We start from the raw sequence: 144,179 nt of genomic DNA on the forward strand, positions 1-144,179 counted from the left end.
TGATATATTTACCAAACTTTTTCTTCAAGATATTTCACATTTCCTCTCTTGATGACAGACACCGGTTGCCGGCTTTTCTGTCTGTCAGCTCAAAGTTTAATAGAGTTGATATCAGGGCTTTGTAGAGGCCAAGCTTGTTTTTCAAAAATGTTTTTCAAAAGATTTTCATTCTAATTAATATCTGCCTAGTTTGGAGCTATGTTTTGAAGGTTGTCCTGCTAAAAAGAATTTAGCACCATTCAATCGCAATCCAGATGGAACTGGATTTTGTTTAAGAATTCTATTTTATTCTTTTTCTTTCAATATACGATCAATTTTAACTACATCTACACCTCCAGATTTGATTTCCAGAAACAACACTAAACAATGAAAGAGTCCCCACCATGCTTCACTGTTGGCACCATACACTATGGTAATATCTTCTCTTTGTCGCTTCAACGAACGTAAACACTTATTTTTGAACCAAATATTTTGAACTTTGATTAGTCACTCCAAAGTACTTTTTCAAAGTCGACTATTGTTCAGTCAGAGCAACCAAAAACATTCTAGTCTTTTTTTTCTTATTATTAGTTAGTAAGAGGTACAGATTTATTCTAAGTTTTGAGAAATTCAATGTGAATTTCTTGTACTGTGAGCCTCAACCTACTTTGACTGAAGAAAGATCCCTCTCTTGCACTTCGCCGCTGTTTTCAACCTTTACAATACCACCGGTAACCATCTGCTGCATCTTGATATGCGTTTAACCCAAACTGACTATGGCACGTAGTACATACTATTTTTTATCAGTCTGCGTTTCGCTAGCCACTGTAAAGCAGATAATGGCTGTTTTATACAGTAACCAAGCTCCATCAAACACCAATTTTCTTGCAACCCACGTGGTTCAGCCAGGATTTCATCAACAGCAACAATCACAGTTGTTACGGCATAATATGTCCGGCAGATCTGTCGACATATTTTCAGACATATTTTCCGTCAACATAAAATGTCAGAAACATTTTTCTGCCCACTTACTTTGACATAATTTTATGTCTGAGACATTTGCTGTTTCTTATTTTAGAAGAAAAAATCTTTACAGCGCATCTCAGATTAATTTGACGAGTAAAATAAAAGTTTTCATTTTCACGTATTAGAATGTGAAAACTTAGTCTCAAACTTAGTTTATATTACTGAATGTGGTTTTTATTATATGGCGTCCTGTGCCACATTAGAAATGATGCTAAGTGGAAAGAAAAGTAGAACTTTTAAAGGGTCGAACCATTTAAAGCATAAACTTCTATGATCTAATCTTCTGCAACAATAAAAAATAGAAAATAATTCTTTGTCAGAATATTTAATTCCATTCGAGGACAGGTGGAATATTTTATGGTCGAAGCAAACCTTATTAAAAATTTAGTTTTTCACCAGCGCGGCCTTTCAGTTTAAAATACATTGACCCAAAGAGCAACCGAAAATTTCAAGCAGCGCTTAGAATGCAGTTTTTAGCCGTAAGAAAATCTCTGGCCAAAATTTATCTTTTAATTTAACTGAACCGTCAGAATAATTTCTTGAGGAGTTGTGATCTTAACCGAAAATTTATTTCAAATAAAAAAAATATCAACGATAATATTTGGCTAATAAATTTTCTTTTTTTTTTTTCTTACACGTGTTTTGAAGAGAAAATATTTTCTCTTCAAAACGGCCCTTTTCAGATTGTAAATGCAATGACCTATAAAGCTAGGTTTCCAATAGTTGTAGAAACGTCGTACCAAAATCGTGCAACGTTCGTTTGGTTTGTTGTGCGGTAAATTGTTGTGCAACGCAATGTTTCCACTAGATTGAATTAGCGCAAAAATCTTTAAAAAAAAAAACAGTATAAACATACAAAAAATGGCCGTCATAAAAAAAAATCTCACTCTTAATTATCGACTTTTTCTTAAACTTTTAATTTTAAGACGCCGAAAAAGCGTATAGAAAAGAAAGCATATGTTTTGGGTCAGAGAACTAAAATTCTAAAAATCTAAATTTCGCGTTAAGGAAGGTGCGTTTAGTTATTTGGTGCAAGAAATGATGCTATTTGATAGGGAACTTTTTTATCGATACTTAAGAATGTCTCCTGACAGACTTGAACACCTTTTCTCATTAATCGGATCTTCATTAACGAAAAAGTATTGTCCCAGTGAAGAGTTTCCATTGTTCATCGCAAAGATTAACTATTACAATTCGATATCTGGCTACAGGAGAATCATAGCAAACTCAGTCCTTTTATTTTCGAGTTGGGAGAGCTACAGTTTGTAATATAATCAAAGAAACTTGTTGTGCAATTTGGGAAGTTTTTAAAAAAATATTTCTAACAGCCCCAAATGACATAAAAGAATGGCAAAACATCATTAAAGAGTTTAATCAGAATTGGAACTTTTCACAATGCATTAGAGCTATTGATGGAAAACATGTACGCATTGAGGCTCCTGCAAAATCAGGTTCTTCTTTTTACAACTACAATGGATTTTACAGAATGCGTAGTTTTTCACATCAGTTGGTTTAACAAAATAGTAAGCTAGAATGTAATATTTACGTTTTTTATTCACATCAATAGGTTAAACAGAGAGGCTTGATTCCCAGCAAACACACAATGTTGAAACAACGTTGAAATAACGTTGATCAACGTCGATCAACGTTATTTCAACGTTGTTTCAACGTTGTGTGCTTGCTGGGCTGTTTCATCTTTATCTGAAAACTCTATTTTGAGAAGAAGTGCTTGTATTTGAACTTTAGCCGAGGCCTTGGAATAGTGGTTTAATAGCTTTAGCTGTGGAATTAATGGTTTCATAAATAATTTTCATCCTGCTCTTCTTCAGTCGGATTTTCAATATTGGAGTAAACCATTTCTAATGTTTTCACTAAAGTTTTGTCAAGTAAATCATCAGAATCTAATGTTTTTCTTTTTCTTTTATTTATATTATTAGTATGAATTGTCAATTCACTTGACTCTACTTGCACACAAGAATTAACATAATCGTTTTTTTTTTAGTCACATCTTCAGATAAATGATTATTTAGCTCCTTGTTCAATGGATGATGAATATTTTCAACTTGCTCACAAACCACCTCAACGTTTACCTCCAAATTCGTTGTTTCTAATCTAGAATCATAAGGTGAACAAATATTCAATGTTGTTTTATGATGTTCTATAAAAGTATTTAGCCAATCGAGCTGAAGAAACTGAGGTAGAACTGAATTCCTTCCAGAACCTGATGGGATATTTCGTTTTGATTTCAGCCACCTTTCATAACTACTTCGAATGCTTTTATACTTTTCTTCCGCTTGATTAGCAGAGAAGTTTGACAGACAACCAATTTCTTCCCATGCATTTTTCTTTTTCCATTTGTCTTTAAATTCCTTATCAAACTTGTCATACAAAACTGGAAACTTTTGAACTTCGTTCATAAAATCTGCATTAAAGATTTTTTCTAACACACAAAATGGAGCCGTCGCCATGCTTTGTAAATTATGGTGTTGTGAATAACGTCTTCAAGATGCAATTTGCGTGTGTGTAGATGTTAATGTATGTAGGTGCTAATGCGTGTAGGTATTAATGTATGTAGTTGTTAATTCATGTATGGTCTTAATGTATTCAATGTGTTAAAATAAGGCGGTTGTACTACTGTGTAAAAGGGGAGTGGAGTTTCTAAATTGTATGATTCGCAGTCAGATGGGAAAAATATTATCAAGTTCATAAAGAAAGTAATGACTCAATAGTGTCTCAGGGGAGGTTAAAATAATTCCTCACAATGGCGATATTTTGTAAATTTTATTGTTGTAAGACAGTTATTGTGTGGTTTCTATTAAAAAAATAAGCTGCGCGTTTTGCACAAAAAACAAAATACTGTTGCAGAAATAGATTTTTTTCAAAACTCACAACCGCAGTTGTACAACATAAAATTTGTTGTACAACCAACGTTAAGTTGTGCAACTTACACTAGAAAATGTTTCCATTATAAAACAAAGTTGTTGTGCAACTGTTGTACCACATTGCTACAATTATTGGAAACCAAGCTTTAAGCTCGAAGGTTTTCTAGTGTAAGTTGCACAACTTAACGTTGGTTGTACAACAAATTTTGCGTTGTAAAACTGCAGTTGTGAGTTTTGAAAAAAATCTATTTCTGCAACAGTATTTTGTTTTTTGTGCAAAACGCGCAGCTTATTTTTTTAATGGAGACCACACAATAACTGTCGTACAACAATAAAATTTACAAAATATCGCCATTGTGAGGAATTATTTTAACCTCCCCTGAGACACTATCTCGAAGATTTTCTGTGTAACGGTAACACTCTGATTTAATTCCAATTCGCGCGTCTTCTTTTTTTTTTTCTTTTTTTTTTTTGTGCGCGCAAAATATTTCCTGCTCTGATGAAAACGCCATTGTTAATCACAAATTCAAACTTTAAAATAAAAAGTGCTTCTGAAGTCATCCTTCTCTTTTTTTTATTGTTCTTTATCTCTGCGTACCCGACTGTATACTTCCCAAACTCTATATACTCACCCTTATGTCCCCTATGGCTTAAACTCATTTTCCCCTCTTCTAGCAAACTCCTAACCATCTTCTTTCTTTTACACTTTGATTTTTAGGGTGTAACCTATTTATAGTTATATCTGGGTATTTAAATCTGAAGACTTGAAGATACCTTTGTAGGATTTGATGTAGCTGTTTTTATTATTTGTAAATAGAATTAAACAACTTAAGTAACGCATCACCCAAAGTGATTGTAAGCAAAATGAGCTTTTAACAATTTAAAAAAGTTCTTCTGAGAAAAAAAAATAAAATTATTTCTGAGAAGGGGGGAAAAAAAAGCAACCTTGGAACAAGTTTTGCAAGTTTTTTTTATTAGTAACAAAATCTGACTTTAGGTAAAGTTGAAGAATCATTCAAATCAAGATTACTAATTCAATTTCCTTTTTATTTGAAAAGTTATATTTCTGTTTCTGTTCCAGACTCTTAGGAGGTTAACTGGGGATTTTGTTTTTTCTCACAACTTTTGTTATTTTATAAGTTGTTCATCGCATACAGAAGTCGAATCTTTGTTACTTCTTTGTTTCTGTAAAAAGACGTTTCGATATTTGTTCATTTAGAAACTTTTTTTTCATTTTTTCTTTCGGAAAATATCAGCATAATACAGCCATTTGTTAACATGCCGCTGAATTATTTACCATTTTTGTGAAGTTATTTCTCAAAAAGTTCAGGCCGACAGCTGAATCTTTACCGTAGTTAAACTTAAACGGATGTATAAAGTGTAAATCTAAGCTATAGTAGAGAAGAAGACGATCGCTTCTTCTCACGAGATCGCTACCGACTTCTCCAGGCATGTAGATGCCTTTTAAGTTCTCAATGTCAGTGGCAAGCAACCTTATAATAGTCGGAACGGCGATTTCAAGAAACACGTTTTCATTTTTAAACACGTGTGATAGGTCGATAAAGTCTTTTGCCATGTGCCGCGGAATATAAAAAATGTCAGAGCGTTCACCGTAGCAGGTGTAGTTACCAAATGACTTCATGATTAGTCCTTTTCCGTAAGTGTTGTTAGAGTTCATTAAACGGTTTACATGTTGTTTATACGTGTTGAGTGAGCTAATTTTCTGCAGGGCTTGAACACAAGATTGTAAACCAAATGGGGTTTTCCAAAAATGCCAGTCGTCTCCTGATGAAACAACAAACTTTCTAGACTTGTAAGGGAACTCTGGACCTTGCCATAACTTGTCGAGATTGACGCTCTTTAGGTTCCAAACGTTAAGCAAAACGTCATCGCTGAAGGTCAAATAACCAGTGTAATTGGGATGTGTGCGCATCACTTGAGCAGCACATTCATCATAGCTAAAAAATCCTTTATAAGTTATTGAGTTAATCATTGGATAAATAGACGCCGAGTTTTCTGGTCCGCAAAACATGATGTTTGAAAAAACACCTCCGTACATGTTTAGAAGTAATGGAATATGTTCGTAGAGAGGATTGTTAAACGTGATCAAAAGAAGAACTTCGCGGAATTTATATTTCAAACAAGGATTTTGAGTCTCAGGTAGACTGAGTGTAGAGCTTTTGTTGAGTAAAAAATAAAGATTCTTGTTTAGGTTAGTGTTCACGTATCCGAGATAAATGAATAAAGACGTCGCGGCTGCATATAAAACAAGAAGTTTAGGTACGACACATTTTTTCATTTTCTACGGTAAGAAAAAAAAACTAAAAGAAACTATTTTTTCTAAAAAAACTTTTAATTGAAAGCATAAAAAAAACTATTTATTAACGTTGTAGTTGTAATTTTAAAGTATTTAGTATTTTTAATAAAATGTAGATTTCTACATACCTTTTTTTTTTCTAACAATGATGGCTTTTTATTTATTTATGTTTTAATACAGGTTTTTACTATTTAATAAACTTTCATAGGAATTCTTTCAATTTTCCTCAAAACTAGGAAGATTTACAGCAACCCATCCAAAGAAGATACACTGCTTCACCGAGCTTGGTGTTTTAAACTTTGTTTTTTTCGAATGAAACTTAAAATAATAAGCTAATGGTGCGTTGTTTTCGTGACCGCAGAACACTTTATCAAGTAACAATCGTTAGCAACCAACCAAATTCGCGGCAAAAAAAAAAAAAAAAAAAAAAAAAACACAAAAAGGACAGCTGCAAAATGCCACTACCTTATTTTTACTTTTAGCTTCTTTTTTTATTTTTTTTTGCCTTGAATTTGGTTAGCCCCTACCAATCGTGTCTTATCTTGAACTTTCGTGTAACGCACAAAAAATGTATTTGGTAAAATTTAAAGAGGAAGTTATGGCAAAAAAACCCTTTGTAATCTGCACTTTGTGGTGTTAGATACACCACAAAGTACAGATTACAAAGTGTTCCTTGTACTTTAGCGGTTAAAACATCAAAAAACGTTTCAAACAGCTTCTAACTATCTTATCTTAGTAGAACTGCATTTTTATTAAGATGTACAATTTTTTTAAGGGTACTATATTTAGACATTTAAATGTTGTTTTTATATATTTATACATTTAAATACTTTTTGTATATATTTATACATTTAAATACTGTTTGTATATATTTATACATTTAAATATTGCTTTTATATATTTATACATTTAAATATTGTTTTATATTTTTTACATTTCTTCTTGGGAATGAATATATATATATATAATATAACATGGGTTGTTTTTTGTTTAATTTAAACTATAATTCTATAAAACTATAACTCTATAAAATTGTGTTTATAAATTTTTCAATTCAATATATTTTTACATTCTTTACATTCATAGGCAGCGATCCCCACCGGTGGAGCATAGAAAGTTTTCAGGGGAAAAGTTTCTTAGGTAATTTTCACCTAAATAAATTTTATGATTGCTCCCTAAAAATATTCTGCGCTCCACCGGTGAGGCACGCGCCCCACGCCGGGAATCACTGTTCTAAGGTTTACAAGGAGATTCTCTGCAAATTACTCCTCTGGAAACTTTTGAAGTTTTGAAAAACAAATTATTTTCAGATTTAGATAACCAGTTTGAAGTTTTGCAATCACAGATGCCAGGAAAAAAACTGAAGAAGGTCTTCTTGCCAAAAAAAACTTCTTGACAAACTTAGGAAATTTTTGACATTTTTAAAAACACATGATTATGGCTGAAACGCCCAAAAACTGATGAAATGTGTTCCACATGCAGTTCGTTTGAGTTTTCACTCAGATTAGTCTTCGGGCTTCAGGCGCCGGTCATGCTGCAAATGTAGTTAAAGATTTAACTTGCACCCAAGAGAAGACATTAGAAACTGGAGACTGCTCTCTGTCCTAAACATAGACTATAAAATCATTACTAAATCAATTACGAAAAGACTAAAAACTACCCTACCATACTTAATCTGCAGGTATCAAACATCATGCATTCCACAAAGACAAATCCACATGAACCTACTATACACCAGAGAGGTCATAAAAATAGCAAACATCGAAAACATGAAAAGTACGGCTATTATTTCAAAAAACCAAATCAAAGCGTTCGACCGAGTTGATTGGAACTACCTCTTCAAAATACTTATGAAATACAACTACAGAAGCAAAACAGTCCAAAACATAAAAACGCTATATACAAAGATTACCACAAAGATAAAAGCAAACAGACATATATCGAGAATCTTCTAACCGACAAGAAGAGTTAGACAAGGATGCCCTCTATCCATGAGCCTATACATACTACAGGCAGACATAATATAACGCAGAATAATGCATAATATAACAGAGAACAAACACATAAAAAGAATAAAGATAAATCACCACGAAACAAAAGTAACTGCGTGTGCGGACGACACTCATTGTTCTATACTAGAAAACTAAAATCTATGCAGAACCTAGACAACACCCTAAATAAGTTTTATAAAGCAGCGGGATAAAAACTAAACAGAGACAAATGCCAGGGCCTCTGGTTAAAAGAAACAAAGGCAAAACAACAGGACCACTAGGTTTTGACTGGACTGAAACAAAGAAACATACCCTCGGACTTACTTTCCCAAACGACGGAAAAGACGACATAACCGGCAACTGGAACAGATGCACGGACAAGTTTGAAGAACAAACTGAAAAAAGTACAACTTGAGCATAAAAGGCAAAATTACAGTAGCAAACACCTTAATCCTCAGCAAACTATGGCACACAGCACAAATAATTCCCCTTCCGAACAAAAGACACAGGCAAAACTCTAAAACGGATCTACAACCTCATACGAAACGACGCCAAAACTCGCATAAACAAAGCACAGCTACATCAAACAATCCGTAAGGGAGGACAAAACCTAATAGACGTAAATACCAAAGCTCAAATCTTACAGATAAAATGAGTCATCAAAATACTTACACACGAAAACCACAGGCCATGGACCGACACAGCTATATAGTTCCTGAACAGATATAGAAACGCAGGACAAAACATATATACGCTCCACACAATCACCACACCACAAGAAAAACCTCCGATCCCAAAATCTTACAGATATCTACTGCACAACTGAGAAAGCTTTAAGAAAGACATCAGAATACAAGAAAACACCATTGAAGCCATACTGTATCAACCCATATACTTTAACCCAAAACTGCTAACAAAAACCAGTCCAGAAAACCCATTTCCACCGTTACTGAGACAAACAAGGAACACTAGAATACAAAACATACGAATCATCACAGAGATATGCAAGGTCTCGACCCCAGGTTTTCTCACAGCAGAACAACTAGAAAAACCATTCAAAACATTAACGGAAATATAGCAACGGCGTGGCTCTACCCACTAAACACCGAAACACAAAACTACCCTTACCAAAGACACATCCCCACCATCCACATAAAAAACAAAGACAAAAAGCTGATACAGGTAACAACTCAACAAAGATCTTAACAAGAAAACCAAAAAAAATACCTCAGGCAGAACAGAATACTACCCCCCGGACAAACACCTATAACGCAACGGGCATAGGAGAAAAGATTCCAAAAACTTCACAACAGAAACTTCTACAACAAACCCAACGAAATACAGTGTAAGTACATACACAGAAAGTTACCCTCAAAAAGCATCATGCATAAATGGAACAAAAACATAAACGGCAAATGTAAACGCTGCAGCAAAAGCGAAACCGAAACACTCCAACGCTGGTTCTATTACTGTCCAGACACGCAAATCCTATGCAACCAAACAATAAACATGCTTAACTCAATATATCCCAATGACAAATACAGCAACAGCCTAAAATTTTTCCTCATGGGCATCGAAACCGTACAAGACAGAAGCGTTGGAGACACTTGTATAGACAAGTTTAACGAAACAATATAACATACGAGTAACACCTTAACATTCGAAAACAAAAACATCAACTCCACGCTTCACTTCAATACGCTACTGACAAGACTTAGAACCGAACAAAAGACAGAAGACAGGAACCAGGACATTTACAAAACTGCAATTAGGCTTTGCGACGAAAACTTAAAAACTTCGCAAAAACACAAAAAAACATAGCTACCCTGACACAAAAACAATCAACCGCAAAACTTAAAAAAATAAATATGTATAAATGTAAATATAACAAATATATATGAAAAAAAAAATTACATGGGCAATTCCGCGCAAGAGACGGTCGTTATATTTCACGCTTTTTTAGCCATTAAAAATTAACCAAGAATGGTTATTCACATGAGAATTTCCAGAAATGTTAAATAATATTGTATAGTTTAGTATGCAAAAGTTAAATCATTCAAGTGTTCAACTTATTTGAAAAATCAATTTAACGTAGCGTGACGGTCGTAACGCTTACTTTTTGACAAATCTGAACAAATAAACTTTGTCAATCTTTATGCAGCCATCTACTCAGTGAAAAAAAAAATCCTTTGCTGTGTTCTTTAACTACACATTGAACTTACTATATGGTGAGTTTCATAGATTTTGCTTGAAGTTTTCCAAGAATTTCATTAAGCTTTATGTCGTGACGGTTGTAACTGTGACGGTCGTAACGAAAAAGCCAAAAATGAAAAACAACAAATAACGCAATAAATGACATAATAAAAGATGAATGATTATAACATTTTATTTGGAGTAGGCAACAAACGCTTAATGCTATTTATGCTCCCTGTTTTTTTGTTTTATTAACTCTATTTAATACAACTCAATATCTAGGAGTATGTACTTTCATATGCGTCGCAAATGTTTTGAGGAGCCGGGAATCCAATATAGGAAAAAAATATCTCAGAATAGTGAACTTTTTTTACTAATATATAAATTTTAAAATTGCTCCGCAACCCCATTAAAAAATATTAGAGAATTTAGAAACCAAAAACTTTCCATTTTTTATTTGCCGGAAATGCATTTTGTAATATTTCTAACGGCTTTCGCTTCTTCTATTTTATCAGCTATTAAGGCCCACCTTAGATTAATATCATCTGTGTTGATAAGTCTAACATAAGATTTGCACCCATTTGATGCTAAGAGAAAGTCTTTAGCGTTTAAGACGACCACTTCACGAGATTTTACGCTGTTCCAAACAAATCGCTTTAATGACCCTCCTACTCCATCAACTGCCCCTTACCGTGAGAGCAAAAAAGTTCCATTCTATACTTTGAAAATGATATTTCACTGAGCAATCCTGTATGAACTTGGCCATGTATCTATTTTTGAACTGAGTGCATAGACCATCACTCCATAATATAACTTTTTTTATGTAATCAATGCAATAGAGTTCAAATATTTCACTTAAATACGTAGTAGTGGCGCATCTTGTTTTATCATTATCGTCGGATATTATTACAACTGATTTTGGCTCTAATTGGTAACGATCATGGCTGCCGAGAGGGAGGGGGTGGGGTGGACGGGGAAGATTCCCGGGGCCCCGCGTGTGCACAAACAACTTTTTAAAGTAATTTTTAAAATATTTAAATAGTTTTAACTTTTAAAAGATTTAATTAACTTTTATTTTTCATTTTCAATGACCAGAGCACGCTTCTTTTGGTCCTGGGTATGTAATTGATCATAATGAGGGCCCCTTAAGAGAACTTCCCCGGGGCCCGAAATTTCTCTCGGCTGCTATGAATGTAAATACAATAAAGAAGAAAATAATTTGTCACAGTTTTAAAGAATTTAGCAAAGCCAATTTATGGTAAACCGCAAGAAGAACTAAGTATTTAATATTAACATACCATGATTTACCAGCTATATATAAGCTGATTTTTATTTGATAAAAACAAATGGGTTATTATGTGCCTTTTATGACAAATGAAATAATATATGATACATGAAAAACGAAAATAAGAAATATCTGGCCACATTTTGCAAGATGATTATAATTTTGAATAACTTTTTAAAAGGTTTTGCATTATCAAACGAGTTATAAAAAAGCCCATTAGAAAATACACCTACTAAAAAAATAATGCATAGTGGAATATATATTATGGAGCTTTTAGAGTAGTCGAGGCAAAAAATGGCGACATATCGGAAAAAATACTCAAAAAATACACAAAACTAAGCCTGGTGAATGAAGGACCAATGAGTGGAATGAAACCAGAAACCACAAAAAAATTTATTGAAGCTTTTTCATATTTCGTTGTACTTTTTTTAGTCATTTTAAAATTATCCTGACAGGTCTATTTTATCATTGACGGAACTTTGTTTACACGAAAAAAGTTCCCAAATTTACAAATGTTTATCTTGGAAAAATGATGAAAATCTGTTCGTGTCGACAACTTATTTCATTTACCTTTGTGTAATTTGTTTAGAAATTTGTAAACGCGTGAAGTAGTTACTTTATCCTGAACAGCCTTATTAAACAAATGCTATAAAAGTTTAAACTAACACCACGTGATCAGAGTTTCTGTTTTAAAACTGTGGGCAGCCATTTTAATATATTTTTTTGTTGACGGGTGAAAATTTAGGGTTAGTCGGAAACTCTCATGGCTCGCTGATTTCTGCGGCCTCTTTGATGTAAAATAATAGGTTGCACGTCCATCTCTTATAGGTCCATGGTAAATGATACAACTCAAACAAATAAACTGGCAATTAAATGCCTTAGAATCAAATATTTACATGTTTCCGCTCGTTGTTCATTCAAATATTTACATGTTTCCATCGTTGCCACATGGTATTTTAGGATGGCAATATTTGGAAAATCGGCATTTTTTTTTTTTTATTTAACGGTATTTTGTGGCCTTTTACCTTTATCTTTGCATTTTGACACAGAAAAATATAAATTCTTGAAAAAGTGTTTATTTTGAAAAAAAAGTTGAAATTAACTTTTACTCCTCAAGAATTCTATTCAGTTGCAGATTTTTATATCACAGCCATTTTAATCATGATTCTATTCTCAAAATTAACTTTGACTTTTTGTGCAAGAAATCTGACTAAAACTTTGCTAATACAAAATCTAAAAAAATTTTGTTACGTTATAAAAACTTTTTTTTTATCATTCGACTCTAAAAAGGTTTTCAGAATTCGATTCTTGCACTGGGCGCCAAAAAAAATTGTTTGACTTATATAAAATGTGAAATGTTCAGCTTTTTAAACAAATTTTATTTTATCAATTAAATATAGATTATTTTTTACCACCATGATAGAGTTTAAGAAATCATTTGAAATCTGAGTACGTAGATGGTCATAAACCAAAGCGAATCCAGAGAAATCACGTTCAACATTTACGCTGGAGAACGCTGCACCATAAACTATTTGCGAGATTTCGTAGAGCCGATTCTATTTCGTTTTCTGTTTTTTCTTCCAGTACGCAAGAATGTTGAATTCAACGTCTAATGACACTCGTGGTTCATTAAGAGTCCATTTTAAAATAAATTGACGAATATCTTGTACTGATTCTGAAGATGCATTAGCAACATCTTGTCTGGTTCCTCCCCCAGTATATTCAATGAAACGGCGTACTTTTTAAGCATCAACTTCTTCTGAGCTCATCGTAATCATTTCTTCAGAAGTATTTGAGGAATATGACACATTTAATTGTATGGATTCTTCCCGGCAAACATAAGACGTCTTAAGACCGTCTTATTCAGGTCTTTAAATGGTCTTGTCTTCGGTTGACGTCTTCAAGATGTCTTCAAGACGTCTTTTAAAAGACTGTAGCATCGTGTAAAATTGCTTGTCTTCGTAAGACGTCTTCAAGACGTCTTTTAAAAGACTATAGCGTCGTGTAAAATTGCTTGTCTTCGTAAGACGTTTTGAAGACGTCTTTTAAAAGACTGTATCGTAGTGTAAAATCGCTCGTCTTCGTAAGACGTCTTAAAGACGTCTTTATTTTTCGAATAATTCTACCAAACAAAAAGACGTCTTTTAGTCGTCTTAAAGACGTTTTTAAAAAGACTTTCGGCGTGAATAAACTTATAAGTTTATAAGTTAAAACTTTTAAAACGAGATAAAACTTTTTATGAAAAATTTCACATCTTTAAAAGACACTATAGTGTCTTTTAAAGATGTGAAATTTTAAAGATGTCTTTTAAAGATGTGAAATTTTTCATAAAAAGTTTTATCTCGACTAATGTTAATTCTCTAAATCATTATTCTAGCAAAAGGTTTTATATAGTAATCATTATGGAAACTGAAAATAGAATGAAGCGTCGTCGCTTGAATAAAAGTATGTTGAATTTTATAATGACATTTGAAGATGAAGATATTAATGATAGCACATCGAATTTGAATACTGAATTTAATGCTTCTCAGGCTGAGCCTGAAAATCCTTGTAAAGCCCTAAATAATGTTTTTAAAGAAGAAAACAATAAGTCTTCGAGTTGTAATTATGAGAATTTTGAATGTTGTAATGCAGCACCACTTTTGACAACAGAAACATTATCAGAAGATTTAGCAATGTGGTCTTCGAAAAGCAAAATTTCTCAAAACCAATTAAACGAGCTTTTGAGTATTCTTAAAAAACATGGTCATTCAGAGTTACCAAAAGATGCAAGAACGCTTTTAAAACCCTCTAAAGTTGTTACAGTAGATAGGAAGTGTGGTGGAACTTATGCTTACTTTACTATTGCTGATGGCATAAATAATTTTTTGAATTTGAAAAATGATTCTCAATGTACTGGGTTATCTATTACTATTAATGTTGATGGGCTACCTCTTTTCAAATCTTCTAATCTTCAATTATGGCCAATACTTGGTCTTATAGAGAACTATATTTTTATCATTGCACTTTTCTGTGGTGATGGTAAACCAGACTGCTTGGATGGTTTTCTTAATGATTTTCTCAAAGAATCTTTATTGTTAAGTGGTGAAGGTTTATACTATAATGATAAAAAAATTGATGTTACACTTAAAGCATTCATATGTGATGCACCTTCTCGCTCTTTTCTTAAATGTATACAAAGTCATACAGGATATTACTCCTGTGAACGATGCCAAGTTAAGGGATTTTATGAAGAGCATAGAGTGGTTTATATTGATAACAACCCATCAACTCCAAGATTAACTGAAGAGTTTAATTCCTTTTTGTATACTGATCATCAGAAATCTCTTACTCCTTTAGCTCAACTTAAAATATCTTGTGTTTCTGATTTTATTTTGGATTACATGCACATGGTTTGTCTTGGTGTAGTAAGACGTATACTTACTTTTTTAAAGTCTGGTCCAAAACATTGTAGACTTTCAAATGGCCAAATAAAAAAAATATCTGATAATCTATTAAGCTTACGTGGTATGATGCCATCTGAATTTGCTCGACAACCACGTTCCCTTTTAGAGTTAGATCAGTGGAAAGCAACAGAGTTCAGACAATTTATCTTATACACTGGTCCCTTAGTTTTAAAGGGTGTTGTTAGTAAAGAAATTTATAATCATTTTCTAACATTGCATGTTGCAATGGTAATTCTCTTAAATGAAGACAGTGAATTTAGGAAACATTATCTTGCTTTTGCTAGAGAACTCATTGATTATTTTGTTATCAACTCAAAACATTTATATAAAAATTCATTCTGTGTTTACAATGTTCACTGTTTACTTCATATTTGTGATGATGTTGTTAAATTTGATTGTTCACTAAATGACATATCTTGTTTTCCCTTTGAAAATTATATGCAGACATTAAAGAAAGCAGTAAAAAACTCAAAGAGTCCTGTTGTTCAAATAGCCAAGCAATATCAAAGTATACAATCTTTGTTAAATACAAAATCTCGAAAACTAAAAGTTTCAGTGAAGCTGAATAATTCATGTTTTTACATAGGAGAAAATCAATTTTGTTTTGTTGATGAGAAATTATCATCTGGATTTTTTAAATGTAGAATATTTAGACTTGATTTACAAAATGATTTATATACACAACCTATTCAGTCTAAAACCTTTCAAATTTTCTTCATACCAAGTATTGATGAAATTGGAGTTAAGTTTGTTGAGTTAAAAATGGAAAGTCTTTGCCGAAAGGTTGTTGTTCTACCTTGGAAGGGAGGTCTTGCATGCTTTCCTTTATTGCATAATATAGAACATTAATTGAAAGGTTTTTAAAGTCAAATTTCTTTTGATTAAATATTTTATATTTATTATGTTTTACTAATTTGCATCCTGTATCCAAAGTTTGATATATATATATATATATATATATATATATATATATATATATATATATATATATATATATATATATATATATATATATATATATATATATATATATATATAATGATTTATTTTTAACTTTATTTTTCCATTTTATTTGTTTTTTACAGTTTATATTTTTGTATAAAAAGATAATTTTTAATTGAAATTATCTATAAAAAAATAAATATATAAAAAAAATTATATTATCAACAAAAGCCTAATAATAAGTTGGAATAACAGAAATAAGTAGCAATAACAAAAGACAACTGTCTTTTAATTTAAAAAACTTATCTAAGAGATTTAATTTTCTATAAAATTGTTTCATTTCTTTATTATTTAGAAAATTTATTAAAACTACCTTTTTAATAGTTAGTGATGAAGTAAAATATCTTAAAAATATAAAATATTAAACAGATTTATTTAAACTGCCTGCACAGTTATTCTAACGCTGTTTTTAATTCCTTTTTTCGTTTTATTTGTCTGTTTTTTCAGACAAATTAGTGCTCTTCCTTGTCATTATCACCATAATTATTAACCTAATGATTTTTTTTGTTCCTTTTCATTCCTTTATAAGTTTTTTAAATTAAAAGACAGTTGTCTTTTGTTATTGCTACTTATTTCTGTTATTCCAACTTAATATAAGGCTTTTGTTTATATTTTAAATTTTTTATTTTTTTTTTCATGATTTAGTTTTACACCATGATTTGGGCAAGAGCTGTTTGGATAGAGAACTTTGAGGAAATAGAAGATGTTGTTCCTAGAAGGTGGATAGATACTGATAAAAAAATATTATTCTGGCCTGCAGGTGTATCTTATCATAGAGCTGTTAAAGATGAATTGGATGTGGATGAGACATGGGACAAATATAATCTTGTTAAAATCAAATTTAAGAGTGGTATGAAATATATATATATATATATATTGTAGCTCTTATAAATCCAATATAAACATGAAATATTTTGCCATCATGTATGTGCTGGCAAAATATCTGATTTTTATATTGGATTTATAAGAGTTTTGATTCTTTTAGATAATATGGAAGAACTAAAAGAATATTGTTACACCACACCAACAGAGGAAGAAGATGAAATAGATATTTGTGTTTCCAAAGATACCTTTAAAGGAAAAGGTAATGTTAATGGTATAATTACATTTAATTATTTTTATGTTAATTATTTATTTTTATTTGTTTAATGTCAAATCTATATTGTAAATTAATATGTTTGTATAAATACTAAAAAAAAAAAAAATAAAACTATTATGTTTTAGAGTTACCTGACTTTTCTTTGCCTCTGCCAGTTTTTAAATCTGTGTTGAAAAAACCATTAAAAAGATCTTTTGACTCTAATTTGTCATCTGGATCTACTTTCAAACAATCTAATCTGTGTTCTGGTACACTTTGTCTCTTAATTTTCAATTTTTTCAAAATTAGAATTTATATATTTTTAACTTACACTATTACTGAATTCTTATTTTTAGCTGAAACTTTTTTACCTCTACATTCAACTACAGAGGAACAATCACCTTCATATTCTGGTGCACTATGTATGTATTACTTTTGAATTTTCTACTATATTTTTTGTTCATTAAAGTTGGAATATTCTTTTATTGTTAACTTTATCTTTGCCTCACTTATTTTTACCTTCACAATCAACTGAAATGGAACAATCAAATTTTTTTTTATATATAATTTTTTTTTATAGGCTCTAAACTAAAAAATTGTATGTTCTCCCTCCTCTTACCCATCAACTTTTGTGGTCATGAGGAGCTAAAGCCTAAAATAAGAAAAAAATGTATTAATAATAACAAAGTACCAAAAATTTTTAAAAAAATTTGTTGCAGATTAAAAAAGTAACTTTTTATTATTTATATGTATAATTTTTTTTTTGCTTTAGTTATACCTCATACATTGGAACCAAACAAAAAGCTTCAGAGAACAGACATACAAGAAAAAACCATGATTGAAGCGCTTGGACCTGAGAAGTTACTCAAAAATAAGTTTCCTATGGAAGTTGGAAGTAAGCTCTTTAACATTTACTTGATTTTTTTATTTGGAGTAAGTAAAATGTGGAGAATGTTTGTACTCACATTTGGATTTTTTTTTAGGTATAAGAATAATACTTGTAAACAATTTTGAAAATGTATTAATAAATGTTTTGCATTCTGTATATTTCTTTTTTCATTTTCTTCATATAATTTAGAATACCAACACATGATATTCAAGATGGTTTCAAAGGTTCTTGAAAACCAGGAGCTTATTTTAGCTATAAACAAACAACCCAATAGTAATTTTGCAATCAAGAAATTAGACACTATTGCAGAGTATGAGGATTTTATCAAAAGTTTAGAGGATGATTGTGTTCGACTTGATTTGGTAAATCTTTATCCATATGTAAAACTTTATATTCCATATAAATTAAAAGTGAAAATAAATATTTTTTTATAATTATTTTGCCAAACTTTTATTTAGGTTAAACAGCTCAGTTTTTTAGGTGCAGAAGATTTTAAACAACTGACAAGATTGGTCATGAATAGGTTTTTTTATTACATTTTGCATAGCAATCATTTTTCGTGTTTGTGGTAAATATATTTTTTATGTATAGTAATTATGGAAATCAATAATTATAAATTGTTTAATATTTTTCATAAATTTTATCATTTATTCGATATGTTTTTTAGATTATTTACAAATAACCTGTTGACACAGTTCAACTTAAAAGGTTCTGGTGGAAAGGTTGGTTTATTATCAACTAAACTGTATGACTTAATAGAAGGTAATCTAAAATAGGTTTAAATTATTCAACTTTTATTTTAGTTAAAAATCTATGTTAAGTTAAATTTATTTCCAATATATTTGATAAATATTTCCTACATGATTAATTTGATTTTTAGAAGTTATAAAAAGAAGATTTGAAAAGGTTTCAAATGCTGAAATTAAACAGCAAATTGGACGGTATTGTAAAAATGCTCCTTCACGGCAAAAAACAAAATAAAAAAATATTCTTTTTTATTGTTATATATTGTATATATATTATATGTTGTATAAATTGTTAAATAGAAAGATACTTGGTAACAATCCAACTAACTGTATTATATGTGCCTTTTTAAATTATTTGCGTTGTTTTTTTTTTTAAATAATTTTCTTTTTCTTCTTTAATAATGTTTCTAAAAAACAAAGTAAGAACTTGAACTTGCTTAATAGTATTTTTAATGTTGTTAATACCCATTATTATCGGTAGTAGCAACCTAAATATACCATTAATACAACACAGTTTTCTTAAAATATAATTAAAGAAATCTTTAGGCCGTCTTCAGTAAGACGTCTTTGCGACGGACAATGGGGACCTTTTTAAGACATCTTTAAGACGTCTCTTTTTCGATCTTGAAAAGACGTCTTTAAGACGACTAAAAGGCGTCTTATGTGTGCTGGTTATATTCAGTAAACCGTCTTGAATAAAGCGTCTTTAATCCGTCTTAGACAAGACGTTTTTAAGATGTCTTCAGTAAGACGTCTTTAAACAGTCTTGAGTAAGACGTCTTTTCGACGGACAACTAAGACCTTTTTAAGACATCTTTAAGACGTCTTTTTCGATCTTGAAAAGACGTCTTTAATACGACTAAAAGACGTCTTTTTGTTTGCTGGGTTCTGTTGATGAAGAACTTGGTTGTTCTCATTGAATACAAAGTTTTTGATGGATTTTGATTAGCTGTATAACTCCTCTATTCAAATTTTTGTATTAAACAGTTGATGACCCGATGTAAAGCAAAATCTAGGATCCAGAACTAAAGCAGCAATAAATGCTTCACATTAAAAAAAAACTTGCTCTCGTGTATTGATTGGGTTGGTCAGTAGCATTTTTAATCACCTGCTGGAACGTCCTCAATTTCTATTTTCATTTGAATCCATCGAACGTAAAATTCACTCATTGATAATTTTGCGGATTGAAAATCCATCATGGCCGAATGTATTGGTAAAAGTGCATCGAAATATTCTTCTATTAAACTCCATGAAGCATCATTAAATTTTAATTGGTCGTGTCTTAGCCTTTGATATGCTTCTGCGTTGGTATGGAAATCTTCAATCATCAAAAACGTGGAATCCCAGCGTGGTTCAATGTCTATACTAGTTTTTTTTAGATTTTTAAATGTTTGAATATATGCTACTTTTTTGAATTCGATAGCAACTTTTCTGATGTTATTCAATGCATCTTCAAATATTGACGTTAGGTCCTTAGCAACTAGCTGATACACATGTGCGCCACAAAACATGGCTGAAAAGAACGATCCAACTGATTTTTCAACGCAAACAGTATGAGCTTCACTATAATTCCCTTCTTCATCCTCTAAAGCGCCAATATCAGTTTCCTCGTCTTCGAAATCTATAAATTTGTCACCATAAATTTCAAGGATCACTTTCATTTGATCTTGTGCATTTTGAAGAATATTTGAAGCCTTCGTCATGTTCTTTCCTTGATCTATGCAAGTTGCGTAGAAATCATTTTTTTCCAATTTTTTTTTCCAATTTTTCCAATTACATTTTCCTACTGAGCAGCCAAAATTTCTCCAAACTGTCGACCTTCTTGATTAATTCTGTTAGCTATTTACCTGTCCTTAACATACCTACAGCAAATTCCGATCACGATTCTTCCATATCGCGACGCACTATCAAACATCAACGAGACAAAAACATTTTCAGTTTCTTCTCTTATGAGCGAAAAAATATTTTCACACGCATGTTGAATGTAGCGTTTCATGCTGTGACGATTTATAACCATTTTGAAGTCTTTGAGTGCATTTTTCACTAAAGACATTTTTCCGATTTCATCAGCTGACGCAAAAGCACGGTGCATAGGAACATGCTCTAAGACCTTGCAACACATCCACAGAAATTTGTTTTTTGATTATCATTAGAAAACATTTCCTCACTCAAAAAATGTAAACGAGAACTTTTTTTTGTGGGGGCCTGTAGAGAAATCACACATTTTAGGGGAGTGCCCAGGAATTTTGTTGTTCAAGATAGGTAACTAAGAGACATGGGGCATACTCAAATTTTTATTGTGTTGATACTGGTATCGAATGAGGATGATTGCAAAAAATTAGGGCAATTGGAGCTATACCAACCCCGCTCCGACCCCTAACTGCCCCCTTCCTAGAACTACGTCTTCTTTAATCGTAAAAAAATTTTTTTTCTTCTATCATAAACTAGATCAAAGTTCATCGACAGATTTCAAATTTCATCAAAAAATCTCTTTTCGTTTAAGATTTATAATCATGCAAAGCTTAAAGTTACTCCCTGAAATTTAAAAAATTTAAAGAAATTTAAGAATTTCAAATGGTCTTAACTTTTAAACGAAAACATTTTTTTTTAATGAAATTTAAAATCTGTCGATGAATTTTGATGCAGTTTAATGTAAAACAAGCAAAAAACTGAAAATGGTTTTTTAGGAACCATACCCTAGGGAAGGGCTATTAGGGGTCGAGAAGGGTTTGCTACAATTATTTATTACAGTAAAAAAAAAAATTCTGGTCTATATGGTTAGATTATGATTGATATTTTATGTTTCAAAATCATACTGTTGACGGTAAAAGAATGTCAGAGAAGGAGTAACATGTCTTGGTTTTAAAAACTGCAGAAAAGGAGGTGAAACTAGCCATTTTAAAACGTTGCAGAAAAGGAGGTGAAACTAGCCATTTTAAGAGTTTTCCTTTACATTTTTTGAATGAGAAAATGTTTTCTAACGATAATCAAAAAATTTCAAATTGACTTTTCACTTGTTTATGCAATAAATTATTCTCCATATTGGTTTTTAAATCTTAAGGAAAACGAAAACAGTGACAAGAAAATAGTTATTCCAATATCTATTTATACCATAGGACAATCGTTTAAACCGCGAAAAATGAATAATTCGATTAATAATCGTTTTTTTATGTGGCAAGGAAAATCGTTTCAAACGTGTCTCAAACGTGGAAGCGGGCATTTCAAGGCATTAATATATATTAACTAAATATCTAACTCGCACTTCCGCAGTGAAGCAAATTTTTTGCCAGCCTAAGTTTATTTGCCAGCCTGAATTGACGCAATGATAAATCAAAGCAAACCCAAAATGAATTATTACCACTGATCTCTATAAAAACTGGATAGCGCAACTCCGAGCAAAACTTCTTATTTTTTGACGCCAAAATCGCCATGTTGGAAAGCCCAAAAAATTTTAATCCCGTAAGCTTTAAGTTCTGTTTTTCGGCTTATCGCTTTATCGCTTTATCGCACATATCAGATTTAATTGTTCTGGGGCTTTCCAATATGGCGATTTTGGCGTCAATTTTGATATTAGACATGCGCTATCCAGTTATTATAGAGTTGAGTGATTATTGCCAGTTTAAATAAAACGGCTACCGGCATTAAAAACTTAAAAAACTTGCTTCACTTTTTCTTACGGAATTTTTGTGAAGTTAGACATCTAGCTAATAAATATCATTGTTCCAAAGCGTCATATTTTAGTGGTTTTAATTGACAATTAAGTTCAGTGTTGCCAACATTTTTTACATGGTGAAATGCCTAAGCATGAATGTAAAATGCCAAAATAATGCCATTTTTCATATGGCGGCTGCTTCAAAATCATTCCGTCACTTTATTTTGAACAAATTTCATCAACGAAATCAATAGTCTTCAGATCGGAAGTCAAAAGGTATTTTTTATTATCCTTAAAAATTCTTGAGGAGTAAAAATTAATTTCAACTTTTTTTCCAAAAAAAAATACTTTTTCAAGAATTTAAATTTTTCTGTGTCAAAATGCAAAGATAAAGGTAAAAGGCCACAAAATACCGTTGGATAAAAAGAAAAATGCCAATTTTCCAAATATTGCCATCCTATAATGCCATGGGGCAACGATGGTTTAATTGAGGAGAGCAGAAACATGTAAATACTTGATTCTAAGGCATTTAATTGCCAGTTTATTTGTTTGAGTTGTATCGTTTACCATCTGAAAAGGGATGTTTTCTCTTTAAAAAACGTGTAAGAGAAAAAAAAAAAAATTAACAGCCAAACATCATGATTGATATTTGTTTTATTTGAAATAAATTTTCGGTTAAGATCACAACTCTTCAAGAAATGATTCTGACGGTTCGGTTAAAATAAAAGATAAATTTTGGCCAGAGGTTTTCTTACGACTAAAAATTGTATTCGAAGCGCCGGTTGAAATTTTCGGTTGTTTTATGCTTAATCTATTTTAATCTGAAACGCCGCGCTGGTGAAAAACTAAATTTTTAATAAGGTTTGCTTCGACCATAAATTATTCCACCTGTCCTCGAATGGAATTAAATATTCTGGCAAAGAATTATTTTCTTTTTTTTATTGTGTTACAGAAGATTTGATCATAGAAGTTTATGCTGTAAATGGTTCGACCCTTTAAAAGTTCAACTTTTCTTTCCACTTAGCATCATTTCTAATGTGGCACAGGACGCCATATAATAAAAACCACATTCAGTAATAAAAACTAAGTTTGAGACTAAGTTTTCACATTCTAATACGTGAAAATGAAAACTTTTATTTTACTCGTCAAATTAATCTGAGATGCGCTGTAAAGATTTTTTCTTCTAAAATAAGAAACAGCAAATGTCTCAGACATAAAATTATGTCAAAGTAAGTGGGCAGAAAAATATTTCTGACATTTTATGTCGGCAGAAAATTTGTCTCAGATATATTGGACAGATAACAACTCTGGCAACTACAGTTGTTGGAGCACTTGGTCTCCCACGACTAACGAGTTGCCATCTAAATAAGGATTTACCGAGTCCATATTAATTAAGAAAAATTATTAACTTAATATAAACGAATTATTCAGTGCAGAATTAGTTAATAAGATTAATTTTTGTATATGTAATATAATATATATATATATATATATAAACTTTATTATGTAATATAATATATAATATAATATGTATAATACATAATATAAATGAAAAAATTACTATTGCTATTACTTTTACTTATCTTTCGTATCAGCCTTTTCTTTTCTATTCTTTTTATATATTTCAAGTTCTTTTGTATTTCAGATTTAGTTTTCTTTTATGTTTGGCAAAGTTACTTTCAGATTGCTTTCTTTTCACCACCGCAGAGTTTATTCAAGCGAAAATTAAAAATTATTTTAGGCCGCTTAACTGCAGAATTACCAAAAATCATTTCTAACAAGTATTTACTCATAAATCATAGTATAAATCTACATGAAATTTTTAACTTTACAATAAAAAACTTAATTTGTCTAAATAATGTTGAGGATAAGTGCGTAACGCAGCCCTTTGCATAGCAAGTAAAAAAAAGATTCACGATATAAACGTGCCAAAGCGAAGAGTGTGCGAGCAGCGCTTTTCGTTGCGTGGAGTGTTCCACGTGTTTTCACGAGTATAAGGTTGTTACAATCTTCCGCAAAATAAAAAATTTAAAGAACTACGAATATTACATTATTATATAGGTTCTATGGTCATAAACCCAAAAACCTTTCTAAAGTATTGCAAATTATAGTTTTGTTAAAAATGACCACCTTCTCTTGAAACAAATCAAGCAAATTTTATTTTTTAATTAGCCAAAATATATTAAAAAATCTGGTGAAAAAACCAGCTTTGTCTCATTTTTTTTATTTTGTGAAAATCGCTTTTTAAAGTTTAAAACGCTCTGTTATTCCGTTGGAAAGCCCCAGCACGTGTAGAATGCTAAGACTTTTCGATTGATCTGATTACGTCAGGGACTTCTTTACACCATGTTCACATGAGCGACGTTTTGCGGAACATTATTCCGGAAGTCATGTTACCGGAACAAAATATTCTTCAAAAAGTTCCTTGCAGCGCACAGTGACTCAGAAAGATCAAAAAACGACAAAAACTCAATAAAATTTGATAAAAATCGTAAATAAACATATAATATGTCAAAATGATAGTTTTTTGGGTCAAAAAATTCAAATTTATTAATAAAACTATTTTTAACGCGCACCTTTGACGCGTTTTTTGCGTGCAAATACGTTCACTCGCGCGTATGGTTTGGCTGCACGCGTAAAAAATAATTTTAATTAGAACTTTAGAATTTTTTAAGGCAACACACAACATCTTTTTACATTATTCTACTTGATATTTTTATGCTTCTGGCAAAGTTATCATCATTTATTTCAGCTGCTACTATTAGTATTGTTATTCCATCTCTACATAAACACAGCTTTATCAATATTAATGGTAGCAACTGAAATCAGAGGAAAAAAAAAAATTTTTAGGATAGTATTTAACTTTTTTCACTAAAATATCGTTCAAGAAGAGGATAAATATCCAAGGGCTAAGCTTTTGATCATTTAACATTGTTTATCGCAGGGGTATGTATTCACTTTTAAATCAAGAACTTGCTTTACACTCATATTTAAAGGAAAGGTTTTTTCCAAAGTGTCTTTACTTTTTTGAATTTTCTATAAAACGTTTGACTTTTTTTTTAAATTTACTTCTTGTAGAAACTAAAAATAGCGCAATAATATTTAACACCTAGTTCTTTTATTTTTTTCTCTTCTGCTTCGCTGTTAAGTAAAGCTAATTCAAATATGTAGTAGGGGAGACCGGGGCTAGTTGGCTACAAGGGTAAGTTGACACACTGCGTTTAACTTTGGAATTTTCCACCAGAAATTTCCAAAATTCACATGGAACCTTCCCACATAACTAATTCATCTTTCAGTGTAGTATCAAGGCTATAAGCGCATGTGCATAGAAGTTATAGCAATTTTTGTTTTTTTTTTACCAATTTTGTAATTTTTGTAACTATACTACTTTTTCAATTTTAAAAAGCAATACCATTAGCTACAAGTAAACTCGAATAGATTTAGGTGTTGTATGGTTCACTCTAACCAGTCACATTTTGTGTTTCTCATTATTTCGCGTTTTTGGGGATTTATAAGCCATTTTGTTCGCAAAAAGCTTTTGGGGTTAGTTGGCACAATGATCGCGGGGCTAGTTGGCAACATGTGCCAACTTACAAATTTTCGCATTAGCCGTAAATTCACTTAAGTTATATAACACTACAGATCTACAAACATGCGAAATTATAAAAAAAAAAGTAGACAGACCTGTAAATTCTAAAAATGTTACAAAAAATGTTGTTGATGCTATTTTTGTAGAGAGAAAGTCTATTCGATCGACTTAAGGGCAATAAATGTTAAGGTCAAAAAATATTTTTGGATAAAAATCATCAAGACTTTTCATATAAAAGATGCGTTTGAAATATATGCTTAATGTTGCTAAACTTGTCTCTTTTTATATAATGCGCCAACTTACCCTGAGAGTAAAGGCAACTTACCCCGGGCCGGGGTAAGTTGGCACATATTTTTTTCTTTTTTGGGCTACCAATAAACTTTTTTTTTAATGTTTGACACTTGAGCATGCTTGTCAAATTCGTATTCTTTTGAAGTGCAATTTGATATCCTCAAAAAAGTTCACCCAGTAATGCACAGAGCTCAAAAACTAAAACTCCGGTCTCCCATACTTATCGAATAATAAATTATTATTCAAAATTAACACTAAACATTTTAACAAACTTTTAAGTAGCACATGATGACAAAACTATGTTTTTTTAAACAATATTTGATATACTAAAACAAGCTACAGAAGTAAAAAAACTCAAATTCAAGAAATACAAATGTCAATGAGTCCATAAAAACCTTGTTTTCCGCCATTTTCATTTGTTTTTATATAATAGACTACTGTTAAAAAATGGCGGAAAATAATGTTTTTATGAATTCACTGACATTTGTATTTCTTTAGTAACTCCCTATACCGCAGCAATCCCAACTCGGTGGAACATTTTTTTAGCTGATATTTAAAACATAGAAAATTTTTCTAATTTGAACAAAAAAAAAAATCGGTTGAAATTTTATTTTCGGATATTTTTGAAATATATAAAGTCAAAAGATTATCTTAAAAGTAAATAAAGACTAAAAAAGTAAATTAAGATTAAAAAGTCTCCATTTTTACTAAATAAAAATCTCTCATTTTTTAGATTTCTTTGAAAATAATTTCAAAATTTTTAACTTCTTTTAACCGTAAAATACAAAATAAAAGTTTTATGAAAAACCGTTTTTACTTTTTAAATAAATAATCATTGTAATTTATTATTATCTAAAAAAGGGCAATTTATTTACAAAAAAAGTTGTGAGGGATTTATTACCATTTTTTTGTTGTTTTGAGTCACGTAAAATCGGTACATAAAAGGAATATCGCTTAAATAAACGTTAACTTATGAAAATAGAATTATATCGTTATGGTATAGCAATTTCCCCTAATACAAAATAAAAGTTATACTTTTTGCATATAACTTTTTGATAATAGTCTATGAAAAAAGTAAAAAATTTTTAACAGGTGACATCTGAAAAACGAGACTGGATTTAACAACACATATCTCTTTTAAAGTGTAAGGAAAAACAAAAAGGAAAAATGTTTCAGAAAATATTTTTATCTAGCTTTTTTCTATGCAATCAGTTATTTTTAATGAAACCATTCCGTCTGACTTTATCAACTAAGACCTGGTATAGACTAAGCTAAACTCCTTATGAGCTCAATATCAACTTTATGAAAGCAATACTTGATTCTAGAGGGTAATTTTTTAAGATTTTCTGCATACCTATTATTCTTGTAGACAAGGCCTTTCGAAATACTCCAAAAATTTTCGAAAGGACGACATTCTGGCAAGTTTCCAAGGTTATCCGCTTTCTCAATAAAAAGGACTTTTTTCTTGTTTAGGTACGTGATTACTGTTTTTGCATAGTGACATGATGCCAAATCAGACCAGAATACATATGCAACATCTGAATGATACTTATCCATGAACGGAATAAGTCTCTTCTTAATGCATTTGTTTAAGTAGATTTATTGATTTACAGCCAGTCTTCTAGGCACAAAATAGGGCTAAGAAATGCCATTTTCAGAAAGACCAATCCATAGAAAAAATTTTTTTTGAAACTTTTGTTTTGTTTGGTATTTTACTTTTGATGGAGTAGATTTTAAATTGCTAGTATAAAATACATCATTTCTATTGATACTGGAGTGATTTAACGTGAAATAAGACTCATCATCATTGATTGGTTTACAATTCTTGAATTTCTGATACAGTTGACTGCACTTAGTTCTAGCAACTGCTTTTTGCTAGTCAGAACGTTTTAGAACTGTCACTTTTTTTCTTGGTTTAATTTTTTTCTTTTTTTTTAAATGTTTTACTGATGTGTTGTTGAGCACAGTTGAACTTCTTTAGCTGCTTGTCGTTGAGAAACTCCGTCTTTATGGTCAAACATAAGTTTGAGCCTTTTAATGTTTGTCTTGATTATTTTTTTTAGACTTTCCTCCATTTCCTTGAACTCTTTGGTAACTAGATTCACATACAGCACATTTAATTATCTTGTAGATAGTACTATTAGGTATATTCTCAGTTTTACCAGCATTTCTGTAATTTAAATAAAATTCATACACACATTTTCTAATCTCTTCTTGCTTTGAAGTTTGTTTTTTATTAATTTGTCTATAAAAAATAAAAACACATAAAATATTTAAAAACTAGAATAAAAATACTTTCTAAAACATTTTTCCTTTCTATTTTACCTTATACCTTAAAAGAGATATGAGTCATTACATCCAGTTTTGCTTTTCAGTAGTCGCCCATTGTTATTACTTATTATTATCATCATTATTATTTTTATTACTATTATCATTATTATTATTATTATTATTATTATTATTATTATTATTATTATTATTATTATTATTATTATTATTATTATTATTATTATTATTATTATTATTATTATTATTATTATTATTATTATTATTATTATTATTATTATTATTATTATTATTATTATTATTATTATTATTATTATTATTATTATTATTATTATTATTATTATTATTATTATTATTAATATTATTATCATTACTATTATTATTGTTGTTATTATTATTAATATTATTCTTCCTTAAATCTATTAATTCTCTTGTGTTAGCTATATCCATACAAATTTATTTACAGGAGATGCAACAAGAACAGTATTAGCTATGCTGGCATTAATAATGTCTTGATCTGTATGCTGAGACATTGTAAAAATTTTAAGTTTATTAGATATTATGTATTTGTCTGTCACCTACTAAAAAGAATAAGTAACTTGAATCTGGCAAAAAAAAAGAAAAAAAGAAACAAAGTAGTGCTTGACAATTGAATCAAAAGTTTAACTTGACAATCGGCATAAGTTTGTTATGTATCTAAATATTTTTGCATACAATGTAATTAATTATGTCACGCATATTCTAGAAGAGATATAGGCCTAACCCATACACTATTCACTACAAATTTGTTATTTCACTTTAAGACTGCTTTAAGCCGACTACATTTTGAAAGTATCACACACAACTTCTTTTTAATGATAGTAAAAGAATAACACAATGTAAACCATATTGTAGTTTAAGATAACGACCTAACATCAACTTTATAAAAAGCCTGGATTGCTGATGATTGCTGAAAGACATGAAACTTTAAGTACAATAAGTATTTATAACTTCTTTGTTATACATTATATCCCCTTCGTACACGGGCACATGGAATGCGTTTAAAAAATTTTTTATCTAGATACAGAAATCTTACTTAAAGAAGACAAACTACACGAAGGTTGGACTGGTGTGCACTAATGTACGCATCGTGTTTCAATTATTATTTTGCTTAAGCTTCATAGTAAAAAATAAACATGACAAAGTGTGTACGTTTGTACACATTGTGTACGAAGGGGATATATATATATATATATACATATATATATATATATATATATATATATATATATATATATATATATATATATATATATATATATATATATATATATATATATATATATATATATATATATATATATATATTGCTATATTTATATATTGAGCACTCTTAAACGAGCATGAGACTTCCCAGCAAGCACACAACGTTGAAACAACGTTGAAATAACGTTGATCAACGTTGATCAACGTTATTTCAACGTTGTTTCAACGTTGTGTGCTTGCTGGGTTTGTATTTTAAATTAATACAATTCGAAACAACAATTTCCTGACACTAAAAAGTGGGAAAAATGAGAAAACGAGGGAGAAAATAACTGGAGGTTCAGAGCAATATCCATGATAAAAAGACTTCTGGGCGAAAAGCTTTTGAATAAAAAAATGAATTATTCACGGAACAAACTTAAAGTACTGTATTAAGTTTATTAAAAATTAAAGACAATAAAGTCAGACTGAAATCAAATAAAAAACAAAGACAAGAAGATTAAAAATAAGGGAAGCTTAATCTTTTTTTTACTGAAAAAAAAAAGTAGTTAAAAAGGAAGTGATAGCTTGCTTAGATGTTCGAAAAAAGTTTTCAACTGATTTTTTGAGCTGTTCAAAGCAACGTCATAAGAAGTGACGTAATAAGAAGTGTCATTGGGAAATAAGGTAAAACTTTATATGGAAAAAAATTTAACTTCATAAATTCCTATTTTACTTAGAAATCTTATCATTGTTATTTACTTTAAAAAAAAAAAAGGTTTCTTTCGAAAATGGTAAAAAAAAATGGTCTAAATGATCTATTCTTCAAAAATTTTACGTTTCGCCGCGAAGAAAATCGACTTGATTAACACTACAATTTTTGACATCAGTTCTGATTTCATTCAATTAATCTTATTTAAATTTACACAGAAAATTCTTATTTAAGATCAGAACAATTTACTCTTAAGATATCAAAAATTCATCAGTCCAAATACTATCATCCATGAGAAATCGGACGATTTTTAGGTTTACTTTCTTGTAAGAGTCTTTTATTTGTCGCAAAACTTAAAATCTTATTTCGAGTTGTGGTAGCTTTTACGATAAGTCTTGATACAGTCATTCTTTGATTTCAAATATTTCGTTTCATCTGTATACATTATCTTTTAGTGGCCACACAAAATATTTCGTAACACTTTTTTCCTTTTTAAGTGTTTTTTAGTGCTTGACACAACCCCCTAGATATTAATGATAAGATAAAAGAAAAATTGTTGAAAGTTATGATGAAACTTGAAACTTGATGGTTTAAATGAAAACAAAAACTTCCGGGTTATTATCATTTCTTTCAAATTAAATTTAGTTAGTTTGTATTAAACATTCAATGATTACACACAACTTCGTAAATATTCCCTTGGGTTGCGCAATCTGCCCAGTTTTATCAGCAATTATCATGTATGTTAGGCTCGTGATAAATATTTGGTTGTAGTAAAAACTTGGAGCTCAGCATTTCTAATTTTAAGAAAACAACTCCATGTTAAGTTGTCACGAGTTAATCGAGTTTAAGGTTGTCACAAGTTAATCGAGTTTAAAGTTTGTAATAAAAAAAAAACATTCTTTGTTTGTTTATGTGTAATTAAAAACGTTTAGTTGATTCTTAACTAGAGTGCGCCAAGTTCCCGTATTTACGGGAACTACGGGAGCGGGATCCTGTTCCTGCTTTTGGTATTTAAAATACGGGAACGGGATCCTGTTCCCGTAATAAATAAAATACGGGAACAGGAAATTCCCGTTCTTGTTCCCGTACGTCATTCGATGTTACGGGGTTTTCCCGTAATTATTATATTACAATATATAATATATATATATTTATATATTATAATATAATATATATATATATTATATATATATAATATATATATTTATACATTATATATATATATTTAAATATTTATATATTATAATATATATATTTATATATTATAATATAATATAAGAAATACGGGAAAAGCCGTATTTTTACAAGTTTCCCGCATTTTACCAAGTTTCCCGCTTTTTTACGGGATTCCCGCTCTTTTATGATTCGCGCGCATATATTCCGTTTATTTTAAGATTTTAAGATTTATGTTATAAATTTGGTACTAATACTAGGAACAAACTACTATAACTATAAGGTAAATATATATAAATATTATAATAATTTAAAATTATAATTAGGTTTAAGACCTAATTATAATTTTTTTAAGTAGTTTACTGTCTTCGTTTCTTTGCTAACTTTCTTCTTTTCTTTGCTAACTTTCTTCTTTTCCTTACTAACTTTCTTCTTTTCTTTACTAACTTTCTTCTTTTCTTTACTAACTTTCTTCGTTTCTTTACTAACTTTCTTCTTTTCTTTACTAACTTCTTCTTTTCTTTACTAACTTTCTTCTTTTCTTTACTAACTTTCTTCGTTTCTTTACTAACTTTCTTCTTTTCTTTACTAATTTCTTCGTTTCTTTGCTAACTTTCTTCTTTTCTTTACTAACTTCTTCTTTTCTTTACTAACTTTTTTCTTTTCTTTACTAACTTCTTTTTTTCTTTACTAACTTTCGTCTTTTCTTTACTAACTTTCGTCTTTTCTTTACTAATTTCTTCTTTTCTTTGCCAATTTCTTCTTTTCTTTGCTAACTTGCGTCTTTTCTTTACTAACTTTCTTCGTATCTTTGATATCTTTCTTGTTAATTACCTTATTTTCCTTTGAATATAAGTTATTAGTTAGAATTAACCTTTTTTCCTTTTTTTTTTTTTAGGTACATAGCTTTTATTAAAGCTCCCCTGTGTGTCTTCTATGTTGTAAAAATCTTCTATGTTGTTAAGTTAATAAATTTAAAAAATAAAAAAAATAAAATAAAATAAAAAAATAAAAAAGAATCCAAAAAAAAACAAACACCTAAACCAAAATAAACCACAAAAAAAAAACAAATTATATAACCAGGAAAAAAAAAGAAAAAAAAAAAGCAGGAAAAATACCAGGAAAAATAATACAGGAAATATTAGACGTTCCAGGTGAAAAACGGGAACAGGAACGGGATTTTCCCGTTCCCGCTTTTTAAAATACGGGAACGGGAATTCCCGTTCCCGTTTTTTTCCAAGTCCGGGGAAATGAATCCCGTTCCCGGAAATTCCCGCTTTCGTTTCCCGGAAAACGGGAACTGTCACAGCCTATTCTTAACCCTGTCATGCGCTGGGTTGTTTTATAACAACGAATTAAACTAAGCTTCCCCACTTCAAATGGTGCATTCTAACCAATTGAAAACAATATTATTTTAAAAATGAGAGTTGAAAAAGGCTGCAGTAAAAGTCTACTTTAACATTTTATAGTACCGCTGTCATTTTGTAGATGATTTTTTATGGGTTAAGTTAGTTATGGAAAAATAATTGGTGCATGAAAGGGTTAATACCTTAATCATTAATTACGCCAGGTAAGAAAGTTTTTTAACTTTCAAATTACAAACTAAAAAAAAAAAAAAAAAAAGAAAATATCGAAAGAAAAAAAAAAAAAAGCATATTTTGAATGTTTTGGCGTTACAAAAACGTTTTACTCGACACGTTTTACTCGACACGTTTTTAGCGAATCTTTGATGACACTTTTTTCTTTTGCTTAAATATCTCGGTGAAAATGTTCGCTTTGCTCAATTACTCAACTTTCACTATAATAGAAAATTGACATAGCACATTCCAATTCAGTATAGTCGCCTCATTTATTTAAGAACGCTGCAACCCCAAAAAACTTATTTTTCTACTTTTGACTCAGTCGTTCAAAACCTTCGCACCCTAACATTTTTGAACTCGGAGCCCAATGATAAACCTCGAGTTTAATTTTTTAGTTTAGGGGAAAAACTTTGATGTTCTGATTTGCACAATTTTTATTTTGATCACAAGATTGACGTGCAATTTGAGGCATTACGATTTTTCTCTAAACTTTTTCTCTTTTCTCGTGAGGTTTATTAATGACACTTGGAACATGAAGCTTTTAATTCTGCAATTAAATCGGAATAAAAACTGAATAAAACGACAAAAGTACGTCAGAATAAATCTTTTATTTTTTCAGCACGTCTAGTTTTAGAAATATGAACCAACCAAACTGCAACTTCCATCAGAATAATGTTATACTCATGTTTTATCTTGCTCCTTTATATTCATTCATACCAAAATAAGCTTTATAGATTCATCCCAAAACTGAGTGTAAAGAAACCAGGTTCTTGGGTTCAGGTAAAAATTGATGTGGAATGATAAAGTGAGAAAATTAAGTCAAAATAAAAACGTAAATGTATATCTGACGTAAAGTTGACCTTTCAAAAATTGAATTCCACTTTTTTCAAACTGTTGCTTCGGCGCAGTATGCATTGTTGTAACAATTCATTGTATAATTCATTGTGTAAATTCATTGTATAATTCATTGTACTTACATCGCGACGCACAGTGTATCGCTTCATACAAGCTAGGTGGACAAAAATATTTTGTTTAGTAATTTCATTCCTAAGAATGTAGTTAACAATATTTTGGTGTTTTATTGATTAGTTATGCAGTAGGGTAGCCTGGGGGAGGCAGGGGGGCAATTACCCCGCGCGTTTAAGCTTAAGGGGGCGCCAAAAAGTCAATTTTACTATAAAAAGTATTTTTTTTTTAAATTTTATTGTAAAAAAGGCGATATTTTAATTACTTTTAAGTTTTTAAAAGTTTTTATCTTGAAAAAGTTCGTCATAGCTTACCTAAATCAATTAATTTGCTGGAAATTTCCGTTAAAAGTTACGAGAATCATTGATGCATTTGTTACGATCTTTTTGCCGTTAAATTGTCATAAAATTTCGAAACTGAACATTTTTACGATAACTACCATCAAAGATTTTTCTACAAAGCCATTCGTCACTAAAGTGCTATTAAAGATTATTACACACATACATTGGAACAGTTTCACTTTTATTGAAGTTGTCATAAAAATGTTTCGAATTTTAATCTATGTAAAAACTGTTAAACTTGCTTGTACATGCATCTTCTATCAACAATCACAACTTGTTATTTGACTGCCTTGGGTAAGTCGTATTTTGTCAACTGTTTCCTGGTTGGTGTTTTGAGACATGCTCCACTGTTGCTGAGTACTGAGACTGAAAGGTGTTTTGAAAAGTAATTGCTCCTTTACTGCTTTCATCATCTATCTCTTCGTCTGAATCCAAGACCTCAGTGTTTCCTTTCTCTTACGAGTCATCAATTGGAGCCTGACCACCCTCGTTGACCTTACCAAACCATCGCCGTACGGAGGATTTTGACACGTTAATGACACCAGGGCTATAGAAATTTAGTTGACAAAAATGTAGGTAAATTTTGTAATTGACTAATATTTACGTTTAAGAATCGTAAATAACGATTAAAATACAATTAACAAAAAATAAATTTCATTACCAATATCTCAAAAAATTCAGTAAACTTAAAGATACTTATTACAAAACCAGTAAAAATAATACTTTAAAGATTCTTTTTTTAAAATGAGAATTGATATATTATGTGGAGCACAATTTTTTAAACAAATAAAATTACATAAAAAACACCATATATAAAAAGATCCCTATCGTTATTTACGAACTTTAGCGCAAATTATTAACGGAAGTTTCGTAATTAAGGTATGATACATATTACTACGATTAAATCTTACAACGAATCAAATAATGACGTTTTTTACGAAAAATGCAATTAATTTAATCGATTTTCAAAATTTCTAATCGAAGATCGAAATTTTCTTCGTTCTTGATTAAACTGACGCAACTTCGTTTAATCGCAATCGTAAGTCACTTCTCTAACATTTATAAAGGTTTACTGTGTATTTATAATGATTTATTAAATATCAAAATGAATCGGTAGACATTTGTAATATTTTGATACATAACGATAAATATTCTTTATGATAGTTCTGTTCATATGTGTAAACGAAATATAAAAAGCTTTTAAGAGAAATTTCAATTTTAGAAAAAATACAAAATACTTTTTATCTTTGCCCTTTTTAATTTACCTAAAAGCATGAAAAATATTATAATATTATATTTCATGAAATATTTTTGATAATAATGATAAAGTTTAACAGCTTTATTAAATTAACTTGGAACTTAATGATAATGTATTATTAAATAATAGCTTACTGCATATCTTTTAGCGGATCAAACAATATGAAGGATCGCAAAGTTATGTTGCTGATTTTTTGTGCTGCTGCAGGGTCAGTATTTCTTTACATCGAATATTTAGATTTAGCAATGGATTTTCTACACAAACAAAAACCTGCGTTTAAACTTAATAAGACTCAAAATTCTTGTTTAAAATATATATTCCGTAAAGTTCTTCTTCTGATCACGTTTAACAATCCTCTCTACGATCATATTCCATTACTTCTAAACATGTACGGAGGTGTTTTTTCAAACATCATGTTTTGCGGACCAAAAAACTCGTCGTCTATTTATCCAATGATTAACTCAATAACTTACAAAGGATATTTTAGCTATGATGAATGTGCTGCTCAAGTGATGCGCACACATCCCAATTACACTGGTTATTTGACCTTCAGCGACGACGTTTTGCTTAACGTTTGGAACCTAAAAAGCGTCAATCTCGACAAGTTATGGCAAGGCCCAGAGTTCCCTTACAAGTCTGGAAAGTTTGTTGTTTCATCAGGAGACGACTGGTATTTTTGGAAAGACCCATTTGGTTTACAATCGTGTGTTCAAGCCTTACAGAAAATTAGCTCACTCAACACGTATAAACAACATGTAAACCGTTTAATGAACTCTAACAACACTTACGGAAAAGGACTAATCATGAAGTCATTTGGTAACTACACCTGCTACGGTGAACGATCTGACATTTTTTATATTCCGCGGCACATGGCCAAAGACTTTATCGAACTTTCACACGTGTTTAAAAATGAAAACATGTTTCTTGAAATCGCCGTTCCAACTATTATAAGGTTGCTTGCCACTGACATTGAGAACTTAAAAGGCATCTACATGCCTGGAGAAGTCGGTAGCGATCTCGTGAGAAGAAGCGATCGTCTTCTTCTCTACTATAGCTTAGATTTACACTTTATACATCCATTTAAGTTTAACTACGGCAATGATTCAACAGTCGGCCTGAACTTTTTGAGAAATAACTTCACAAAAATGGTAAATACTCAAGCAGCATGTTGGAATTCTTTATATGATGATGTCATTCATAGTCCTAAAACTTAAGTCAGTTTAAATTCCCTAAACATTCTCACTTTCTTTCGATATTTTTCGATATTTTTCGATATATATGGTTGATGTTGAAGAAATATAAGAACCACGGATTCTCATTGGACGGAAATTTTTGTACATTTCATCAGGAATTCTTTTGATAAGTGAGCAGTTGAAAGATATTTCTTGATACTTCGCTCAGAATTTAAAAAAAACAACAAAGTACTCGATTGAAAAAGTCCCGAAGAAGCCGTTCCAAGGTTCGAGCAGTAAAATAAAAATCTTTAAACAAAAAATGCTAAGCTAAAAACGCAAACTCAGTTCCAGTCTCTTGCAAGTGAATTTCTATTCCAGCCACATGATGAAAAGTTGTTACAAATTGTTAAAGAACAATATCACCGATATCTTTTGTAATGCTTAATTAAACGGATTTTTTAAGGAATTATTCCAATGATTATCATTCTAATTATTCAAATTACTATAATCATTCTAAGTAATTGTTCAGCTAATGAACATTTTCTACTGCGGTAACTTTTCCACTTTGAGGTTCGAAGCCAAATGGATCATTAAATCCATTAACACTTCTAAAAATTTCTAGGAATTTAATTTTCTTGTATCAGATTTTGTGAAATATAAATTAATTTCAAACTGGTTGTTAACAATTACTTTTAGCACTATAGATATTGGTGCTAAATAATCTCTTCAAAAAATTACACTTGTAGCTTAGCGCTGTAGATTTATGAATGAAATTTGTAACTGTCCATTTAATAGTTTATTTAATTGTCCATTTAACATCAAAATTTCTGCATTTGCCAGGCATGCAAATGCAGAAACTTTGATGTTAAATGGACTTTTTTTTTCATAAACAATTGTTTTATTCACATTCATCCATATTTGTGGTAGCAGTAATAATGGCGACACTATTTTTATTTTCTGCGGAATGATAACAAAAGATAACGTGAAAAAATCTGATTCAGTCTTTTTTATTTTCTCAAATATAGTTGACAGCGATTTTAAAAAACCTCCCATTTAATCCCAGAAAGTATTTTTTTCAGATTTTCAGCAATTTAAAACGTCTTTTAAGACTGTTTTTCTGGACATCTAAGAAAGTAACACTTGATCCCCATCTATTGATAAAAACACTAAGTTGTTAATACAGGACAATTTCTCTAACTCGAATCTCCTTCATTTGAAAACCTCCATAATTCGATTAAATGTAAAGTTACAGTGAAATGCGCTTAGGAAAAGTCAACTTTCTATAATTCGAAAATCTCTCTAATTCGAACTTTTGTTTTACCTCATAAAATTCGAATTAGAGAGATTGTACCGTAATTCGACAGTTAATATATATTAGTTAATATAATGAATTACTTATGAAATAGTTAACATATTTATTAGTTAATATATATATTAATTAATATCTATTAAGTTTAATCAACCCAGTTAATATTAGATAAATACATTTATGTATACTGAATATTGTCAAAAATAAATAATGGTAAAGAAACATGTATACAAAAATAACGACTAATTCTATAACCTCGGCAGTTTTTAAAAAAATCTGGTAATCCATGAAGTTGCTTTAAAATATCAGTGGTAATGATATTTACGGATTACTAGCTGAATTTTTAAAAATTGATCTTTGAATGCTGCATTCTATAAATTTTTTACGGTATTTTTACGTCACAAATTTTTATGAAGCTAAATATTCTTTAAGCTAGTTGCAAATTTTATCTTGTTTAAAGTTTCTGCGTCTTGTCTTGGAATATGAAACAATTTAAAACAAAACAAAAATGATTTTTCAACAAATTTTGTGAAGCATTATTTTTTTGAAAGTGACCATTTAAAATGGGAGACTAGTTTTTTAAAGGTTATCCTACTGAGTTTTTTCAGGAATATGACATAAAAATTTTCTTCTGCTTTCAAAAAATTTTTTCTCATCACGGATAAAATCAACTACAATAAGATCACTTTTTTTTATGATAGCAAATCTGTACTCGATTAGCCAGTCAGATTCCTAAAAGATTGTCTAATAAAGCTCTGCTAAATTTCCCATTTTCAACAATTGATGAGTAGTTGTACTCAAATGGATTCTAGCACTCTGCCTTCAACGCGTGGGCAGCCATAGAACAATGAAGGATTTTTTAAATCTGTGCTCCATGCAGACAAATAGATATCCGAATTCATCTTGTCAAGATCACAGGATATGTCATACCATATGACAAAATATAACCCAATTTAAGGCAGCATAATTATTTTTCAAACTTAAGGTAGCATTATTATTTTTCAAATTTAAGGCAATATAATTATTTTTCAAATATAAAGTAGCACAAATATTTTTCAAATTGCTTTTGTGCTTTTTTTTGGTTTAAACGTAAAAAAAAAAGAAAAAAGTTGAAAGGTGTAAGGTGAGAACAAGTGATGTCACAGTTTTTTCATTTTGAGAAAACGAAAAAAACAAGATTAAAGACTTATCTAATTAAACTTTGTGTAGATTCATAATTTTTAGCTTTTAAATTTAGTATGACCTGATACTTGGTTTAATTTTCTTAACTTAATATTATTACTTACGATTTAATCGCAACACCATGTTGGAAGGTATACTACACGAGTTGCGGCAAACCCTGATATCGGTGTCCTCTTGTGACGTCCCTAATTTTATCCGTAAATATAAATGTTGACTAGATCAAAAAACATTCAACAAGTTGCTGATAATAGCTTAGGAAGTACTGTATAGTTGAACCTCCAAACTGTGAACCATTAACATGTTAAGGAGGTGGGGCAAAAAGGCCATAGCAACTACACCAACCACCCCAATTAATGGTCTCATGCTGCGAAGCACATGTTTTTGCTAGTATTATTTTAATAAAAAATGAACCTGTAAGTTCTATAAACTAAACAGGTGTCGATGGACATTTATATTCACGTTCAGAATGAACCTTTTTTCTTTCTTTTTCTTTTCTTTGAATTTTTACTTAAAAAAACAAATAAAATCTCAAAATTGACGCAGCCATTTTTTTCTAATCAAATTTAGAAGATGAAAACATTACAAGGTACTTCCCATCATTTGCGCTAATTTCCAATCATTTCATTTATGATTAGAGACAATCGGAACTACTTACTCCAATTGTTGTATCAGCATCAATAGTTCTTACACAATACAAAGCCTTGACATCTTTAGAAAAAATGAAGCACATGTTTTTGCTGTTTTAATAATAAATGGACCTCTAGGTTCTAGAAACTAAACAGGTGTCACAACACATTTACATTCACATTCAGAATGAACATTTGTTTATTTTCTTCTCTTTTTTTTTCTTTGAATTTTTACATACAAAAACAAATAATATCTTAAATTTGACGCAGCCCTTTTTTTTTTTAATCAAGGTATCTAGACTTAAAAAGCCAATCTGAGTGTTGTCAAATTGATCGACTTTTCGGAACTTTACTTCATTATCTATTTAAAAGCAAATAAACTTCATTAACATTATGATAAATATCTGTTGTATGATCAATGAACGATTGAACGATTGAAATTAGAACAACTTCCCTAACTTCAAAACTCTCTTTTGAAACAGAAACAGTAAAGTTTAAAAAAAAAAAACTTCATGAAACTACACACAAAATATACAGAGTTACCCAATTAAAACTTATCGCGAGTTTTTAATATAGTCAACGGGATTTACAGCCTCCATTCCAAGAATGGTGATAGAAGCTTTAGCCGCATCTTTTTTTGTGGGTTTCACCTGTTAAATAATAAAAAAACAAAAAAATTGAAAAAAATTAAAAAAATTAAATATCTTTTTTGACCTCTAAAAAAGTAAACTCAAAATAAAAAAAAAATAAATAATAAAAAAACCTTGAAATAAACTTTAAATCTTTCCATTAAGAACTTCCATTTAAGGTCTGTCTTTTGTGCCGGCGACAGTCGATCAAAGGAGGATACCTTAAAATATAAAAAAATAAACGAAAGCCAATTTAATGAGGCCACAACTTCGACTTTAAACTTTGTTACCCTAGATATTTTAACTCGATTAAAAAAACATCACGTAGAAACTAGATTGAAAAACATTTTGAATTTCGATGATAAATATTTTGATTATTTTATTCATTTTACTTTTGGAAAAATCAGGTTCGCATCTTAAAAACTTACATCCATCTGAAGCACTTTCTCAGCAACATTTCGTACAAGCATATAACCGCTTTGGCCATTGGTATGGTCACTTAAGGAAAGCTGGATTTCAAAAGAAGTCTTAGATCGGAATGTTTCATTGCAACTTTGGGATGGACAACGCAACGCAGAACGTTGAAGACGTCGTTGACAAGAGGAGCTAAAAAAAAAAGCAGAACTGTTTTTTTGTCAAATTTACATTAAAATACTTATCTACATTAGAATATTTATTTACACAACTTATAGAGTTATTGGGTTTTATATTTTTTCCCCCTGATTTAAAAAATGATTTAAAGACTTAAAGAATATAGTCAATTTAATCAAAAGGTACTTTTAGGTAAAAATTGAGTTAACTATTTATCGAAAAATAACAATGATAATTAAAACCGTTCATTTACATAATCGATTAACAAAAGTATAGAAATGTGACGAAATAATATATAAATAATATATATAAATAATAAAATACGTTGTTTTTAAATTTAAAAATCATTAACTGTAAATGAACAGGGAAGTTTATTATGAATATAAAAAATGATGACGCAATAAATTGCTTTTGTACTAAAATTTTTTTAAAAAAAAGGAGTTAATCGAGACAGCTTCACGTTTCAGTCATTTATGACGTAAAAACATACCATCTTGTGACAACACATTTTGATTCATCGTCATCAATGTCAAAGCTGGTGACAACAGCAAATAAAATCCCGTACCAGATGTTATTTTCTTGATTGAGCAATTTATCTTGAAGATCATTTATGTTGTAGATGTCCACTATGCTAGCCACTAATAACATAATACTTTTTATAACTCGTAAAATTTTAAAACAACACTTTTCTTTTTTCATACTTTTACCATAGAATAATTAATAAAAAAAGCCACGTGTGTTGTTTATTGAAATTGCTTACGTTTTACATCGTCGTCCATTTCATCGAAAGTTTCATCAAAAGAAACGGTACTTGCATAAGAATAAAGATGTTGGGCTTCAGCTGTATCTAAAAGTGCATCTACTAATTAAGCTAAATGTGCTGTACAGACACATATGCTATATGCGTGCTATATGCGTGCTACATATATATACATCTGTGTTACATGTGTGCTACAGATTTGCTATATATATACACATGGACACAGTTACAACTATTTATTAATGTTTACGGGAAATACGAAATTGAATATAGTTTCTGCAATTAGTGAGGTCTAATCTAAAAGAATCTGCATCTTGTAGTCATACTCATTAACGATTATGATAATTATAAATATTTATAGATAAATGGAGATGGACACACATGAGCAAACATTTACCAGGATTAGTAGTTATGATAGTTTTGGAGGTGCATGAAGCCACCATTTGTTGTCGAAACTCTTCATATGCAACTTTCACATCTCTAAGGAACAGAACTAAAAAACAAAAATGTTTTAAAGAATAACAGAATATAATTAATTATTTAGATTTAAACGAAATTCTGGTACTGGAAAAGAAAATCCCATGATCTTGTGATCTTGAAAACCCTTGTAATCCAATCATAGTTCTTTGTGAGAATCAAGTTTCACTTATGAATTACATTTGCTAGATCTTTCAGAAAATTTTTATCTTGATTAGTTAATTTTGTGTTATATGTTATAATAAATCAATTAAATATTTGAGTACAGACAGGAAATTAAGTGGCTGCGTCCACTCAGGTGTATGCATATTTAAAAATCTGTGTGAACTATATTTTCATTTATTATTAAGCAATGGTTGTCTGAAAACATCAAAGAAGTTCTCCGATGGCCAATTCTAACTCTAGATCTTAACAAAACTAAGCTCCAGTGGGATCATTCGGATAAAAAAATTTAAGACAAAAAATTTAGCAATCTAACTGACCTGTCTATGACCTGTCTATATCTAAGCCTGTCAATGTAAAATAGAAAAAAAAAACAAAAAAAAAAAAGCAAAAAAAAAAAGCAAAGAAAAGTTTGTATTTTGTAAACCCTCTTAAATTTTTTGGTCATACAAAGGTTTCTTCTTATTACACAAAAATATTTTAATGAATTGCTGTGTAGCATACAACTCCATGAAAAAAAAAAAAAAAAAAAAGAACAACAACAATAAAACCAGATGAAATGAATCATTAGGATTCATTGACAAAATGTTCAATGATTCACCAATTAGCAAATTGCACCAATCACCAATTGCCAAATTTTAGGAGGAAACGTTTTGTTTTAAATTTATAAATTATTTTTACAATAAAAATATATAAACAAATTCTATGTAAACATAACATTTTTGACATGGAATACAGTGTCTAGGTGGACAATTAATTTGATCAAGGACTATTTTTATAGATTTAAAAATACTTTTAAGATCTGCTATAACATTTTGTAAAATCTATCAGATATAATATTCTTAACTGTAGAGGACAACATATATAGAGAACTAAATATGACACGGAGAGTGTTTATTGTAGAGAATACATATATGTATTAATTACATTAAGTTGGTAAGTTAGATAATAGCATTACTTACATAAAATTCTAGGGTTCGGAAAATGTGTCTGCGCAGATCTGCGCAGACAAAAGTATGCGCATGTCTGCGCAAACGTCGGCGCCGACGCACAGTGGGACGAAATCCTGATTTTGTGGCCAAAATTCCCAAATTACCTACATAAGGGTTTTCGAGGTCGCTGATTACGAATCTGAGGTCAGATTTAAAAAATTCAAAATGGCGGCTCCAATATGGCGGCCAAAACTGTTCATACGTTGAAAATACGAAATCTCATGTAGTTTGGTTTTCGAGGTCATTGCTAATGATTCAGGAGTTAAGTTAGAGCAAAAACATTGCAAAATTATTTTCAAATTTATACTATTAATAAAAAAACAGAAATTTGCAATTTTAATTTTATTATTTTTTTTTAAATTGGTAAAAGATTAAGTCACATATATGTAAAAAATTGTTTCTTTAATCCTAGTAACAAAAATCACGTATGTCATATTCATCAATGTTTGAATCATTCGATTCGGAATCTGATGTTGAACCACTTGTATCTGAATCGAAATCGTTCCTTGTCTCTTGTCTGGTGACTTCAGGTTGTTTTAACAATTGTATAGCTTCTTGATGTAGAGATTTTACCGGTCTCTGGGGCAGTTTCCTGATGCTCGAGAGAAATGGATCTGATGTTAGTAAGAGCCTATTAAAAATGTCTCTCATATTCGATTCTCTTGAGCATTTTCTTGAATGATGTAATCTGAAGTTTTTAATGTCCTTATTGCGTGACTCTTGGGCGTCTTCAGAAAGTTGTCCAATCGGTAAAAGGGCATACTTTACAATTTCTGCTCCATGGATCAGCAATTTATGTACAGATGTAGGCATGTAATACCACGGATATAAAGCAACAAATAAATGGGCGGTATTTACACAATAGTCTTTGAATTTTTCATCATCTATATCAAACCCACTCGAAATTACCTGCAAAATAACATGAAATTGGTAAATTAATTTTTCATCGACTCCTGTTATTTCAGCAGATATAGCAGCATTTTGAAAAAAGCGGCGCGCTGTATTTCCATCGTTAGAGCTTCCATATCCTGGCTTTGGTCGATCAACGATAAGCCCCAGTTTTATCCTAAATTGAGTCTGTATTTCTTCCTTACGTATTTTCACATTCTTTTTATCTTCCTCTCGACGAGCTTGCCACTTTTCAGTTGTTAGCTTATACGACAGATGCAAACAGCACTCGAAAAAACGAATCCATGCATGCAATGTAGATATGCCAAATCTTAAATTATCTGTTGTAATGTCCATTTTTATAATGTTGATGTCATTAAGTTCTTTAGAGGAAGCTTTGCACAGGAAGCAGCGTTGTGTAAAAGTGGTACTAGTTACTGCATTACAGACTTTACCGTCTATCATCGTAAATGACATACAATAAGTTACTGAAATGGATTTTCCATTTTGTTCATTAGCATATGGTGCAAGACCCTCAATCTGCAGTTCAATGTCGGTAACTTCTTTCAATGTTGACTGTACATCTTCATGTACAAACTGCAATCGTATTGGTCTGCAGAATCGCGGAGATGATGGTCTAGGATTTTTCCACACAATAGTTGCTTCACCCGTCTCGTGGTTGTTGTGTATTAATTGTAAAGGTACAAGAGAAGTATAAAAAATGCTTTCATCAGATTTTCCAGTCTCAGTAAGTTTTTGTTTGTAAACACTTTGACCGCTGCTTCCATCACATCCCCATTTACAGTAAAGTACTAATTTTTGCAGAATTTCCGGATTTAGAGTACCAATGACATCAGCCTGAAGTTGTATAATTCTAGATGTGGTATGATCAAGTAAAGCCTGTAGTTCAATCTGTGCACACGACTCACTAACAGTTGTGTACACAACTGATGGATAACAACGTTTTTTTGCTTTTTCTACTTCAAGGTATGATGGGTATAATTTGCATTTATGTGCTCTAGCTACATTTCTTGATAGTTGATAAAAGTGCTTTGATTCTCCTTTCTCGACCATTAAAGAAAGTGCTTCATCTGGGGTTAAAGGTACTTCATTTTGTAACTAACAGCGGATATATACTTTGAGGCTCTTGTTGGGATTGTTAATGTGACATCTTTAACAACTTGAGCAGCATGTACTTGACCAGAAGTCCTTAAACTCATTTGAGCAGCATATGCCAATTCTTCTGTAGAAAAAGTAGAACGTACTTCTTGAGTCTTTCGCCTCTTTGATCTTTCACTAGATGAAGCAAAGGATTGCGAAGGTCGCCCACATGTTCCTTTTTTATTATCACTCTTCACAATCTTCTCAGGTGTTGTGCATTCAGTATTGGATAATTTTGAAAATTGTACGGCGCCCTTCAACCATTCTTCATTTTTTTTCAGAAAAAAACCTTCCCATCTTCCTGCTGATCTCCATCTCGATCGAAAATTTGAAAATAACCGTGATAATGACATTTCATCCTCTCCTACTTGTATCACATGTTCCGTTTTTTTGAAAATTGCATCTGTCAAAACATCAATGATGAATTTATATTCATTTTTTAAACTGACTTTCACCATAAAGAATATATCTTTTCTTGAAAATTCCATATTTGAAGATTTGGAAGACTCTGTAAAAAAAAATACAGTAATAACTGCTGAAAGTTCTTTGAGGACTATTTTATAAAACTTTGAGATTATCATAAAACGGAATGAGAAGTAACTTTTAAAGCATATATTTAAAATAAAAAATTATTGCATTAAAATGTAATTAGTGCCATTAAATAATGTTAATTCACTAATTTCCATGACCATTAATGCGTGGTGCGACATTAATCTATTAACATAGTTTAATGTCGCACCACGCATTCCTCCATAAAAACTAATCTCACTATTAAAATGGCACTCAATGGCAGCCAGTTTTTTAATATGTTATATTTAACACTATACACTATCAGTTCCTTGTCAAAAGAAGGTGGATAACCGCGGGTAAATTTTTAAAACGACATTAGAAAATCGATTTCAGATAAAAAATTTACAATTTTTTATGTTTACTTGTCGCGCGATTTAAATATGAAAAAAATTAAAATTAGCTATAACAGTGCATAACCATATATTCTACATGCCTCCAGAAAGTGATTCCATTTTGCCGAATTCCAATTGAAATAGTTTCTTCAGTTTAACAGCACTTTAAAACAGGCAAGAATTTTTCGACGTGTCCACTTGTTTAGTGCGTACCGAACGGAGGCTTAATGTCAACTGATGTCCAGGCCACCCTAGAGCAGGTATATACCTGCCCTGTTCGGAATTTTGTTCTAGGACTATCTGTAAACAAGATCTGCACGTAAAAAGACGAAAATATAAAACTCAAAAATTTGACTTTTGGCCACGAAATCGGGATTTCGTCCCACTGTGCGACGTCTGCGCAGACACTTTAATGGAAAAGAAAAAATTTAAATTATCTGAATCAAATGTCTGAAATTATTTTTGCATAATTATCTACTTTTTACGAGTTTTTCATTACTTATCTGTTTCTTTTTGGTTCGAGCTACGTATAATCAATCGATATAAGCTTTTGTAAGTGCTTCTTACTACAACTTAAAGTGATTTAGAATCAAAAAATCTTGTAATTTCGTCATTCAAAAAGGTTTAAAATGGAAAACATCAAAATTTCGAATTTTTTGACAAATGTTGATCGAGAGAAGCGTTCTGGCACATGAAGGAACGCCTTGCAGCGCATAAAAGATCAACATGCCCAAACGCCAGCGTCGAGAAAAATAGGTTGTTTTCAAAGCGTAATTATGAATCGTCACATCTAATCAATGATTCTCAGCAAGTTCCGTCTACGTCTGATTCACCGACGCAGCGTGTACATCCACCAATTAATGAAGAGCTCAAAAATGATAGACACGAAGCTTGCTAATTTCTTTCACCGTACGGGTATATCATTTCGTTTAGTCGAATCGGAGGCCTTTAAGGATTTCGTTAAGTCGCTCAATCCATCGTACGCATCTGTCATCCCGAATGCTAAAGCCTTATCAGGATCTCTGCTCGACAAACAATACACAAAATGTTCTACTTTTGTAAATGAAATTTTGAAACGAACTTAACACTGATGTCTGACGGCTGGACGAACATAAGAGGCGACCACAAAGTGAATTTTTGTATTAAAGCGCCCAATCAGAAGCCTTTTTTTACACCTCGATAAATACATTCGGAATCATTCAAAATTCATCTGCAATTGCCGCGGCAACCTTACAAGTTTTTGAGAAGATTGGCTCACAAAAATTTACAAGTTTCATAAGCGACAATGCTCCCGTTATGAAATCAGCGTGGAGGATTATTGAGGAGAAATATCCACACATCTCGGCTAGCGGATGCGGAGCTCATGGAGTCAACTTGCTTGTGAAGGACATAGTTTCTACAACTGGGGCCACAAAAACAGTCAAAGATGCAGAAAAAATCATCAAATATGTGAAAAATCATTACATCGTGAAAGCAAAGTTTGATGAAAGACGAATTGCAGCAAATATTTCTCTTTGATTGTCCATGCCTGTATCTACACGATGGTTTAGTTATTATAAATCAATGAGCAGTCTCCAGCTATCAAAATACGTTCTTATTAAGTTGGTAGACGAAGAAAGTGCATTACTGAAGAAAATTCAACCAAAGAATACATTTGCTGATGTTATGGCATTGATAAAATCTAACCCATTTTGGAACCGTCTCTCTAAGCTTGTCAAAAGCATTGAATTTCCTTCCAACGTGATCGGAAAGCTAGAAAGTGATGAAGCTCCATTGTCTCTCGTGTATGATTACTTTGGTCAAATGTACAATTCATATATGGACGATAAAGACATACAAAAAAAGTGCAATCTCGCCTCTAATTTCTCTTTACACCAGGTATTGGAATTGCTTTCATATTAACGCCCAAAAGTGCCGCAGAAGGTTTATATTTGAATGAAGATAAAACCAATTTTATCACTGCTACAGTTGAATTCGCCAAAAAGATCAAACCTGAAATTGCTGACACTGCTGAGGATGAATTGATTGTTTTTATAGGAGAAATGGCTGCGCTGCCTGAGAGAAGAAAGGAAACAATATTCAAGATGAACGCGCGAAATTATTGGAACATTATCGGTCGCGATAAATATCCTGCTCTTTACGAAATTGCTAAGCCTATTAACGAAATGATCTGCTCATCGGCTACAGCAGAAAGAGCTTGGTCGACCTTTCGATTTATTCACTCGCGACTAAGAATTCGTCTTACGAATGAGAGAGTTGAAAAGCTGGTATTCTTGTATACCAATAGCGTGCTGATGGACACAAATGACAAGACTGATTACATTCTTGAAGAAGGTGCAATTCTCAATGAAATTGAATGTCAAGAAATCACCGAATAGGCGCCAGCATTACATTTTTTTTATTACTGTAAGAATCTTTGAAAACTTCTATTGCTACTAATCACTGAATTTATAATAAATACTTAAAACATTTTTTAAGTTTAAAACTTTTTTTGTTGATTTCAAAAAATCGTCTGCAAAGCAGTAAATTTTGTAGGCGCCGACGTCTGCGCAGACAAATTACACTGTCTGCGCATATCTGCGCAGTCATTCCGAACCCTATAAAATTCATAAAAGACTAACTCTTTTTGAATATTATGAACAAAATATAAAATTCTAAAAAGGATATATAAAAAAATATATACTTGTCTCTTTAGCTTGCCAAGAATCAGCAAATTCAGCGAACTCACTATCCCAGCTACAAATAAGTAAAGTTTTAATTTATCTTAATTCCACAAATTCAAAAATATTTAACATGAAATTTAAAAATACTAATATTTAATATGAAATATAAAAATAAAAATATTTAATATGAAATATAAAAATAAAAATAATTAATATGAAATTTAAAAATACTAATATTTAATATGAAATTTAAAAATACTAATATTTAATATGAAATATAAAAATATTAATATTTAATATGAAATATAACACAAAACTGATTTTATTTACCCAAAAAAAACTTATTCATAGGATAGTTACTATTTACATTATTAATGGAAATGAGACGCAAGTTTCATCAAACAGTTTTAATTCTCTTCTCTTCATATGTTTTCCTGCCTTTGTAAGAATGTTTTTTGTAGCACCAACCTAAAATACATATAGGTGCTAGCAGTGTAGCTATTAGGTTTTTGCTTCTGTAAAGAGTAATATAATGATGGTATAATAATAGTATAATAACAAAAAATAAATAAAATAATATAGTAAGAACATTAGTATATATATACTAAGAACTTAATGTATAGTAATCTAAAAAATACACAGAAAAAGAATAAACTAAATATCAAAGTAGAAGAACTAACTTTTTATAATACACAATGATATGTTATAAAATATTACATAAAAATGGCAATTTAAATATGAATAAAAAATTTGAAATGAAACGATTCATGGGGAGAGGAAGATAGAAGTTCTTTAATCAAAAATCTAACAACTTTCAATAAGTTTTTCTAACTGATTAAAATGTGAAATACTGCAAAATATACTGACTTTTTGAACTGCTGTTATTTTTAATTTTATACTTTTGAATGATTTACAAGAGAAAGCATCAACTCTACGATTAACAAAGATTATATAAATTCAAGTAACAAAATGTTTAAATGGCCAGTTTTTGTAGCCTTTTGCATGATGGCAAGGCCTGTTATTTTAAATACCAAATGCTTTTTAGATTTAAAAAAAAAAAAAAAGCTTTGCAGTCCATACTCTACTTACGTCTTTTACTGCAGCCATGAGATTAACACTTACTCCATTAAAATTCTCAGGACAGGATATGATGTCACCTAGTGCATAATAATCCTGAGCATCAACAACTGGCAGGGAAGCTAGGAAACTGAACTCACTAATGTCACCACTAAACAGACTAACTGTTGAATGTGTTTCATTTACTGTTATCTGATACGAACTGAAATTAAAAGTACAAATTTTTCTTTTAGTTTTACTACAAATCCTTACTACAACTTTATTTTTTTCTTTTTTTTTTTTATTATATTTATCATTTTGATGTAGTAAAATTGATTAAAACTGAAGTTCTAATACTATATCTAATTTACTATTAGTATTGTTACAACTTTGAAATTATTCAACTGTCAACTAAATTGAATAATTTGTTTTTCAGAGTTGACTAAAATCAACTAATAAATTTTAAAAATCAACTTAGCCAACTAAAAGTCGATTTAGTTGAAATAATTGAATGAAAAATTTTATCATGATCATATAGTTTAATGTTACTTGACAATTTATTTTTTTAGATGCTATAAAGATGCTTTAAGAGAGTAAACAAAAAAACTAGGTGGCATGTAACACTGTTATAATAGCACATGCTGTTGTTATATCAAGAGCATTTTCTTTGTTCGATTTTTAATTCATCTCATCTATTAGATGAAATAAAATCGAATAAACAAACAAAATTGCAATTATAAAGCAAAGAAAAAAAGCACAGATGGCACTTTATATCACTTTTCACAACAACTTAAAAGAAAAAATTAGCAAAAAATTTAATTAATAAAAAATAGGTGGGGACTGATGGGGCGGCTAAACTTTTTTGGGGTGGCAGATTTTTAAAACTTTGTTGCATCCTTAACTCAGTACCATAAGACATTACTTGACATTTTGTTTTAAAAAGCATCAACTGGTCACTATAATGAGAAAAAAGAAACATATTAATGAAGTGGTAGTACATACAGTAAGCTTAGAGTTGAGTTTATGTTTTTTACAGCATCAAAGTCTCACTACTGAAAGTATTGTGTGGTCACTAGATCAGTCATTTTACAATATTTTAAAATATCTGTGATCATCTTAAATAAGATTCTTGAATTGCAAGATGAAAATTTTGATTATAATTAAAATTACATAAAGAAAATTATAATTGCATTAAGAAAAAAATTTATTTTACAGGTTCAATGGTCAGATAGTTTAATTGATTTAAAAAAACTGCTATGAATGATATTCTTATGCATGGCTCAACTTTTGTGAATAATTTATCTTTACAAGATAAACTACTTATAGAGATATCTCTTTACTAATTGGTCAGCATCATAACAATATTAAGGATTGATAAAGTTAAAAAGTGAAAAAATAGAAATAAGGATGTTAGGATGATTACTCAATTAAATCAACTTGATTAGCAGAAAACCCATAGCTGATTAAATCGGCTATTTAATTTTTCAAAGCTGACTAATTTCGACTTTCGACTAGTTTATTTAATTGAAGTCGATAAAAACATTACTTGCTATTATAAACTAAATTTTATTGGTTGAAACTGAAGGTGAATTTTTTTTGGAAACAATTTAAATTTTTTGTTTACCTTGGTGTTGATGGACAATATTTTAAATCAATTTCTGTGTTGGCTTTGGTTTGCACCATAAAATTACATATCTCAACTAAAACAATGATAAATAAAAATGTTAAACTACTAGAAGAAATACTGATACAACAAATAAGATTTGTAATAATCAATTTCCATACACATGCACAAATACGTTTAAACAACATTTTTTTCATTTCATATTCCAGTTTTTTCCAAAACAAGATTTTCCAGATTTTTTCTTATATTTTTCTTGTAGATTTAAAAATATATGGTTAAACAGAAGTTTGTAAACATGGATTGAAAAATAACAAATCCAACTTAAAATTTTCAACTTGAAACTATTTTGAAACTTTTTATTATTAAATTTTTTTTTTTTTTTTTTTTTTGCATATTGAATTCGTAATAAAATTTTCTTTCAGAATAATCTTTTTTTTTTATTTTTATAACATTATTTTTTTAAAAAATAACCTGACAAAGTTTATTTTCCATAATAAAATGTTTTGTTCGAATACTTATTTCTCTAACTGTGTATATTGTATTACATCAGTGAAGTGAATTTTTGATATTAAAAAGCAACATTCTTTTTTGGCATAATTAGAATCACCTTTAAAGTCAAAAATGAAAAAACTCAGCTTTCTTAATTTTCCATCCTTTTTTTTTTTTAAGAATACATTTTTTTCCAGCTTTTCAAGTCTTTGTGACCATTTAGTTTTTTAAAACCTAACCAAATCTATTTGTGATGAAAAAGTGAAACAAGATTCTAGTTTCAAATTTCCCCTAACTCAGTGTTACCCAACACAGGGCCAATAACCATTAGGTAGGTATTTTTGGTAAGGGCAACTGGACTTTTAAGTTTCTTCAGTGAGCAATTAAATTTTTGAATATAAAAATTATATATGTTACGTAAGGGGCAAACAAATTTTAGAAGGGCTAAGGAGGAGCATGCCACAAAAAAGGTTGCGGAAAATTGCCCTAACTAGTTTAAAAAAAAAAAGTTAAGACCGAGCAGACAAGAATATTTCTTACCAAAAAAAAAAAAAAAAAAAATGTAACACAAACACAATAGGAACTAGATAAATAGAAAACACTAGCCATGGTTGTAAAACATTATGGTCATGAAATAGAAAATTAATTATAAATTACCTTAAAAAGTTAAATGAAAAATTCAAATTTCTGTTAAATAAACAATTTAAAATATAGTTAAAAAAACAAATGGAATTGTGTACCAGCAGCACATATACAAACTATACCTGTGTCACCCATTTTAAATGACTCTGAAATAGCTTTTACGAAAGTATCATGACCCCAGCATGTTACATAGATAAAATATTCAACTGAATCTCGCAACACAAATGATAACTGACATTTTAATTGGCCAGGTTCTATATAAAAGTATATGAAAAAAAACCAATTAGGAGAAATATTTAAATATATTTAGATGTAACAACTTTTTTCTGCTTAATAAAAATATGGAAAAAACAATTTACATTTATATAACACAACTGTATAATCAAGTATATACTATCATTAAAAAAAAAAAAAAAAAAAAAAAACCTACGCTTTTTATCAGGAAATGAGCGAGCCTCATACTTAGCTATAACTAACCCAATAACACTCTAAAAATTAAAAAAACTTAAAAAAAGTAAATTTATATTCTTGATAGAAAATTTGTGACTAATACTTTAAGCAAAATAACTTCATCACATTTATTCAATACATTAAAATAAACAATAACATAGTTATTTACGTTTTTCTCAACACCTAGCACTAGATCTTTAATAAAAACTCTTCCAATATCATGGTTAACAGCTAAAGGTTTTTGATATTGATGACATACAACAGGAACCTTTTGAGAACCACGAGATAATATTGACTTATTCAAATTCATCTATTTAAAAATGTAACAGAACTAATTTACTAAAAGAATTCTTATTTAAAACAATTAGTAATAACTTTAAAATTCAATATATATATATTGAATTTTAAAGTTATTACTAATTGTTTTAAATAAGAATTATTTTAGTATATATATATATATATATATATATATATATATATATATATATATATATATATATATATATATATATATATATATATATAGTGTTAAAAAGAGCTATATTAATATTTTTCTTAATTTTTAAGTTAAAATGGATATCCAAGTTCAACAAGAACCATTAGATTTGGCAGTGAACAATACAGGATAGAAGAGATATATTTATAAATGAATTTACATTTATGTTACCAAAATCTTTGAAAACCTAGGGAAATTGGCCGCAATTATTTAAGAAAAAAACTGACTGACACAGAAATCAGAAGAATTATTGAAGCTTCTAACCAAGGATTAGTTTACTTCTCACAAAAGTATTATAAAGCACTTTAAATAGCAAAACTTAACTATAAAGGTTTTAAAAAACATTAATATTTTGGTAAAGCGAAAAGGTCTGTTGGATCAGGGAGGAACCTAAAATGTCTAAAAGAGAAGATCATTATATTCTTAAAACTCTGAAAAAAGATCATCAAAAGATTTGTCAAAAATAGACATGTATGTATATATGTATGTATGTATGTATGTATGTATGTATGTATGTATGTATGTATGTATGTATGTATGTATGTATGTATGTATGTATGTATGTATGTATGTATGTATGTATGTATGTATGTATGTGTGTATGTATGTATGTATGTATGTTTGCAAAAAAAGATCCCAATAGTGCAAAGAATACTTATTTTAGACATTAGAATGTGGGCAAAAGTTTTCTGGATCAATGAATCTCTCTATTTCCGATTTTAAAAGGGTTGATCTCACTGTTGGAAAAAAATTGGGGAAGATTTCAACCCTCAGACATGCCAAATTGATACCATTTATGCATTGGCATGCACAGTTTCCTGATTTAAACCCAATAAAAAACCTTTGGTCTATATTGGACAAAAAATTTGCAGGATTTTTGGTAAACCAAATAATGTTTAAAATGGCAGTTGAAATGCATTGTCAGGTGACTTATTAACAAGACCAGTAAATAGTCTGTCTTAGAGATGTGCCAAAGTCAAACAAATGGTAAATTAGTAAAACTGCTAAAAACTGAAACTTTAAAAATGTTTCACAACTTGTACCTTTTTAAATATATATTACCACCATTAACTATTGTCTTATACTTACTTCAAGAAGTAAAACTTAAATGGTTATTCTTGTTGTTGTTTTTTTTTGTTTGTTTTGTTTGTTTGTTTGTTTTTTGTTTTTTTGTTTTCAAAATAGTATGGCTATTTCTTTTGTAACTCCTTTATCAGAAGCTTAAAATTATAGAGATTTTTTGTAAAAATAAAGTATTTGGCAAAATATTTTTTATGTTAATAAATTTTTAGTAAAGCTAAAAAGATTTTGAGAATTTTTGTTTATTATCACTCTTTAATTTTGTTACAAGTTTTGTTGCAAGTTTTTTGTAAAAAAATTTAAGATTAATTTAAATTTTTTATAACATTTTTTTACCTTATAAAAATGTAATGCAGGATTTTATGAAAAAGAAAAACAGCTTTTGGGAGGACCACAACAACAATTTTTAAAAATGAATTGACTGTGTATTTTGTAAGCGAGCTGAATGTATTTTGTCCTATAGATAAAACAATCGAGTTTTGGTTTTCAAATTCGTATATTTTTCGTTCAACTTTGAAAGCTGTCAGTTTGGTGACGTTTCTCAAGTTAAACGATGTAGAAATATGTTAAACTTCGAAAAAAAATTAAACGATTATGAAAGTCGTAAAAAGTTGTAACTGATTTTTAATCGACTTTGAAAACATTTAAAAGTCGTTAAAACTTAATTAAAACCACCTATCTAACGATGTTGAAAGCCGTAAAATGTTGTAAATCAAATTTTTACAATTATGAAAATCCTATAAATTTGTATACATTATATTCAACGATTTTGAAAACCTTATAACTTTGTGTATATATTATTTAGGCCGTTGCTACTTGAAGCGCAGTGCGCTCTATGCAGCCATATGCTACTCGGAGCGCAATACTTTGTACGCATGCGCTAAATTTTTTTTTTTTTAAATCTTGTTGATGTTAACCCTATCCCTATCCCTATCCCTATCCCTGTCCCTATCCCTATCCCTATCCCTATCCCTATCCCTATCCCTATCCCTATCCCTATCCCTATCCCTGTCCCTATCCCTATTCCTATCCTTAACCCTAACCCTAACCCTTACCCTTACCCTAACCCTAACCACCTATCTAACCAGCTTTAAATATAAATCGTACTGTTGTAATAAAATAATTGCACATGCGTGTACAATATTGCGCTCTGAGCAGCTTATGGCTATGTAGAGCGCATTGCGCTCTACGAAGACACTTCGTATTATTTAACACAATTTAAACATCGAATAAATATGCCAAAGAGCCATCGCTCACTGGTTTGGTAGTACTTCCTTAGGGAGTACAGGGGAGATAAGGCCTATGGTGTGAGCAATATCTGCAAGAAGGACCTAAAGTTGACTTCTGGCTCAAAATAGACCCTTAGTGGTCACCTGCGATCCAACCATAACGATGAGTACATCGAAATGTGTCAGAATCAAAAGATACGAGATGAGGCAGAAGCTGCGAAAGAGAACAAAATTGAAGAGACAGAAGATGAATAAATAAAGGAAGATGAACTGGAAAAAGTTAGCACTTGTAACTTAGCAAAGTAATGGATGTTACGATGCGATGTAGCGAAGTTATATGATTTTATGTCAAGTTCATATGGTATTCTATTAATCTAAACGACGGTATCCGAAGTTAATTCAATTTTAAAAAGTTCATACAATTATTTTTAGGCCAAAGGAAAAGAAAAAGTACCAGTTTGGGAGTAACGTTCCATGGAAGAGTAAATGGCAGCTAGATTTGACCCAGACAGTGATCAAAATGATGATGATGACTCAGACTAGGATGGTAAGAATGATACCGCCACATCAAAAATAAAACCAAGATCAATCCCTAAGATCCCCCTGGAACCAACACAAAAAAATGAGAATGATAGATAATCTTTACAAGGGTAGCATGACAGGATGATTGGCTTGTACGCAATCTAAGGAATACAATAGAAATACACGATTTAGTTGGCTTAGCACACCAGCATATACTACAACATATATTGCTAGGGATGTTGTTGCAGGTTTTTCCATATCTGGAATGTATCCTTTTTCACGGTTTGCTTTCTGCAATGACAAATTTCAAAGTGCTGAAGTAACTAACTGTCCTCTGATAGAAACATTCAGTATAGCTACCTCTGATAAATTCACATCAAATTCCTTTTACACTTGAAGGCATAATTATGGAAAAACAAGATTGTATGATTGATTATAAGGATGATGAGCAAACAAGTTATAAGAAATGTCTTACAATCACAGCACACAATAACAACTGATCAGTAAGACCATATCCAAAAGCTCTACCTCGTAAAAAAACTAATAAAGGCAGGAAAAGTAGGAAATCTAAGATTCTTAATGACACCCCAGAAAAATAAAAAATAAAAAATCTTATCTTTTACGCAAGGAGAGATTTAAAACGGCATTAGGAATTTAAAAACATGAAATTTCCAAAATTAGATCTAAATTCTCGAAAGATAAAATAAAACGAAAAATACTTTAAACCACGTTGAGTTTTCTTAACTTTTAATCATTATGATTTTTTACACAATTTATTTTTGAAAGCTCAGATTTTGTTTCTTGTGTGTGTGTGTGTGTGTGTGTGTGTGTGTGTGTGTGTGTGTGTGTGTGTGTGTGTGTGTGTGTGTGTGTGTGTGTGTGTGTGTGTGTGTGTGTGTGTGTGTGTGTGTACAGTATTGGACAAAACATTTGCAACCAAATAATGCTAATTTAGTTTCTTTATATAAAAGTGCTGCATTTTTTCAATTTAGAGAAATAACTATGTAACTGTTTAGAGATAAAGTTCTTCAAGTTTTATTCTTCACAAAGTTCATTATTTGTACACGAAAATTAATAAATTAATCAAAAGTATTAAAAAAAGTTGATTTCCTTCTGGACAAAACAAGTGTAACTCGACAAAATGTTGACCAAGCTGTATTTCGCTATCAATATTTCGTGACGAATCCTTTGTTGTCGATCATAGCCTTGCATCTTCGAGGCATAGATTCAATCAGGTGATCAATGAAACTTTGTGGAATTGCTGCCCAGGCCTTTTGGATTTGTTCAAACAGTTGATCCTTATTACGAACACCTTCACGATTAATTCTGCGGTTGACGATCTCCCACAGGTTCTCGATAGGGTTGAGATCCGGAGATTGAGGCGGCCAATCCATCACCGATAGGTGGTTGTCTTAAAACCACTGCTTGACTACTTTTGCAGTGTGTTTCGGATCGTTGTCTTGCTGAAAAACCCATTTTATCGGCATATTCCATTCAGCATGAGGTAGCATAACATCTTTCAGGATATTTTTATACATGAAACGGTCCATTATTCCATCGTTTTGATGTATTGGACCTAGACTGTTAGCAGAAAAACACCCAGACCATTACATTGCCTCCACCATGCTTCACGGTCTTATTATTAGATTAGATAATATAGAAAAAATAACTGATTTTTACTATTAAACTTAATGAAATTTAAAAATAAATCCATGCTCTGTTTAAAAACAGAAAAAAATTTAATCGCTAGTTATTTCCATTTGCCAGAGAAAATTCAACGCTGCCTCAGGTGTGTTCAAAGCTGCACCGGGGGGTATTCAAAGCTGCACCAGGTGTGTTCAAGGCTGCACCAGGTTGGGGTAGTTTTGAACGTATTCACGCATGTTAAAGAAACACGAATTCTGACTTAACTTTTAGCTCAGAATTCACGCATGTTAAAGAAACACGAATTCTGACTTAACTTTTAGCTCAGAATTTATTAAAACACTGCCGTTTTATTCCTTAATCATTGTTTTGAGTTTTCAGAAGAAAAAAAGTGGTTTGGAGAATCAAAATATGGATTAATAAAAAAAGTTTAGAAAATGTTTAAAGTGCAGTCAATTGCAGTAATAACACACAAAGTTTTTTTTAAACGTATGAACTTAAAAAACAGCCCAAATTTAAACGACGATCAGCAATCTTTGAAGATACTTTTGATGCTAGTATTTGCCAAATTTTCGTTGCTGAAGCTATAGTAAGATACGAGTGTAAATACCCGTTGGAAAATAAAATTTATACTATAGAATGGAGTTTTTGAATTGACCAAAAAAACCATCAGAAAAATAGTGATAAGAAAAGTTTTGATGGACATCAAAATATTACGCTAATAAAAACGTTTCGGGTTGCCCATGAATTTTCAAGGAAGAGCACTGTGATTGCATAATTTCTAGCAAATAACTGATCATGCTTTACCTAATGGCAGCATGATGTTACAAAAGATTCCGTAAGCCATAATGAAATCAATTCATTCAAACCAGCAATTTGAAAAAAGTTTGTGGTTTAAGTGGTCGGATTGAAATTCGCAAAACACATATCATTCACACCAACTTAACAACATTGAGCAGTAAATCTAATATACGAAACAACTTGATATTAGTAAATCTAATAAACAACTTGATATTAGTGGTGGTACAAAACAACTTGATATTAGGTACGAAGGGTGGTACGATATTAGTGTTGGTACGAAGGGTGATACGATATTAGTGGTGGTACGAAGGGTGGGACGATAATTTTTTCCTTTCTGAAGATAGCCAATTAAGAAAATTCCTTTGTAATCCCAAAAAAATTGTACTTGTAAGCTTCCACCTGCTGATGAAACAGCCTCCGCCTTCTTTTAGTGAACTTCAACCGGCTTTAGTCGGTTTGACTGAATCCATCGACGACAAGCTTTTTTATCTTTAATTCTTCATGTAGGGCCTCAGGTATTTCACTGGCTATCAATCGTCAATTATCTAACACCATCTCATGGACTTTTAAAATGACATCTGCTTTTGTGACGTCCAGCGTGAGGATCATTCTTTGCAATTTTCTTAGCTAGCTGTTCATTCATCCGAAATAATCAACAGAAGTGAAAACGTCATGTTATTTGTGAAGGTTATTCATAGTATAAAAATTACATTAAAAAACTCTTTTAATTTGAAAACTCTGTAAATGTCAACAAAATACTTAGAGACACCAATTATTTCGTTCCTTCTCATATCATTAAAAAAAAAAAAAAAACACAAAACAACGATAAAAATAAATAAAAATTGCAAATGACCAATTTCACAAAATTTAGTTTTTATGAAAATTCTATTGGTTGGTTTTGCAGCAGTCTTATTGGTTGGTTTTGCAGCAGTCTTATTGTTTTGCACTTAAATATCAATTTATTGGACAGAAAGACATTTCTCCATTTTTTTTTTTTAACAATAAATATTTTTATGACGAACAATTCTACTTCTTCATGACCTGAATGACATCTTCATCATCGAGAACATGTGATAACCCGACACGCTGTGGACTATACTTTGTACTACTTCCCTGAAAGAAAAAGATGAATACAGAAGCCTCAATACAAATCGAAGATTAAACAGACTGAAATCTTGTCTAAAAGAATAAAATTTTCAAAGAATGCTTGCTAAACAGCTGTTAACCTTACTTACCCAAACAAGTGCATATTTAAATTGATCAACCAGTGTTCTGTGAATCCGATGACACTGCAAAAAAACATTTTAACAAAGTTTAAAGTTGTAAAAAATTGAATAAAAAAATTTTTATTTTAAAAAAAAAAAAGCCCCAAGAAATTAAAGCGTACTAACCACATGTTCTACGGTTGCACCTTTTCTCATGATGATTGCTTCACTGAAGTCTGGAGGCTCTAATACAACACAATAATGTTAAATATATCAATTGCATATGCAGTAACAACTCAAATTTAAAACATGCTTGTCAAATATGGCTTTTTTTTAATTAAGACTTTTTTTTCATGACATTTCAAGCATCGCATAATATTTCGTAGCTCCTAATTTTCTCTATTTTCGTTTACTTTATTCTTTCATCTTCAAAGATGAAGGAGCATCAGGTTGTGTAGTAATAACAATTCTGCGTAGTTAAAAATCACGTTATGAGATGATCCTGCAGCGTGGTATTGCCCGCCCGGCACCTCGCAATTGTAAGATTATTCAACATCCATCTCGGGTGATTTAAGGCATGTCTGGCTTTTATCAGTGTTCGGTTGCACCACTAAACATTTCTTTTGAGCATAACTTTTTTTGGCAAACAATTCACTAAAATGAACGTTACCAGGCAAAAGTTGTTAAAAACTAAAATATTAATTTTTTACGACGTTATGGGTTATGACGAATTTTGTCTTTTCTGAAAAAGGAGAATATCTTTAAAATAAACAAAATGAGCTCTAAGCACAACTTTTTCAGAAATGTTCAGTCTAGTACACGTCGATAATTGTTATTGCCCACTTGTATAACTTACGATTAGTGGTTCGATTAGAAAATCCGACGTTTTTTATAAACTTCCGGTGTCGCCTCTAACACGAATAAAAGGAGCGATCATCGTTAACGGCACTTTGAGCAATAAAGTCGATAAGCGTATTTAAGGTTTTTTATTTGTCGGGTGAAACCAAGTGATCAAGTTTACATTTTATTTGACACGAAATTTTAGATTTTTATATATTTTGTAGCTGTTCCAAGCAAAACAAAAATCATTTTCTAGTCTGAAAATTTTACATGAAAATATGTTAAACCAGTTGTCTTGTTGCAATGTTTATCTTTTTGTTATTGGTTTTTACTTGAAAATGAATTTAATGTTTCACTTAATCTTTTTTAATTTTTATGATTCGTTTTCTGTGTAATATACTTGGTATATTTTGGAAGTACATACATGCATACATACATAGATACATACATAGATACATAGATATATAGATACATAGGTACATAGATACATAGATACATAGATAGATACATAGATACATAGATACATAGATACATAGATAGATAGATAGATAGATAGATACATACATACATACATACATACATACATACATACATACATACATACATACATACATACATACATACATACATACATACATACATACATCTAAGTTGTTTATTTTTCAAGTTTTGTGAAATTTTCATTTTTCAGCAAATGTAATAATAATAAAAAACATGACAAGTTTTAAGAGTACAAGGAAAAGTTTCAAAATCCAAATGTTTTTCATTAATTATTTGTCTTTAGTCAACCTTAAAGTTTTAATTGGTGGTGGGTCTAAATAAAACCTATACGAATGTAAGTGTGAAATTTCTTCCTTGAATTCCATTAAATTTTTTTTTCATTATATGATAACTACATTATATTGTGTATAAAATACAAGGTGCTGGATTAATACTGACAAACTTTGTTTCTCATAGGACAATCAAAAATAAATGTCAAGCACTCTATAAAACGCAATATATGGGAATGAGATCATAGTATTAAGCAGATAGTTTTATTACAAAAGTAAGAAATGATAATGTTAAATACTAATTAATTTCTTTTTTTTTTACCAATCATTGAACACTTTAAATAATTGTGTTAAATCTCACAATAAGGTTTTGCTGAATTTTTTTCTTTCATCCATCTTCTCCATTGTTAATTTTTAGAAAATACTTTGGAAGACATTTGGAAGTTGACAAAGGCTGATATATGCAAGGTTATGTAAAGTACATGGTGGATCAGACTGATGGCCAGTAAACCTAATTTTAATGCAGTTTAAAAGACAATCTTTAACTGTATTTTTGTTTTAGAGAGAAAATATTTTACTACCTTATGTTTATCTATAAGTTATTTCCTAAGCCCAAGTAATTACTATCTCCTGATTTGTTAGAGTCAAAGGTTAAGATGTAGCCTATGCTTGTGGTAATGAAAAGTGAAAAAAAAAAGTATCAGGATAAATATACACCAGGGTTGACCTTCAGCCTTATTGTATAATAGGCAAGTGAAAAATACCTCATAAAAAAGTCAAAAGACTTATTTAGGCTCAAATTAGGATAATCTACTAGGTTTTTCCTATTTCTACTGCTCAAATTTCGAATTTTCCAAAAAAAAAGTAAAAAAGTTGAAGAGGTTTCGAACATTTAAGTTCATAGTTAAACTGTTTGAGTGTTTTTACATGAAAACTGAAACTTTAGGAGGCCTAAAAGAACTGCATCATGCCTTTAAATAGGTTAATATAAACATTTATATTTAATTAAAAAAAAAGTAATTTTTTTTGCTAATTATAAATGTTTATATTTAACTGTTTATTTTTATCTATTATCGGCTGTTTCAATAAAAACAAAGTCGGCCTTTGAAAACGGAATACATAACGTCAAATTCTCAATGCAATCAATCCCGCGAGGTGAAAATGCGTCACACGCATTTAAACAAAAATAACACGAAAAAAAAACGAAATTTTCTCAGACTGGCCTTAAATCACCCGAGATGGTAGATGTTGAATAATCTTTTCACTCTTCCACTCAATATAAAGTAATTTTTTGAAAAAAAAAACTGAATACCGTAAATTAAAAAAAACAAAACAATAAAAAAAAAACAAATAATATTGAGAGCTTAACCCCCTTGCCATCTCTAAAGGCTTTTATATACCTCCTCTTCTTTTTGTGTAAATTCTACGAAGCGCCAAATGATCCCAAATTTGTTCACATAAATAGTCGAGATTCAATTGGTAGTTGCAACTGAAATAGGAGAGCAGCAATTTTAAAGATTTTTTTCTCCCTGTTAAAGTTAAAATAAATTAAAGAATTTAATAACAAGAAGAAGTTACGAGATTTTATTCATTTCATTAACCTTATCACCACTGAATGGTTTACTCTAGCTAAGCGATCTACTTCTTCAAGTGATACGCAGTCAATTTTGTTATATACCTGATTAAATATATAGATAAAGAAGACAATACTACCAAACAATGACATCGACAACTTACAATAAATAGTAACGTAAATTAAGTAATTAACATGCATAAAAAAATTACAAATATAGCAAACTTACATATTAACATGACAATTATACACTGCCGGCTAAAACTTTGAAACCACTCGAGAGAAACGCGTAAATAATTATTTACAAATCTGGTTACAAGTAAAACTATTTAGTCGGTAAGAAACGTTAACATTCGGTATCAGTCGGTAAGAAACGTTAACATTCGGTATCAGTCGGTGAGAGACTCGTTATCGACGAGCAAGAAATGCCAAACCATTTCTTTTGCTTCAGAAAAAATAAAAATTATTTCTATTATTTCATGTTTAAATATCACACCTCTGCTGTTTAATTGTTGAAACTTTGTGAATGCGCAAGTGAACATAAAAATTTTTAAACTAAAATCTTCAATTAGATGTCTTAAACTAAAGACATCACAAAAAAGAGGGCCAGTTTGCGTAATTTGCGTTGAAAAGCGATTTGCTATTTTAATATCAAAAAATGAAAATAAACTAAACGGGCTATTGCAGCAAAAAAAACAAAAAAAAAACTAGAAAATAAAAACATTAAATACTTGGGTTATTCGTGCAATACTTGAGTTATTCATACAATACTAATCTAATCTGTTTGGTCGATTTGCTGTTATAACAAGCAATACTTCGACCTCAAAATAATAAAAAAAGAGACTACGTTGGGCTTTTGCTCACCATGAATGGACAAAAGAAAACTTTGGAAAAGTATTTTGTAGTTACGAATCAAATTTTGTGTTAATTTTTTTTTTTTTTTTTTTATTAAACAAGACAATTTTAATTTTGATAAACTTTTGTCTGATTTTGCACCTTACCATGAGAATTTATTCATTATCTTTTTTTTTTTTTTTTTTTTTTTTTAACCATAATGGTCTCAAACTTTTGGGCGGCAGGGTAAAAAACTTAAATATAAAATTTACAGATAAAAGGCCTCAAATAATTTAATATGTATCAAATATATATGTAAACCGGTAGCGTTAAAAAAAGCTTACGTATAAACATGGCAAATAAACTCGGTTTCCTTGAATCACATCAATGAATTCATCTAAAAAAAAAAAGTGTCCATTTGATTTGTCACTGAAAGTTTAGGAAAACAGAATAGAAGAAGTTAACACTCGGGTTTTTATCACAGATTCTCTAATCATAAAACTATCGGATTTTGAAAGAATGGATACTGGAAATAGTAAAAGTAAAATGGTGATAATAAGAAATAAGTATCAATTTTGAACCAAACAGAAAGAAAATATAAGTGACAATTGATCACACGATACGTAAAACCATAAATAACAATAAAAACAACAGCAGTTGTTAAAGGAAAACAATTGCAATCATTTTATTAGAAAATCATTGTTAGAAAATAAAATAAAAAAAATGGTAGCAGTAATTTAAGCATCTTTAATGCGCTGCGTCAACAACTTGCTACTTCCATGAAGAAAATGTAGATTTACTTACAAATACATTAAACTTTATTTAAAATAGTACTTAAGAATACCTATACATGAAATACTATAAAAAATCTTATAGAAAAAAAACAACTCAGCAAAGAAGACTAACTTTTTAAAATTAGAGAAAAAAAAGAGAGATTCACCTGCAGTTGCATCTTCCCTAAACAACACCTCAGCATTAAAAATTTCTATTTTTAAGTTAAAGGATAAAATATTTAAGTATTTAAATTATTAGAAATAACTAAAGAAATAAAAATCACATAAGACCCAAAAAAAAGAGAAACTTGAAGAATATTTTTGCTCAAACTGAACTTTTTGATACCTTAGAAAAAAATGCTTATGATTTATGAATCTAAAAAAAAAAGATACTATATTCGTGTAAAATAAGCTGCACTATCTTTTCATTCATATGGGTCAGCGTAAGGGTGGCATTAAAAGCAATACCACCTGCCTTTTTAACCTAAAAGAACAAAAATACAACCAGCAAAGGATTTCAAAAAACAATTTTAAAAAATTACTAATGTTAAAATTAAACCTTGAAATAAATATTTGGCTGCTTCGTGTTGAGACGGATACCACAGGTTTCTAACTCTTTCTCTAGAAGGGTTCTTAAAAAAAAAACAAGGTACATTTCAAAAACTACTCTTACAGTGCAATAGAATAAAAGAGGCAACAAACAGAAATGAGATTTTTAAAAATAAAAGAAAAAACAAAACAAAAACACAAAAAATACAACAAAAATTTTTTACAAACTTTTGAATTTCTCCTTTGCTAGCATCAAGCATGATAATAACTAAATCTGAAGTTCGTGCAACAGCGATTACTTGTTTGCCCCGCCCCTTACCTAAAGTAGCCACAAAGCTTCTTTAGTTTTATTTATTATTGCAAAAGTATATAAACTTCAAATATCATAAAATATTAAAAAAAAAAAAAAAGTAAAGAGATGTAAGATCCACAATTTTACCCATTAAGAAGTTTTTGAAATTTAGTACATATAATAATATAAACTAAAGTTTTAATGTTTTTTTTAAACACAAAATTTTTTTTTTAAAAAAAAAAAGCAAACTTTTTGTTAAACAAGTCAAATCAATATAATTTGTTAAAACTTAATACAATTTTTGTCATCATTTGGACCATTTTCCATATCTGGAAATATTAATTATACTCAAATCAACAAGCTTTTGTTAAAGTGATTGACAAGCTTATTTAACTTCTTTTGTAATCTGAAGATGGATAAAAATGTGCAAAAAACAAACCTTACAGTAAATAAAAACTGAGTGTCAAGTTGAAGTTTATACATCTGTTATTTATCACTTTATACTACACAATAAAAACTTATACAAAATTTTGAATAAAAACTTACACAAACTTTTGAATAAATACTTAGATAAATTTTTGAATAAATTTTTAAATGCTTTGAGCTTCTAATAAACTTAAGCTTAAAACTTTTTTTTTTTCAGACTGAAAAAAAACCAAAAAAAAAAAAACCAAAGAAATCAAAAAAGCATAAAAATTTTCAGATTATGAAGCGAAAAATGTTACATAGTTGTGAACAAACCTTGTGAAGCTCCTTCAATGATACCTGGTAGATCAAGCAGCTGAATATTCGCACCATTATACTAAATACATACATACATACATACATACATACATACATACATACATACATACATACATACATACATACATACATACATACATACATACATACATACATACATACACACACACATACATATTTACATACGTATTTACATATTTTATCTTTATAAATTATGTCTTAAATTATATCTAATTATATCTTCTAATTAATTCTAATAATGACTATCAAATCAAAATCGCTACAGTTGCTATCTGTGCTGTCATGAAAGAAAGTTGCACAACTTTTCAGAAGCGTTTTTTTTTTTTTTTTTTGCAGTTAGAAGTTGTTGTCTTACTCTTTCAGACACCAAAGTAATCCAGTAGTCAAATCTTTAATGCTTGCCATGAGTTCATTTGTTTTTTAATTAAGCGAAGTTTCTTGTTGAAGCTCATTTTTTCTTTTTTTCTTCAAGTAACAGGCTCTCACATGGTTTTCTACAATCACTTTAATTTCAGCATTAGTTTGAGTTTCTCTTTCTGCTTTCTCCTAATTCTAGCAAGCTTTTTATTAACTTGAAATTTCCTCCCAGTAGCCAAACTATTGTATTCCTCTAAATACATAACTACATTTTTTTGAGAGATAAAATCTATTTAATTAAAGGAAATAATAAATTTTTGAAAATATCAGTTACCTGCTGCATACCAATATGAATTTCATTTTTAACAACTAAAATTATTATATCTGTAATTAACACTTTCCATTTTTCTCTTTTGCACTTTTTTTACCAGACTCAAAAAAAAACAAAAAAAAATTAAAACCTGTGAGCTGCTTTTAATCTGCAGAGAAGAGTTGTTATTAGTGGAATAAAAAGATTTTTTTCTAATAAATTTTAATGAAGAGATTTTCGAATGATTGAAAAATTTTTCAACCAGTCCAATAAATTGTTGATGAAACTGCTTCTAACTTGCAATCTTATTTTTCAAACTTATTTTTTTACGATGAACAAGTTTTAACAAAAAAAAACCTAAATTTTAAAAATTGTAACAAAATTGCAACGAATGATTTACTTTCATAAATTTTGTAAAACTTACAACTTCTATATAAAAAAAGTATAAAAATAAACTTTTCAATCGAATAAATTGAATGTGACTTATTAAGTGTTTGACATAATAAATTTAACATTTGAGCTATTAATGATTTATTCTTATGAAGTATAAATAATTACTGTTTTGTGAATACAATATGAGGTTATAGATGCTTGCTGACTGTGAAACTCATTTAGTTTTGATTTTAAGTTTAAAAAGTGTAATTAAAATGTGTAAATAGAAGGAATAAATCATGACTCTGTATTTAAGTGGATAAATAAGTTGACTGGATGAATAAATAAACTGGATGAATAAGTAGACTGGATGAAAAAGTTGATTGGATGAATCTTTAGACTGGATTAATAAGCTGACTGGGTTTATAAGTTAAGGTCACTTTTTGGCACATTCTAAATGGCTTAAAGTCTCACCTTATACACTGCTAAATTTAGTAATTCTATAAATGCTTACAGGAATAATTCCAGGTATGCATGTCAATGTTGTGAACTCGTAGGCAGCTGACTCACTCTTTGTATCAGTCATCACATTGAGAAGTGTTGACTACCATAAAATTAGATGTTATAAATTCAAAATGCTCATAAAAGTATATATAAACAGTATACATACTGTATAATAAAAAATGAAAATGAAATGATAAAAAATTGTAAACCAAAAAAAATTATAGAATAATTCCAAACCTTTCCTACTGAAGGAAAACCAATGAGAGCCACTCGAGCGTCGCCAGATTTCATAACATCGAAACCTTCACCCTGAATGTTTTAAGTATAATTGTTGGTTTTAAACAAAATTTTCTGTCTTAACCATTATTAACCTTTAACATTAAATCAATTATTTTTTACTGCAGCATCTTTCATTTTATGAACTCTGTAACTAGCAGTTTTAAAACAAAATGAGAATTGAAAAAAGAATTTTATTTAGATTTTTTCCAATGAAAACCTTAAAGACACGATCATTAAATCAAACACACGATCATCAAATCAAACACACGATCATTAAATCAAACACACGATCATCAAATCAAACACACGATCATTAAATCAAACACACGATCATCAAATCAAACACACGATCATCAAATCAAACACACGATCATCAAATCAAACACACGATCATCAAATCAAACACACGATCATCAAATCAAAAACACCGTCATCAAATCATAACACAATCATCAAATCAAGATTTTAATAAATGATATAATTATTTTGAAAAGCATTTACTTACCTTGCTAAAAAAAGAAAAATATGAATAGAAAAAAACTTACTTTTGCACCTGCTGATTTTGCAGGCTCAAGCAGTTCTGATCTGTACTTTGCCAATTTTGCTTTCAACAACCCCAAATGGTATTCAGTTGCTGAATTTAAAAACATTTAAAAAATTGTAAAATCAAAAATAAAAATCTGGAAGCAGAGAGGAGTAAATTTCTAGAAGAATTTGATAAATAGAAGATAGTCAACCTTTATTTTTTTGAGTTCTTGCGATCTCTTTCTCTATGTCACTGATCTTTTCCAAAATACCCATGTTGTTGATCTCTTTTTATTTGAAACCAAATAATGTTTAGAATATATTTAAAAAAATTAAAAGTATTTTCCAACAAAACTATTTTTATCTAAAATCAGAAATCACTTCGATAAATCTATAAATCAAATTATTTTCAAATTTATTTCACTAAAGTATAGTTTTATCATTATTTAAAACATAAATTTCTTGAAATATTTTTTCAAATTATAAAAAGTATAAAGTAGTTAAATTGTATGAATCTTTTACTACTGAATGACTAAAGTATATTTATTAAAAATAATTTACATAGCTGAAACCATTATAATTACAATAAAAACAATGATTGTATACTATCTAGAAAAAGAACTACATAAAATACAATTATAATATTGTAAAAAAGCACAATAATATTTCATGTAAAATAACTCCAAATAAAAAAAAAACAAACATTAAAAGCAAACAAAAAATCAGAAATGTAAAGGTTTTTTTTTAATGTTAAAAACTTCAGAAATTGTTCTTCAAAAAACAACAAAAAGACACCAAAAAAGTCACATATGAGGGTTAACAAAGTAGTGTTAACCGAACAACACATCAACCGAACGACACATTAACCAAATGACACATTAATCGAATGATACAATAACTCTTATTTACATAAGTTTTTGCTATAAAAGTTAAAAAAACACCTGTTTATATGTACAGTTCCCAAAACATTTTATAACTAATTTAATTAATTTACAAGATAATTTACAAGGTTATCTTTAAAATTGGTTTAGTAGAGAGAATAAGTGATTTCAGAATAAGACTTTGACTTGATGATGGCAACTTCAAACAGTATAAGATATATTTTTCTTGAATGGATTTAGTAGAACTGAGATAAATTTTCATGCTGTTTCTTATGCTTCTCTTCAACTATTAAGTATCAAAGTAGGAGATCTGGATCACAGAGACCAAAATCAATACAATAAAATACTGTTGTCAAACTTATGCCGCTCATGTGAGCATAAGCTGTGTTTGAAGCATTTTACTCAGTTCAAAAGTTTTTCTTTTTTGATTTTTGAAATTAGTTTAGAATATCTATAATTTTATATTAGGGAGCTACCTATAAGACATTCTACGGAGCTATCTATAAGACATTCTACGGAGCTATCTATAAGACATTCTACAGAGCTATCTATAAGACATTCTACGGAGCTATCTATAAGACATTCTACGGAGCTACCTATAAGACATTCTACGGAGCTTTTTTACAATGTGATTGTTTTCTTTTTATATGAAACAATCTATTTTTTTAGTAAAGTAATAACAGAAATAAAAGAAACCTTTGTTTTTATAGTTTCACTGTTTATACTTTAACAGTAAACAACTTCTAGTGAGAAATTAATCAAGAAAATCCAGTTGTGCCAAATGGGATAAAAGCTCTAAGAAAGAAACAGTTTTAGCTGTAAGTAATACAAAGTTTAGTCCAGTGCATTTATTAAGTAATGCAAAAAATCATAGAACTATATTTTTGACCAATTGAATTTTGACACATTTTTTTAGAAATGAACATATAGTGGATATATGGAGCTTTATTTATTTTTTGCCTCTATGTATTCAAAACTAACATGCATTTAACAATGTGCATTGAGATAATACAATTGTTTTATGAAAATAAAAAATGTGCAACTGTAGTTCTCAGGCAATTTAAAACAAAGCATGGATTAAATAAGAATCCATTCTCAGTGTCCTCAATTACTAGATTAGTTGACAAATTTACAACAACTGGGTCTGTTAATGATGCTCTGAAATCGGGACACCCATCTCTAAAAGATGAATGAAGTGGCAGTGTGTTCAATGCTCTGAAAGAACTTCAATACAATGATCCTTTTGGTGTTGCAACATGTTGAATCTGATATTTCAAGAGTAACTAGAATGTTAAAATCAAGTGTATACACTTTTGCTGCAACATTATTTGCATCAATACCCTTACAAATTGTGTTTAAAACGAGCCATAACAGCAGCTGACAAGATTGCACATGTCAATTTCTCAAAAAAATTATTGAAAATTAGCATCTCTTACCAAGCATCCTTTGGAGTGATGATGCATATTTTTATATGGACGGTCATGTTGGCAGACACAATTGTGTCATTTGGGGTGGTGAAAAACCTTCTAAAGAATTACCAAAGATGCTCAATGCAGAAAAAAAATTTGTTTGGATGGGTTTTACAGCCTCATTTTCTTTGCAAACATTTTTGTTTAAGGATACTGTAAGAGGAGAAAATTATACAGACATGCTAAAGACTGCCGCAACTGTTCTGTATATGTTTTAATAAAATGTTTGAGATTATCTATTAATCTTTTGTGCTACTTAATAAACGAACTGTATAAGAAAGGCTCCAGAGATATGACATATCTTAGTCTGCCCAACAGCAACATGTTAAGAACAAACTATCACCAGCTAAACTTGCTTCAAGGAGAGTAGTTTATCACAGTATAGTAGTAGACTTGCCTTTTTTTTAACAAACATCAAAACAAGGCTTGTTAAAAAAAAGGCCAATCAAATCTATCTACACACACACACACACACACACACACACACACACACACACACACACACACACACACACACACACACACACACACACACACACACACACACACACACACACACACACACACACACACACACAAATTGAAACATTTTTGACTTATCAATAATTAGTGTTATCACCTCTTGATGTTATTACAGCCTGACAGCACCGTAGGATACTTTTAATTAGAGATTGCTTCTTGAAGGATATCTTCCCACACGTGGATAAGACTTTGTTGCACCTCATCTAGGGTGTTAGGTTTGCTCTATTGGTTTCATATCTGGACTGCAAGCTGACCACTCAATATTAACATTATTTAAGTATTCAGTATCAACATGTGCCATATGTGGTCTAGCATTATCCTGCATAAAAAGGAATCCATCTCCAATGTACAGTGCAAAAGGTACCACAAAAAGGTTTTAAAATGTCTGCTATGTATTGTTGAGAAGTCAGACATTCACCATCAACAATAAAAAACTCTATGTGAGCTGTTAAAGATATTCTGCCCTATACCATCAATGAGCCGCCTCCATATAAAGTGGTTTTTTGAATGTTACAAGCAAAATATCTTTCATTTGGTCTTCTGTACACTCTTAGGCGGCAATCAGAAATTACAAGGCAAACCTTGACTCATCTGTAAATTAGACCTGTCCCCAATCATGTAATTCCCAATTCATATGCCTCCTTTCAAACGCCTGTCTGTTTCTTCAATGGTCTACAGACAATCTGGGACCAGTAGCTGCTGCCTGAGGTTGTAAATCTAAAGCAAGAAGTCTTCTTCTTATGGTATCTTGACTAACAGCAGTTCCATAAACCTCAGCAACTTATATTTGGAGACTTCATGCATTAGGGAACCATTCTCTCAGTGTTCAAAGCATTAAAAATCAGTTCTCCACGACATTGTTAGCTTGTGGTCTGCCTTGGCCAAGTCTTCTAGTGTGATCATTGGTCTCTACAAACCTTTGTAGAACCCTACTGACTGTTGTATGAGACACTCCAAATCTTCAACCAAGTTTGTGATTTGTTAGTCTTTCATTGGACAAAGTAACAATTGCAACATTCAGCATGACTTAAATTTTGTTTAGAACGCTGCATTGTGAACAGATGTGTTGCTCAAATGACATTTATCTTTTCTACTGGGTCATTCCAGCTCAATTCAATTTATGCTCGGCACCATGCCATCTCAGATTTTGCTGATTTTTGGAATACAAGCTTGAATTAATGAAAGAAAACTTCACTCCAAATTTTAGTGTCTGACTCCTTACGGTTTTAGAGATATTGATACTTGGTCCCAATCTCTTTAACTTTTTTTTCAGTGCCATTCATTTTTTTGGCTCATTGCACGACACAATTAGCTTTAACTTATTAAATACCTGTTTAATAGTGGTAAAAATTTCTACCTAACTATTTTTTAGGGTGAGGAACTCAAAAATCATGGGTAAAATACACAAAAATTTAATCTTCTATATGAAATTCAATTTCAAAATGCTGTAACACTTTTCGTAAGTTTTTTGATGCCCCGTACAAAAAAATGTTTATCTCGAGATGCCTAAGAGATAAAATTCTGAAATTTTTTCCTAATGTTCTATAAGAAACAAACTCCATAATAACATATAGACTTGTTTGCATTTCACACCTAAGGTCATTATGTTTAATAGCTAAAGGATTTTCTATTTTCAAATCTTCAAACAATAATTATTTTAAAATTGTTTCTTACAGAACTAAAAAATATGAATGATAAAGAAATATGTTCAATTGGAATAACAAATAAAGAAATTTGTAACAAACAAACATATGTAAAATCCCATGATATCAAGAAAGTTTCAAGTCTTAATGATGTTGAAAAAGACTTGATAATTAGTCATTTTGGCATTCAATTTGATGAAAATGCAACAGTTTGCCTACACCATGAATATGTTTATTTAAAACGTTATTCCGCAATCCACATAACTTGCTGTGATCCATTTAATTCACACAAAGGAAAAAGAAGAAAAGGTATTATTACTAAATCATGAAACTTTTTGAAAACTTTATTGTAATTTTATATAAACTATAAATATTTTTAAAAAATATTCACTGAAGCAGTAGTTATCACTCGTGTTTTTTGGAGGATGTAAAGAAATTAATATGTAACTTGCTGGGAAATTGAAAAATATTGGTATTAATGTTATTCCTGGAGAAAAGATATGTTCCTCATGTATGATTAAATTGATGTCATTTAAGGATGATGGACAAAGAGAACCGACTTGTAGCCAGGTTTATGAAAATGAAGATAATGAACTTAATATAAACGAGTTTTTAAAAAAAAATCTTAATTCTTTATTGACAATTATGAACATAAGTCCTCTCAAAATGCATGCAGTAAATAGTCACTCTTGAGTTGCTCTTGGCAAAAAAAAATTGTTACATGTTCAAAAAACAGTAAAGTTAGGCATTGCAAGGACTTTAAGTATAGATCCTGAAGAGTTAAGCCAAGAAGATTCCTTCAATAAATTATCTAAGGAAGTCAAAGGTAAAGCAAATGACATGGATATACTTATTAGAAAAATCAAAGAAAAAATGTTAATTTCCAATCGTAATCAGAAAATTCAACTACTGACACTGGTTCCAATTTCTTGGTCTCACAAAGATATAGAAAAAAAAATTTAATGTTACTTATTACATGGTGCAGTTATCATGCAAATTGCTGCAGAAAAATGGTATTTTATCTTTTCCTGAAAAAAAAAAAAAAAAAAAAAGGGAAAGAAAACACCTCAAGAATCAGTAGATAAAATTATTGAATTTTATTGTAATGATGAAAATAGCAGACTAATGTCTGGTAAAAAAGATTTTGTTAGTATAGCTCAAAGATCTCACATGCAAAAGCGTTTGATTCTTTTAAATCTAAAAGAGCTATATGCAAAGCTTAAAACCTGTTATCCAGATATAAAGACTTGTTTTTCTAACTTTTGCTCACATTGTCCAAAATGGTGCATTACAGTAGGAGCATCTGGTACGCACACAGCATGTGTGTGCACCTACCATCAAAATGTTAAGTTAATGATTAGTGTAGTTGAATTATCAAAGGATTATCACGAACTTATTGATATGCTTGTTTGTAGTAGGGCTAACAAGCAAAGATATGCAACTCCAAAAATGTTACCAGGCACTCGCACCTATCACAACTTTGTTCCAATAAGTAACACAAAAATTGGAACTAAAGTTGTTTCTGAACAATTGGAGTTTTTTTATTCATTTGTTTTTAATTTTCAAACTGATGAGATTATTAAAGAATTCTTGTCTAATATAAGCATCGGCGCGTTTGTATGTTTGATATATGATAACAATCCATGTATCAGACTAGTTGAGGAAACTGATTTTGAAAATAAAGACTTTCTAGTTAGATTCATGCATTCATGTTACCCTTCAAGGTCATATTATTGGCCTTCTAGAGATGATGTGTGCTGGGTTCCATCAACAAACTTATTGTTAATGATTAATATTCCAACAACTGTTACAGGAAGACAATACAAAATCAGTGAAATAGATCACCAGAGCATTGAAGATAGCTGGGCAAACTTTAAACCAAAGAACTAATTTGTTATCTTTCAAAGAATTTAAATTTTTATTAAATGTCAAAGATTGTCAATTCTTATTGCCTTTTAGTTTTAGTTTTTATCATTACAATTTAATTATTTTTATGGTTTTAGTGTAATTTCGAAATTTTTTGGGTTTATTATAATAAGACTTTGAATGCGAATAAATCTGATTTAAAAAAAAAAAAACCCTTGCAGTTTTTTTGTATTATGAAGTTTGTTACATATAGAACATGAGGAAAAAATTTCAGAGTTTTATCTTTTAGGCATCTCGAGATAAACATTTTTTTGTACCGGGCATCAAAAAACTTACGAAAAGTGTTACACCATTTTGAAATTGAATTTTCATATAGAAGCTTAAATTTTTGTGTATTTTACCCATGATTTTTGAGTTCCTCTCCCTAAAAAATAGTTAGGTAGAAATTTTTACCACTATTAAACAAGTATTTCATAAGTTACCCTTACAAAAAAACCCAGCGAACTTCCAGTGAAAGTTCACTGGAAATGTAAAAGATCACTGGAAATTCACCGAGTTCGCTGGGTTTTCCGCAAATTTTACGACTTTGCTGGAAGTTCACTGGAAGTTTAACGAAAAACGTCATTTTATTTCGAGTGATCTAAAACCTTAGTGGAAATTTAGCGCTGATTTTCAATAATCGAAAACGCCGCGGGTTTCATAATTCAATATTGATATAACTTTTGCTAACATAACTTTTTTGAAATTTGACAGATATAACATCTTGAAAATTTTTTTCCAATTTCTGTAATAAAGTAAACGTTGTTTTTTTAAATCTACAGTTTCAGTTTCTATTATTTTAAGTTCTACTCAATTTCCAAAACCACAGGTATGTTGTTCAGTATGTTCATTTTTATTAAAGCGAATATATATTCAACTTTATAATTTCACAAAAATTTATTATTATAAATTTCTTTATTGTAGATTATTGAACATAATAGATAATGATTGATTTTTAAATATATATATATATATATATATATATATATATATATATATATATATATATATATATATATATATATATATATATATATATATATATATATATATATATATATATATATATATATATATATATATATATATATATATATATGTATGTATGTATGTATGTATTAGGGTGTCCCAAAAACAGTATTTTTGAAAATAATTTGTTCCCACCCCCTAAATGTGCTCTATCTAATACAAAAACACTAGGTTTAAAATTTTTTTGGAATAAAAAATATTTTAAGGGGTCCTTATAATTTCAAAAAAAAAGTTTTTCAAAAATATGTCAAATATATATATATATATATATATATTTTTTTTTTTCAAATATATATATATATATTTTTTCAAATATATATATATATATATATATATATATATATATATATATATATATATATATATATATATATATATATATATATATATATATATATATACACACACTTATTTGTATATATATATATATATATATATATATATATATATATATATATATATATATTTATATATATACATATATATATACATGTATATATCCGAATAATTTTAAATGTATTCTTAAAAGAGAGTGCTCAATGTTCTTAAAAGAACATAGCAATAATAAATTAGTAAAAATCATTTATCAAACTTATTTCATTTTACACTGTGTTTCATCAATTAAGACATCAGAAAATTTCATCAATTAAGACTCATCAGAATAGATATTTTGTAAGTTTTATAATTTTCAAAAGAATATTAAATTTCTGAATAATTATAAAATTTAAATAAAATTATAAAATTTTATACCACTTAAACACCTTCATTTAACATATATATGCATTTGATATTTATATATACATCATACACTTGATAAAAAATTTTTCATCAAATAAAAGTATAGTTTGTATTGTATATACTAAAGAACTAGCTGTAAAATAAGCATCATTGTTATTTAAGCACAATTAGGTTAAGCACAATAGTTTCTCTTGTTCTCTTTCTGATGTTAATCTTGTTTAACTAAAGTTTAATTTTACCTGCTTGCCTCTTTTATTTTAGATGCCTAGAATTGGTTGCTACAAGAAATGGCAATCAGGGGAAGTAACTATTCCAAGAACAACACATTGGAGGATGTCAAAAATTAACTGTGCTCAACAACAGAATGAGAGCACCTCTGATGACAATGATTCTATTGACGATGAATTTATGGATCATTTATCTGACTTAGATGAACCAAAAAATGAAACAATCAATAATGAGTTTGATGAAAATGAAAGTTCAGAGAGTCCACCTCTGTATCCTGGCTCAAAGATAAATGTCTCTAATGTATGTTTATGCATAATGACTTTTGTTTTGCACTTTAATTTGTCCTATGAAGCCTTAGTGGCGTTGTTAACTCTCTTAACTATTTTATTGCCACACAGTGTTTTGCCTACATCTAAATATTTGTTTTTGAAGTTTTTTAAGAAGGAAAAAGAGTTATATGAAAAAGTTTTTTTTTGTGATGTTTGGGAAGTTGCTTTAAGTCTTAATAAGCAGTGTACAAAATGTTTGAAATATTTTACATCATCCTATCTTCATAAGAAATGCAATTATTATTATTGTTTTAGTATATTTTTTTAGTATTAATTATTTTGATTACTGTATAATCTCTAATAGTAAGGCCAGGTTTATGTTTCAGTGTCCCCAATCAAATTTTTTTATTTTTAAGTAATGATCGATTTTTAAATATACATATGTTTTTGTTTTTATAATTTATCCTTGGTTTTTAAAGTTAATTATGTTTAAACCTGTTATACTATTTTATGTTTGCTTACTATTTTACTGTTTATTTTATATATGTTTTTATATAATTATTATATATGTCCTTTATATATTGTATCTTTTTTTTTTAGCTCCGAAGTCCCAAACGGAAAAGAATGCGTCAAGCACTATTTAAAAGACATACTTACGAACGTACTCACGAACTTACGATTTTCTTAATTTTTTTTTGTTTTGATTACTTGTCTGTAGAGAACGAACACACCGCTAAACGCATGATTTTTTCGCCTCAAAATATACTAAAATATACTAATAAAAAAAATTTAAAAAAGTTTAGATAAGTTATCAAGAAAAATAAACAAATTGCATTTATTCGAAAACAAAAAATGTACGTACAGCCTTTTGGTTTTCGACTAATTTCGACTTTTTTTTTATTCAATTTTTTTTCAAAGTTTTTCAAACAAGCTCGGGTAAGCTTATGCAAAATGATTATGCTTTATTAAATATTTTGTAGATTATGTTTTATGATTTAAATCTCTATCAAAACAAAAAAAGTAGAAATACAACTGATTTTCTGTTTTGTTTGTTTAAATGAATAAAATGAAAAAAATTTGATTTATAAAAACTTGTATTCATACTTAAGGTAGTTTATTATTTATATATTGTATTTTTATTCTAAATATCGATATTTTTAAATAAATGTTATATTAAATTTTTTTTTTCCTATGCTTAATTTGTCTCATTTCGCGCTTCACGGTTTTAAATATTTAAAATGTTTATCAACGTTTTAAAAAAATTATATCCTAAAAAATAAAATTCCAGCGAATTCGCTAAACTTCCATTTTTTATATATAAACATGAAAGTTAACTTTCATAGCTAATTAGCTATGAAAGATCACTGGGAGTTCAGTGGGTTTTGGAACAAGATCACTGGAAGTTCGCTGGAAAAGATCACTGGAAGTTCGCTGGGTTTTGGAACAATTTTTCACTGGAAGTTCACTGGGTTTTTTTGTAAGGGTAAAGCTAATTGTGTCGTGCAATGAGCCAAAAAAATAAATGGCGCTGAAAAAAAAGTCAAAAAAGAGACTGGGACCAAGTATCAGTATCTCTGAAACCGTAAGGAGTCAGACACTAAAATTTGGAGTGAAGTTTTCTTTTATTAATTCAAGCTTGTATTCCAAAAATCAGCAAAATCTGAGATGGTATGGTGCTGAATTATTTTTTTTTTAGTTGATTTGACATGGAATGACCCTACTGTTAAAACAAATTAAAACCAATACATACTTTTCTTTTAGAAGTGAGGTTTAATTACAGCAAAACATGCTACTTATGAAAAGCTGCTATTACTTCAAAATTAAATAGGGAAAATGGAATAAAACCTACAAACAGGTGTCTTCTATCAAGTGATACAAATAACTTTTACAAATTTTTATTTAAGAACCAGATATAGAATCAATTTTTAAAAAAAGCTAAGAAAAAAAAAAGTTTTTCTAAAGATTGCATTTTAAGTTAAATTCTTCTCAAAATTATATATTTTTTACAAAACCATGTCATTTGAAACAAGACACCTGTGTTTTTTTTGGATTTAATACACTTTGAGTTAAATGAAAATGGCTGTTGTTAGCCCATTGATTGCTGTCTTTGAATAAAATGCCTTTTGCTGTTGCTAGGAACTTTTTAGAGCTGTAAATTCAACAATAGAAGATCTGATGAAGCTGCATATATATCCTGGGTATTCCCATGAAATTTATAATTACTGAACTGTAGTTTGCTCTGGTTGTGGAAGAAACCTTTACTTGAAGTCGGGTAATACACCCAGAGGTTCGTGAAGAGAGAAAGTATTAAAGGTAATTCTCATATTTATAGAATAAAATTGTTTTTTAAACTCATTAATTTTTTTAAAAGTGTTACTATAAAGTAAGCCTTTAGTAGTCTCAATAGATTTTGATTAAAATAACTGTAATGAGACATTTATCTTTATATAATTATGTTTTTTAAATATCACTTTTGAAGGTTGAGTGGAAAATACTGACTAGAAATTCAATGCTACAGAGTAGTGAAACAGATAACTCAAATCTTCTTCACCAGATAACTCAAAGCTCTGTGGAAAATGTTTCTCAATGTAAGCACCTGGACACAACCACAACTGTTTATTCTTCAGTTGCTGTAACAAATTTGATCTCTCTTGCCATAAGTTTGGAAAGCAATCAAGCTGAACAATTTCCTTCAGGTTTATTAAAAGATAAGATGAAAGCTGACTGCATTCCAAAAGGAACAGCTTTTCTTTATCAACTGGTGGAAACCTATTGGTTGTAACTGTAAAATGTCCTGCTATTAAGCAAAATCAAAGATCATTAAAAACAAGTATCCTTACAGGTTATAAAAGAACTTCAAGTCATATTAGAACTTTCTATTAGCGAAAGCAAACAGTTTATATGTTCTCTTCAGAAAGGATTAGGGAATAAGACTGCTGTAGAACCTAATATTTTTGGCAAATTCAATGATCTTGAGGAATCCATATCACATTTTTGTAATATAATTTATAAGTATTAATCACAAGAGTACACTTTTAGAATGTTTTATGAGAGGCTGATTATTTTAAAAATTAATAAGGCTGTGAGTAATAGCAATATTGGTTAATAAAGTGAGTAATAGCAAATATTGGTTATTAAAAAGTATAGTACATTGAACAAACTTACAATGGCAACTGGGTATGTGAATAGATTTGCAAATAATTTGATAAAAACAGTTAAAAAGAACAATAAATTAGTTAAAGAAAAAATCTTAACACTTGATGAATATGAAAAGGCATTTAATTCATGATTATTAGTTGAACAATTTTATTTACAAAGTCAAGACTACTAGAAATTAAACTCATCCCTGACGTTGTTCACCGATGAACAAAACTTACTGTGACTCAGAGGACAATTCAGAAATTTGATGTCATTTGATAATAAGAAAAGTTATAATGGAAAATCTCTAATTATTCTGCAGGACAGACAACATAGTTATTTCAGTGTTAATTATTCACAACCCCCAAGAAAGTATTATGTATTATGGTATTGAAATGATGTTAAGTTGTGTTAGAGGTCTGGGATTGTTAAAGGAAAAAAAATGGTGAAGAATGTTTTGCTTATGTGTGTTATTTGCAAGAACATTTATGGAAGAACAATGCTACCTCCCCTAACCCCTGACTTAATTATCGTGTAAATGTTTATACGCTTTCATTTCAAGTTCTTGGTCAAGATTATGCTAGACCTTTATATCTAAAGAATTATTTAAAAACTAATCTTGTTTAGATTTTGACCTGTGAATCTAGCTGTGTTGCTCATCTTGAATTAACTTCTAACATGCATATACCTACTTTTCTTTAGGCACTCAAGCATTTTAATGTACACAGGGGCATACCTGATAGTATTATTAGTGATAACTTTGAAACATTTAAATCTATTGAAGTTAAAAAATTTGGTTTGAATAACAATATCAAGCAAAAATTCATCCTACCTGTCTCCTTGGTGGAGAGGATTTTAAGAGAGATTAGTGCAATGGGTTAAGATTCCATTATTAAAAGTCTTATGAAGAACTACAAACAGTTTTATGTGATGTTGAACCTGTGATAAGTAATAGACCACTTATCTACATGAGTGAAGATAGAGGAAGCGCTTACTCCCTTTCATTTGATGTATGGATAATATATATAGAAAGCAAATTTATGCTTTGATTTGGTCGACACCAAGAAACGTAAATGTACTTTAAGGAACTTCATGATTATTGAAAGCTTTTCAGTAAGGTTTACCAAAACAAATTAAAACAACATTTATAAAACAAGTTAAACAATAAAAAATGAGAAAAGGTATTAAAAGTAAGTGATATCATGTTAAGTATAAAAAAATTTGCAGTAGAAACAAATTTTGCGCTAAAAAAAAAAAATCCTTTAACAGTAACGACAAAGATTTGACACCCAGAATTAAATGCAGAATTGAAGCGACAAAGATTTGACACCCAGAATTAAATGCAGACAAAGCAGTTCATGGAGAAAAGTTAAAGGTCCTATTGGATAAAGGAACATCAAAGATATGTTTCCAACCTGCCAAAAAACTAATTCCCCTGGAGATTGATGTTGAACAGATAACTTAGATAAAAATGATAATTCCAATAAGAATGTCTTTGTAGTTGAAACCAAGATTGAGCAGAGTGATGCGGTGCTCAGGTCAAATAAATAATGTTCAACTTGACAGGCAGCTCTTAATGGACAATATCCCAGTAAGCACACAAAGTTGAAATAACGTTGATCAACATCAATCAACGTTATTTCAACGTTGTGTGCTTGCTGGGTATCATAGACAATTAAAAAAAAAATTTATTGACAACTCAACAAGGGGCATGTTAAATGTAACACTTATAATTGAATTATTATGTAATAATTATAATAAATATTATGTTCACAATAAATATTATGTTAAAGATTTAGTTTATTGACATGTTGCTCTCCAAAAACCCCTTTTTATTATATATTGTTGGTTGAGCAGCTCATTCTTCCTTTTTCAAACAATTAAAATATAGTTTTACCAAAAAAAAAAAAAGATTTTTTCAGTCTGTGAGATTTTACACCAATTAAAAGGGTCATATAATAAGCTTATACAATCCACAGTCACAATTATTTTGATCAATCAGTAACATCATCAGTTATCCCTCAATAAGTCATACACACAAAGAACTATATCAAAACTATTTTATTACTTAAAATAAAAATACTGATTACACCATGTAACAACATTTTTGTTTATGTTAATTTTTTAATGTTTCTTACGTAATTTTTGTATGCTGATTTCAGTGGTACCATTGGTTTTTCTCTATCATCAAGATTTCCTGAGAAAAAGCATAAAGTATATTTCGGAGTTTTCGTATATGTGTAATGCAATTAAAACATTATATATATATGCTGATTTTAACTATATTCGTGTGTTTATTTTCAGTTTAACTAATTACAACTGTTACATGAAGTGGTGAATATGTCTAGTAGATCCTGCAAGCTTTGTCCTGACTCATTCTGTTATGTTTGTGGTTACTATATTAGTCCAACACAAGCTAAACATAAGATTGTCAGTGGTACAAAATTCTTTACTGCATATCATGCTTATTTTGGCATGGCTATGGGAGATCAGGACAAATCGTGGGCACCACACTACAGTTGTGGTAGCTGCAGATCAACTCTGGAAGGATGGCTGCGTGGAATCCGAAAGTCAATGCCCTTTGCGATTCCGAGAATATGGAGAGAACCGACGAACCATCATGATGACTGCTTTTTCTGCATTGTTGACATTTCAAAGTATAAAAAACCGAAAGATAGGCTGACTCTAGTTTATCCAAGTACACCATCTTCTATTGGACCAGTTCCACACAGTGATGAATTGCCTGTTCCTACTCCACCTCAATCCGAAGAAGCAGCTGCATATCATTCTGAAGTAGACTCACCGGATGAACTCAATGATGACTGTGATTTCAGGGAACCGAATGATTCACCTCATTTCCCTATCCAACAAGAACTTGATGACTTAGTACGAGATTTAGGTCTCACTAAATCAAATGCAGAACTTCTGACATCACGTTTGAAAGAATGGAATTTATTAGATCCAAGCTGCAGAACCTCGAAATACCGAAAAAGACATGAAACATTCGCATACTTTTATGTAGTATCAGAATCACTGTGCTATTGTCATGACGTTCGTGGTCTTTTCAATGACATTGGCATTGTTCACAATCCTGAAGAGTGGAGATTATTCATTGACAGCTCAACAAGAAGTCTAAAGGCAGTTTTGCTCCATAACGGAAACCGATTTCCTTCGATTCCAGTTGCTCATTCCGTTCATCTAAAGGAAGACTATAAGAATGTGAAGTTGTTGCTTGAGAAAATCAACTACGACAGTTACAAGTGGGATGTATGTGGAGACTTTAAGATGCTAGCATTTCTTCTCGGTCTGCAAGGAGGATACACAAAGTACTCGTGTTTTCTTTGTTTATGGGATAGCAGGGCTGCAAACCAGCACTTCACAAGACGTGAGTGGCCAGTGAGAGAACATTTACAGCCTGGTTCGCACAATGTTATTAATCAATCTCTGATACCTGTTGAAAAGATCTTACTACCACCCCTTCACATTAAACTTGGTCTTATCAAACAATTTGTCAAAGCATTAAACCCAGATAGTGCAGCATTCCAGCATATTCGGCAGATGTTTCCAAAGGTGTCAGATGCAAAAATTTCAGCAGGTATATTCGTTGGTCCACAGATTAAAGTTATGTTGGCATGTAAGGAGCTTGAGGACAAAATGTCTGCTGTTGAAAAAGAAGCATGGACTGCATTTAGACATGTTGTTCATAGCTTTTTAGGCAACAATAAGAGTGATAACTACAAAGAGATAGTGGAAAACTTAATTGTACGGTACGCAGATATGAAATGCAGAATGTCAATAAAGCTGCATTACCTGCATTCACACTTGGAATTTTTCAGACCAAATTTGGGTGATGTGAGTGAAGAGCACGGGGAACGTTTCCATCAGGATATTCTTGCAATGGAGAAAAGATACCAGGGCAGATGGGATGCAGCTATGATGGGTGACTACATCTGGTGTTTGATACGCGATGACGAGAAACTTCATAAAAGAAAACCTCGTTCTACTGTTCACTTTTAGTGTTTTTTGAGATTGTGAGAGACTGTTACAATACAATATAATGTAACATGATTGCAAAACGATTTATATTAATTATATGTTTAATTGATTTTTTTTTTTTTTACGACCAAACGATTGATGCAATAAAAAATCCAATGTCATATTCAGACTCAGCATACTCAAATTAATTAAGAAACATCAAAAAACTTTGATAAACAGAAATTTTTTTTTTTTTTGTTACATTGTGTTATCAGTAAACCAAAGAAGTATGATGAAAGTGAAATCAGAAAAAAACCTCATAAAGTTAATTAACAAGACATATTCTATATTAAAATTCAAAAATTTAACTCAAAAAATAAGTTCATAAAACCTTTGTTTTATTTATGTCAAAAGATCTTTCTCATGTGAAGGAACTAACTTGCATTTCATCAATTAAACAGGAGTTTTTTGCAGTAAAAAATTGAATTAGTACTCATTTAATCTTTACTTTGTTTACTCTAAGTAATCACAGCCGTGTTGTTCAACTTGAGTTGATTTTCTTTAAAAAAGTTAAAATGAAATAATAAATATCAAACCAATGAATAAATAAAAAAATATTTTTTAAAAAATTATTAAAAATATTTTGCAAACCTTTTTTTGCCCACATTTTGACTGATATTTTTCCAATAACATTTCTGTCTAAATAAAAAATTAAAAAGTAATTAAAGAAATGTTGACGTTTATTTGTCACTAAACATGACATTTTTAAAAAAATATTGACGCCTCTTCTTACACTTGTAATCAAGTTTTTAATGCAATACCAAGCAAAAAGATTTGAAACACATATTTACTTTTTCAATTCACTTTATATACTAACATTATGTATTATTTATTGGTGTTAAGTCACACAACCATATAATTCTTACATTCTACATTCTTATACAAGTGGCTGATACGATTTGATCTTGATTTGCATTTTCATGGTTTTATCTTTGTTTTATGACATTAAAGAAAAACTTTAAGACAGCTCACCTTTTTCATATAAGAACCTGCTTTATTGATCTCAGACGCTAGTAATCTCATATCTTCATCATCAACAACATCTGTAATGAAAGTAAAAAACAAACCCTGTTAACTCTTGACATTTGTTATGTTGGTAATTTTCTTGGCTTTTTTTTTTTAATTTATTATTTAAGTTTAAAACTATTGTTTATTTTTTTGTTTAAATTTGAAAGCATTATTTTTTAAGCAACGCATAAGAAATTGAATCAATGAACTCTTCAAGTAATAAACTATGAGCTAAACTATAAAATGGCTTCACCCAATTTGAGATCCACCCCAGAGCACTGGCTAATTGCTAACTGGGTAATTTCTCAGTTATCCACAGCAAGAATACCAAGATCACCACAGCTGCTAAGGGATGATTAGCTTTTACATTTATCCTGCTCATTTCTTGGTGGACAGAAAAGCAGTGAGAGACTTTTAGCTCTCAGTCCAACAGACCATGTGAGGTAGATGACAAATGAATTTCATGGACAGCCCAACTTAAACTGAGTCTTTAAAAGGAAAGTCTTTCTTTTTAAGACTGAAAGGTACAACTGGACAATTAATCAACCAATTTGGCTATTTAGTCATTAAAAATGCATTAAAAAAATTTGCATCAAAAATATTTTGATTCCATTCATATGTGAACAATATCCTGACATTAATTATTTTTTACTTGTTTTTTAATGTTTTATTGTAAAAAAAGTTCCATTTTTGAACACCTGGTAAAATCTTAAGAAAAACTTATATTTTCTAAAAAACAGCCAAATCCAATACTCAAAATAACAATTACTTATCTCCTGAAAAAAGAAGGAAAGATTTTTCCTTAATCTTTATTTCCCAAATTAATCCTTTTTAAAATTTTTCTTTTTTTTTTTTTATGATTCACTGCTTACACTGGTTTTCTAAACTTTTCTAAAAAAAAAAAAAGAAAAAAAAAAGTTATATAAAAATTTACCAGATTCAAAACTCCAATGAAATTTTCCATTCGCTACTTCACTAATTCTTCTAAGATCTTTTGAGACATGTAAAGGATCATACTTTGGATAGAAATTTGAGTTAGGGGGGTCTAGTGGATGTAAATCAGGAGGTTGCAAAAATATACAATTTAAAGTAACCCCTTGTGAACCCACCATAGCCTCTTCAATATAACTGACAAGTACGTCCTTTAGAAAAAAAAAAAACAGGTTTAAAAGTTACTAAAACTTCCAATAAAAATTTCACTTTCTTTCTCACTTTAGATAAAGTGAGAAAGTAAACAACTATTTATAATGTAATACACAAGATTATGAAGAGTAAAATAAAAAGTTATGACTGTTCTACCATATTGTCATAAATTCGGCCCAGTGAAACCAGATATAAACCAGTGAAATCTAAATGAAAAAATATTATCTCCGTGTTTTTAAAAGATTTTTCTTATAAATGATATTTACTTTACAATTTAAAATATAAGAACCATGAAAAAAATCTATGTGGATTTTTTGTACAGTTTGTGGAAGGTAGAGGTCTTATCCAACTATGCATCTTTATCACATTTTCAACACAGTATTAAAAGCAAGCGCAAAAGCAATAACATTTACCTGAAGTTTTTTGTCTAAGAGCAACCTTTAAAGCGGGTAGAAACTTTCGCATGCCGCTGCATGACAAAGAGAGTAACCAACTAAAGATAAAAAGTAAAAAAAATTGAAATTTCCACTGAGAAACATTTTACAAATCAGTTTAAAATATTAATTATAGTTATACTTCCAACATTCACTTAAGGATTCTTTGACTGGAAAAGTTGACTCATAGCAATCAAGTGTTTCATTACAGCTGAAACCAAAATAAATAAAAGTTTTGTTTCCTATGTCAATAATTTTTAAAGAAAATAATTTTTTTTTAAAATTTGTTAAAACTTTGTTAGTTTATACTAAAAATTAAATTAAAAAAAAAAAAAAAAAAAAAAAAAAAAAAAAAAATTGATTATGCTTGTTATCCAGATTTTGCTTTTTAAAAACTTTTAAAGAATTCAAATAATATTAATTTTAATAGCATTAATTTTACTAGCACTGAAATCTTAAAAATATGTAAAATGAAGTAAAACTGAAAGCAATACTTACCAAATAATTTTAAAATATTTTTTTTGTAGAAGCTGTTCTTCAAAGAGCAACTTGAATGATGGAAAAAGATAGCAAATATGACTGCTTGCTTCTTGAGATAAATCAACAATAATGATTATGCTGGGAAAAAAAAAAGTAAAACATACCAAAATAATTGATAGTTTTCTTGTCAACATAAATCAACGCTGATTTATGAACCAAGCAGAGAGTACTGTTAACTACTAAATTCTTACTGTTAGCTACTAAAAGACTAACCTAGACTCTGAAATATTTCCAAACATTTGCCTGCTACCCGTATGCATTAATGAAAACTGCTTTTTATAGATTCTTATGGCATTAGACAACTGGTGAGTATAATTGTTTAAAACTGCTGGATCAACATGAACATTTTTCACGCTACCATTAAACCAATCAACTTGTACCATACTCTAAATATGTAAATAAAAAATTAATCATTAAACATAGATTAAATAAGTATTAATGAGTAAATTAAATATAAACTAAAACTAAATAATAATAGTAAAAATAGTAATAATAAAAGTAAACTAAATAATATAAATTAACATTTAAATAAAAAAATATTTAACCTATATTGATTGAACTTAAATTAATTAAAACACATCACAACACACATCAAAACACACATCAAAAACATATCAAAAAACTACAACTTTCATTTAACACTCTTTTTTTTAATATGCTCAACAGAACAACAAAAACAACCTTGAATGGTAAACCCTGAAGCAATCAAATAAAACATCAACCTGATGATGCACTGTTGATTTGACTTCTTTATCAATAGATGGAATGTACGTTTGTGCGTAGGAGTATGCATTAGGACCAAGAATCTGGTAGAAAGACAAACCTCGAGCTGTTAAAAATAAGAAACAAAGATAAACTTATTACACATCTTATCTTTACTTATTAAGTGTTCTTAGATTTTCTATGGATTTTTTTTATTATTGGAACCATTTTTATAAAATAACCATTTATGTAACAAATATATTACATTTAATAATATTATATTTAATAACAAATATATTATTGTAAATATGGAATGTTTATACCTTTTAGACCATTGTCTAGCAGCCAACTTTTTGAAGGTAATAGCGAGACAAATTTTTCATTGAAATTTAAATTTCCTAGTTTCAACCTAAAAAATACCAAAAAGATGAATATACAACTACTTACATATAAATAAATCTTAAAACAAAGCAAACTTAAGACTTAAAACAAATGAAACTACCTGTCAACATATTCAACTTGCAACTTGGTTGCCATGATACTAAAACACAAAGAAATTTGGTATTTTAAACAACTACCTGTAAAATTTATGTACAAAAATCTACATTTACTATTTGCATTAAAAACTTATGTTTCCAATTTAAATATTGACTAACATAGAAAACTGACCTTTAATTCATTTTTCTTAATGTAATTCTATCTCTTACAATCAAAATTGCTTTAGCCATTTTAAATGTTTTTTTAAAAATGCTAGCAAAAAAAAAAAAAAAAAAGGAAAAGAAATGAAAGCTAAGTTCAAAATTAGCATTAAAAAAAAAAATTAGTATAAAAAATAAAACAACTGAAACATGTAAAGTAACTAAAAAAAAAATCAATATAAAAGAACAAACCCTGTTTATATGTTTGAATTGTTATCATTTTATAAAGAAAATATAAATTAAATTTCAATAAATCATACCCAAAAATATATATAAATATAAATAATATCATTATAATATTCTGAATCAATTTTTCTAAATAATTTGACTAATTTTAGTATTGTCTGGCATGCCACTGAAAGTTAAATCCCCATCGTTGTTCTCTTCCAGCATGATTGTGATCCTCCAGATCAATGTTTTGTGGTGCATTTCTTGTGCAGAATCTTTTCAGTAATCTATTAAATGCATCAAACGGACTGACATACAGCAACCAGTAGAATATACAATCTGCCACAAATACAGGTAAAAAATGCAGCAAAACCTTTATACAAAATGACGACATGACTACATATATGAAGTACTTGGTTGCATAGTAATGTGCTGACCTAAAATAAAAGTAAGTCTTCTTAAACAGCTTAATTTAAAAGTTTCCACAGTTTTTTGTTACTTATTGTGCATCTTATGATAAAAATAAACTTTATTTTGACTAATTCATCCATCAAAGTTAGTCTTTTTTTTGGTGATTTTTTCTAATGACATCAACAGTAGTTCAAAACAACTTTAATTCTTTCATGGCTTTTTTTTTTCATGACTTTTTTAAAATAGATTTATGGAAAAACTACAAGCAACACTTCTTTTTAATACACTTGTTTCTACTTACAAAAAAAAAAGCTATTCAGATTAAATAAAAAAAATTCAAAATACAATTTTTTTGTAATATTATTTTGCAAAAACTGACATCTCTATGTGTTCAGTATACAACAATCTGATGAACCACCTGATATTAGAAGCATTCATATTTCTGCATAAAAAGTTAACTTACAGATGCATAAAAAAGTGCTTTGTTTTGAGTAATTGGCTATTTTGTTAAAAGAACCAAGTTCAAATTACTATTAGTTATAGAGTTTAGTTTGAGAATTCTTTAATTCTGCAAATACTTTGCTTCAGCCAATCATAAAACAAACACATATATAATACATATACATAAACACCATAACGTGTGTGAATATATATGTGTATATATATTGAAAATACAGCGAAGGGTGACAACTTTGTTGGTACTTAAAGTTTCATATTAGTGTACGAACAATCACCAGCCATAAATTTAAAATAGAAACCAGCCAAAACACATAATGAAAAAGTGTTACAAAAGAAAACATTAAAGAAAAAGCCATTAAAAATGAATTGCTCTTGTTAATGGCTTCACATTAGTCTTTACTGTCAAATGATACAAGAATGTATTTATTCATATACCTAAACTTACTCACCAATTTTTGTTATTTGTTTAAAAAACTTGTGCCCCAAATAGGAATTTCAGTTTTTTCATTTAAGCATAGGGCACATCTTCTTGCAGTTGATTGGTAAGATTAGCATTTCCTGATGATACTCTATTTAATTAATAGTTTTCTGTTTGTTTTTTTTTATGCACCAAATTTCTTAGATTTCTTTTCAGTGTTGTTTTTGTACCTTACAATGTTCAATGATTTAATATTATTTGCGTCAGAAGAAATAACAGCTTTTTATAGTGTTGATATCAAAGTGATAAAGGAAGAAAAGAGCTCTGGATTCTGTTTATATTGATGACAAAAGACTTATGGTTAAAGCTTTACACAAAGATTAAAGTCTTACACAGGCCAGCAAAAAAAAAGACAAGCAAATTCATAAAGCATTTATTCCAGTAAAAGAGTTTGCCAGATTTTGTTACAAAACATTCAATAAATCTTTTTTATGCACTTAAACAAAGTCATGATTATCTTGTTAGTTATTGAGAAACATGGTCACAACAGCAAGGCTGCAGCAGTACAAAAAAGATTATTTTATCAGTGTGTGTTGTTAATGATTGCGCTGAACGTGCAGTAAAATTAACATTTGAATTTTATATGTCCCTTAGGGGCTGTTTATATGGATAGGACTGGTTCACTTTGGTGAGATAAATATTGATATGCTTATATGGATTTTTAGCCTACTGAAATGAGATAAAATATTTGTTTACAATAAGCCAACAAACTGTAAAACATGAATTTATGTATTAACAACCTGTATATTGATCATAAAGTTGTAAAAAATAAGAACTTGTTTATATATTGGCAAGGAAACCATTTTACAGCCTTTAATTTTATTAATTGAATGTAAACAAATATTCTTGGTTTAGTGGGCTAAATAAAATATCTTGGTTTAGTGAGCTAAAAACCTCATATTGGAAATTGCATCTGAGCAATCTTGGAAAAAAAACTTCCAATTACATAAAACCTCCTTTTCTAAACTTGTCTCACTTATTCAACTCTACATTTCTCCAAATTCTTATACAGCAAATATACGAGCAGTAACTGCAGACAAAAAAGTGACTATTACGTTACATTATTTGAAAGACAGCGGTAAATTGAAAATGATAGCAAATACTTTTGAAATTGCAGTTTGTACTACTTTAGCAGTAATTTTCCTAAAGTTTGCAATGCTCTAGTAAAACTCTCTAGTAAACTTTCCACTTGAAATAAACTTTTTTTTTTTCAAAAAAAATCTTGAGAAACACTTGGTCTTCACTAGATAGCTCTTTGAATGCCAATAGTAAATTGGGAATGTCTGATCCTAAACTAATCAAATTCTCATCAACATTCTTAATAGCCATAGCCTTTTTGACATAAGAATACTGTGCTTTTTTATCAGTATCAAAATCCAAATTTTTGAGCAACTCAAGTTGATATTGCATTATGCACCAGTGCAGAATCTTGTTGAAAGGTCTGTGGTTGTTTGTAAATAATGTCATGTTGTGAGGCTTAAGCTTTTCCAAAACATTAGTTTGATTTTTGCCAAAGATTTGATTCCTTTTCACAAAAACAAAGCTTAGCAATCCCATTAAAAGCAGGTCCAAAGACAAAGAATGAATCAGAGGAGAAGAATGAATCAGAGAAGAATGAATCAGAGAAGAGTGAATCAGAGAAGAATGAATCAGAGAAGAAGAATGAATCAGAGAAGAAGAATGAATCAGAGAAGAATGAATCAGAAAAGAAGAATGAATCAGAGAATAATGAATCAGAGAAGAACGAATCAGAGAAGAATAATCAATCAGAGAAGCCAGATGGTGACCTCTTTCAACTCACAGAACAAGATCTGCTGCATCTCATGATGACAGAGTATGCATTCTATTATTCTGTTTTTAAAACAAATCCTCTAAGGTGAAGATTTTCTTGTCAGTAAACAGAATTCATCTGTAGGGATTGCCTATGTACCAGCACCATAACACTTTCAGGTTTGGCTTTTGTTGTTGCTTTATGCAACTATCTTGGTGTGTCCTTTGTATGCTTGGAGCATTAAATGTTTTAATATGCTTCAAGATATTGGTGTACCACAACATGATTCTCTGTTTCCAATTAATTAGGGCCTTTACCACCCTGATGGCTTGTGGTACTTTTAAAATATGTGGATGGCTGGATTTTGGACAGTCAACTTTTTCACTAGTATTCTCCAACAACTTCACAGTTTTTAAACTAAAACAACACAACTTTCAAATGAGTCCTCTTCTATGACTGCAAACAACTGATGCTAAAAACTATTTATGTAGAAATGAAATGTCAAATAACTACCAAGACAAAATGAATATGTTCAATGGTTCACTCACAGTGAATAATTTTAGTCGTGTACCAAAACACTTGAGACTATTAGGAATATGAAGTGTTTTAAAAGAAATTGTTAACACATTTTTTAACAGATTGTAATGCCTTTTCTTTTTATTCCAAGAATTAAGACAACAATGTCAACAGTTGAAGATTTGAATTAAATATTCACCTAAGATATAAAACTATTGAAGACATAAAAAAATATTTAAAACAAAAAATCTGTGAAGATTAAAAATTTTGTGTTTTTTTTCCTAATTTTTAATAAAAGACAGAATGAATAAAAGTTTTACTTTTAAGTAGGACTGTTTACTATCACTGATTGATTTTTAACTTTATAAACTTATTATGACTCATATGGTAACAACTGGTTACTGTAGCAACCAATATATCAACAAGTGGTATAGCAATACCAATACCAAACGTGTTTCTAACAAAATGAAAAAACTAAGAAATGCCTATTTTACAAATGTTCTATTTTAACACTAAACATTATAGTAAATAAAATTAAAACAAAATTACCAAAAATGCTTACAGAAACATTTATTCATTATTAATAACTTCTAACCTTCGATGGATCAATAAAAGTCTCATGTTTGATAACTCTGTTATTGTCATAAGAATAGCATGTAAAATTACAACACGAGAAGTCCAATAGTTTATATCTAAGTAGTGTGAAGCAAATCGACCCACCAAGTAATACGGGAAGAAAAACATTAGTGGCAAGAACTCAAGCCAATTGCCCAAAGTTGGAGAATTTTGCTATACTTAATAAAAAAATTTAATAAAGAAAGCATTTAATAAATCAGACTTAAGATGAGTAAATCCTTTTTATTTTAATGTAATTTTAAAGAGCTGTTTAAAATACAAAGAAATAAAAAAAAAAGAAAAGGGGAATATGCAGTGAAGCCTTTAACATTTTTAAATATTACAACTTACCATCTGAGTACAACTAATATCAGTTGATTTAAACCTAACTGAACAAAAAAACATTGGCAAGAAGGCATCTCTGTAATTGAACAAGTATAGATAGATAAGAGTGGAACGCGGAAACTCACGTAAACCAAACATTATGAAAATTGACATTCCATTACTCCGTTCCTGAATAATAATATAGTGTGTAATATATATAGTGATTTTTTAACATAGGAGGAAAAACTAAAAAAACTAAAAGAAAAAAGTTTTTAAACCATTTTTTATCATTGCAATTAAAAATTAAAAACAATTCTTTTACACTTTTCTAAAGAAAAAATTAAAATTTGTTCTTAAATTTAATACCTTTTTATGAGAGTACTTTTTATTTTTACTTATCATATACATACCTGGCTGCACAATACTGTATATGCCGGTGAATAATACCATAAATATGGTGTATAATATGTAAGTACGGTGTATAATAACGTATATAAAGTGAATAATACATACTGGTATATTTGGTTTTTCACTTTTTTTTTAAAAAAAAACATTTTTTAATATTTAACATAAAAAAGATGAAACAAACTTTTTTTTTCAGTTTTCTTGTCATGCAACTTTTACCCTTTTAATTTTAAAAATATATTTTTCTTGGGTTCAGTTGTTGCTGCTGCTGCTGTGAGTAAAATACATCTTATTAATTAAAAAAATATATGCATATTGTTAAACCTTGAACTCCCATAACCCTGTTTGTTGATTCTGCATTTCTTTCTTTAACTCTTCAATAGCTGCCAAAGTTGTTCTTCTATGAACTGGAATTGTCATTTCAAAATCTTTTAAATCATTATCTGTAAGCTTCATCAACAAACTGCCATCAATACCTTAAGAAAAATATACTATATTCATCAGCCTGCTTCAGAATCCAGCAGTAATCTTGTTTACTAAAATTTCAATTGCACCAAGACAGCCATCAATACCGCCATCTACAAATTGAAAATCTACAATAATTTATGAAATAATAAGTTTGAAAATTTGATAACAGCATCTTAAGCTCCATATTTAATCTATTTAAAGGTTTAAATTCAAAGAAATTACATCAACTGCATTAAAATGCATTAAAACATATCTTAAAAATGCTTTTTACTTTGTATTTTTAAAAAAGATTAATAATTCTTCAAAAGAAAAAAAATCAAAAATATTCTTTAGTTTTAGTAATAATATTCAAATATATGATTATTAAAATACATTTGCCAAATGAAGAATTAAAGCATATTAAGCATTACTATTGATAATTGACCAGCATGTTTTTATATTTAGGAGTCAGTAAAAGGGGGTTCAAATACCTCAATTTTCTTTTTAAAAATGACTCCATTTTTAGGGACAATATGACAAATCAGATGGAGATACTGTTTTGATGAACTTGCTATTAGCTATTTCTGGATCTAACATACACTGAAAGATCAGTACAAATATTAAAAAAAAAAAGTATCATATGGACTAGAGTAAGTAATGGGGTTTACATTAAGTGACATTGCTATAGGTAGTCAGCACAAACAGTTTTATTTATCTCAAAATGATTTCTCACTTGTTTCACCCCCTTCTGAAATGGTCAATTACATACATAGCTCTAGTCAACTAAAAGCTTCACTGACAAGGAAAAAATCATAAGTAATTGTTGTGCAATATATTCTTGGAGTTGAGTTTGTAATTTCAGTAAAAGCAGCTTAAATTGATTTAGTTATTCAGTTTTTGTTTTATTTGCAATGCCAGTTGCAGAAAAGATTTATTATTTGTTATGAAAAGTTAATATATTATACATTATATAATTATTTTATCATATTTTTATAATTTATAATTGATTTGAATAATTATAAATCTGTCTACAATTTACCAACCTGCTTCAATAAGTTTTTTATCAAAAGAGCCTTTAGCCCAAGGACCCAACTCACCAAACCAATACCCAACATCTTCTGGTGACCATTCATGTATAGATTTTGACATAAGATCATTTCTTGACATTCCTTTGAACGACCGAAATCCAACAGCAATTATCTTTAAACATAGACAATTTTGATAAAGAATTATAAATATATAAGCAAACTTATGCCAACAGAATTGCCATAGTTAAACATCAGGATAAAGCTAAGTAGTGTCATAGTGTATACCAATAAAGTGCACTGGCAGCCATTTTACCCCAAGCAGAATATGATGAAAACTTTGTTACTATCATCATTCACAAAATTTAAACATATCATTATACCATACATAAATCATGATCATCAGCTTTGGTCAGAAAAACAAATTAAAGCATCAATGAAACAAAAAGGAAAAAAAGAAATTATTATATAATAATGAGAATAATCGAAATGATTCAAGAAATTATTGTTATACAAAATGGTATACCAAGGTTTACTTCACTACTTGAAGATTTTATGAGCGAGATCCTTTTTTGGGAAAATAATTTTATCACTGTGACTTTTTTTTTTATTAGTTAAGGTGCAGTGTTTTTGTTTCTTCAGATTTACATGAACATTTTGAAATTTGGTACTTAGTATTATTATTGGTGACAAGGTATCCTAGCGACACAAAAAACATCTAAACAAAACTAACAGCTCAAATATTCCTAAAAAAATTTGAAAAAAAAACATAAAAAAAAGTATATGTGGGAAACTCAAAATATTTTGTAATTTTGTATATTTATTCTAAATTATTTTAAGCTGCATTTAGAATAGTTAAAAAATTATTATTATTATTAAAAAAATAAAAAATAGAAATTATTAAGTTAAAAATAGTAATTAATCGATTTAATTGAGCTCTAAAGAACTAAAAAAATGTAATTTTATGTTTAATTTATGTAATTTTATGCTATTTATGTAATTTTATGTTTATGTTGGTTTAAAGAATGCCAGCTCATAAACAGAAAGATAAAGATATCAAATCAGAAAAGTCAAGAAAAAGTCTGTGGAAAAGAAATATGTGAAAGTGTTGAAGTCAACACTTTCAAAATTTTGTTCGAAAACATCACATCCTTCTTCAGAATATTTAAAAACAAGCTCTCTGCTGTCAAAAATGTTTACAAAGTTTTCGATCAAGTATGATTAATATAGGAACATTAGTTTGATTAATAAAGGAACGTTGGAAAATTTAGCCTTCTTAAATGTCTTATTCTTAGAACATAAAAGACCATTTCATGCTTATCTTGGAATTGGTATTGAAGTGAACTTAATTTGTAAAATAGTTTAACTTTATGCCAAAAAAAGGTGTATGCCCTTTTCATCAACAATAACCCAAGCCTAGAAAACTAAAAATACATCTCCAACACTAAATAATTTGACATAAAGAATAGCAGTTAGTAGAACACAAAAGTCGAGCTTTATAATAAATTTAAAGAAGTTTCTGAGATTTGTAAAATCAGTTTAAGTTATCATTCAGTCCAACATAAAGTAGTTTAAATAACTAACATTGTTGAGAATTATTTGGAAGAACTTGGTGAATCAAAGAAGTATTTAAATGTGGAGTATGAAGAGTTGAGCTGTGTTGCCACTTAGAAAGTTAAAAAACTTTTTTAAAAAAATGTTCATGATTAGAAGGTTATGATTAATAAAAAGAAGGTTATGATTAATAGAAAGGTTATGATTAATAGAAAGGTTATGGTTAATAGAAAGAAGATTAAATCAAACTTTACTGCATTAAACCGAATTTTAGCTTACACCACTACTGTATTAAACAATTTCTAGTAGATTGATCTGATCATTTGGCCTGTTCTTTTTTATCTTTTGCATATTTTTGGACCAGAGGCTTCCTTCACAGATTCTCATTTTTGCATTCACAACACTAATAATAACATTATATAATATTATAAAATTTTCTGCTCTATCTAAAATTTTTAAGTAATATATTAAAAAGTTTGTTTGTGTCTAAGCAAAGTTTAAAATTCTCATCCAAGTAAAAAAAATTTTTTTGTTTTAAAAAAAATTGATTTTAAACTCTCAAAACTAAAATGATATCATCATAAACTAAAAAGAGAGTTTCATTGGAAATTTTATGGCGATCAAGATTCTCTTTTCGAAATTGAATTTTTTAATTTTAATTTAACCAGATGCAAGATGATTATCTTTTGATTAAGGGACTGGCAAGCCATGGGATCTCATTAACATACCTACTCTAACTGGGAAACCTGGTATGTTATATTCTTATTAAAAATATAAAGTATATTCTTTTTAAAAATATAATTTTCTCTAAATGCGAAATTTGTTTGGACGCTATCAGTTTGTAAAGAACCATGTTAAGTATATTACTGCTTCCATTAGTTTCTCAAAATTGATGCCTCCACTCATCATAGGGTTAAATTTAAAGTTGGAACAGCAAACAGATTGTATTGTGCTGCAGTTTTAATCAGTTTATAGATTTGTTTTAAAACAGCAAATATATTAGTTTATAGGCCACACTTAGTGACCTACTATTAATAACTAGAAATATGTGTATATTGACAGAGATATTTTTATTACAGCTATTCACGAAAGTTTAAATGATTGCAGAATTTTTATCAAGTATGTTTGGTTTTTGTTTAATAAAAAAAAAACTGTAAAATGATATCAGACTAATTATCGTATTTATTTAAGAAAAAGTAATTAGCTTTAAAATGAATATGAATATGTTAACATAATAATTAACAAATTTATCAAGTTTACAAACTTAGTATAAATAATCATTTTTAGAATTTTCTTCTACAATTTAAATGAGGATTGATAAGTATGAAAATTTTACAGAAATTTAAAAGAGATTTCAGAGCATCTACAAAAAGAATTCATAAAGATAAGTTACTCCTGATCTTTATTTAACTAAATTTGAATGCACAAAAAAACTTTTTTTCTAAAGACAATTTCTCCACTCCATGAAAACTAACAGAAGTGCAACTTTTGGATCAAAAGATAGCATATTAGATAAAAAGATTCAACGAAGTAATGTGCGAAAGCAATTGGCACAGAGAAGAGCTGTTAAAGAGAAGCAAAGAGCAAATGAAGAAGGAGAAGAAACAGCAACTTGAAGCCTATTAGAAACAGATATTAGCGATGAAGGTGAATGTGACATGAATTTTGAGACTCTGAAGACAAGTAAAAGATGCCATCACCATTCCTCACACACTGGGACATCTGCATTTATTCCTTATGATATATTTAAACGTCTCAGACTTGTTGCTTTAGCAACACGTTTGAATATGTCTGCAGCTCAACAAGTAACTGATAAGAATGTGTCTAAAGAACGGCTTTGTGTAGTGGTTGGAAATGCAGAAAATTTTAAGCTACTTGGCGTTCCAATATACCCATCTGGCAAAGAAAGCTCAGGCAACAAAATAGCTAATCTTGATCTGATAAATTCCTGGCATTGTACAGAGTCAATTGTCAACATGACATTTGACACAACCACCTCAAACACAGGCTACGTTTCTGCAGCATGTGTGCCAATCCAACAAAGACTTGGTAAAGTCTTGCTATGGTCTGGCTGTCGCCATCATATTGGAGAAGTTGTGCTTTCACATGTATTTGAAGATCTTAAAATTGAGACTTCTAGATCACCTGATATAGTTCTTTTTTCAAAATTCCCAAAGAACTTTAGTCTTATAGGCAAAACGTTTAAGAAATCTTCTCTAACACGCTTTGACTTGATGAAGTCTCACAGTCAAGAAGCCAAAACTTTTCTTTCCTTATGCAGCTCTGAAGTCCTGAGGGCTACTCAAGCTGAGCTTAAACTGAGACGTGATGATTACAAGGAGTTTAGTTATCTATGCACACTCTTCTTAGACACAGAGGATACAGACGATAGTGTTATCACCTTTAACAGACTGGGTGCATTACACAAGGCAAGATGGATGGCCAAACTAATCTATTCTATCAAAATATGCCTGTTGCAACGGCATATTAACAATTTTCCTTAAGGGAGTATTACAACCGCCCACCAAGTGCAAAAAATATATGATTTTGTTGTATTTGTGACACATGTCTACAGCACATGGTGGATGACGTACTCATCAGCTGCAGATGCTCCTCGGAACGATCTTCAGCTCTTTTGCAAACTTTTGTAATATGAAGCAGTAAATGCTAATATCATAAAAAGTGCCATATGTGCATTTCAGCCCCATTTGTGGTATCTAACTGCAGAAATGGTGCCTCTGGCTCTATTTAGCCATTTTATACCATGGCTGAGAAACATCTGCTGGCCAACCAGTTGCTTGAAATTCAACAAGCCGCATCTGTTCATCCCCAAGAGGACGATATGGGACAGGTTTTGCAAAGCCACAGTTCCCTTCTAAAAAAGATATCACATTATCAACTAAACTGGCAGATTTTGTTCTATTAGATTCATGGTTTACATTTTACGCACTAAAACTGCAGCCAAGCTTCTTAAATGAAGAATGGATCTGGAGCATATCAAGCTTCAATCACTAATATTCAAGCAATAAATGTAATTAATGAATGTGCAGAAAGAGGGATTAAGCTTAGCAGCGACATTTTAATAGCTGCCAAGAATGAAGCAGTGTACCAAAACAAATTGCAAGTGATCGAAAAGGATTTTCAAAGGCAACCAGATTTAAGAAAATCAAGCTAAAGTTTATATAAGCAACTAACTATGCACTGTAAACTATTACTACTGTATTTTTAACTTTACTGACAATAAGTAAGCACTAAATAACTTAATAAAAATTAATAATAAGTTTTCCAGCTGTTTTTCTTGTTATAATAGTCGCGTAATACATTATTCGCTATGTTAATCTATATACAAAACTTTGCATCAACGGAGGATCCCTTAAAAATTGATTTCGAAAATTGAAACTTCACACAAAAGCTTAAAACAATATTTGGAAAAAAATTAACTTTAGTACAGTCAAAATTTTTAATATTTACAAAAACATGGGGTATTTGATCCACCCTAGTATGTATGTATGTATGTATGTATGTATGTATGTATGTATGTATGTATGTATGTCTGTCTGTCTGTCTGTCTGTCTGTTTGTCTGTCTGTCTGTCTGTCTGTCTGTCTGTCTGTCTGTCTGTATGTATGTATGTATGTATGTATGTATGTATGTATGTATGGATGTATGGATGTATGTATGTATGTATCTATATATGTATGTATGTATGTATCTATATATGTATGTATGTATGTATGTATCTATATATGTATGTATGTATTCATGTTGGGGTCAACCAATATCTTTCGAATGTTAATTTTTATATTTTATAAATGTAAATTGTAATGACACCCAAAATGCTAAAACTCTTCCACACTACAGCACCATTCTACACAACAAGTTGTGGGTTCCTCATACTAATAAATACTCTGGTACAAAATTTCATACTTATTGTTCATGTAAATCTAAAGAAATATAGAAAACATTACATCTAACCCCTTAAAAAGTATTAAACTGCTAAAATTTATTTTCCATCTCTGAACATACTAGTACAAAAATAAACATCTGTACCAAATGTTATTATTTTTGATGATGGCATGTTGATTTTATATAAAAATAAAACATGTATAATCTGTATTTTATATTAACAGCTACTTCCATCCAAAATTTTTAAAAAAAACTGTAAAAAGTCTCACCACAAGAACTGCAACAATCACTGCAGCAAATAAATAACCATGGCGCCATATACCAACTCTTTGATTCCTCTCATTTTTTAAATGCTCAAATTTAGCAATAGTATCACGATAATGCTGACTGTTAACTAATGTAGCTTTGCGCTGTTCGACTGCATCGTGAAACAAGCTATTCACTGTATTCCTAAATTTCATTTTAAATTTAAATCAGAACTAAATTTAAACTATAACTAAATTTAAATCAGAACTAAATTTAAACTATAACTAAATTTAAATCAGAACTAAATTTAAACTATAACTAAATTTAAATCAGAACTAAATTTAAACTATAACTAAATTTAAATCAGAACTAAATTTAAACTATAACTAAATTTAAATCAGAACTAAATTTAAACTATAACTAAATTTAAATCAGAACTAAATTTAAACTATAACTAAATTTAAATCAGAACTAAATTTAAACTATAACTAAATTTAAATCAGAACTAAATTTAAACTATAACTAAATTTAAATCAGAACTAAATTTAAACTATAACTAAATTTAAATCAGAACTAAATTTAAACTACAGTGGGTTGCATAAATATAGAATCAGTTGATTTTTAATATGATTTTTTTTATGTTTTTTTAAAATTTAAAGCAAACAAAAAAGTTAATAATTTAAATTGTTTTAAATTTTTTTAACAGTGATATTATAAACAAAATAAGAAAAAAAATTTCTTCCAAAAAAAATTTTATGAGAAATATATACCACTGTTAAAAAAAAACAAACAAAAAAACAGATCAAAAATATAGAGTCAGGGTGCATTTTAGTATTTTTTGTGCGCACCACGAACTTTCACACGTGCACGAACACGTCTAGGCATAGATTCAACCAGTCAGATGCATAATTCTCTTGGAAATTCTTTCCAAAGCTTTTCTAAGGCCTGCTGTAATTGCGCAACACTGGCTATGCTCTCATTGACCAATCTCTTGTCTATCCAAGCCCAAATGGGATTGAGATCTGGAGAACGAGCTGGCCAAGGCATGACCGTAATGTTTTTCTGATCAAGCCACTCTTTAACCAAGATTGCAGTGTGAGCCGTTGCGCCATCGTGCTGAAAAATCCATTGTTGTTGTTTTCCGTAAAAAGCTCTGGCTGTTGGCAAAAGTTCACTTTCGAGGGTCTCTGTAGTTGTACTGATTAATTCTGCCGCTATAAATGTTGTATGACCCTGTTCCTTTATGGAAGAAGCATTCCCATATTCTGACTGATCCTCCTCCGCCTTGTATCCTTGGTACACAAAAACGCTCTTTGAACTTTTTACCAGCCAGCCTCTTGATGAGTAATCTTGACTTACGATTTATCACCTCAAAATTGGATTCATCGCTGAAAATGACTTTGGCCCAGTCTTCTACAGACCAGTGAAGTCTTTCTCTACACCACTTTAATCTTTTTAGGCGATCTGAGACAGCAAAAGTGGTTTTCGAGCAGCGACTTAGCAATCTAAGCCTTTCTTATTTGGGCATCTTTGTACAGTCCACCTACTAACACTAACGTTACCAGGCGTATTTGTAAACCCTTCAGCAAGTTCGCGGTAAGAAATTTTAGGGTCTTGTTTAAACTTTCGATAGAGATATCTTTGGTCTCTTGAAGTTAGCTTTAAAGGCCTACTAAGCCTTGGTAAATATTTGACATCATTATGTAAGTCGTGGTTTTTCAACGTTGTTTGTAATCATTTAAGCGAAACATTGCACATTCGAGCTATTTCTCGTTGGCTTTTTTTTTTATCTTTTAGCAGACCTACAATTTGCCATCGTACGTTGTCTGAAACAGCTTTTCTGCCCATTTTTGTCTTTTTACTTTACCAAATAATTGCCAATGCGAAAAACTCAAGATATAAAGATGATAACTTAATTTTATTTTCGCAAGAACGTTTATATAATTCGAAAGAAATCAATTACCAAATTTTAGATCGCTCGGATAACATTTCGCTGAGATATTTCAACTTAAGTCGTTAAATTTTAGTTGACTCTATATTTTTGCTACATTAGAAATACAGTTATGTTCTAATTGAATTAATAATTACGCAAGACTGGTTAACCTAATGAGTTCGAATTATATACCATTCGATAGAGAATCAATTAATTAACACATGTAATACACTTTTAATCATATAAGTTTGTTGGTTTCAAAGATAATTTTTAAAGAAACAAAAATTTCGCATAAAAAAACTAGTGACTCTATATTTATGCAACCCACTGTATAACTAAATTTAAATCAGAACTAAATTTAAACTATAACTAAATTTAAATCAGAACTAAATTTAAACTATAACTAAATTTAAATCAGAACTAAATTTAAACTATAACTAAATTAAAATCAGAACTAAATTTAAACTATAACTAAATTTAAATCAGAACTCAGGTATTTTGTAAACAGCACATACCAAACTATTAAATAAAGAAAAATTTTTATAAACAACTTTATACAGTTGAAAAAGTCATAAGCCTATCTAAGACAGATACTGCGAAGACAGACAATAGGATTTCTCTAAAAACAAATTTTTCTGATCTTTTATTACATTATAACAGTTGTAGAAAAGTAATAAAAATTATAGCTATGAAAAAAATTTTTAAAGAGTTGCTCAACTTATAGCTATAGTTAGTCATTATTTTAGTTATTATTAACTTATAGTCATAGTTATCATTAATTTGTGCTGTGGCAACTAAGAGATAGGTATATATAAAAAAAAACAAAAACACAGAATACACTAAGGACCTAGGAGAATTGATTATTTAACATATTGCCTTTATTTACAAGATACAGATGTTCATTATTACAATTGTTTCTTATAGATACATATAATGATTAACCATTAGTCATATTAAGTCTGCATAAAATCAGTTTTAGCAGCATTAAATTGCTTAGTCAATTTAGTGTCCAAATTTTTCAAGGTCATCACTGCAGCTTGGCATTTATTGTAAACTTATTTGGTGCTAAAAATTTGTTACTGTTGTTCTTGACAACTTAAATCAAACTTTTCTTTATTTCAGAAGTCAAACTTACTTTGAACCCTTGGATCAAGGCAACCTTGCATGAGTTCATGGGGTGTGGTTACCATAAAACACTTTTATTCTGTAGCAACACCATCACCAAAAAAGGCAAATGCAATAAGAACCTCAGAGAGGAACCAAACATGACATTTGAATGTTGTAGTAGCAACATTGGCAATTTCATTGTGTGGGTGATCTGATAATGCACAGAGAAGTACAAGATTATGATGTGGTGCACAACAAAAATGGTACATTATTAGAAATGATGTCCGTTTTTTAGTGCAATCTATGTACAAAACAAATCTACCTACTATATATTATCCAAAATTTCACTTGGATAATGTATGATATTTGGCTCATTCAAAATTCACTAAAAATTTGATTTAAAATAATGGGTGGTTACTAAAATTCTAGACTGACTTTAACTGACTTTTAAATGCTACAAGCTAAATTATTTTTTTATGCTTACATCCATTTTAAAGCTGATTTAATTATACATAAGTTATTTTAATTGTTTTAAGATAATTTTTTAGATAGACCACAGTGACTGGGGAAAATTTAGAACCACTCATTCACATTAAATATTTCAAAAAGCATTAGTTCAAACCCAAGGTGCTCATCTGGCTTACCGCTTCTGACAAAGTTATTTCCGAGCCATTTTTTGAGGATTGTATCAAGAGGAGATTAGTGCTGTTTATCAACACTCATCATACCAATGGCAATTATGTATTTTGGCCAGACCTGGTATCATTGCATTATGCCAAAACCGTGATCAACTGCTATGAGTCCCATGACATCAATTTTGTCAAAAAAGTTGACAATCCGCCAGCTGTGCCAGAGTGTTGTCCAATCAAAGACTTTTGGGCTATTTTGAAAGGCAAAGTGTATGAGGGTAACTGGCAAGCAAAAGACGTAAAGCAACTACAAACTAAAATAAGGCTTTGTCTGAAAAAAATTGACCTCAACCTTGTATTTTCACTTTTTGGGTCAACTTGTCTTAGAGTTGGCTGAATCCGAAGAAATGGACAGGTTTTAAAAAACTTAAATTAAAGTAAATAAAGAACTAAAAATTATTTAATAATACTTTTATTTAATCTCTAGCTTAAAAACTAGGGGAGTAATTGCCCTTGAAAGTCAGTCCAGATTTTTAGTAACCACCCGTTATAAACTGCAAAAATGTCAACACTAAACAAACATGGCAGCAAGTTGCATGATCAAAGAATTCCAACATAAATTTGTGTTACAGGTAAGCAGGAGAAAAATATTTTTGGGAAATAATTAAGAAAAAAAAAATTTTTTTGTGAAATTAGTAATAAAAGAGTTTCATACTCTTGAACATTCAAGTGCCTTGATAATTATAGATGAAATCACCCAAACAGACATTCTATTTTGTTTTAAAAAAAGCACTAAGGTAAATAAGGCTGTGAAGATGGATAGCTTAGAACTTTTATAAACCACTATTGTTTTAGACCAACATATGAAAAAGTGAATAAATCAGCAACAGAAAAAAATGACAAAATATACAATTAAAATAAAAATATACAATTAGTAATAAACTATTTTAAAAATACCTTAAGGTAACATTTACTTTAGGAAGACCTTCCCAAACTTCTCGACATTCTGGACAGTTAGACTTTCTTGATGTTACCCACCATTGAGCAAGACAAAATCTGCAACAACTGTGACCACATGTTAGTGTTGTAGGCTCCAGAAGTATTTCAAAGCAAATATTACATTTAAAATCTTCTTCTGAAAGACTCATTTGAAAATTATCTATACCTAGAAACAAAATTAGTTAAAAATTAACATTTTTAAAAAGTACTTCAAAGCAAATATTACATTTAAAATCTTCTTCTGAAAGACTCATTTGAAAATTATCTATACCTAGAAACAAAATTAGTTAAAAATTAACATTTTTAAAAAGTACTTCAAAGCAAATATTACATTTAAAATCTTCTTCTGAAAGACTCATTTGAAAATTATCTATACCTAGAAACAAAATTAGTTAAAAATTAACATTTTTAAAAAGTACTTCAAAGCAAATATTACATTTAAAATCTTCTTCTGAAAGACTCATTTGAAAATTAACTATACCTTGAAACAAAATTAGTTAAAAAACTAATATTTTAAAAAGAAAATTTTTAACAATTATGTTTTTATTGAAAAAATAAAAATTATTTTATCATGTGTATTATTGTGTGTGAAATATGTACAAGTGTATTATATGAACAAGTGCATGTATTAGTGAAATATATACAACTGGAATATTAAATTTAATGAAGCAACTAAAAAAAAACTTTTACATTATAAAAAAAAAAAGATGGTTTAAATGAAAAAAAAAAAAGATAAAATAAAAGATATTTTAAACAAAGTATTTAACCAAAAGATGCTATTTAAAGTAAATTATCTTCAATTTTAAAATACTTTAATATTAGTTACATTAAACTTTTATTAACTAAAAAGTAAACAGCTTTTTAGAAAATTAAAATTTTGCTAAATGTAGAGAAAAAATTAAACTTATCCTATGCTACCTGGGCTGTTTTGAGGTTTAGAATAATTGGGCATTTATAATATTTTTTAATCACAGCATCAAACAAAAATCTTCTGAGGCTCTTGGTAAATTAAAAACTTTAAAAGATTTATTCAACTTTTTCATCAACAATAACATCAACAGTATCAACCCACAATATTCCTGTGAAATTTTTGCTAAAAAAATCTCTCAAGATTTTTAACAAAAAATCATTTTACCTTGCAGAAACGGTAATAAATTTATATTTATCAAATTTATTATTATTTAACTTATTTACAAGCTGCATTAAACTTGTTGAAAGATATTTTACTTGAGGTTGAGGACATAATACTAGGTTGAGGAAAAGTGTGAAAATAATGATTTTTCCTCAAAAAATCATTATTTTCACATGATGCACAAATTTTTTTCACAAAATGGCAGAATTTTTTACCTCACGCTGACCACCTGCGTATGACTGCAGTATTCTGTTATCAAATGTTAAGAGAAACTCTTTTAAGACTAGTATTTTATTTTATGGCAATCATCTGTATGAAATTAGTCTGTTATTAAATAATCTTTAATCATTATGATTTTTACTTATACAGATCAGTTTTATGAAATTAATCTTGCTCAAAAAACTTTGAGTGTTACTTAGCAATAAAAATGCTTTATGACATAAAACAGAATGAAAAGAATGTTTATGGGTCGGAAACTTTGGATATCATTCAACATACAATAAGTAAAACACCGCACAGAATGAGTAAAAAAAAAAAAAAAATCCTTTCCTCCAAAATGTAGAGAAGCAACTTTATTTGAAAGGTATTAAAGGATAAATAGAATAGAATTAAAAAGGTACAGGAAATAGCAACCTAATAACAAACTTATTTTTAGTACTCAGTTTCTTCCAGAGTTTAACTCTTTTTTCTTGTTACTAGTAATTAAACTTTTGAGTCTATATATTCTCCATATCTATAATAATCTCCATAAAGTTAAAATAGTTAAAAGAAATATGCTACGATTTCTAAATCAAATCATTCTATTTTATGGTATGAAAAGTTACATAGAATGCAACTAGTAAAAACTGAACAAAGAAACTTAGTTCCAGTTATAAATAAATTATGAAATTATTCTGACATTATTCACAATAAATTCTTGCATTAACAAAAGGTCTAATTTTTGCAAAGAAACTTGCGATATTCCTGTTTGTAGCAAATTCAGATAATAAACATGTTTTTTAGAATAAGTTACAATTTCTTGCGACGCCCTCCAGGTTTAGAGGCAGAGCTGTTTAATTGGGCTTCCATGGCCTTTTTGCGAGCTTCTTCTGCATCTTTTAATTCTTTTTCTTTTTCTAGAAAAAAAGAAAAAAAAAAAAGGATATAAATAGTGAGAAGTAAATAGAGAGAAATTAAAGGAGAGAAATTAAAGGAGAGAAATTAAAGGAGAGAAATTAAAAGAGAGAAAAAAAGAGATTCCAACAGATGAAGGATACTTTAATTTTTTTTTATTGATTTAATATTTTAAAAAATATTTTCGAAATAAATCAAAAAACCAACTAAAACACTTTATGTTAATAAACTAATGATTAAAAAAACTAGATGCATCTTATTTTTTGAACATTTATATTTTTACAGGAAGGGCTTTTCAGTTAAAAAGAAATAACTGCATTTAACAGAGGTCTTCTGTAACATAAGTTAAAAATGGCTCCTTAAAAATTGCAACCATGAAGCAAAAACATTTTTAAAAACCTTTAAGTTGATTGGTGGAAGTCAAAGCAATGATGTGTTATTAAGAGTGTTTTTACCAGTTAAAATGAAGTAATTGAATAAAGATTACACTTGATACTAGAAAGATTAGTCATCATACCAACTGATAAATGCTAACTTTGAGACGTAAGAACTATTTTGTTACCAGGCAACTGTAATGTTAATAATTGTAGTGGTAAGACTGTTGAAAAAATGCTTTAAGAAATTTTTTTTTCAAGAGAGCATAACAAAAAAAAAAGTAGCATTTCAGCAACTAATGGTTTATTTATATAATTGTATATGTGTGTATCTATGAAAATTTTTATATGCCTTAACATTTACACAAAAAGTAGAAAAAATTCTGCATTCGGTCCATTTGGCTATGGCAAGCATTTGGTTTGATAGTATCCAACCTCCTTATTTAGATTAATGTACCATATTATCAAAAAAACAATCACGACCTTAATGCAATGAGAGGCTTGAGAATGAGTTGTGAAATGGAGGGCTACAAATGAGTTATGTGAAAGTAAAACAACATTTACATTTATTTAACTTATAAATGAAAATTCCAATAAATTTGTACCAAGTTTTTCCTGCTCTTTCTTTTTAGCAGCTTCTTCTCTTTGCTTTCGAACAATTGCCAATCGAGCTAAGTCAGCACGCGCTTCATCTGTTTTTCCTTCAGCATGAAGTTTTTCATAGCGAAGTCTGGCTTGTTCCTTTTCAATTGCCTCTCTATTTAAAAAATCAACATTTTAGTTCTCACAAAATTTAATTTAAAAACAAAAACAAAATCTTTTACATACCTTTCTCGTCTTGAAAGCTCTGGTTTAGGGGTCTCTGCAGATATTTCTCCTGCTTTTTTCATTTTGTTTTGAACTCTATTTGGATTTTCAATATCTATGAGATTCTTCTTTTTGGCATCCTGAAAAAAATTACTTTAACAGTTATCTGCTAATAACTCTTTTTAAAAACAAGTGTTTTATCTTTTTTTTCTAAAAACTATACTACTTATTTTTATAAAAAAAAAAATTTTTTTTTAAATTAGGTATAAAGAGGTTACTTCATCTTCTGATTCACTTTCTGATTCACTTTCTGATTCTGATTCTTCTTCAGAGCTTTCTTTCTGATTTTCTTCTTTATTTTTGTTACGAGCTTCATCTTGTTTTTTCTAAAAGAGTTTTAATTTAAGAAGCCATTTTTACTCTCAATCAAAGTAACGAATGTCAATATAAATTAATATTTATATTTATTCAAATAACATCTAGTCATTATTTTCAAATTGTTGCTTCACTGAGCAGATATGGGCAGATTTTATTCTTTTAAAGTTTCGTTAAAAAAATTTTATTTTTAAAATGGAATTTAGATTTATTAGAGACTTGCTCAGATGTGTGTATGTTCACTTTTTAAACATTTTATATCCTTTTTTATCGTACTTTTAAATATTTTATTTCAATGTTATGTTAAGAAATAAAAATTAGTAATCAAATGTTTATTAGTAAAAAAAAAATCACTCAAATTATCATACTCTCCACCCATCATCATTCATCTGACGATCAATTTCTTCTGCAGATGTAAAGTGTCTAGTTCTTCCCTTATAGTTTTTGCCTCTGCCTAAAAAAATCAAAAACTCAATTCTGAACTTTAACAATATTAGAACCATGTTAGAAGTCATGTAAACCATAAAAATAAAGTTTAAAAACTTTTCAAAAACTTTGGAGTTTTAAGTTTACATAGAGAAAACTACTATCTACAACAAGCAGCTCAACTTATAAGATTGTTGATAAGATTTCAAATGAATGTCAAAGATATAATTATACTGACATGAGCTGGCTTATAAAAATGTATTCAAGTTTAATTTTATAAAAATCCCACTAGTGTTATACTGAAAATTATTATTTCTGAAATTTTAGCTATAGCAATTTCAGTTACAGCTAAAATCTTAGCAGAAACCATATCTAAGAATTATCAAAATATAAACTATCTTTATGACATTTTTAGTTTTGACTTGATATTGGAATGACAAAAAAAAAAAAAAAAAAGATTTTGAGATGAGTAGAAACTGGTCTTTTTTTTTGCATTTTTTTTGTTGCAGAAAGTCTCATTCTAATGAAGATGAGTTAAAAAATAAAAGCTCAAGCGAGTATTCAAACAGCAATAATATGTTAGTTGAGGAAGTTAACACTTAAATGGCCATTTTATTCTTTCCTATATCTAATAAAAGATAATATATAATAAAAATTTATCAACAACACCTGCAAGCTAAATTTATAACATAAAATTAAGTCAAATACTTTGACTGAACTCTTTATACAAGTAATAATACTATGAGTACTAACTTGTTCTAAAGTATTAGCAGACTTTTAAGTTATGCGTGGTTTTTACATATTTGGAAATTATTTTCGGTAAAAAAAAAAAAAAAAAAAAAAATCTCTTCTTAACCCCTTTCTAACTAAACCTTTTATCTTTAATTACTCTTCAATGAAAACTACTTCCTAATGTAAATTTAAGGTTTTAACATTCTTAATAATCACAAAGCATTTTATGTTAAAACCAACTAAATACAATTTAAAGAAGGAAAACACTAAGCTACATTTACATACCTCGTGGCATGATTTTTTATAATAATACAATAATTGGTAAAAGAAAATTCACAAGCCAAGAGACGTGAAAACAACGCGACGAACTTATCAGCTGCAATGTTTGGACCACGAGGAGACAAACTCGGACGATTAATGAAATAAAACCTTGTGCCTAGTGGTCCAAATACGAACTTTATATTGTGCCCTACTTTTCTCGTACCTTTAAAAAATATTGGACTGTTATTAGTTAATAGTATGGCTGTACTTTTGGAAGAAAAGTCCTCTTCAAAATGCTTTGGTGGTTATATTAAGGTATATAGCCATGATAGCAATGAAGTCAATACAAAAATGAGTTTTGCTGTGTATCTTCCTCCATTGTCTGAGTCTGCTAAATGTCCAGTTTTGTATTGGCTTTCTGGACTGACTTGTACAGAACAAAACTTCATCACCAAGTCTGGTTTTCAAAAATTTGCATCCGAACTAGGTATCATTGTTGTTTGCCCAGATACAAGTCCTAGAGGCGCAAATATTGAAGGAGAAAATGATCATTGGGATTTTGGTGTTGGGGCTGCATATTATGTTGATGCAACTGAAGAAAAGTGGAAAAAGAACTACCGCATGTACTCTTATGTAACCAAAGAACTTCCAGAAATAATTGAAAATAATTTCCCTGTTTTAAAGAATGTTCAGTCCATATTTGGTCATAGTGTGGGAGGTCATGGTGCACTTATTTGTGCCTTAAAAAATCCAGGAAAGTTCAAATCTGTCTCTGTGTTTGCTCCAGTAAGTAATCCTATAAACTCTCCTTGGGGAAAAAAAGCATTCACAGCTTTTCTGGGACCTGAGCAAGAAACTTGGAAAGAATATGATGCTTGTGAACTTGGTAAGCAATATCAAGGGCCACTCATGGATATATTAATTGATCAGGGAACAGCTGACTGTTTTGGAAAAGAACAGTTATTAACTGAAAGTTTTGTTAAAGTGTGTGATGAAAATCCCATGTTAAAGGCGAAATTTAGATTGCAAGATGGATATGATCATGGCTTTTACTTTATTTCAACCTTCATAGAAGAGCACATTAGATATCATGCTGCAGTATTGTTAGAATGCATATAAATGATTTTTGTTTTGTTTTTATTAATGATGATTTGCTTATTCTTCCTTTTTTTTTTTTTTTTTTTTTTGTAGCTCTCTTTTAAATAAACTAAGTGAATGTAATAATATTATGCAGATTTCAATTATTTTTTTTCTTTCTTTCTTTTTTGATAATCAATTAAAAAATTAATTCTTAAGTAATCCCCTTTTTTTATTTTGTATTGTTGAAGTTGACTTTTGCTTTCATTGTGTTTTTTTACTTAAACTCATAAAGAGGCTCATGTTACATGTCCTCAATATTTTTTAATTTTGTTACCATAGTAAGATAAATATTGATCTTCTCCTGAGTGAGAATACATTTTTGATCTTAAATATATAAAAATATTTTTATCTCACATATCTCATTTATCTCATGCAGTAAAATAATTATACTTTTGAATCAAATTTATGATTATATAATTCATAAATTCAATTTTAAAAATAACTTTTCTAATAAATAATTTACAAAATGTTTCTTGCAAAACCCTAAAATAGAAGTATAATAGATAAATTCAGTGGAATCAATTTAAATTGATAATTAAATTGTGTTTGAATAATACTTGTAGGAAAAATAAAAATGGAAAATATAATTGCAAATATTGATGATATTCGTTTTGATATTGAAATTGCATTAGAAGAGCAGCTTGGCATACAACCTCTGCCATTTCCTGGAATGGATAGTATATTTATATCATAAATCTTTATTTACAGGGTTTTATATTTTTCTGATTTAATCATTTAAATTCAGGTTTGAAAAATTTTTTTTCTTAGTTAATCCTTGTGCAATTAGTTAAAGGCAAGTGCAGTTCTAAGTTTAAATGTCTTTTCTGGCATCTTAGAATCTGGTGCTGCAATCTGTGATTTCTTTATAAGTAATCGATGCACCCGTGGACAATTATGCCCACTTCGTCACATTAGTGGACATCAAATGGTTGTTTGTAAACATTGGTTGAGAGGTTTGTGTAAAAAAGGTGACAACTGTGAATTTTTACACAAATATGACATGGAAAAGATGCCTGAATGTTACTTCTATATAAAATATGGTTAGTTCAGTTTGCTTATATCTTTCATTCTGAGCTCAAGCGCATTTTAATTTAATGAGCAACATTTTTGTTAAAATATTGTATCATTAGGTCAGTGCAGCAACAAAGAATGTCCATTTCTTCATTTGGACCCAGCTGATAAGATTAAAGATTGTGCTTGGTATGAGAGAGGCTTCTGCAAGCATGGTGAGCTTAAATCTTTTATAACAATCAAAATAAAGTTTTCCATCTTAACCATGAACGATGTCTGCACACCTTTACCTATCCACATGCCAAATTAAAATATGATATAAAATATGATATAATATGTTTTAAGCACTTGGCTCAACTATTATCATTGGAACAAATATCATATTTCTGATCTCAATAGCACCATGTCTGTAATGATTGACCCTAGTAATTGTTAACACCTCATTTTTAATTACTAATAATTAAGGCATTCAATGATTATTACATTACTGACTGGGGTGTAAGGGTGAAGAATGCTTAAATGCTGTTATGGCAACCTAAGAAAAAAATGACATTGTAAATTGGAAAAGAGTTTTCTAAAAATTGTTGAATTAAGTTAGTTGTAGTGTCAACATGGTCTATTCGATCTAGTGTTTTAGAAGGGAAATTTTCCCCTAAGAATAATTTTCTATACTTCTTCTCTATACTTCTTAAAAACCTACCAATTACTACACTTAGTTTGGCAAAAACTGATTTTCAAGCAAATATTCAGTTCAAATAGGTTTGTTAAAAATGTTTTTTTTTTTAGTGTTTTGATATTCATTAGGACTATTTCTAATTCATATATATCACCAAAACAAGGTGATTATACAAATATTAGCATGAACGATGGCTTTCAATTCTTAAAACTTAGTTTTGTTTCCTGATATAACTTGTTTGATCTTCATGTTGGATGTTTCATTTCATAGAGATGTTTCATTTCATATGGATGTTTCATTTTATAGGGATGTTTCATTTCATAGGGATGTTTCATTTCATAGGGATGTTTCATTTCATAGGGATGTTTCATTTCATAGGGATGTTTCATTTCATAGGGATGTTTCATATGAATATTGTTTTACCTTCATGAGGATGTTTTACAGGAACACAAATTTTATTTTGATTTCTTGGAATGGTCCTAAATAACTTTTAAAAAAATGTTATTATTATTTTTAAACAGGATCTACTTTGTTTGTTAACATTATTTTTAATTCATCATTAAATCTAAGTATAAAAGTTGAACAGTTGAAGTTGAAAAATTGAAAAATTGAAATTGGGTTTTCCTATGGTCTCAGAGTAATTAACTTTTGACTTAAAGTTGATAGGTAGTAGGGTGGCTTAAAATAAACTGATTTTAAAAGTTAGATAAAGTTAAATAAGGGTGACTTGAAATAAACTGATTTTAAAAGTTAAATAAAGAAAACAGTTTTCATTTTAGAAACTCCTCCAAATCTCCTTTACCCTCTAAAAGAGTTAACTAAATCAAATCATACAAATTTACATAGCAAGTACTTTATTGTTACTTGAGCATCTTATTAGTTATAATAAGCAAATTTTAAAAAAAAAAAAAAATTAAAAAAAAAATTTATTTGTTCCTGATAAAAAAAAAAAAAAAAAATTATTGCTGTTAAAAAAAGTTCATAGAAAAAAAATACAAAGAAAAAAGTTTCACTTTAAAATAGCAAAAGAATCAAATTTAAAACAGCATTATATTTTAGGACCTCATTGTAAGAACAGACATGTTAGACGTTTAATGTGTGTAAACTACATGTGTGGTTTCTGTCCAGATGGTAAAAAGTGTAAATATTCTCAGTAAGTCCTTTGGTAGAATTTAATATTTTTTTATATAATATAATTTTTTATTTAGTTTTTTTTTTTTTTTAATTTCAGAACAATGAAATTGTTGCTTTCAGAATCATTTCAGCCAATCAGTTTTCTATTAATTTTGAATACAAATAATTTTAGCATTTTATTTAATAAGTTATTTTTTCTTGGATTTTCTTTAGTCCCAATTTTGAGGTGCAGTTATTGGAGGATCGCAAACCCTTTTCACATATAGTGTGTCATGCCTGTGGTGAACAGGGCCATAAATCTACACATTGTGCTGTTGCAAGGAGATTAGCTGCAGAAGCTGCAATGAGAGTAATGGTTTATTTAAAGATTGATTTTTTCTCTTCTAAACTCTGGTCCAATTTTTCTCTTCTAAACTCTGGTCCAATAAATGCTACAGTTTTTTATTTAAATTTGTTACATTTTTTCTCATTTTTAACTTTTAAGTAGAATTAGACTACAACTACTACCATTTTATTTCAAAAAGCATCACTTGAAATTATTTTTAAAATCATTTTATAAATTTATTATTTTTTTTATTTACTTTTTAATTGCAAGTTTGATTTTTTTTAACTTGTACTTTAGGGTGAAGGTGTGGCACCCCTGGAACCAACTCCAGCAAACATCACATCACAAGAATTTTCACAACAGCAACAATATTTTTTCTCTTCTGTACAAAATCAGGTTTCTGGAATACCTCGGGGCGTTTTGCCTAGTATAACAAATAATTCAGTTATGAAAACTGCTGACGCCGGAGCAGCTTTTGTTCCATTTGGAAAACGTCCTCTGGAATTCGTAACTTGTTACAAGGTATGACGTTGTCTCTGGTATGACGTTGTCTTAAAAAGACTTTAGTTATTTTTTTGAATCAGCAAATGTATCTGAAATTTTTTATGCTCTTGTTTTTATTTGTATTTGCTTGTTTTTAGATGTATTTTGTTTACTACTTTTTATTGTAGACATAAAGGCAGACTTAATAAGCCAGACTCAATAAGACAGACTTTAAAAAACAGGCTTTTAAAAAAAAAGATTATTACATTTGTATTATTCAAAGTATCATTAAATGAAAATTAAATTTAAAGAAAAAATAATTTTAGTAAATTGCTTATCACTATGTTAAATCAAGTATATAACTTACAATTTATAATGACAAAAAAATGAATATTAAAAAAAAAAAAAGAAAATAAAACAAAATATTCTGATTCTATTTTTCCAATAATCAAAAAAAGGTTCTCCTTACATCATCATTACATAATATTTTTATTACATCATCATATAACATCATATTTTGAGTCAAATTCTGGGAGTCTGATGCAGTGGTTGATGGGTATATAGCAATCTTTTTCCTACGTTAAAATTATCTTATTGCAATTGATGATATGATACGTTTGTTATTAAGTAGCGTTGTTTTTTTCTTAGTAATTAATTCTGATGTATTTTGATGTTTATAGTGTCGAGGAAAAGGTCATTATGCAAATCGGGTATGCCATTTATTGATTTTTGTTAATATGATCAAATGTAGGTTTTTTAAAGAGAATGCAAGTGACTTTGATACTATGATTTTCTAAAGGTATCACGATTCAATTTTCAAACTATGAAAACTTGCTTTTAAGTTTTCTTATAACTATAATTTCCTTAACATTAAAAAAAAAAAAAAAAAAAATTGCACTACTTTGATTATCTCATAGTGTCCTTTCACAAGTATTCAAAGACCAACTGGTGTGCCAAATTCATTCCGGCCACCTAATCCCATGCAACCACTTCCGTACGGCCAACGACCGTTTCTAAGCTCTGATCAACATCAAAGTATGTTTCAACAACAAATGCTCCAACCATGAATACCGGTTAGCTTATTGCCAAAGTGGTCAAACTAAAAGAAGATAACGAAGAAGCTTCGAAAGTCTCGCTAAGATAAATGAAAATACTGATTCTTAATGAGTTGCTTAACCCTCTTTCGTGACTATGCTTTATCGTGGTAGTGAAACATTCTTGAGAAATCGGAAAATGAATTTCGTGGTTTATAAAAAACTCGTGGGGTTAGTAGTAGCAAAATATTTCAATTTTATTTGCAGATTTTTTAAGGAAAGTCCACATAATGGATGTTATGTGAAAATATTTATTTCGTTCTATGTTGTTCTTTTTCAGCGTCGACAAAACTTTATGAGCAGTAAAAACATAATCTTTTTTTCTCGCTCAAATTGCTTAAATCTTCAGTAAGTATTGCAGACGTAATTGAGTTTAGGGTCTATTCTGATCTATCAGCGGATTCCTCAAGGAATCTCTAAGCAGCTCATAAAATTGATTGTTTGCGCTAGAAAGAGGTGTGGAAATCTGGAAATAGTTTTTTTTTTTTTGGTAAATATCAGTTAACTAAAAAATAATGCATAATTTATTACTATCCTTACTTTAAATATAATCATTTGCTCATTTAAAATACCGTAACAATGTCTTGGCACAAAAATTTGACTTATTCGTAATTTTTATCTGTAGAAATCTGCTTTAAACTTCTATTATATTGATATAAAATAGCAAATCATTTATTTAGGATATTTAAAATCTATTTTAATTGTTTTTTTTTTTTTACAAATTAAGAAGTAATTTTACAAGATGGTTTAAAAAATGTGCAAAGTTAACCAGGGGTGTTGGTAACTTTGCACAAAATTAACAAAATTGAATAGCTTTAAGATGTGTATGGGATTGGTGCAAAGTAACCTCTTTTTACTTGTCTTTTTAAAGGAGTAATAATTCTAAGGCCAGTTTGATTAAAAACAAAAGATCAATTTTAGTATTATTTTGCTAAATAAAGAATGTAACATTTTATGATAAAAGAATACTGAACACCACCCTATTAAAATTACGAAACACATAAAAATGGTTCTTTTGTAGGTAAACTTAAGAAAAAAGCATTAAATACCTTTTTTTAAATTAAAAATCAAAATTAGCAAAACACAGTTCAAAAGCCCCATCTAAATTCTAACTTGGGCACTATTTCATTTTTTTCACAGCTTCAATAAAAACGTTTAGAGAGATGTGAGAGGATAATTAATTGCCTTATAGAACTTTAACTCGTAACTTCTTTTTTAAAGATGATAAAACTATGGAAAAAAACCACTCTTTAAAAGCATATCTTCATCAAAACATACACTTTTAGTGCTGAATTACCAGGGATCTTTAGGAACTCCTACACACCAAGTTGATCAAAGATTAGTAGCCTTGTAAACAACAAAAGGTGCTAAATTTCACCTGGTGCATGAGCTGATATCGTTATAGAAATAGTTGTCTTAGAAGTGTTTGTTATATTTGTGGGGTATTTACTGGCTATTTTTACTAAGTGTTTTTTTGAGTTAGGGTCATTAGTTAGATTGGCTATAATTGTATATGTTGTCTGGTTGAGGATTTTACATGGCTTCGGTAGGATATTGAATATCTACTTTTACATGGCTTCGGTAGGAATTGAAATATCTCTTGAAATACTCGTTAGAAATTTATTTTTTTAATTTATTTGTTATTTATATTAGTCAAAGCGAGTAAAAATTTTCAGGTACAAAAATGTTCTTGTACAGCTAATTAAAGAGTCATTAAGAGCAAATCAACTGACCTTATAAATTTTACGCATTTTTTAATAAGTAATTAATAGGATTGTTTTAATTTCCTATTAAATTACTCAAAAAGTATATATAAGACCGATAACTGCTTAATCATTAGAAAGCTAATTGATTAATTAACGCAGAAATTAAAAAAGTTTTTAAACTTCTTATCATTTAGAAAACTAACGAAGAGATAATTAAATAGCCGTCCAAAAAAAAAAAAAACTGACTACAAAGTTTTAAAAGCCGCTGCATTATGTAATGCGCACCGTAATGAGTTTTGAGTTAAGAGCTTTAAATCTCACTGGTTTAAAAATCACTTGTTTATCTTTATCTCTTGTAGATATAGATATAGAAAAATTTAAAAAACCCGTTTTTCCCCCCATCATGCATGCCTCAGGAGAAGCATACATCCTAGGAACACTAAATTTAGATAGGTATCAATTCAAGTTGTTAAAACACTAAGTATTTATCTTAGATTTGTTTAGCTGACCTTCTTCTCACTTATTCATTTCATGTTGGCAAAAGAACAATAGAAAAAGCAATTTTAAACTGCAAAATAAACTATTTAGCTGCCTCTATATCAATAAAGTTTAAGCTCTATTGATATAGAAGCAGCTAAATAAACTTTTTCTAACAAATTTTTAAATTTCTGTATATTTAAAATATATTCAAGTGCTCATTATTATTATTATTATTATTATTATCATTATTATTTTTATCATTATTATTATTATTACTATTGCTATTATTATTTTTATCATTATTATTATTATTACTATTGCTATTATTATTATTATTATTATTATTATTATTTTTATCATTATTACTATTATTACTATTGCTATTATTATTATTATTATTATTATTATTATTATTATTATTATTATTATTATTATTTTTATCATTATTATTATTATTACTATTGCTATTATTATTATTATTATTATTATTATTATTATTATTATTATTATTATTATTATTATTATTATTATTATTATTATTATTGTTGTTGTTGTTATTATTATTTTTATCATTATTATTATTATTACTATTGCTATTATTACTATTATTATTATTATTATTATTTTTATCATTATTATTATTATTACTATTGCTATTATTATTATTATTATTATTATTATTGTTATTAGTATTATTATTGTTATTAGTATTATTATTATTATTATTATTATTATTATTATTATTATTATTATTATTATTGTTATTATTATTATTATTATTATTATTATTATTATTATTATTATTATTATTATTATTATTATTATTATTATCATTATTATTATTATTATTATTATTATTATTATTATTATTATTATTATTATTATTATTATTACTATTATTATTATTATTATTATTATTATTATTATTATTATTATTATCATTATTATTATTATTATTATTATTATTATTATTATTATTATTATTATTATTATTATTACTATTATTATTATTATTATTATTATTATTATTATTATTATTATTATTATTATCAATCATCTTCATCATAATCATCTTTATATAAACGTAATTGTTCTAATAAATTACATAATATTGTGGTGAATATTGCGTTATTTGCAATTTAAACTGTAAAAAAAATCTCTACTCTTGTGATAAAATCTTTTAAAAAGTTTATCTTTTTTCTTACGTCACCCCTAATTTTTTTTCCAATATTTTTTTTTTTTTTACCACTCTTTTGTAACGTGAAAAGTATTTTTTTCAATTGCTTCAATTAGAAACACGATTTCTCGGATTTGTTTCAAATGTCATTAAATTTCAGTATTTTCCGTTCAGACATTTTTCTGTTCTGATAATTTACCATACTAAGCGGATATTTTTCGATGGCAATTTATTAAAATAAAAAAAGAGAAAATGTTTCCGCCGCTGTTCTTTGAAATCAATATTAAAGTCTTCTAGACGGAAAAGAATTGCATTTATGTCGAGTAGTAGGGGCATTTGAAAGGGCTTTTATTTTTTTGATGAGCAAGCACTTATTTTACGGGTTGGTAAGACATTTACATAATTGACTGAGCCACTGACGTAGAGAGGTAGGGTAAATGAAAAGAAAACATTCTTTTAAAATTTTTTGTTTTGTTTTTTTCACTTTTTTTTATTCTGAGCGAAGCTTTACTTTCTTTTTACGTTTTTTAAATTTTAATTTTTTATCCTTGGCTTCAAAAATTTTCACTTCAACATGATGTCACTTTTGAATGAGAAAGAAGCAGCCTAGTGAAAAAAGTTCTAACAGTTGATATCAATTTTTGCAAACAGGTGCTATCGAGTTTTGCAAGCAGGAGCTATCGAGTTTTGCAAAGAGAATGAAATCAGTCATGAACGTCGTTTCGGTGAAAACGCCAAATGTCTAAAGAGAAAGCAAACAATCTTGGACAAAATTAGTCGAAAGGTTCTGCATTCCACCCACATGGCCTTCGTTTTTTCTGCGGCAAAATATTCTTTTTTATCCTGAGCACAAATAGCCTTACGCCATTGAATAGATGTTATTTACAAGCACTCTTTTTTAAAAATATTTTAAGTTAACAACTTTCTATTAATCATTAAACAGTTAAATATTTAAATATTTTCATATACTTAAAAAAGTTTTTTTTTATATACATTAAGTTTATCATCAACTTATTGATATATTTATATATTTTTATATATCATTTATGTATTTTTAAGCTTTTATTAACTTTAATAAATACAGAAGCAGTCTCTAAAGCAATAACTTTATTAATTATATTGTAGAATAATTATTATAATCTAATTATGTTAATAGGTATTAAGGACTAAAAATATTGGATATATTTTTGAAACACAGCTCAATAATTCGACTATTAACTAAGCTCGACTATTCAATCGGCTTTAATTCCTCTAATAAGCTCGATTCTGATTGCTGCTCGTTTAGTTAACTCTCAAATAAGCTTGAATAAGACTGAGCAGGGGTGCAAGATTAAAAAAAACAATCGAATTTCAAAAACATTATCTGTTTAGGATTGGTTCGTTTTAAAATTTTATCTCAGTTCCCATAGGATTTTTTGCTGCACTGAGAGTACAGCTTTCCACTCTGACATATTCCTTTGTTTACTTTTTTCTATTCTGGTCATTTTTGTTTCAACTCAGACATCATAATGTTTTGATAACTCCATAAACGACTTTATACTTTTTGAGTTTGTATATAGGTACAGTTTTTAGTTTAAAACTATTGCTGTTGCACATCATCCTTATCTGTTCTTAGAAAATATTTCAAGTACTTTCTAATGAAAGATATTCTTTGGATTGACGTTATTTACTGCTGCAACTATAAAAGTACCACTTAAGCTATCTACAACTGTTCACAACAGACCGAGCCTCGTTCAATCTGAAGGATAACGTTGCTTTATTTTCGTCTATATATGTTTGACGTCTTATTTTGTTCCGAATAAAAGTAAAAATTAATCAACAACTTTTATTCGGATCATTAACTGCGTTTAAAGCGCTTTTAACATAAGTAGATATATTTTAGCCATTCAATCAAGTTTATTTAATTCTTCATTTTACAATTCGCAAGTCACCGGTACAAATACAGACATTTTCTTGTTTTTGAACATTCAAGATTAAACTTTAAACAAAAGGACTTACAAACTAGTACTAATTATTTAATTATGAAATGTCTGCTATCTAAAAAATTGCGATATCAGAAATTATATTTAATCCCAGCCAGAAACTAAACTAAGGTTGTGATAAGACACGCGATAAACACTGAACAATTATTTTATTGCGCGCTTATTTGATAAAGAGCTTTTCGAATTTTATCTTATAGTAGGTATGTGCGTATCTGCGATTTACGGCACCGATTTTAAAGTTAAAATCTGTGACCATTTTTTCAGCGCGTGCTCGAGGTAGGTATCGTAAGGATGGATTTTTCTCGTCTTTTTTTTAGAACTTTATATTGACTTAGATAATATTTTAAAAGTAGAGTGTTGTAAGTTTATTGCAATCTGTTTTTTTTTTGCAGTTACTAACGTTTTTAGTGATTTCATTGCTATTGAAAACTTCATTCCTGTTCTGGAAGTGAATTGACATTGAAGGAATGATGGGTTTTTTTTCTAACTTTTGAATCAATTTTATATATCTATTTTCTATGTACCTGCCAAATTTTATTAAAAAATAATGACACGCTCATATTCTATTTTTGCACGCAGTAAAGGTACCAAATATTCTTCTGTTGGAGAGGTTGGGGGGGGGGGGGAATTAAGTTTATGAACCTTTTGTATATTTGACTTTTTTATTCATTAAAAAGTTGTTTTTTTAGAAAAATGAAACTTTATTTAAAATATTGGTGATTTTTTAAAAGTATTCAAAACATGATTTACACACAAAAACACACAAAAAAACCATATTTTGTTATTAGTTGAATAAAAATATAACCGAGGCAAAGTAATGCGCTAAAAACTAAACATTGAAGTTCTATTATAAAACCACTGTAAGCCGAACGCTAATTTTTTAAGTTGGTTGCAGTTTTCTTAAGAATTCCTTATAATGAATTTTTGTCACTTAAGTGGGCATAACTTTTAGTAGGATCATTAGTTTTTTATGAAATTTTCACCATCGTTATACTGATTTAAAGCTCTTTACAATGATGTAAAATAATTAAATAGCTGAATAGTTTAAAAATTTTGCACACATACCTACTTATAGCGTATTGTACACGGTGTTCACCGATTACATACTGGGCCCCCTCTTACTAGCACAACTAATACTATATTTTTTAAATAGCTGTCAAGAGATTTTCTTTTTTTTTTTTATTTGAAAATTTAAATGAAACGAATTCATAGTTCGTTGCTTACTATTGTTTTTAATATGTAAAGATTATAATTATTAGATTTTTTTTACTTCATATTCAGATCATTTAAAAGATTAATGAAAGAAATATAGCTCTTGTTATTTTGCTTTAAAAAAAAAAAAAAGGTTTACACTGCTGATAAAATTACAGTGCAAAGTCCGCTGATACAAATTTATGAATATTCTTTGAAAATTGATAAAAGTCTTCTTTCTTACATTTTAGAAATTAGTAACTAAAACAAATGCTAAAAGTTCATAACTCTACAAACGGCACCCAGTTCAATGTTACTACATCTTCTGCATTCTTAAGTGTTAATGATTTGGCGCCTTTTTGGTTTCTTCATGTATTACCAATAACAATTATACTTTTCGGACTCGTCGGAAACACCATTACCGTATTTGTGCTACGCAAGAAGAAATATGCATCGACTTCGACTTGTTTTTACATGAAAATGATGGCGTTTTCTGACAACACGTTGATGATCTTATTCTTCATTCGCTATTTAAAACAATTTGCAGTAATCGATATCAATCAGGATTTTTTCTGTGTTACGTACTTTTTTGCAAAAAGGGTTACTTTAGGTGCATCAGGGTGGATTTTGGTGTTAATGACGCTGGACAAATATTTATGTTCCCGGTTTCCATTGCACGCAAAAAGCTTATGTACAATCAAGAGAGCTCGATTTTGTCTTTTTGTAGTTATGTCAGTGTATGTAACAACTCACCTACCGTATTTTTGGAGGTATTCGAATGTCAATGCAATTACCCTTTCAGATAAATGCCCCATCAAATTGGCTGAAAATTTTGTTAGAATGTTTACAGTTTTCCGTATTACTTTGTTAGATAACATTTTACCGTGGTTATTGGCATCGCTGTTCACAATTTTAATGTCCCGCGAGCTCTATGTCATGTCCAAGAAATCAGCGTCAGTTAGAAGACGCACCATGAACAAAAGTATTCCAAAGAAAGTAAAATACATGGCTATTTTTGACTCATGGGCATTTTTCCTTCTAACGTTCCCTGCTGCTGCTTTAGACCTAACAAGATTATTTCCAATATTTATTTCTGATAAAATGCTGTTTCTACTTTATGAAACATTCGTTTACTTGCTGCACGTGAATTCTGCAGTTCATTTTTATTTCTACGTCATAGTGTCGAAAAACTTCCGAAACGATGTCATTCAACTTTTTTCAAAGAAAAGACCGTAACAGACCTTAAGTTAGGTAATTATCTGTGGTTTCGGGGGGAAATATCCGTCTTACTGGATTTTTTATGTTTTTTTTTTTACTTAATGTTTTTTAATTTTTTTTCTTTTTTTTTCTTAAAAAACAAATAAGCAAAAACGACACAAACGTTAAAAACACAAAATACGCACAAAGAATAATTCTGAGACAAAGTTATTTAAATTTGTTTTAAGCCGGTATAAACTTTAGGATAACCAGATGAAGCAACAAAAGAATAATAAAATGATAACAGAAGAAGAAATAAAAGGTTTAATTTTCATATTGCTGCAAACAATATTTCTGTGGGGACTGAAAAATGGTGTAATGCACTCGGTATTTAAACTTACTAAGTGTCTGGTAATTGTAATTATTGTTAAAGAAAATATTTATTATGTTGGGTGTTACTTAATTAAATAAGAATTTAAAAATTTTTAAATAGTTTTTACTTTAGTTATACTAATTCAAGCAATTAATTTTTAAAATTTTACTTGCAAGTATGTTTGCTATGCTTAGTCAAGACTGAGCCGTAAATGCCTTAGAGAAAGAGCAGCACAAGCCTTAAGATTAGGAATGTTATAAATTTTTTTGGACAGATGAGCAGAGAAAATTGAAGTAAACGAGAACAAAACGAGTGTTAAATATATTTAACTTATTTTAGTTATATAAATACAAATTATGAATTTTTTTTGAGTGTTGGTTTTAGCAGAATGGATTTAAAGCAACAAATGCATACTCATCACTCCCCTTTCAAATTAATAACCAAACCCCCGTAAATCAAACACTTTCACTGCAAGCTTTATTAAACTTATTAGTCAGCTGATGGCTTTTAAAAAAATAAAATGAAAAAAGTGACGTCTGAGTCATCTATAATCATTTGTGTGCGTATGTGCATGCGCGCAGGTGTGTGTGCGTGTGTGTGTGCGTGTGCTTTACCTTGGAATAAGGAGGAGTAAATTTCAATCAACATCTTTTACCTTTAATTATATTTAACACCTAATATCTTTAATTATATTTAATAATATCAATAACTTTATTTATACTGTTATTTAAATTTTTAAACTTTAGTTTTTTAATTTAAGTGCATTTTTTTTTGCTTTCTTTTTCCTTTTTTCTGCTTTTTCTTGCTTTTTGACTTTCTTTTATTTCTCTAGTTGGTGTAAAGTTGGTGCAATTCCAGCGTTGTTATAAAGGTTTACGTTGATAAAAGAGTGCACAAAAGGGCGTGGCAAAAAAAAGGGACACGTATAATTGTGTTGGCCATTTTTTTTTTTTTACAATTAAAATACTCCAACCCAGGCTATACACAATTCTTTCATGGTATATGGAGATAAAAACAAGATTTTAATTAATTTAAATGTTAAAATTATTATAAAGGTTTAAAAAGAAGAAATTCTGTACAATTTTTAAAACGGTAATATATGAAAATAAAATCAGAGAATAGATTGCTCAGAGAAAAAAATTGAGCTTAACGTTAACTAAGAAAGACTATGGTGGGGCGTTAAAAATGTGACAAAGATTGACAAGATAAAAAACCACGCTTGATCATCGTGTTGACAAGCTGCGAAGAAACTTGGTTCTAACCATCATGTTGTATCAAAAACATCAAAAAAACATCAAAAAGCAGAAATACAACGTAAAAAGAAAAAAAAGGTTTCATTAAGGATTAAAGAGCAACAATTTTGAAACAACATCAAGCTGAGTGTGGTAGACGCCATCGGAAATTTAAAGATTTTGAATGGGTTTTTAATGATGATTCTTGTTTTACCCTTTAGCATAGTACAATTAGATAAAAAGGATTTTTTTTTTTTTTTCAATAAACTCTGTGTAAAATGTAGCCCAAATGCCAAGTTTAAAAAAAAATTTCACGTTAGAGATGTTAGGAACGTAAATATTTTTTAATATAATAATTTTTTTAACGTAATATTTTTTGAAGCTCACATCAATTTTCATCATTCAAAATTTCAAAATTTTAAATAAAATTTTAAATGAAACTTTAAATAAAATTTTAAATAAAATTTTGAATAAAATTTTAAATAAAATTTTAAATAAAATTTTAAATAAAATTTTAAATAAAATTTTAAATAAAATTTTAAATAAAATTTTAAATAAAATTTTAAATAAAATTTTAAATAAAATTTTAAATAAAATTTTAAATAAAATTTTAAATAAAATTTTAAATAAAATTTTAAATAAAATTTTAAATAAAATTTTAAATAAAATTTTAAATAAAGTTTTAAATAAAATTTTAAATAAAATTTTAAATAAAATTTTTTTCAAAATTTTTTTCAAAATTTTTTTCTATTTGAAAATGCTTTGAAAAAATCATGTGACTATGCGTATTACAGAAATGAATTTCAAGTAACTTTGTTTTAAAAGTTTTTTTAATTTGACTAATAATATTGTTGAACTAAAACAAAGCGCACAACTTTCAAATTCAGATCAATCGCGAATTTTTTGTATAGAAGGATTTATTAAAAATTCATCACAGTTGCAGGATACCCTTCAAAAAAACAAAATTTTTTTGCCTAGTACTTCCATTAATTCGGTCACTCTATCAACTGGAGACAGCGCTGCTATGCAAGCAATCGAATGCTTTTTTAACTAAAGTTAACATTGTCAGCTGGACACTCCAACAAACTGTTATTGAAATTTATACGGCTTTAAACCATTTAAGTTCGTTGGTTCATTTTGAAACTGTGTATGATCCTTTTTATTCTTTTACAGGGGGAAAAACTTGTTTCGACTGATTATAGGAAAACAAGAGTGATGAAAAGCACAAGGTTTTTTGATGGAGGTAAAGTCAGTGACGCAGATGCAGTTTTATCAGCCAGAAAAAAAGTCTTCTTATTATTTATAGTTTTTCAAAGGAGATGAAAAAAAGGAGAAACAAATGTTTATCAGACTTTTTAAGATAGATTCAGTTTATTGAAAAAAAATCAGTAGCATGTCAGACATAAAATAATTTTGGGAAAAGGCAGATTGCTTCGTGCAAAACTATCAATGTGATTTAGAAGTGGAGCAAATGTTGAAATTTTTACATTATTCCGAAAAAAAAAAAACTTTTCCAAATGAATGCTTTGCATTGCGGGTTTACTTTAATATCCTGGAAAAACACTGTCGTTAGTTTTATACCGATTGTTATCGTGAGAAAATTTATCTTGAGTTCTGTAAAGTTATTACTTACTTATAGAAAGGCTTTTTTTTTCAGTAATTTTTTTGCAAAAGCATCTCTTGCTAGAAACTTTTAAGCTGTAACGCACCTCGTAAATTTTACTTACAACTCTAGCTGATTATGTAATTATGTGTGATTCATCAAATATTATATTAATGATGCTTTAAATTTCCGTTTTGTTAATTTTTTTATTTTTCCTTATTTGGAAAATTGATTGTCTTTGTTTAAGATCAGCTTTTAAAAATATTTCTAATTACTATAGCAATTATGACTAGTGTATTAGATTTTCTTACCGTAACAAGTCTCTCGTGTTTGCAGTTTCTTATAAAGAAATATTCTGACGCATTTAGTTTAATCTAATTTGATCAGCGCAAAACAACTTACATCATCAAAGACTAATTCTTTTTAATGAGAAAGAGTTGTGTAAAACCAATTAACAATTAGCAATAGAGTTCCAGAGCACACGAGCAGGAAATTGCCATAGGTATATCCGGGTTTTGACTATATAGTTTCAACGTGATTGTTTATCGAAAAATCTTAAATACACAAAAAAATATTTGTAAAATCTTCGTTATAACAAGATAATAAAGAAATAAGTATTTTACAGTAAAAGTTTTAGATAATTTTTTTAAAGAACCTCAAGAAATCGTTTTTAAAGTTTTTCAAATATATTACCCTTTTATAAACGGTAGGGCAAATAATTTTGAAAAATAATGTAGGACAAAAATATCTTTAGGCAAAAGTTGAACTAAATTAATAGTTTCAGAACCTTTTTTTTGTAGTTTGTTTTTATCGACTATTGTTTCGAAAATACCATGATTTTCTAATCTCCGTTATACTGATCTCCGTTATAGTGATCAACTGGTTTTTTTGTTGTTGATATTTGCTGAACGTTTTAATTGCATGAACAAATATTTCTATGAAATCTAAATTATGGGATTATATACGATGTTATATTTTAGATTATATTTGATTTTCATGCAATAGCTCATACAAAAATTCATTTTAATCATTTGGCAAACTTGCAAAGGTATGTCATCTTGATTAATTATTATAATTGATTATTCATGATTAATTATGATATTATTTTGATGAAATTAAAATACTTAAAATTTCTCTTCAACTCGTCAACTCATATTGGTCCTTAAGGTTCGTAAATGAATGTGTTATTTACAGAAGCATGACAAAAATACAATAGATCTCAGGATCCAAGTATCTTGATTCCTGGAGGTAATTTTTGGTATAAAGCATTAAAGAATCTTACGTTAGTGTAATAGGGACGCTATTTAGATATATAGTCATAATAAATAGTGCAGAATGAGTGTAGAATGACTATTAACCTCGCAAATGTTAATACAAATTTTGATTCAAGATTTATCTTGTTTATAATCTTCATCCCACATAGAGTTTTAGATAAAGCTACTTTAGACTCAATATAAAATGCTAAAACATATATTTTTTTTTAGTTTGCTGGTCATGAGAAGAAGAAAACTCTGTTTTCTTTTACGTAATTTTCTATATAAAAAAAATTTTTATCAAGCCTTTTACTTCTTTTAAGAGTTCTGAAGAGATTCCACAAAATGTAGTTATGATGACTTTACTTAAATATGACTAATTTTTTTAAATATGAACTAAATAATTTCCTAAATATCATCAATACAATTTCTCTTATATTGGTATGATGACTTACGTTGAGCAAATAAAGTGTCGAAACCTTTGATTGTATTGATGAATGGAACAGTTTACACTGATACACCCAAAGGCAACTTAACAACGGATTATTACTATGGCAACCAAATCAATAGTTCTTCAATTAATCAAATAAATCAAATATTTGACAAGATGTAAGCCAATTTTAGCCAATTAAATTGGTTGTATATTTACTGTTTTAAAATCAAACATTTTATTTTTAGACAATGCAGAAGTTTTAATGAAAATGAAAATCAGGTTTGCTTTTTCGAAGATTGTCTTTTATTGGGGATTTGTCACTTATCGGCTTTAGCAAACCTTATCGCAATAGTAAGGTGTGTGAAACTTGATCATTCATACTATGAATGATCAAGAACTGAACAATCCCTTTTATAAATTTCATGGCAAGGTACCTTTTGAATCTTGCAATTTTGTTTACAAAATGTTATCGAATATCAAAATTAACTAGAACATATAACAATTAATCGAAGAAAACTGAAAAACGTTCTCAATATACAATTATTACAGTAATTTCCATGAAATAGAATCAAAAACAGAAAGTTATTGAAACTGCGCTGAGCATTCGTACTGTAATGCTACTACGTAAATCTGCTAACGACTGCCTTTTTATAAAAAACTTTGGTGCATGTTATGAAGAACGGTTTTCAATAAAATTAAATTTTTATAAGCAGCATGTATAAAAATACATACACATTATTTCAGTAAAAGGTTTTTTTGACCAGCTGAGATTTATTTTGAAAGCCGTTGAAATCATTCCGTTTAAGTTTATTTCATTACGTTCAGTCAAACAACTTGAGGTTCACCTGGAGTTCAGTAAGAGAACTTTAGAATTTTACTTTTTTACGAACCTAAATTTTTGAAAATATTTTTTAAACGCTTAAGATTGCGAAGTGATTTAAGAGACCAGGATACTTCATCAAAATAAATTTATTGTCCATTCAATTTTCATCGTCATTTCTTTCGTAACTTCTTCAAAATAAAACTACACACAAAAAAAAACAACAACAACAAAAAAAAAGAATAATACATTTCTCATTTTTACCCAGCTCTCTCTCTCAACGATTTTGTATCTCAAAAATTGCTTTTGATGAGATTTGGAATGATTCAAAATACAAAAAACATCACATTAACTTCGAGACGCATTTGAAGGTTTTTAAAATTTTAAAATATTCTGTACTAAAAACTTCACGAAATATGAATCAATTGCACATCTTAAAAAAAAGAAAATTACAAACCTCCACAACGGTTGAAAAGCTGTGACGTTGATTCCCGGACCAAAATTTCAGCTGATAGAAAGAAAAACAGCAGATAGCGTATATAGATCGGAAGAAAGCAGCGTGGAATATAGTAGCTGGAATATCTATAACTTTAACTAGAGGATGAAACATCAAATGATTCTAGTTAATAAATAGAACTTGAACAAGCTGCAAAATTTAACTATCGGCGTCGGTTTTTTGGTTTTCAACAAATAATAGATAAAGTACAAATTTTTGTATCACCAATTTGAAAAAACTGAGTTTAAACTATTTATATATTTAAACAGAAAGATTCCAGAAAAAAAATTCCGATGCCTCGCATACCTTCCGTTATTTTGTTTCAACCTCTTAAGATATTGCCCAGAATTGCTATTCGGCTAAAACTCAAACAAATTTTTATAACACTTTTTTAATAACGGATTTATGTATGAATAAAAATTCTACTCACCAAAAGCTTTGGTGTTTTAAACGCATAAAGAATTTCATTTCAATAAACTTCAGAAAATGCTACTTATCTTAAAAGACTGGTGTAGAAATTGGTCATTATTCGTCAAAAACCACACGCCGATGCTTAGTAAAATTCATTCTACAACTTTTTCATGTAGAAGACAATGAAACTGAGAGGATTAAGATTAACAATTAAAATTAAAAGGGGGTTGGGGGTGGGGGGTGGGAGTGAGAGGGGGTGAACGTTGGGCATGTTTGATGATCACACTAAGGAAATCGTAATTAATTGAGTTTTAACTTGAAATAAATATATTTTTGAAAAAATAATTTTAATTATAATTAATTTGGACACTCATTTATTATGATGGAATTGAACTCCAAGCATTCTATATTTTAAATCCCCAATTAAAAAGCAGATTTTTCATGCGTACATAAAACATTTTGTCACCTAAGCAATATTGTTTTGTAAAAAAAAGTTAATCTTATTATAAAGTTGATCCGTTAATATTGCTGTTGAATCAAAAAGAAGTATTTCCGATCACTAAAATCATCAAAATTGAAAAGCCCACGTGCGTCAACAAATGCGAGAATCATATGTAAACACGCTTTACAACTTTTTTATTTATTTAAACGATAAATAAATAAAAAGATGTAGAAAGCTTTTTATTATCGCATGACAGAAACGTGAGCAAGGAAAGTGAAATAGATATGCTACTTAACCATTGCAAATATAGCATTTCATAACAGTACAAAACTCCTTGGACTCACTTACTAACCCCCATAGCTATTGTCAAAGTATTTAACAACAAATTGCATTTATGGGATCAGATAAAAGCAATATAAATGTACTTCCTTTCTATTGTTATTTGATGTTAATATTGTGTTGGTCTTAAGTAATTGAATAAAATTTAACTTCATTTCAATTAAAAGAAGATTATCAAATAATAATCCCTCCTTATAAAATTTCACGGAAGTTTTGCAGATTTCAGCTGAAGGAAGTAATCCGTTGTAAAAAAAAATGTCAAAAGGATGTTTTTAAAGTAGAATATTATTGTAGAAACTGTCATACAAGTAAATAGTAATGCATCATGCTGGGAATACGAGGCCAAGCGATCATTCCACCTTCAATGGTACACACACTACACACGGCATTGATAAACTGGCGCCATTTTGGTTTAACCATGTTCTTCCATTAATCATTATCATTTTTGGACTTATAGGAAACACCATCACGATATTTGTGTTAAACATGAAAAAATACGCTTATGCTTCCACTTGCTTTTACATGAAAATGTTGGCGTTTTCTGATAACACGTTGATGATTTTATTTTTCATTCGTTGGCTGAATAATCTTCCTGATATCCATATTAATCAAGATCATTTTTGTATTGTATACTTTTTTTTAAAACGAGTCACTCTGGGTGTATCAGTGTGGACAATGATGTTAATGACGCTTGACAAATATTTGAGCTCAAGATATCCGTTGCACGCAAAAAGTATATGTACAATCAAACGCGCTCGAGTTTCTCTTCTTGTAATTATCTTGGTTTACGTAACGGCTCATTTGCCGTATTTTTGGAGCTATTCGAACCTTCAAGCAATCACCCTTTCAGATAAATGTCCAATTAACATGTCTAAAAAGTTTTTCAGAATGTTTACGATAATTCGTATCCTAGTAGTTGACAGCGTTTTTCCATGGTTATTAACATTGGCGTTCACGATTTTATTGTCTCATGAATTGTATCTCATGGTAAAGGCATCGGCGTCTCTCAGACGCAAAGTCAATAAAAACACCCCTAAAAGAATTAAATACATGGCTATTTTTGACTCATGGGCATTTTTCTTCTTAACGTTCCCTGCATCAGCTTTAGATGTAACAACTCTTTTTACAACAATTAGTTCTGATAAAACATTATACATACTTTACGAAACCTTTGTTTATCTTGTGCATTTAAATTCAGCGTTGCATTTTTATTTCTATATCATAATATCAAAAAACTTTCGCAACGACGTTATTGTACACTTAAAAGTTTTTACACATTCACGAAATGTCGCGTAAAATAATACTCTGATCAATTTATTTTCGTACTTGTGTTGTACTTTGTTTAGTATAAGATAAAACGAAAACGTTGCATGCTGGATCTTTTTTTTCTAAAACATAAAACTGATTTTTTTTCAGATCTGCTAAGATTATAAAAGTTTTAATGATGAAGAAAAATATGAAACAGGAATAACGAATCAAAAAGTCTTCATGCTCACAATGTTCATGCGATAAGCAAAAGACAACTGTAAAAACTTTTATCTTCAGGCTGATATTGACAATGTATTCAGGCTAGTATTAACAATCTGTCGTGAACGATGATCACCAACAGTCCCGTATTTTCATACCATTTAAACCGAATATTAATATATACTTTAAATTTAACATAACCATTAAATTTATAAATTTAATATGATGTAAAAATTAAATAATTAACAGTTTAAAATTGAAAAGAACTAAATACGATAATCTCCAGCTGAGTCAGAAGTAGGACCAGGCTTTGAGATTTCCAGAACACCACTCACATCATGTACTTCTACGACAAGTTTGAGTTCTCCTTTTTATTTTTAAAAAAAATAAAAGTAAAAATTTCGAGTGTTTCTTATTTTTCACAGCTTTCAATTTTTCCAGGTGTTTTTCAATAAATTATTATATATAAGATATTTATATTATCAATAAGTTTAATGAAGGTGATAGAAAATTCATTGTTAGGGAACGCAGCATCTGTTTTTATATAATCTGTTTTTATATAATGGTTCCTCTTTAAAAATACAACATCCTCTAGACCTACCATTCTTTTTTCTTTTTTTAAAAATAACTGAATTTGTTTAATTATGACGTTTTTTTTTGTAATTATAACTCAAATAAATTTCAACAAAAGAAAAAAACGTGTTAAATTATTTCAAATAAGTCTGCTTCTTACGCATCTAGTTTTTTTAAAAACAAATGACCGAAATATATAAAGAAAAGTAATCGGCTTAAGAGGGCAACACGCGATAAAATGTAAGTAAACTGTTTGCGAGAAAAACGATACGATAGCAAAAAACCATCGCGATCAATCTTCATTTAATCAGGACAGATTTAAAAAATTGGGTCATTGTAATTTTTTATGCCCATAATAAACAACACAAACTTGACTAACATTATTAAAGGTTGATGTTTTATCTAATTCTAGGTACACTGGCTACAAATCCACCAACTTTCATTGATGTTCCTAAAAGTTTTTTTTTTTTTAATAGTGGTGTTTAAACTGAATCCTTCACAATTTGAAAACTTTAAAGACGATTTACGATGGAATTTTAAATTTTTAATCCATGCTGTGAGGATCATAATTTATAACTTATATTTAGGCGTTAATTAATCTATAATTTTTTTAAAAAAATTTTGTAATTATTAACATTAATCTTTATGAAGGTTTCTAAAAATTGTCAACAGATTAAACTACCAAAGCTCCACCGGCCCGGCTGTGTCCTCTAGTCACCTACTATTGATTGAATTGGCCGCATCCAGTTTAATTAATTAGCAGGAAGGGGGGGGGGGGGGAGGAAGGGAACGAAATGAACGGATATTTTCAACTGTTTTACCAATTTCCACTGTCAAACATGGAAGCAGCAAAAGGTTTTCTCATTTACTTTTCATGATTATAAGCTCAATGAGGCAATGAATTTTAATTCTAATGAAATTTTATTTCTAGATTCTTAATTCTTTGTAGACCTAAATATAAAAAAAGTTATGACTCGTTCAAATGACGTTCAAATGACTGATACCCAGGTCCTTTTAAAAGGGATCCATTTGAAGAATTTGCCAACAGAATTAGATAAATGAACATCTTTACCGCATCTTAATAAAGTTAATACATGGCGACTTAATAATAAGCAGCGGGTGCATAAGAAAGTTAAGCTTGATATGTTTTTATTAAAGGGAGAAATTAGAGATCTTAAATTAGTTCACAGCATAATTATTAGGGCCCATTAATGTTAATTAACCTTGGAATATTTTTCAAGTAAAATCTCTGTGTTTTTATTACATATGTATATTTATTGTAGTAAATTGCATAAATTACATAAATTTTGGTGAAAACTGTGCTATTTATAATTTAAGTAGTATAAACTCCGCCTCCCCACTTCACTCACTGTTTTATTGTGAGTTAAGTGGGAAGGGGGCTTATCTATTTCGAAAAGAAAAAATTCTGATCTCAACTTTTATACTGATTTGTGTCAAGTTGTTAAATTTTTCTAGGATTATCCCAAACAAAAAAAGGATTTTTAAATTTAAACGAGATTTTCTTTCTGTGAATTTTATTCCTACATTAACTATACAAATTCCTACATTAACTATACAAATTTGTACCACAATAAAATTTTGGCTCAATGAGTCAAAAACAAATCAAACATTTTACACATCTGTAACAACCAAGCATTTTGGTTATTAATATGTTTCTACAGTAATAAAATAATAGAACTTTAAAAATTCAGGACACTGTTCATAGACGGTTACCTATCTATAGTTAGAACCTTTAATGATCTTTCACGCCATTGCTTTAGTAAGCTCTCAAACTCTTAGACTACTTTAATTGTTAACGAAAAACTAAATGTTTTTCTTGAAATCATTGCGATTATTATTGAAATTAATAAATCAGTTTTTATATTTGAACATAAAAGTTGTAAAAAAATCGGCGGAGATGAAATCCTGAGATATTCCCTTAACTATGAGGATTTGTATAATTTAAGTCAGTGTTGGGAGAACTGACCAGGCCATATTCTCTTTATGAAAATACATAATTGTAAAAGGATCCATCAGACCAAGAACCTATTATATTTAATGAGAAACAATCTATAGATACTTGATTATTCTGTAAATCACATGGTATTTTTAAATGCAGCTTTATTTACGGGGAACCTTACGGGAAGTTCTTCAATCCTGTTAAGCATGTTTAAAAAATGTTCTCATGTTTTCATCTTAAAAAACCATTTTTAAATGGGAACCATTTAAAAAGATCAATAAAATTGATAAAATGGATAAAACATTCAGCAAAAATTGACTAAATTGTTGCTTTGATAACCTTCTCTAACATATAACCAAGAACATTTTTTTTAAAAAAAAACCTGACAGTAATGGTTCAAAATGTTTTCCTTATTTTTAAATCTTTGTAAACTCTACAAAATGTGAATTATTATTACCAAATTTAGCAGTCTCACGTTTTGTTAAATTTCATAAAGTAATTTAAAATACGAAGCATTGGTTTTAACTTTTACTTGTATGGTTGAGCGAGAACGAAAAAGAAAGAAAAAAAATTCACTTGAAAAAAAGTGCTTTGGTATGAGAACATCTACTATGCTCATAATAATTACTTTATTTTTTTAAATTAATTATTAATTTAATTATCAATTTTAATAAAATTGCTGAAACGCTGCTAATTACAAATTAAAAAGTTCGAGGCTCTTCGGAACTGATGGACAAAATTAGATGGACAAAATCCTGGCAAAGAAAATAGTATTTTTAGAAAAAAAAAGTCCTCTGACAAATTTTAAATTAAAAATTTTTGATGTTTTTAATCAAAAATCTTTAACTTAAAATGCATCACCTCAAAGATAAGTAACGTTGAAGAACAAGAACATGCATCACCTCAAAGATAAGTAACGTTGTTACAAATGGTTCGATTGTTTAAGAAATAAAAGAAAATTTCTAATTCTTAAATAGGTAGAAGTGAAGAGGGGGAGGGGGGGGCCTTCATATAAATGAGAAGGGGAGTTTGTTAGAAGGATAGACTTTTTAATCTTTGGTCTTTAGTTCGTTTTACATTTTGAAAGACCTACTTTTTGTGTGAGCACCGATAAAGGTTTGTCCATCCTTTTGATTATGAAAAATTATACTTCGAGAACTTTCATATAATAACTTTTTGTATAACATGATATTAAAACCAAGTAAGATGACCGAAGAGATTTTAATTAGAACAAAAAATTATCGCAGACATTAAGGCCGAAGATTTTCCAAAATTAAGAAGGGTTTAGACGTAATCAAATAAAACTTTATTCACATATAGTTATTTATAACATAAACTTTTATATTATTGTTATTATTATTATTATTATTATTATTATTATTATTATTATTATTATTATTATTATTATTATTATTATTATTATTATTATTATTATTATTATTATTATTATTATTATTATTATTATTATTATTATTATTATTATTATTATTATTATTATTATTATTATTATTATTATTATTATTATTATTATTATTATTATTATTATTATTATTCTATTCCCAGCAAACATTTAGTCTAAAAAAGACGTCTTAAATATGTCTTTAAGACGTATTAGACGTTTTTTATACATCTAAAAGACGTCTTTTTTAGACTCGATGTTTGCTGGGTTCATCGTTATTTTGTTTCTAAGAACTATGTAATTAACAGTCTCCTATTAAAACCTGTTTATGTTAGGATAATAAAGTGTTAAGTTTGGATCAAATAACTTACATTTATTAATGTATGTATGCATGCATGCATGTATGTATGTATGTATGTATGTATGTATGTATGTATGTATGTATGTATGTATGTATGTATGTATGTATGTATGTATGTATGTATGTATGTATGTATGTATGTATGTATGTATGTATGTATGTATGTATGTATGTATGTATGTATGTATGTATGTATGTATGTATGTATGTATGTATGTATGTATGTATGTATGTATGTATGTATGTATGTATGTATGTATGTATGTATGTATGTATGTATGTAAAAAAATCAATTTATATATTCAAATATTTTGTGAGTTTTGAAATAAAATTAACAGAAATCATTGAAAAACTCTACTTTATCAAACATTGTAGAAACAAAACTTATATAAAATTAGCTTCTATTGTGTTTGCATGACTTGCGATCGAAAATCTCTCGGCAATTTGTCTATTTATACTAAATGCAATAAATGCAAAAAAAGTAAAAGCAAAAAATAAATTTTGAACTTGAAGATTTTTTTCATATTTTTTCTGATTTTCATCAAAGCAAAACGATCTTGAAAAAACTTATCGTAAAAAAAGGTAAGACTCTCATAATGCATTTCATTCTAAAAACAAGACTCCCACAATGCATTTCATTCTAAAAACAAGACTCCCACAATGCATTTTATTCTAAAAAACAAGACTCTCATAATGCATTTCATTCTAAATACAAGGCTCCCACCATGCATTTTATTCTAAAAACAAGACTCTCATAAAGCATTTCATTCTAAAGGCAAGACTCCCACGATGATTCGTTTTTATTTAAAAATCACAATTTAAAATGAGCATTATCGCAGCGTTCAAAGCGAAACATCTAGACTCTTAGGCTAGTATTGAAAAAAATATTTAAAATACAACTTTATTGTAAAAAGAGAATCACAAATACTCTCAACATACGCATGCAAGCATGAGCACTCAATTGTATCTACACACACATAAACGCCCACTAGCTTACCTATTTTCATTTATTTTTGATAATTGTTTTCAAAGATCAGATGAAAGAAATTCAAAGCACACTTCATAATATTTTTTATTGATATACGAAGGCTATAATTATTGGATTAATTTTTGCTTTGAGCTTAGACCCAACCAATTAAGCGGATTAATGATAGAATTTATGGTTCTTGTTCCGAAATTTCAAAGCTTCAGAAGATATATCGCCTTTGATAGGCTTTATTGCTCATATACGATATAAAATCGCGATTATTTGTGCACTAGAGTGTTTTCTTCAATTTCAGAAAAGTTTCTTTAATATAAAAATTACTTATCTAGCTTAAGTTCTAGAAATTTTGCAAAAAAAATTTTAAGTATGCTAGTATAATTATGCAAGGGTCTGTACATACTTTAAGAAATTGTTTCCATCTCTTTAAAATTTACAGCGGAAAATTGATATGTTATGTTATTTATATTCTAGAAATTAATAAATGAAACAAATAAAATAATGTCCGATCCAACAAACACGAGTCGATTGAATGTCACTAGCAACGATGGTATCTTAACGACAGATGAATTGGCACCTTTTTGGTTTAAACATATTCTGCCAATAATCATTGTGTTTTTTGGAGTCATAGGAAACACCCTAACGGCATTTGTATTAAACATGAGAAAATACAGAACTACTTCGACTTGCTTTTATATGAAAACGTTGGCGTTGTCTGATAACTCGTTGATGGTTTTATTCTTAATTCGTTGGTTAAATCAACTTCCGAATGTATTCTTCAATCAAAGTCATTTCTGTATAGTTTACTTTCTTGCTAAGAGAGTAACACTAGGTGTATCAGCGTGGACTCTGATGTTAACGACGCTCGACAAATATTTAAGTACTCGATTTCCTTTGCACGCAAAAAGACTCTGTTCAATTAAACGCGCTCGAACTAGCTTTTTTGTAATTATTCTTGTATATGTAGTAGCTCATCTGCCATATTTCTGGACTTACTGGAATCCTAGTGCAGCCACCCTTGCAGATAAGTGTCCTATCAATTTATCTGAAGATTTTGTCAGGATATTTACCATACTACGCATTCTCTTGATCGACAGCGTCTTACCCTGGTTCTTAATTTCATTATTTACAATTTTATTATCTCGTGAACTGTATCTAAATTCGAAGAAAAGTTTGCGGACACTAAGAATAAGTGTGATTAACAATAAAACACCGAGAAGAGTAAAATACATGGCTATTTCTAATTCATGGACATTTTTCTTCTTAATTTTTCCAGCTTCAGCTTTAGATGTAACGCGATTATTTGTAACAATAAACTCTGATGAGCTACTTTTTATACTTTACGAAAGTTTTGTTTACTTGGTGCATTTAAACTCGGCAATACATTTTTATTTCTACATCATAGTGTCAAAAAATTTCAGAAATGATGTTATTCGGTTACTTTCACGGACGAGAATGTGAAAGCCGTACATGTTTTAATGCCGTTAAGTAAGCTGGCCTTGTCTAAAATGTTGATAAAAGAGCCTTCAAATCGATACTTACTGTTTATTAATAAGATTTAAGTATTTAAAAAACTTGCATGAGGATAGGCTATATATATTTATCTTATGATTGTTAAGCAGTGCATAAGCAAATATTTCATTTGTAACGGACGTTTTTGCAAATATTCAATGCTATCAAATGTCATCATTTTTTTGCTAACTTTGATTCAATAATTGTAACTACTACCTATAATGACAATTGTTATTAAAGCATTTATCAAATTAACATAATTACTAACATAATTTATGGTAGATTTTTTCCTTCTTCAACGAGACAAAAATTTGGACCTTTCTGAATTGAAAGGAAAATAACTCTTCAAACCTATTGGTTCTACTCACGCTTGTGTTATTACTTTATATCTGAAACGTTTATGATTTTAAGTCTCATCCCAAACTTATTTCTTGTTGACAGTCCATTTATTCTCCAGCAAAAGATTTCATCATTAAAGATCCAGAGCAACGAATGCGTTTTTGCAACGAGTAGTTATAAACGGCGCATTTGTTCAACCTGGTATATAATGGTTATGGTTACATTGTAATTTGTTAGGTTAGATACTGTGGTAGCATATATACATATAAAATTAAAAAAAAAAAAAAAACAACTTTAGAAGGATTAAGTCTTCTGCTCAAAAGCATTTAGAATTCTTTGTATAGTTACACACAATTAAAATTCTCGGCGGCAAAAAAAAATGTTTTTAAACTTTTGCAATACTTCGCCATTTTTGTGGTTGTTAGATTCGGTTGCCGTTTAATTTTAACTCGTCTTACATTTTATTTATTTTAATAATTTTTTATTTTTTTAGATTGTTAAATTTTACTTTATTCTTTTCTTTTTCTATCGGAAACTTTGACAATCAATTTATTGAGGGGGTTAAGCTCGGGCAAATCTGAAAATGGCCAAATATCATGTAAAAAAATTTGAAAGTAAAATGTCTCGTCCACTTTTTCATTCAAAAAAATTATTATAATAAATCATTCTTAATGAAATTAGAAACATACACTAAGTTGGCTTAATCTACCAAAATTCGTTTAAAATTTGCTTACGTTTTACAATATCATCTGGCTTAATGAAATCAATTATAAAAACCACTTTTGAATTGTATTCAGTCAAGTTTTCGAGTATTAAAAATATAGTTTTTGAATTAAATTAGTCACTCCATAACGTCATGGATGTATAGGAGATGGAAGTGCAACGATATTGAATAAATAAATACAAAATAGAATAAATAGAATAAATAATAAAAAATAGAATAAATAATACAAAATATCAACTAGTTTTGTAGCTACCTAAAGCACAATGGTTTCACGTCCAGGGAACTACTCCATCTACTTCATTGCTGTAGACTTATAGTTTATGAATATTATAGAATTTTCTTTTTTTATGTTTAACAGCAGAAATATATATAGCTAAGGATAAATAACCTATACATAAAATGAATGTAAATACAATAAAGAAAAAAACAATTTTTCAAAATTTTAAAGAGTTTAGCAAAGCCAATTTTATGGCAAACCGCAAGAATAACTAAGTATTTAATACTAATATTGCATGATTTACCAGCTATATATATAGTATTTTTTCCGATATGTCGCCATTTTTTGCTTCGACAACTCTATAAGCTTCATAATATATATCCCGTTATGCATTATTCTTTATTAGGTGTAGGTACGTGCGTGTTTCTGCGATTTACGGCACCGATTTTAAAGATAAAATCTGTGACCAATTTTTCACCCGGTGCTCGAGGTAGGTGTCGTAAGGATGGATTTTTCTCGTCTTTTTTTTAGAATTTTATATTGACTTAGATAATATTTTAAAAGTAGAGTGTTGTAAGTTTATTGCAATTTGTTTTTTTTTTTGCAGTTACTAACGTTTTTAGTGATTTCATTGCTATTGAAAACTTCATTCCTGCTCTGGTACTGAATTGACATTGAAGGGATGATAAGTATTTTTTCTAACTTCTGAATCAATTTTCTATATCTATTTGCTATGTACCAGCCAAATTTTATTAAAATATTATGACACGCACATTTTCTATTTTTGCACGTAGTAAAGGTACCAAATATTCTTCTCTTGTAGAGGCTGGGGGGGGGGGGGCGTTCAAGAATATGAGCATTTTGTATATTTGACTTTTTTATTCATTAAAAAGTTGTTTTTTTAGAAAAATGAAACTTTATTTAAAATATTGGTGATTTTTTTAAAGTATTCAAAACATGATTTACACACAAACACACACAAAAAAACCATCTTCTGTTATTAGTTGAATAAAAATATAACCGAGGCAAAGTAATGCGCTAAAAACTTAACAATGAAGTTCTATTACAAAACGACCGTAAGCCGAACGCTAATTTTTTAAGTTGGTTGCAGTTTTCTTAAGCATTCCTTATAATGAATTTTTTTCACTTAAATGGGCATAACTTTTAGTAGAATCATTAGTTTTTTATGAAATTTTCATCATCGTAATACTGATTTAAAGCTCTTTACACTAATGTAAAATAATAAAATAGTTTAATAAATTACAAATTTTGCACACATACCTAGAAGGTGTATTTTCTAATGGGTTTTTTTATAATTCATTTCATAAAGCAAAACCTTTTAAAAAGTTATTCAAATTTATAATTATCTTGAAAAAAATAAAAATTAGTTTATATACATATATATATATATATATATATATATATATATATATATATATATATATATGTATGTATATAAACTAATTTTTATTTGACAAAAACAAATGGGTTTTTGTGTAGTTTTTATGACATGAAATAATAAATGAAATATGAAAAACATGAGTTGCACGTCCATCTCTTATACGACCATGATAATGTAAATTCAGTAATCAAAATTACATTCTGTCGAAGGCGCAAAGGCTTGTGAACTTGTTGGTACCTTCCTCGTTTAT

At 29.1% G+C, this 144,179-nt stretch overlaps 13 protein-coding genes, 1 long non-coding RNA gene and 1 pseudogene across 21 annotated transcripts; 8 read left to right on the forward strand and 7 right to left on the reverse strand.

Annotated features, from left to right (window-relative positions):
- Positions 1 to 4,959: 4,959 nt before the first annotated feature.
- LOC149878056 (uncharacterized) lies at positions 4,960 to 6,069 on the reverse strand. The gene has a single exon (XM_090072825.1). The coding sequence runs from the start codon at positions 5,944 to 5,946 to the stop codon at positions 5,161 to 5,163; it is 786 nt and encodes a 261-aa protein (XP_089928951.1). The 5' UTR covers positions 5,947 to 6,069; the 3' UTR covers positions 4,960 to 5,160.
- A 7,770-nt stretch (positions 6,070 to 13,839) lies between these two features.
- Positions 13,840 to 19,120, forward strand: LOC145188787 (uncharacterized). The gene is made up of 9 exons (XM_090073164.1): positions 13,840 to 15,965; positions 16,767 to 16,971; positions 17,107 to 17,217; positions 17,556 to 17,621; positions 17,972 to 18,094; positions 18,278 to 18,450; positions 18,547 to 18,611; positions 18,756 to 18,850; positions 18,969 to 19,120. Exons 1-9 carry the CDS (start codon positions 13,974 to 13,976, stop codon positions 19,067 to 19,069), a joined length of 2,931 nt encoding a protein of 976 aa, XP_089929290.1. The 5' UTR covers positions 13,840 to 13,973; the 3' UTR covers positions 19,070 to 19,120.
- Positions 19,121 to 36,063: 16,943 nt separating this feature from the next.
- LOC149878057 (uncharacterized) lies at positions 36,064 to 37,855 on the forward strand. The gene is made up of 2 exons (XM_090073122.1): positions 36,064 to 36,111; positions 36,391 to 37,855. Exons 1-2 carry the CDS (start codon positions 36,065 to 36,067, stop codon positions 37,115 to 37,117), a joined length of 774 nt encoding a protein of 257 aa, XP_089929248.1. The 5' UTR covers position 36,064; the 3' UTR covers positions 37,118 to 37,855.
- A 2,499-nt stretch (positions 37,856 to 40,354) lies between these two features.
- Positions 40,355 to 55,726, reverse strand: LOC149878058 (meiosis-specific with OB domain-containing protein-like). 4 transcript variants are annotated; one of them, XM_090072853.1, is made up of 14 exons: positions 55,594 to 55,726; positions 53,851 to 53,991; positions 53,662 to 53,719; positions 53,354 to 53,485; positions 52,101 to 52,176; positions 50,510 to 50,699; positions 49,788 to 49,888; positions 49,441 to 49,493; positions 42,573 to 42,668; positions 42,176 to 42,262; positions 41,906 to 42,053; positions 41,253 to 41,430; positions 40,959 to 41,045; positions 40,355 to 40,845 (listed from the first exon to the last, which is right to left on the reverse strand). In XM_090072853.1, exons 2-14 carry the CDS (start codon positions 53,989 to 53,991, stop codon positions 40,750 to 40,752), a joined length of 1,443 nt encoding a protein of 480 aa, XP_089928979.1. In that variant the 5' UTR covers positions 55,594 to 55,726; the 3' UTR covers positions 40,355 to 40,749. The 4 variants fall into 4 exon arrangements, 3 of the variants coding, with proteins under 3 accessions (XP_089928979.1, XP_089928981.1, XP_089928980.1); XM_090072855.1 differs by lacking the exons at positions 50,510 to 50,699; positions 52,101 to 52,176; positions 55,594 to 55,726 and adding an exon at positions 55,267 to 55,322; XM_090072854.1 differs by lacking the exons at positions 50,510 to 50,699; positions 55,594 to 55,726.
- On the forward strand, positions 48,076 to 49,176 carry LOC149878059 (uncharacterized). Its single transcript, XM_090072406.1, is given in 2 exon segments — positions 48,076 to 48,594; positions 48,597 to 49,176. Coding segments are annotated over 2 exon segments (852 nt in total). The 5' UTR covers positions 48,076 to 48,281; the 3' UTR covers positions 49,136 to 49,176.
- Positions 55,727 to 60,128: 4,402 nt separating the features above from the next.
- On the reverse strand, positions 60,129 to 69,838 carry LOC149878060 (developmentally-regulated GTP-binding protein 2-like). Of its 2 annotated transcripts, XM_090072629.1 has the most exons (15): positions 69,614 to 69,838; positions 69,422 to 69,510; positions 68,835 to 68,906; positions 68,608 to 68,697; positions 67,031 to 67,091; positions 66,226 to 66,316; positions 66,008 to 66,080; positions 65,842 to 65,932; positions 65,616 to 65,660; positions 65,020 to 65,072; positions 63,870 to 63,946; positions 63,669 to 63,757; positions 60,845 to 60,903; positions 60,689 to 60,742; positions 60,129 to 60,566 (listed from the first exon to the last, which is right to left on the reverse strand). In XM_090072629.1, exons 1-15 carry the CDS (start codon positions 69,675 to 69,677, stop codon positions 60,480 to 60,482), a joined length of 1,095 nt encoding a protein of 364 aa, XP_089928755.1. In that variant the 5' UTR covers positions 69,678 to 69,838; the 3' UTR covers positions 60,129 to 60,479. The 2 variants fall into 2 exon arrangements, 1 of the variants encoding a protein (XP_089928755.1); XR_016447539.1 differs by lacking the exon at positions 63,870 to 63,946 and having other exon boundaries at positions 60,439 to 60,566; positions 63,669 to 63,797.
- Positions 69,839 to 70,702: 864 nt separating this feature from the next.
- LOC149878061 (uncharacterized) lies at positions 70,703 to 75,806 on the forward strand (annotated as a pseudogene). Its single transcript, XR_016447673.1, has 2 exons — positions 70,703 to 74,225; positions 74,341 to 75,806. The product of XR_016447673.1 is annotated as an uncharacterized LOC149878061 (transcript).
- A 587-nt stretch (positions 75,807 to 76,393) lies between these two features.
- Positions 76,394 to 78,957, forward strand: LOC149878062 (uncharacterized). Of its 2 annotated transcripts, XM_090073086.1 has the most exons (3): positions 76,394 to 76,650; positions 77,850 to 78,116; positions 78,686 to 78,957. In XM_090073086.1, exons 2-3 carry the CDS (start codon positions 77,850 to 77,852, stop codon positions 78,890 to 78,892), a joined length of 474 nt encoding a protein of 157 aa, XP_089929212.1. In that variant the 5' UTR covers positions 76,394 to 76,650; the 3' UTR covers positions 78,893 to 78,957. The 2 variants fall into 2 exon arrangements, with proteins under 2 accessions (XP_089929212.1, XP_089929211.1); XM_090073085.1 differs by lacking the exon at positions 76,394 to 76,650 and having other exon boundaries at positions 77,609 to 78,116.
- Positions 78,958 to 83,327: 4,370 nt separating this feature from the next.
- LOC145192767 (von Willebrand factor A domain-containing protein 3A-like) lies at positions 83,328 to 89,887 on the reverse strand. Its single transcript, XM_090072630.1, has 13 exons — positions 89,755 to 89,887; positions 89,588 to 89,626; positions 89,409 to 89,494; positions 89,106 to 89,212; positions 88,597 to 88,769; positions 88,342 to 88,461; positions 87,986 to 88,054; positions 87,823 to 87,902; positions 87,566 to 87,615; positions 87,201 to 87,408; positions 86,231 to 86,301; positions 85,850 to 85,897; positions 83,328 to 85,757 (listed from the first exon to the last, which is right to left on the reverse strand). The coding sequence occupies exons 2-13, from the start codon at positions 89,620 to 89,622 to the stop codon at positions 85,740 to 85,742; spliced, it is 1,065 nt and encodes a 354-aa protein (XP_089928756.1). The 5' UTR covers positions 89,623 to 89,626; positions 89,755 to 89,887; the 3' UTR covers positions 83,328 to 85,739.
- A 206-nt stretch (positions 89,888 to 90,093) lies between these two features.
- Positions 90,094 to 106,969, reverse strand: LOC149878063 (bifunctional apoptosis regulator-like). Of its 2 annotated transcripts, XM_090072627.1 has the most exons (7): positions 106,734 to 106,967; positions 102,131 to 102,311; positions 96,421 to 96,577; positions 95,255 to 95,406; positions 94,553 to 94,714; positions 94,182 to 94,375; positions 90,094 to 90,388 (listed from the first exon to the last, which is right to left on the reverse strand). In XM_090072627.1, exons 1-7 carry the CDS (start codon positions 106,922 to 106,924, stop codon positions 90,118 to 90,120), a joined length of 1,308 nt encoding a protein of 435 aa, XP_089928753.1. In that variant the 5' UTR covers positions 106,925 to 106,967; the 3' UTR covers positions 90,094 to 90,117. The 2 variants fall into 2 exon arrangements, with proteins under 2 accessions (XP_089928753.1, XP_089928754.1); XM_090072628.1 differs by lacking the exon at positions 90,094 to 90,388 and having other exon boundaries at positions 94,182 to 94,380; positions 106,734 to 106,969.
- A 1,720-nt stretch (positions 106,970 to 108,689) lies between these two features.
- Positions 108,690 to 112,154, reverse strand: LOC145192774 (28 kDa heat- and acid-stable phosphoprotein-like). Its single transcript, XM_090072632.1, has 6 exons — positions 112,020 to 112,154; positions 110,945 to 111,030; positions 110,480 to 110,587; positions 110,223 to 110,341; positions 110,000 to 110,151; positions 108,690 to 109,022 (listed from the first exon to the last, which is right to left on the reverse strand). Exons 1-6 carry the CDS (start codon positions 112,027 to 112,029, stop codon positions 108,916 to 108,918), a joined length of 582 nt encoding a protein of 193 aa, XP_089928758.1. The 5' UTR covers positions 112,030 to 112,154; the 3' UTR covers positions 108,690 to 108,915.
- LOC149878064 (S-formylglutathione hydrolase-like) lies at positions 112,135 to 113,148 on the forward strand. Its single transcript, XM_090072631.1, has one exon. It carries the CDS (start codon positions 112,254 to 112,256, stop codon positions 113,112 to 113,114), a length of 861 nt encoding a protein of 286 aa, XP_089928757.1. The 5' UTR covers positions 112,135 to 112,253; the 3' UTR covers positions 113,115 to 113,148.
- A 528-nt stretch (positions 113,149 to 113,676) lies between these two features.
- Positions 113,677 to 118,167, forward strand: LOC145192770 (putative cleavage and polyadenylation specificity factor subunit 4-like protein). Its single transcript, XM_080070097.2, has 8 exons — positions 113,677 to 113,812; positions 113,972 to 114,175; positions 114,266 to 114,361; positions 115,882 to 115,975; positions 116,170 to 116,305; positions 116,579 to 116,803; positions 117,445 to 117,474; positions 117,682 to 118,167. The coding sequence occupies exons 1-8, from the start codon at positions 113,710 to 113,712 to the stop codon at positions 117,829 to 117,831; spliced, it is 1,038 nt and encodes a 345-aa protein (XP_079926223.2). The 5' UTR covers positions 113,677 to 113,709; the 3' UTR covers positions 117,832 to 118,167.
- A 14,925-nt stretch (positions 118,168 to 133,092) lies between these two features.
- Positions 133,093 to 134,839, reverse strand: LOC149878065 (uncharacterized). The gene is made up of 2 exons (XR_016447628.1): positions 134,490 to 134,839; positions 133,093 to 134,381 (listed from the first exon to the last, which is right to left on the reverse strand). It is a non-coding gene; the product is annotated as an uncharacterized LOC149878065 (long non-coding RNA).
- Positions 134,840 to 135,222: 383 nt separating this feature from the next.
- Positions 135,223 to 141,513, forward strand: LOC145193219 (FMRFamide receptor-like). Its single transcript, XM_090073030.1, has 2 exons — positions 135,223 to 135,273; positions 140,210 to 141,513. Exon 2 carries the CDS (start codon positions 140,237 to 140,239, stop codon positions 141,194 to 141,196), a length of 960 nt encoding a protein of 319 aa, XP_089929156.1. The 5' UTR covers positions 135,223 to 135,273; positions 140,210 to 140,236; the 3' UTR covers positions 141,197 to 141,513.
- The last annotated feature ends 2,666 nt before the right edge of the window (positions 141,514 to 144,179 follow it).

This window comes from Hydra viridissima, unplaced genomic scaffold (assembly GCF_058129835.1).
Source record: "Hydra viridissima isolate aposymbiotic clone 2 unplaced genomic scaffold, HvirCarnegie_v1 scaffold_15, whole genome shotgun sequence".
Taxonomy (NCBI): domain Eukaryota; kingdom Metazoa; phylum Cnidaria; class Hydrozoa; order Anthoathecata; family Hydridae; genus Hydra; species Hydra viridissima.

What these genes read in the sequence shown, in the direction of transcription:
- LOC149878056 (XM_090072825.1), bottom strand. Translation starts at nt 5,946, where the DNA reads ATGTACGGAGGTGTTTTTTCAAACATCATGTTTTGCGGACCAGAAAAC.
- LOC145188787 (XM_090073164.1), top strand. Translation starts at nt 13,974, where the DNA reads ATGTCTTTTAAAGATGTGAAATTTTTCATAAAAAGTTTTATCTCGACT. An exon ending in TATTGCATAATATAGAACAT is followed by an intron (nt 15,966 to 16,766) that starts TAATTGAAAGGT and finishes TTCATGATTTAG; the next exon opens with TTTTACACCATGATTTGGGC. An exon ending in ATTGTGTTCGACTTGATTTG is followed by an intron (nt 18,451 to 18,546) that starts GTAAATCTTTAT and finishes ACTTTTATTTAG; the next exon opens with GTTAAACAGCTCAGTTTTTT.
- LOC149878057 (XM_090073122.1), top strand. Translation starts at nt 36,065, where the DNA reads ATGAAGGATCGCAAAGTTATGTTGCTGATTTTTTGTGCTGCTGCAGG. An exon ending in ATTTTTTGTGCTGCTGCAGG is followed by an intron (nt 36,112 to 36,390) that starts GTCAGTATTTCT and finishes AGGATATTTTAG; the next exon opens with CTATGATGAATGTGCTGCTC.
- LOC149878058 (XM_090072853.1), bottom strand. Translation starts at nt 53,991, where the DNA reads ATGAATTTGAATAAGTCAATATTATCTCGTGGTTCTCAAAAGGTTCCT. An exon ending in ATTTAAAATGGGTGACACAG is followed by an intron (nt 52,177 to 53,353) that starts GTATAGTTTGTA and finishes TCATTGTTTTAG; the next exon opens with TTGAGATATGTAATTTTATG. An exon ending in GATTTAAAGTTTATTTCAAG is followed by an intron (nt 40,846 to 40,958) that starts GTTTTTTTATTA and finishes ATTATTTAACAG; the next exon opens with GTGAAACCCACAAAAAAAGA.
- LOC149878060 (XM_090072629.1), bottom strand. Translation starts at nt 69,677, where the DNA reads ATGGGTATTTTGGAAAAGATCAGTGACATAGAGAAAGAGATCGCAAGA. An exon ending in AGCAAAGGAGAAATTCAAAA is followed by an intron (nt 66,081 to 66,225) that starts GTTTGTAAAAAA and finishes TTTTTTTTTAAG; the next exon opens with AACCCTTCTAGAGAAAGAGT. An exon ending in GTGCAACCGTAGAACATGTG is followed by an intron (nt 60,743 to 60,844) that starts GTTAGTACGCTT and finishes GTTTTTTTGCAG; the next exon opens with TGTCATCGGATTCACAGAAC.
- LOC149878062 (XM_090073086.1), top strand. Translation starts at nt 77,850, where the DNA reads ATGCCTAGAATTGGTTGCTACAAGAAATGGCAATCAGGGGAAGTAACT. An exon ending in CAAAGATAAATGTCTCTAAT is followed by an intron (nt 78,117 to 78,685) that starts GTATGTTTATGC and finishes TTTTTTTTTTAG; the next exon opens with CTCCGAAGTCCCAAACGGAA.
- LOC145192767 (XM_090072630.1), bottom strand. Translation starts at nt 89,622, where the DNA reads ATGGCAACCAAGTTGCAAGTTGAATATGTTGACAG. An exon ending in AAATATTTTAAAATTATTTG is followed by an intron (nt 88,055 to 88,341) that starts GTAAGTATTGCT and finishes TTTTGGTTTCAG; the next exon opens with CTGTAATGAAACACTTGATT. An exon ending in TCTTAGACAAAAAACTTCAG is followed by an intron (nt 87,616 to 87,822) that starts GTAAATGTTATT and finishes TTTTTCATTTAG; the next exon opens with ATTTCACTGGTTTATATCTG.
- LOC149878063 (XM_090072627.1), bottom strand. Translation starts at nt 106,924, where the DNA reads ATGAGTCTTTCAGAAGAAGATTTTAAATGTAATATTTGCTTTGAAATA. An exon ending in TAAAAAACTTATTGAAGCAG is followed by an intron (nt 95,407 to 96,420) that starts GTTGGTAAATTG and finishes ATTTTTCTTAAG; the next exon opens with GTATTGATGGCAGTTTGTTG. An exon ending in ATATTAGTTGTACTCAGATG is followed by an intron (nt 94,376 to 94,552) that starts GTAAGTTGTAAT and finishes TATTAAGTATAG; the next exon opens with CAAAATTCTCCAACTTTGGG.
- LOC145192774 (XM_090072632.1), bottom strand. An exon ending in TGAATGATGATGGGTGGAGA is followed by an intron (nt 110,588 to 110,944) that starts GTATGATAATTT and finishes AAACTCTTTTAG; the next exon opens with AAAAAACAAGATGAAGCTCG. An exon ending in GAGCTTTCAAGACGAGAAAG is followed by an intron (nt 110,152 to 110,222) that starts GTATGTAAAAGA and finishes TTTTTTAAATAG; the next exon opens with AGAGGCAATTGAAAAGGAAC.
- LOC149878064 (XM_090072631.1), top strand. Translation starts at nt 112,254, where the DNA reads ATGGCTGTACTTTTGGAAGAAAAGTCCTCTTCAAAATGCTTTGGTGGT.
- LOC145192770 (XM_080070097.2), top strand. Translation starts at nt 113,710, where the DNA reads ATGGAAAATATAATTGCAAATATTGATGATATTCGTTTTGATATTGAA. An exon ending in TTACTTCTATATAAAATATG is followed by an intron (nt 114,176 to 114,265) that starts GTTAGTTCAGTT and finishes TTGTATCATTAG; the next exon opens with GTCAGTGCAGCAACAAAGAA. An exon ending in AATTCGTAACTTGTTACAAG is followed by an intron (nt 116,804 to 117,444) that starts GTATGACGTTGT and finishes TGATGTTTATAG; the next exon opens with TGTCGAGGAAAAGGTCATTA.
- LOC145193219 (XM_090073030.1), top strand. Translation starts at nt 140,237, where the DNA reads ATGTCCGATCCAACAAACACGAGTCGATTGAATGTCACTAGCAACGAT.